General features: G+C 43.4%; 1 protein-coding gene across 1 annotated transcript; it reads left to right on the top strand.

Annotated features, from left to right (window-relative positions):
• The first annotated feature begins 83,083 nt into the window (after nt 1-83,083).
• Nucleotides 83,084-139,958, top strand: LOC131193196 (von Willebrand factor A domain-containing protein 7-like). Its single transcript, XM_058173141.1, has 18 exons — nt 83,084-83,379; nt 86,395-86,514; nt 94,722-94,901; nt 97,811-97,886; nt 100,359-100,450; nt 101,127-101,291; nt 102,880-103,089; nt 106,208-106,346; nt 111,055-111,191; nt 115,550-115,819; nt 118,423-118,641; nt 120,421-120,593; nt 123,333-123,447; nt 126,361-126,565; nt 128,596-128,677; nt 131,801-132,021; nt 136,577-136,681; nt 139,815-139,958. Coding segments are annotated over exons 1-18 (2,748 nt in total). The 5' UTR covers nt 83,084-83,141; the 3' UTR covers nt 139,816-139,958.
• Nucleotides 139,959-144,179: the final 4,221 nt, after the last annotated feature.

Genomic DNA, 144,179 nt, shown 5'->3' with positions numbered 1-144,179 from the left:
GCCGTTCATCCAGGAGGACGCCTAAGTTGCGCACCCTCTCCATCGGGGCCAGTGACTCGCCACCGATGGTCAGCCGCGGATTTAGCTGACTGTACCGGGATGCCGGCATCCACAGCCACTCTGTCTTGGAGGGATTGAGCTTGAGCCTGTTTCTCCCCATCCAGACCCGCACGGCCTCCAGACACCGGGACAGCACTTGATAACCGTTGGGGTGGTCCGGTGTAGAAAAGTACAGCTGGGTGTCATCCGCATACAGCTGGTACTTCACACCGAAACCACTGATGATCTCACCCAGCGGCTTCATGTAGATGTTAAACAGAAGGGGCGAGAGAATCGACCCCTGTGGCACCCCACAAGTGAGGCGCCTCGGGGCCGACCTCTGCCCCCCTGTCAACACCGACTGCAACCGGTCGGAGAGATAGAACCACCGATAAACGGTGCCTCCCACTCCCAATCCCTCCAACCGGCGCAGCAGGATACCATGGTCGATGGTATCGAAAGCCGCTGAGAGGTCTAATAGGACCAGGGCAGAGGAACAACCCCTATCCCTGGCCTCAGAGATCATCCACCAACGCGACCAAAGCCGTCTCCGTGCTGTAACGGGTCGGAAACCGGACTGGAGCAGGTCTAGATAGACAGTTTCATCCAGGTGCAAGGAAACTGATATGCCACCATACTCTCTACAACCTTCACATGAGCGGGTTGGAGACCGGACGATAATTACCTAAAACAGTCGGGTCCAGGAAGGCTTCTTGAGGAGGGCCTCACCACCGCCTCTTTCAAGGCGGCGGAAGACTCCTCCAACAAGGAAGCGCTCGTAATCGCCTGGAGCCAGCCTCGTGTCACCTCCTGAGTGGCCAGCACCAGCCAGGAGGGGCACGGGTCCAGTAAACACGTGGTGGCATTCAATCTACCCAGCAACCTGTCCATGTCCTCGGGAGCCACAGGGTCAAACTCATCCCAGACAATATCACCAAGACCGCCCTCAGACGCCCCGTCCGAATCGCCACAATCTTGGTCCAAACCATCCCGAAGCTGAACGATTTTATCGTATAGATAACCGTTAAACTCCTCAGCACGTCCCTGCAACGGGTCATCCCGCTCCCCCTGATGTAGGAGGGAGCGGGTCACCCGAAACAGGGCGGCTGGGCGGTTATCTGCCGATGCAATGAGGGAGGAGGCGTAGGTACGCCTCGCTTCCCTCATTGCCACTAGGTAAGCCCTAGTATAGGACTTCACTAGTGTCCGATCAGCTTCTGAACGGCTAGACCTCCAGGAACTCTCTAGGCGTCTTCTCCGGCGCTTCATCCCTCTCAGCTCCTCGGAGAACCAAGGAGCTGGTTGGGACCTGCGCCGGGTCAGAGGCCGCAAAGGCACGACCCGGTCTAAGGCCCCCGCCGCGGCCCGTTCCCAGGCCGCAACAAGTTCCTCCGCCGAGCCGTGAGCCAGACCCTCAGGAAATGGCCCAAGCTCCGTCCGGAACCCCTCCGGGTCCATCAGGCGCCTGGGACGGAACCAACGTGTCGGCTCCATCTCCCTGCGGTGGTGAATGGCGGTCAGAAAGTCCAGACGAAGAAGAGAGTGATCTGACCATGACAAAGGTTCAGTGACTATTTCCTTTAAGTCCAGATCTCTCAACCACTGACCAGAGACAAAAATCAGGTCCAGAGTGCCTCCCCCAATGTGAGTAGGGCCATCAACTACTTGGGTCAGGTCCAAGGTCGTCATGGAAGCCATGAACTCCCGAGCTACCGTCGATGATGAGCCGGACGATGGCAAGTTAAAGTCCCCCACGACTAAAAGTCTGGGGGTCTCAACTGCCACCCCAGCAAGCACCTCCAGGAGCTCGGGCAGGGCAGCTGTCACGTAGCAAGGAGCCAGGTACGCGACCAGCAAGCCCATCTGACATCTATGACCCCATCTCACAAGAGGATTCGCACCCGGCAATCTGAGGTACAGTGGTCTCCCTCGGCTCTAGACTCTCTCTAATCACAACCGCCACCCCACCACCCCTACCCTGGCCCCTCGGCTGATGAAATGCTCGGAAACCCGGTGGGCACATCTCAACAAGGGGCACGCCCCCTTCTGGGCCCAACCAGGTCTCCGTAACGCCCATAAGGTCCGCGTCACCCCCCTGAATAAGATCGTGAATTAGGGGGGCCTTATTGGCCACGGACCGTGCATTGCATAACATCAGCCGAAGGCCAGGGCCCTGAGGATCCTGACCATCCGGGGAACGGGAGAAGTTTGAGGGCTCGGGGCGCGCGATCGCCTGTAAGCATCGAGCGCGCACCCCCCTTCATTGGTATTGTGCTAGACTGCGCTTTTATAATCTCACTTTTCAAAATTTCCCAAGCTTCTTGAGTTGTTTTCCCTCTGAGGATTCTCATCCATTGAATCCTTCTCAAGCTCTCTCTGAGTTTATTGAAATTAGCTCTCTTAAAGTCCAAGACTCTAGTTTGACTTTGTTCTACTACTTGTATTTGCTTAATGTCGAATTCCAATATTGCGTGGTCACTTGCCCCCAAGGTTCCTGTAGCTTCAACACCTTCTATCATTTCATCTCTGTTAGTGAGAATTAAGTCCAGTATGGCTGATCCCCTTGTCGCCTTCTCTATTTTTTGGGAAACAAAGTTGTCTGCTAGGTTTGTTAGGAACCTGTTGGATCTTCCACTTGGTGCAGAGTTTGTTTCCCAGTTGATGTCAGGGTAGTTAAAATCCCCCATTACTACTGTGATGTGCTTCCTACATACCTTAGTTAGCTGACTAGCAAAAAGTTCATCTACTTCCTCTGTTTGGTTGGGTGGCCTATAGTATAGACCTATTGCAATATTGTTTTTCACCCCTTTTATATTGACCCAAATACATTCAAGATGATTTTCATCATTGTTGTGCTCTATTTCTGTAGAGATGTAGTTATTTCTTATATATAGTGCAACTCCATCTCCTCTTTTATTTGGTCTATTTCTTTTAAATAATTTATATCCCTCTAGCTGTATGTTCCATTTGTCAGTTTCATCCCACCAAGTTTTCATAATGGCAACAATATCATATCTGCCCTCATTTACTTGGATTTCTAATTCACCCTGTTTATTCCTCATACTCTGTGCATTGGTGTATAGACATTTGAGTCCATTTGGATTGACCTTGTGTTTACTGTCTATATAACCTGTGTTGACTGCCCCTACTTTCTTGCCACCTGTTGGTTTAGTGCACATGGTATGGCACTCACTGTTAAATGCTTGGTTTTGCTTGATAGCAGGGCTGTTAGTCTTACCCATACAGACATCTATGTTTACATTTGGATGCTTGACAGCTGATCCACGTTTATGACAGTTGCTTTGTCCCGGAGTCATGTGATTCGCTTTTGCGTCCTTCTGACGAGCAAAGTCAATGGGGAAACCAGATTCACTTAAGAACTGTGTTACTAATTTAAACAACTGCAGAGATTCGCTTAAAGGCAAGAAAAGTTGTAAAATGGGGCAAAACTGACTTTACAAATTTCTCACTTAGCAACCTAAATTTCAGGCTCAGTTGTGGTCGTAGGTTGAGGACTACCTGTATTTCTATGTTTGTGAATCTATACGGTGGCGGAGGGGTTAGAATGCAGTATTGCCGGCAAAATCCGCCCACAATCAGGAGTTCGATCCTGACCGACTCACGATTGACTCAGCCTTCCATCCTTCTGAGGTGGGTAAAATGAGGACCCAAATTGTTGGGGGCAATGTGCTGACTCTGCAAACTGCTTAGAGAGGGCTGTAGAGCATTATGAAGCTGTGTACTAAGTACTCGACTTAGTTCTTTTGGTGAATGTTCAAAGTAATAACATCACTGAAAAAGTGACTTATGACCATTTTTCACACTTACAACTGTTGTAGCATCCCCGTGGTCACGTGATTTACATTCAGATGCTTGACAACTGACTCACCTTTACGACGTGAGTCCCGGAGTCACGTGATCGCCTGTTGAGACATTCTGACAAGCAAAGTCAATGGGGAAGCCAGATTCACTTAACAACCGTGTTAATTTAACAACTGCAGTGATTCGCTTAACAAATGTGGCAAGAAAACGGGCAAATCTCACTTAACAAATTTCTCACATACATTCCAGGCTCAGTTGTGGTCATAAGTCGAGGACTATCTGTATAAATCTAAAAGATATTCAGCAGAGAACTGCCAGGTTCAGCCAATCATTGCTTGCTCTTTTTGGCCAACAACTGGGCTGAGAGAACTGTCAGGCTCTCAATGTGTGTTTCTCTGTTTGTTATTGATGGCAGATTTCCATTGTCTTCCAAACTCCTAATGTTGGCATGCTGTCAGCTCTATATTTAAGTTTCTAATCTTGTCTGTATGCAGCTGTAAAGAGACATTAGGAACTGCAAGGCCGGGTCAAGCTAGGTTCCTTCCAAGCAAAACAAGGTACGAAACTGTGATGTGCTACCACTTTCACTGCCTCAAAACAACATATTTCCTATCCAGAGATACAAGCGCGGGATATATATCTAAATTGCCTACAAGTAAAAATCCCTGAACAGGGCTTCTCACCAACTAATGTTTATATGAGCCATGATGACACAGTGGTTAGAATACAGTATTGCAGGTTAATTCTGCCGACTGCCAGCCGTTTGACTCTCACCAGCTCAAAATTGACTCAGCCTTCCATCCTTCTCAGGTCGGTAAAATGAGGAGCTAGATGGCTGGAGTTTATTTATTTATTTATTTATTTATTTATTTATTTATTTATTTATTTATTTATTTATTTTATCACAACAGTATATATAAGCATAAGCATGAAATAACTATATAATATATAAGCATATATATATAAGTATAAGCATGAAATAACCATACAAATTGGATACAACCAAAGGGAACATTAGGACAGGAACGGTAGGCACGCTTGTGCTCTTATGCACGCCCCTTACAGACCTCTTAGGAATGGGGTGAGGTCAATAGTAGATAGTTTTTGGTTGAAGCTTTGGGGATTTTGGGAAGAGACCACAGAGTCAGGTAGTGTGTTCCAAGTATTAATAACTCTGTTACAGAAGTCATATTTTCTGCAATCAAGATTGAAGCGGTTCACATTAAGTTTAAATCTATTGTTTGCTCTTGTCTTGTTGTGATTGAAGCTGAAGTAGTCTTCAACAGGAAGGACATTGCAATAGATGATTCTATTATTAATATGCTGACTCTGTAAACCACTTAGAGAAAGCTGTAAAAGTACTGTGAAGCAGCATATAAGTCTAGAAGTGCTATCGCTAAGTGCTATAATAGCAGCAGCTGCAAGTTCTCTGGAAGTTCATTAAAGTTTTCTTTGGCCATTTTTCCCAGAAAGCAGAACTGGAGCAACCATTTGCAATGTAAGATTTGAGAAGTCACATACTGAACGAATAAAGCAGGCATGACGCCATTCCAGAGAGAACATGAAGATATCGGTAGGTAGAATTGAAAAACTCCGCCCCTTGTGTGGTTAATTGGATGCACATCCTTCATAGTTTAAGGAACTTTCCTTCCAAGACAAGGAAGGAAATGGAGATAAGGTGTCTTTAGTTGGCTGGCCCAGCAGGTGCAGCTTTTTTAGTCACACGAAAAGTTGCAGCAGAAGAAAGTCTCACTTCTGCTTTCCCCCCAAAAAAATGGGAAACCAGGGTCTTTACCACATCCATCATCTTCATTGTTCTTATACAGAACTGAAAACCCAGCTGGAGAAGCAATCTGAGATTAACAAATCAATTGGATCAATCTTGCCTGCACAGAATTAACAGAGTTGGAAGGGGCTTTGGAGGTCCTCTAGTCCAACCCTATGCTTAAACAGGAAGGCCCTACTGTCAGACTTGGAAGCCATCTTTTGTAATAGGCCTTCAGACCTGCCACGTTTGTGGGAAATTGGGAGGGGAGATTGTATGGAGCAAGGATGATATATAGTCGTAATAACATTCCTTTCTCAAGAAGTCAAGGACATCTTGCCCTGCACCTAGAAGGCTGAAACTGGGAGGCATCTCCAGTTGGAACGAGGTTTGATTGGATCATGGGATGGACTTGTGGGTGCTGGGCAGGGACCTTAATTTTTCTTTGGGAGGGGGGGAAACCTGGAAATTTTCAGATTTGGGTTTTCCCAGATGTGCCAATATGACATCTCTAATAAAATTTAACTTTGAGGAAACTCAAGCCTTGGAGTTTTCTTTCGTTGTGGGTGTTACTTGGAACCCTGATACTTACACATTTCAGACAAGTGACTGTCCAGTCCCTTCTTTAAAAACTCCAGTGATGAAGCACCCACAACTTCTGAAGGCAAGCTGTTCCACTGGTAAATTGTTCTCACCATTGCAAAATTTCTCCTTATTTCCAGTTTGCTTCTGTCCTTGATTAGTTTCCAACCAGTGTTTCTTGTCTTGCCTTCTGGTGCTTTGGAAAATAAGTTGACCCTCTCTTCTTTGTGGCAGCCCCTCAAATACTACAATACCCCTATCAATACCTATCATACCTACGAGGACCTGTATACTACACGAATCAAGAAGAGGGCCGTGAAAATATTTACAGACCCCTCGCATCCTGGACATAAACTGTTTCAACTCCTACCCTCAAAACGACGCTATAGAGCACTGCACACCAGAACAACTAGACACAAGAACAGTTTTTCCCCGAAGGCCATCACTCTGCTAAACAAATAATTCCATCAACACTGTCAGACTATTTCCCATCACCAATCTCTTTCCACTTATGACTGTATGACTATAACTTGTTACTGGCAATCCTTATGATTTATATTGATATATTGACCATCAATTGTGTTGTAAATGTTGTACCTTGATGAACATATCTTTTCTTTTATGTACACTGAGAGCATATGCACCAAGACAAATTCCTTGTGTGTCCAATCACACTTAGCCAATAAAATTCTATTCTATTCTATTCTATTCTATTCTATTCTATTCTATTCTATTCTATTCTATTCTATTCTATTCATATCATATCACCCCTAATCCTGCTTTTCTCTAGACTAGCCAAACCCAGTTCCTCCAACCGTTCTTCATATGTTTTAGTCTTCAGGCCTTTAATCATCTTATTTGCTCTGCTTTGCACTTCTAGCAAAGTCTCAACATCTTTTTTTGTAATGTGGTGACCAAAACTGGATGCATATTCCAGGTGTGGCCTTACTGAGGAGTTTGATTTCTGACTTTCCTTGTCAGAAGGTTGCAAACGGGGGTCACATGACCTCAGAACACCACAACCGTCATATATATATGAACCAGTTGCCAAATGTCGAGATTTTGATCATGTGACCATGGGAATGTTGCAACGGTCGTAAGTGTCAACAACGGTCATAAGTCACTTTTCCAGTGTCTTTGTAATTACAAATGGTCGCTAAACAAACTGTTGTAATTTTGCTATAGTGGTGAATATCTGTAGCTCCAGTGTAGGATGTGGGTGAAGGTTTGTTCTCCGGGCTTGTGGGTTGGGTTCTGAATGTTTCATTACCAGGCTAGGTAACATCTTCAGCGGAGTTTAGGGCAGGAGTCTCCAACCTTGGCAACTTTGCCTGAGGACTTAATTCCCAGAATTCCCTAGCCAGCAAAGCTGGCTGGAGAATTCTGGGAATTGAAGTCCTCCAGGCTTAGAGTTACCAAGGTTGGAGACCCCTGGTTTAGGGGATGTCAGTGTCAGTGTTCTTCCATTTATAAGGGCTTAGGTGTGGGTGTGTCAAGTGACGGCCTTGTGACAGGTCTTGGGACAAGTCATCTGTGAGTCATCTGTAAGCCTTGTGATGGGTATTGTGATAAGGAGATTACCTCAGGTCAGGGTTGTTTGGAGGTGGGGTGAGTGGGGTGGGGAATTTCATGAGGTGGTTGAGGGTCGGTGCCGTCTGTGGTTGGCTGTGCAGTTGATTTGGATTCTGAGGGGTTTGTAGACTGGTTGTAGGTCAATGTGTCTATTGATGGAATTGCTTGTGAAGTGCCCTGCTTCGGTGAACTCACAAGCGTGGCAGGTGGTAGTGTGACCAGAGGTGGGTTTCAGCAGGTTCTGACCAGTTCCAGAGAACCGGTAGTGGAAATTTTGAGTAGTTCGGAGAACTGGTAGTAAAAATTCTGACTGGCCCCCAACCCTATCTATTCTCTGCCTCCCAAGTCCCAGCTGATTGGGAGGAAATGAGTCTTATACTCCGAAAAACATGGTATTTAAGGCATTTATACTTGGTCTTTTCTCCTAAATATGAAGAGGAAAAAGTATTTCACAGTGAGCAGTGAAAATGCAGTAAACAACCATGGCCTAGAAAAACAAGGCTATTTATTTGGCAAATGTAATTATGACTGACCGCCAACAGAGTAAACACAAGAAAGCAGTTCCAGAATCTGATACACGGAGAGTGATTAAGTGGCACAAATTAAGCCCAGTTGCTGCCACAAAAGCCGCTACAAATGACTTTTAATTTGGGCATTAAAATATCAGCATGCAACCACTACTGACCTTTCAGGGCTGCCCCTAAATATGGGGCAGAGAGAAGAAACTTCCTTAGGTGGCAATTTGATGTCAAGAAAAAAAAATTAACAAATCATTGGCTATTTAAGTTGACATTTCGGGGACAAACACAGCTAGGATTTTTTGCTTCATGAGTTAAAATAGTTTTCCACTGTGATAAAGTCCAGCACACTGGGAAAGTTGGACAATCACTTCCATTAGAGGCAGGGAAATAGTGTTGTGTATTCTATGATTCAGAAGCAGTCGCAGATAGGTTTGGTGTGATGTTTTTCATACAACAATGTGTATCCTGCTTTACCAAACACTGTTCTTTCTTTTAGGGACTCGGGAATTTCTTTCAGAGGCTACGTGCTATTATACCATATGACCTTTTTCAGTAAGCTGGATATCTCAGAATTAAATAATAATGTTTAAAGTGACAAAACCCTACAAAATTTCAATTCTTGCATTAAGTGTCAGGCACAAAAGCAACTCGTGTTTGATCTCAAGTAGAAGCTTTTGTTCTGACCTTTAATTTCTTTAGAAATTAAACAGCACAAACTTAGCCCTGGAAAACCTCTTTAATTCATAAATTACTTTCATTTACAGTCCTCAAGGCGTGATAAACAGTCTTTCAGAAGAAGGTTATCAACACCCACCTATCTCACGTGGAAAGCTGCCAAAGAGCTAATTTCCAGACGCAGGGCAAGGCCAAACTTGGCACAGAATCACAAACAGAAGTTTCAAATCTTGAATCAGCCAGATGAACTAATTGCTTCCTGCAAAAGCTCACATCCTGTTCACTTCTCTTTCATGTCTTATGGGAGGGGCCAATCATCTCCGAGTCTTACTCCTAAGTCAACCCTCTTTCCTCATTTGTTCCTGTCTCCTGGCAGCTCTGCACATGCACATTGGGAACAGGCTTACACTGTTTTTCTGCCTCGCTGATGTCAGACTCCAGAGACTCCGGAGGCAGCAAAGAACTACCAGATGGCCTTGGCCCCCTCTGTGCCTCCAACTCAAAGCCATTATCTGAGCCTTCCCCAGACTTCAGGACTGGCCCCCTTTGTCCCCAACTTTCTCACTGTCCAAATCTGCTGCCAGCTCTGCTGGCCGCTGATGGGCCACAACAGCTTTATTGTTGGTTACCTATGTTACAAGAATCTCACCACACTGACTACAGTCCCTTGGGAATGGTCAGATAAGGCTTCAGGGATTGTGGGGAAAGTCAGGCCTGGGCTGCTTTCAAAGACTATTTTCCAAAGCCCCTGAAGGCAAGGCAAGAAACAATGGATGGAAACTAACCAAGGAGAGGAGAGGAGCTGTCAGCCCTGGAGGCCATCTTTCTCTTTGGATCTTCAGGGCTACCACATTTAGTGCATAGGCCTGCTGTGGGAAAATGGGAGGGGGGTTGCATGGACTGGGTAGAGATAGATAGCCATAACAGTATTCTTTTCTCTGGGACTCAAGGACGTTCAGCCTGCACTTGTGACTGGGAGACATCTCCAGGTGGAATGGTGGATTGATTGGACCATGTGACGGACATGTGGATGCAGGGGGAAGGGATTTTTCTTTGGGTGGGGAAAACCCGGGGGGGCTTTCAGATTTGGGTTTTCCCAGATGTGCCAATATGACATCTCAAATAAAATAGAACTTTGAGGAAATGCGTGCCTTGGAATCTTACTTGGTTGGAGGTGTTACTTGGAGCCAGGGGTGAAATCTAGCAGGTTCTGGAGAATCGGTAGCGGAAATTTTGAGTAGTTCAGAGAATTAGGAAATACCACCTCTGGCTGGCCCGAGAGTTGGGTAGGAATGGAGATTTTGCAATATCCTTCCCCAGGAGTGGGAGGAAATTGGGATTTTTGCAGTATCCTTCCCCTACCATGCCCACCAAGCCACGCCCACCAAGCCGCATCCCACACCCCCAAACCACGCCCACAGAATAGTAAAAAAAATTGAATTTCACCACTACTTGGAACCCTGACAGAAGCAACCTAACAGTGACAGCAAACAACCAATGGAATAGCTTACCTTCTGAAGTTGTGACTGCTCCATCACTGGAAGCTTTAAAAAAGAAAAAGAAAAAAAAAGACTGGACAATCATTGTATGAAACGACTGTAGGGCAAATGTCCCCAGAAGAAGGAGCAATGTGGAGTGAAAGTGTTAAGAATTCAAGAAAAGGCCATAGTTGAACTCTGGCTAGAAGAATGAATAGTGCAGTGATGGCGAATCATTTTAGCACTGAGTGCCCAAACTGGAATGTGTGCACGTCCACACACTGGAGCACCGGAAACCTGAAGATCAGCTGGTCGGTACATATGCACCTGCCGGCCAGCTGCTCTTCTGGTTTCCAGTGGGTGCATGCACGCCAGCCAGCTGGTTTTCACATGTGCCAGAGCACCAGAAACCCAAAGACCAGCTGGTCGGTGCGCATGCGCCCGCCGGAAACCAGAAGAGCAGCTGGCGACGGCATGTGTGCCCATAGAGAGGGCTCTGCGTGCCACCTCTGGCACTCCTGCCATAGGTTCGCCATCCTGGGAATAGTGCAACATTTTGTCTTCCAAACTCCTAATGTTGGCATGCTGTCAGCTCTATATTTAAGTTTCTAATCTTGTCTGTATGCAGCTGTAAAGAGACATTAGGAACTGCAAGGCCGGGTCAAGCTAGGTTCCCTTCCAAGCAAAACAAGGTACGAAACTGTGATGTGCTACCACTTTCACTGCCTCAAAACAACATATTTCCTATCCAGAGATACAAGCGCAGGGATATATATCAAAATTGCCTACAAGTAAAAATCCCTGAACAGGGCTTCTCACCAACTAATGTTTATATGAGCCATGATGACACAGTGGTTAGAATACAGTATTGCAGGTTAATTCTGCCGACTGCCAGCCGTTTGACTCTCACCAGCTCAAAATTGACTCAGCCTTCCATCCTTCTCAGGTCGGTAAAATGAGGAGCTAGATGGCTGGAGTTTATTTATTTATTTATTTATTTATTTATTTATTTATTTATTTATTTATTTATTTATTTATTTATTTTATCACAACAGTATATATAAGCATAAGCATGAAATAACTATATAATATATAAGCATATATATATAAGTATAAGCATGAAATAACCATACACATTAGGACAGGAACGGTAGGCACGCTTGTGCTCTTATGCAACAGACCTCTTAGGAATGGGGTGAGGTCAATAGTAGATAGTTTTGGGTTGAAGCTTGGGGGATTTTGGGAAGAGACCACAGAGTCAGGTAGTGTGTTGCAAGTATTAATAACGCTGTTACAGAAGTCATATTTTCTGCAATCAAGATTGAAGCGGTTCACATTAAGTTTAAATCTATTGTTTGCTCTTGTCTTGTTGTGATTGAAGCTGAAGTAGTCTTCAACAGGAAGGACATTGCAATAGATGATTCTATTATTAATATGCTGACTCTGTAAACCACTTAGAGAAAGCTGTAAAAGTACTGTGAAGCAGCATATAAGTCTAGAAGTGCTATCGCTAAGTGCTATAATAGCAGCAGCTGCAAGTTCTCTGGAAGTTCATTAAAGTTTTCTTTGGCCATTTTTCCCAGAAAGCAGAACTGGAGCAACCATTTGCAATGTAAGATTTGAGAAGTCACATACTGAACGAATAAAGCAGGCATGACGCCATTCCAGAGAGAACATGAAGATATCGGTAGGTAGAATTGAAAAACTCCGCCCCTTGTGTGGTTAATTGGATGCACATCCTTCATAGTTTAAGGAACTTTCCTTCCAAGACAAGGAAGGAAATGGAGATAAGGTGTCTTTAGTTGGCTGGCCCAGCAGGTGCAGCTTTTTTAGTCACACGAAAAGTTGCAGCAGAAGAAAGTCTCACTTCTGCTTTCCCCCCAAAAAAATGGGAAACCAGGGTCTTTACCACATCCATCATCTTCATTGTTCTTATACAGAACTGAAAACCCAGCTGGAGAAGCAATCTGAGATTAACAAATCAATTGGATCAATCTTGCCTGCACAGAATTAACAGAGTTGGAAGGGCTTTGGAGGTCCTCTAGTCCAACCCTATGCTTAAACAGGAAGGCCCTACTGTCAGACTTGGAAGCCATCTTTTTGTAATAGGCCTTCAGACCTGCCACGTTTGTGGGGAAATTGGGAGGGAGATTGTATGGAGCAAGGATGATATATAGTCGTAATAACATTCCTTTCTCAAGAAGTCAAGGACATCTTGCCCTGCACCTAGAAGGCTGAAACTGGGAGGCATCTCCAGTTGGAACGAGGTTTGATTGGATCATGGGATGGACTTGTGGGGTGCTGGGCAGGGACCTTAATTTTCTTTGGGAGGAAACCTGGAAATTTTCAGATTTGGGTTTTCCCAGATGTGCCAATATGACATCTCTAATAAAATTTAACTTTGAGGAAACTCAAGCCTTGGAGTTTTCAGGTGTTACTTGGAACCCTGATACTTACACATTTCAGACAAGTGACTGTCCAGTCCTTCTTTAAAAACTCAGTGATGAAGCACCCACAACTTCTGAAGGCAAGCTGTTCCACTGGTAAATTGTTCTCACCATTGCAAAATTTCTCCTTATTTCCAGTTTGCTTCTGTCCTTGATTAGTTTCCAACCAGTGTTTCTTGTCTTGCCTTCTGGTGCTTTGGAAAATAAGTTGACCCTCTCTTCTTTGTGGCAGCCCCTCAAATACTACAATACCCCTATCAATACCTATCATACCTACGAGGACCTGTATACTACACGAATCAAGAAGAGGGCCGTGAAAATATTTACAGACCCCTCGCATCCTGGACATAAACTGTTTCAACTCCTACCCTCAAAACGACGCTATAGAGCACTGCACACCAGAACAACTAGACACAAGAACAGTTTTTCCCCGAAGGCCATCACTCTGCTAAACAAATAATTCCATCAACACTGTCAGACTATTTCCCATCACCAATCTCTTTCCACTTATGACTGTATGACTATAACTTGTTACTGGCAATCCTTATGATTTATATTGATATATTGACCATCAATTGTGTTGTAAATGTTGTACCTTGATGAACATATCTTTTCTTTTATGTACACTGAGAGCATATGCACCAAGACAAATTCCTTGTGTGTCCAATCACACTTAGCCAATAAAATTCTATTCTATTCTATTCTATTCTATTCTATTCTATTCTATTCTATTCTATTCTATTCTATTCTATTCTATTCATATCATATCACCCCTAATCCTGCTTTTCTCTAGACTAGCCAAACCCAGTTCCTCCAACCGTTCTTCATATGTTTTAGTCTTCAGGCCTTTAATCATCTTATTTGCTCTGCTTTGCACTTCTAGCAAAGTCTCAACATCTTTTTTTGTAATGTGGTGACCAAAACTGGATGCATATTCCAGGTGTGGCCTTACTGAGGAGTTTGATTTCTGACTTTCCTTGTCAGAAGGTTGCAAACGGGGGTCACATGACCTCAGAACACCACAACCGTCATATATATATGAACCAGTTGCCAAATGTCGAGATTTTGATCATGTGACCATGGGAATGTTGCAACGGTCGTAAGTGTCAACAACGGTCATAAGTCACTTTTCCAGTGTCTTTGTAATTACAAATGGTCGCTAAACAAACTGTTGTAATTTTGCTATAGTGGTGAATATCTGTAGCTCCAGTGTAGGATGTGGGTGAAGGTTTGTTCTCCGGGCTTGTGGGTTGGGTTCTGAATGTTTCATTACCAGGCTAGGTAACATCTTCAGCGGAGTTTAGGGCAGGAGTCTCCAACCTTGGCAACTTTAAGCCTGGAGGACTTCAATTCCCAGAATTCCCTAGCCAGCAAAGCTGGCTGGAGAATTCTGGGAATTGAAGTCCTCAGGCTTAGAGTTACCAAGGTTGAGACCTGGTTTAGGGATGTCAGTGTCAGTGTTCTTCCATTTATAAGGGCTTAGGTGTGGGTGTGTCAAGTGACGGCCTTGTGACAGGTCTTGGGACAAGTCATCTGTGAGTCATCTGTAAGCCTTGTGATGGGTATTGTGATAAGGAGATTACCTCAGGTCAGGGTTGTTTGGAGGTGGGGTGAGTGGGGTGGGGAATTTCATGGGTGGTTGAGGGTCGGTGCCGTCTGTGGTTGGCTGTGCAGTTGATTTGGATTCTGAGGGGTTTGTAGACTGGTTGTAGGTCAATGTGTCTATTGATGGAATTGCTTGTGAAGTGCCCTGCTTCGGTGAACTCACAAGCGTGGCAGGTGGTAGTGTGACCAGAGGTGGGTTTCAGCAGGTTCTGACCAGTTCCAGAGAACCGGTAGTGGAAATTTTGAGTAGTTCGGAGAACTGGTAGTAAAAATTCTGACTGGCCCCCAACCCTATCTATTCTCTGCCTCCCAAGTCCCAGCTGATTGGGAGGAAATGAGTCTTATACTCCGAAAAACATGGTATTTAAGGCATTTATACTTGGTCTTTTCTCCTAAATATGAAGAGGAAAAAAAGTATTTCACAGTGAGCAGTGAAAATGCAGTAAACAACCATGGCCTAGAAAAACAAGGCTATTTATTTGGCAAATGTAATTATGACTGACCGCCAACAGAGTAAACACAAGAAAGCAGTTCCAGAATCTGATACACGGAGAGTGATTAAGTGGCACAAATTAAGCCCAGTTGCTGCCACAAAAGCCGCTACAAATGACTTTTAATTTGGGCATTAAAATATCAGCATGCAACCACTACTGACCTTTCAGGGCTGCCCCTAAATATGGGGCAGAGAGAAGAAACTTCCTTAGGTGGCAATTTGATGTCAAGAAAAAAAAATTAACAAATCATTGGCTATTTAAGTTGACATTTCGGGGACAAACACAGCTAGGATTTTTTGCTTCATGAGTTAAAATAGTTTTCCACTGTGATAAAGTCCAGCACACTGGGAAAGTTGGACAATCACTTCCATTAGAGGCAGGGAAATAGTGTTGTGTATTCTATGATTCAGAAGCAGTCGCAGATAGGTTTGGTGTGATGTTTTTCATACAACAATGTGTATCCTGCTTTACCAAACACTGTTCTTTCTTTTAGGGACTCGGGAATTTCTTTCAGAGGCTACGTGCTATTATACCATATGACCTTTTTCAGTAAGCTGGATATCTCAGAATTAAATAATAATGTTTAAAGTGACAAAACCCTACAAAATTTCAATTCTTGCATTAAGTGTCAGGCACAAAAGCAACTCGTGTTTGATCTCAAGTAGAAGCTTTTGTTCTGACCTTTAATTTCTTTAGAAATTAAACAGCACAAACTTAGCCCTGGAAAACCTCTTTAATTCATAAATTACTTTCATTTTTACAGTCCGCAAGGCTTGATAACCAGTCTTTCAGAGGAAGGTTATCAACACCCACCTATCTCACGTGGAACGTTGCCAAAGAGCTAATTTCTAGACGCAGGGCAAGGCCAAACTGGGTACAGAGTCACAAACAGAATTTTCAAATCTTGAATCGGCCAGATGAACTAATTGCTTCCTGCAAAAGCTCACATCCCGTTTGCTTCTCTTTTATGCCTTATGGGAGGGGCCAATCAGTCCAAGCCTTACTCCCAAGTCAACCCTGTTTCTTTAATTGTTCCTGTGTCCTGGCAGCTCTGCGCATGCGCAAACTGGGAACAGGCTCACACTGTTCTTCTGCCTCGCTGATGTCAGACTCCAGACACTCCGGAGGCAGCAAAGAACTACCAGATGGCCTTGGCCCCCTCTCTGCCTCTGACTCAGAACCATTGTCTGAGCCTTCCCCAGACTCCAGGACTGGCCCATGTTCCTCCCCAATCTCATCACTGTCCAAATCTGCTGCCAGCTCTATTGGCTGCTGGTGGACCACAACAGCTTTATTGTTGGTTACCTATGTTACAAGAATCTCACCACACTGACTACAGTCCCTTGGGAATGGTCAGATAAGGCTTCAGGGATTGTGGGGAAAGTCAGGCCTGGGCTGCTTTCAAAGACTATTTTCCAAAGCCCCTGAAGGCAAGGCAAGAAACAATGGATGGAAACTAACCAAGGAGAGGAGAGGAGCTGTCAGCCCTGGAGGCCATCTTTCTCTTTGGATCTTCAGGGCTACCACATTTAGTGCATAGGCCTGCTGTGGGAAAATGGGAGGGGGGTTGCATGGACTGGGTAGAGATAGATAGCCATAACAGCATTCTTTTCTCTGGGACTCAAGGACGTTCAGCCTGCACTTGTGACTGGGAGACATCTCCAGGTGGAATGGTGGATTGATTGGACCATGTGACGGACATGTGGATGCAGGGGGAAGGGATTTTTCTTTGGGTGGGGAAAACCCGGGGGGGCTTTCAGATTTGGGTTTTCCCAGATGTGCCAATATGACATCTCAAATAAAATAGAACTTTGAGGAAATGCCTGCCTTGGAATCTTACTTGGTTGGAGGTGTTACTTGGAGCCAGGGGTGAAATCTAGCAGGTTCTGGAGAATCGGTAGCGGAAATTTTGAGTAGTTCAGAGAATTAGGAAATACCACCTCTGGCTGGCCCGAGAGTTGGGTAGGAATGGAGATTTTGCAATATCCTTCCCCCAGGAGTGGGGAGGAAATTGGGATTTTTGCAGTATCCTTCCCTACCATGCCCACCAAGCCACGCCCACCAAGCCGCATCCCACACCCCCAAACCACGCCCACAGAATAGTAAAAAAAATTGAATTTCACCACTACTTGGAACCCTGACAGAAGCAACCTAACAGTGACAGCAAACAACCAATGGAATAGCTTACCTTCTGAAGTTGTGACTGCTCCATCACTGGAAGCTTTAAAAAAGAAAAAGAAAAAAAAAGACTGGACAATCATTGTATGAAACGACTGTAGGGCAAATGTCCCCAGAAGAAGGAGCAATGTGGAGTGAAAGTGTTAAGAATTCAAGAAAAGGCCATAGTTGAACTTTGGCTAGAAGAATGAATAGTGCAGTGATGGCGAATCATTTTAGCACTGAGTGCCCAAACTGGAATGTGTGCACGTCCACACACTGGAGCACCGGAAACCTGAAGATCAGCTGGTCGGTACATATGCACCTGCCGGCCAGCTGCTCTTCTGGTTTCCAGTGGGTGCATGCACGCCAGCCAGCTGGTTTTCACATGTGCCAGAGCACCAGAAACCCAAAGACCAGCTGGTCGGTGCGCATGCGCCCGCGGAAACCCAGAAGACCAGCTGGCGACGGCATGTGTGCCCATAGAGAGGGCTCTGCGTGCCACCTCTGGCACTCCTGCCATAGGTTCGCCATCCTGGGAATAGTGCAACATTTTGTCTTCGAAATGTTGAATTGACAGTTCACTGAGCAAGAGCACTGGGATAACTTTCCTCGGTTATAAGGTTTCCCCTTAAGGTTGTTAATTGAATCACTGAAGTTCCATTGTTATGTTGGTTACTTGAAACATAGTGTTGTGCCTCGTCCTCCCTCCCCTCCTCAGCCGGGCCCCTCCCGTCTACACCCGGGCCTGTTATCAGATTCCGAGTATGATAATGAAGATGAATGGCCTATCGTGCCTCCAGCCCCCGGCCCTGGCCCCATGCCCGGAGAGGATTCCAGGAATGAACAAACAAACCTGATAAACCTCACTCCTACAGCATGTGAGCAGGAAGCCAGCCACGTGCTAGAATTACTGACAGCAGATCCAGCTGAAGAGAATTCAAGGTGGGAGGATCCTCGCTTCCAGAGATCTGAGAGGCGACGCCAGCAGAAGGAAGGGAGTAGCAGGCCTGGATAAATGCTGAGTCATGGAGCCACACTCAACAGCCTATATAAAGGACCTGCTTTTGGCATTCCAACCTTGAGTCAAGCAAAGTCTCATCTAGTTTGCTGAAGTCACAACTTGGACTCCTGCCTGCCCTGAGAAGCCTCAAAGGAATTTGACAAGCTGCAGAGGCTTCGTTGCCACACTTGATACGGACTTCCTAGACCCGGTCGTCGGAGCGGGAGTGGGACACGACACATAGGTTAATGCACATTGGAAGCATAAGAATAATATGAAATATTCCTGCCTTCCAAAATGTGTCTTCTTGACAGTTATGCTAAGTAGTCGTAAATTCCTTGGCTTTAATCTCTTGCCATAAGACAGAATAATATACAGAGAGTCCTCGACCTACAACTATTCATTTAGTGACCATTCGAAGCTACCATGGCACTGAAAAAAAAGGACCTATGACCTATTTTTCCCACTTACAACTGTTGCAGCATTTCCTCCCCACCCCCATGGTCACATGATCCAAATTTGAATGCTTGGCAACTGGTTCATATTTATGATGGTCGCAGTGTCCCAGGGGTCACGCAATGACCTTTTGCGACCGTCTGACAAGCAAAGTGAATGGAGAAGCCAGATTCACTTAACAACCGTGTTAATTTAACAACTGCAGTGATTCGCTTAACAAATGTGGCAAGAAAACGGGCAAATCTCACTTAACAAATTTCTCACATACATTCCAGGCTCAGTTGTGGTCATAAGTCGAGGACTATCTGTATAAATCTAAAAGATATTCAGCAGAGAACTGCCAGGTTCAGCCAATCATTGCTTGCTCTTTTTGGCCAACAACTGGGCTGAGAGAACTGTCAGGCTCTCAATGTGTGTTTCTCTGTTTGTTATTGATGGCAGATTTCCATTGTCTTCCAAACTCCTAATGTTGGCATGCTGTCAGCTCTATATTTAAGTTTCTAATCTTGTCTGTATGCAGCTGTAAAGAGACATTAGGAACTGCAAGGCCGGGTCAAGCTAGGTTCCCTTCCAAGCAAAACAAGGTACGAAACTGTGATGTGCTACCACTTTCACTGCCTCAAAACAACATATTTCCTATCCAGAGATACAAGCGCAGGGATATATATCAAAATTGCCTACAAGTAAAAATCCCTGAACAGGGCTTCTCACCAACTAATGTTTATATGAGCCATGATGACACAGTGGTTAGAATACAGTATTGCAGGTTAATTCTGCCGACTGCCAGCCGTTTGACTCTCACCAGCTCAAAATTGACTCAGCCTTCCATCCTTCTCAGGTCGGTAAAATGAGGAGCTAGATGGCTGGAGTTTATTTATTTATTTATTTATTTATTTATTTATTTATTTATTTATTTATTTATTTATTTATTTTATCACAACAGTATATATAAGCATAAGCATGAAATAACTATATAATATATAAGCATATATATATAAGTATAAGCATGAAATAACCATACAAATTGGATACAACCAAAGGGAACATTAGGACAGGAACGGTAGGCACGCTTGTGCTCTTATGCACGCCCCTTACAGACCTCTTAGGAATGGGGTGAGGTCAATAGTAGATAGTTTTTGGTTGAAGCTTTGGGGATTTTGGGAAGAGACCACAGAGTCAGGTAGTGTGTTCCAAGTATTAATAACTCTGTTACAGAAGTCATATTTTCTGCAATCAAGATTGAAGCGGTTCACATTAAGTTTAAATCTATTGTTTGCTCTTGTCTTGTTGTGATTGAAGCTGAAGTAGTCTTCAACAGGAAGGACATTGCAATAGATGATTCTATTATTAATATGCTGACTCTGTAAACCACTTAGAGAAAGCTGTAAAAGTACTGTGAAGCAGCATATAAGTCTAGAAGTGCTATCGCTAAGTGCTATAATAGCAGCAGCTGCAAGTTCTCTGGAAGTTCATTAAAGTTTTCTTTGGCCATTTTTCCCAGAAAGCAGAACTGGAGCAACCATTTGCAATGTAAGATTTGAGAAGTCACATACTGAACGAATAAAGCAGGCATGACGCCATTCCAGAGAGAACATGAAGATATCGGTAGGTAGAATTGAAAAACTCCGCCCCTTGTGTGGTTAATTGGATGCACATCCTTCATAGTTTAAGGAACTTTCCTTCCAAGACAAGGAAGGAAATGGAGATAAGGTGTCTTTAGTTGGCTGGCCCAGCAGGTGCAGCTTTTTTAGTCACACGAAAAGTTGCAGCAGAAGAAAGTCTCACTTCTGCTTTCCCCCCAAAAAAATGGGAAACCAGGGTCTTTACCACATCCATCATCTTCATTGTTCTTATACAGAACTGAAAACCCAGCTGGAGAAGCAATCTGAGATTAACAAATCAATTGGATCAATCTTGCCTGCACAGAATTAACAGAGTTGGAAGGGGCTTTGGAGGTCCTCTAGTCCAACCCTATGCTTAAACAGGAAGGCCCTACTGTCAGACTTGGAAGCCATCTTTTGTAATAGGCCTTCAGACCTGCCACGTTTGTGGGAAATTGGGAGGGGAGATTGTATGGAGCAAGGATGATATATAGTCGTAATAACATTCCTTTCTCAAGAAGTCAAGGACATCTTGCCCTGCACCTAGAAGGCTGAAACTGGGAGGCATCTCCAGTTGGAACGAGGTTTGATTGGATCATGGGATGGACTTGTGGGTGCTGGGCAGGGACCTTAATTTTTCTTTGGGAGGGGGGGAAACCTGGAAATTTTCAGATTTGGGTTTTCCCAGATGTGCCAATATGACATCTCTAATAAAATTTAACTTTGAGGAAACTCAAGCCTTGGAGTTTTCTTTCGTTGTGGGTGTTACTTGGAACCCTGATACTTACACATTTCAGACAAGTGACTGTCCAGTCCCTTCTTTAAAAACTCCAGTGATGAAGCACCCACAACTTCTGAAGGCAAGCTGTTCCACTGGTAAATTGTTCTCACCATTGCAAAATTTCTCCTTATTTCCAGTTTGCTTCTGTCCTTGATTAGTTTCCAACCAGTGTTTCTTGTCTTGCCTTCTGGTGCTTTGGAAAATAAGTTGACCCTCTCTTCTTTGTGGCAGCCCCTCAAATACTACAATACCCCTATCAATACCTATCATACCTACCAGGACCTGTATACTACGAATCAAGAAGAGGGCCGTGAAAATATTTACAGACCCCTCGCATCCTGGACATAAACTGTTTCAACTCCTACCCTCAAAACGCTATACAGCACTCCACACCAGAACAACTAGACACAAGAACACTTTTTCCCCGAAGGCCATCACTCTGCTAAACAAATAATTCCATCAACACTGTCAGACTATTTCCCATCACCAATCTCTTTCCACTTATGACTGTATGACTATAACTTGTTACTGGCAATCCTTATGATTTATATTGATATATTGACCATCAATTGTGTTGTAAATGTTGTACCTTGATGAACATATCTTTTCTTTTATGTACACTGAGAGCATATGCACCAAGACAAATTCCTTGTGTGTCCAATCACACTTAGCCAATAAAATTCTATTCTATTCTATTCTATTCTATTCTATTCTATTCTATTCTATTCTATTCTATTCTATTCTATTCTATTCATATCATATCACCCCTAATCCTGCTTTTCTCTAGACTAGCCAAACCCAGTTCCTCCAACCGTTCTTCATATGTTTTAGTCTTCAGGCCTTTAATCATCTTATTTGCTCTGCTTTGCACTTCTAGCAAAGTCTCAACATCTTTTTTTGTAATGTGGTGACCAAAACTGGATGCATATTCCAGGTGTGGCCTTACTGAGGAGTTTGATTTCTGACTTTCCTTGTCAGAAGGTTGCAAACGGGGGTCACATGACCTCAGAACACCACAACCGTCATATATATATGAACCAGTTGCCAAATGTCGAGATTTTGATCATGTGACCATGGGAATGTTGCAACGGTCGTAAGTGTCAACAACGGTCATAAGTCACTTTTCCAGTGTCTTTGTAATTACAAATGGTCGCTAAACAAACTGTTGTAATTTTGCTATAGTGGTGAATATCTGTAGCTCCAGTGTAGGATGTGGGTGAAGGTTTGTTCTCCGGGCTTGTGGGTTGGGTTCTGAATGTTTCATTACCAGGCTAGGTAACATCTTCAGCGGAGTTTAGGGAGTCTCAACCTTGGCAACTTTAAGCCTGAGGACTTCAATTCCCAGAATTCCCTAGCCAGCAAAGCTGGCTGGAGAATTCTGGGAATTGAAGTCCTCCAGGCTTAGAGTTACCAAGGTTGGAGACCCCTGGTTTAGGGGATGTCAGTGTCAGTGTTCTTCCATTTATAAGGGCTTAGGTGTGGGTGTGTCAAGTGACGGCCTTGTGACAGGTCTTGGGACAAGTCATCTGTGAGTCATCTGTAAGCCTTGTGATGGGTATTGTGATAAGGAGATTACCTCAGGTCAGGGTTGTTTGGAGGTGGGGTGAGTGGGGTGGGGAATTTCATGGGGTGGTTGAGGGTCGGTGCCGTCTGTGGTTGGCTGTGCAGTTGATTTGGATTCTGAGGGGTTTGTAGACTGGTTGTAGGTCAATGTGTCTATTGATGGAATTGCTTGTGAAGTGCCCTGCTTCGGTGAACTCACAAGCGTGGCAGGTGGTAGTGTGACCAGAGGTGGGTTTCAGCAGGTTCTGACCAGTTCCAGAGAACCGGTAGTGGAAATTTTGAGTAGTTCGGAGAACTGGTAGTAAAAATTCTGACTGGCCCCCAACCCTATCTATTCTCTGCCTCCCAAGTCCCAGCTGATTGGGAGGAAATGAGTCTTATACTCCGAAAAACATGGTATTTAAGGCATTTATACTTGGTCTTTTCTCCTAAATATGAAGAGGAAAAAAAGTATTTCACAGTGAGCAGTGAAAATGCAGTAAACAACCATGGCCTAGAAAAACAAGGCTATTTATTTGGCAAATGTAATTATGACTGACCGCCAACAGAGTAAACACAAGAAAGCAGTTCCAGAATCTGATACACGGAGAGTGATTAAGTGGCACAAATTAAGCCCAGTTGCTGCCACAAAAGCCGCTACAAATGACTTTTAATTTGGGCATTAAAATATCAGCATGCAACCACTACTGACCTTTCAGGGCTGCCCCTAAATATGGGGCAGAGAAGAAACTTCCTTAGGTGGCAATTTGATGTCAAGAAAAAATTAACAAATCATTGGCTATTTAAGTTGACATTTGGGACAAACACAGCTAGGATTTTTGCTTCATGAGTTAAAATAGTTTTCCACTGTGATAAAGTCCAGCACACTGGGAAAGTTGGACAATCACTTCCATTAGAGGCAGGGAAATAGTGTTGTGTATTCTATGATTCAGAAGCAGTCAGATAGGTTTGGTGTGATGTTTTCATACAACAATGTGTATCCTGCTTTACCAAACACTGTTCTTTCTTTTAGGGACTCGGGAATTTCTTTCAGAGGCTACGTGCTATTATACCATATGACCTTTTTCAGTAAGCTGGATATCTCAGAATTAAATAATAATGTTTAAAGTGACAAAACCCTACAAAATTTCAATTCTTGCATTAAGTGTCAGGCACAAAAGCAACTCGTGTTTGATCTCAAGTAGAAGCTTTTGTTCTGACCTTTAATTTCTTTAGAAATTAAACAGCACAAACTTAGCCCTGGAAAACCTCTTTAATTCATAAATTACTTTCATTTTTACAGTCCGCAAGGCTTGATAACCAGTCTTTCAGAGGAAGGTTATCAACACCCACCTATCTCACGTGGAACGTTGCCAAAGAGCTAATTTCTAGACGCAGGGCAAGGCCAAACTGGGTACAGAGTCACAAACAGAATTTTCAAATCTTGAATCGGCCAGATGAACTAATTGCTTCCTGCAAAAGCTCACATCCCGTTTGCTTCTCTTTTATGTCTTATGGGAGGGGCCAATCAGTCCAAGCCTTACTCCCAAGTCAACCCTGTTTCTTTAATTGTTCCTGTGTCCTGGCAGCTCTGCGCATGCGCAAACTGGGAACAGGCTCACACTGTTCTTCTGCCTCGCTGATGTCAGACTCCAGACACTCCGGAGGCAGCAAAGAACTACCAGATGGCCTTGGCCCCCTCTCTGCCTCTGACTCAGAACCATTGTCCGAGCCTTCCCCAGACTCCAGGACTGGCCCATGTTCCTCCCCAATCTCATCACTGTCCAAATCTGCTGCCAGCTCTATTGGCTGCTGGTGGACCACAACAGCTTTATTGTTGGTTACCTATGTTACAAGAATCTCACCACACTGACTACAGTCCCTTGGGAATGGTCAGATAAGGCTTCAGGGATTGTGGGGAAAGTCAGGCCTGGGCTGCTTTCAAAGACTATTTTCCAAAGCCCCTGAAGGCAAGGCAAGAAACAATGGATGGAAACTAACCAAGGAGAGGAGAGGAGCTGTCAGCCCTGGAGGCCATCTTTCTCTTTGGATCTTCAGGGCTACCACATTTAGTGCATAGGCCTGCTGTGGGAAAATGGGAGGGGGGTTGCATGGACTGGGTAGAGATAGATAGCCATAACAGTATTCTTTTCTCTGGGACTCAAGGACGTTCAGCCTGCACTTGTGACTGGGAGACATCTCCAGGTGGAATGGTGGATTGATTGGACCATGTGACGGACATGTGGATGCAGGGGGAAGGGATTTTTCTTTGGGTGGGGAAAACCCGGGGGGGCTTTCAGATTTGGGTTTTCCCAGATGTGCCAATATGACATCTCAAATAAAATAGAACTTTGAGGAAATGCCTGCCTTGGAATCTTACTTGGTTGGAGGTGTTACTTGGAGCCAGGGGTGAAATCTAGCAGGTTCTGGAGAATCGGTAGCGGAAATTTTGAGTAGTTCAGAGAATTAGGAAATACCACCTCTGGCTGGCCCGAGAGTTGGGTAGGAATGGAGATTTTGCAATATCCTTCCCCCAGGAGTGGGGAGGAAATTGGGATTTTTGCAGTATCCTTCCCCTACCATGCCCACCAAGCCACGCCCACCAAGCCGCATCCCACACCCCCAAACCACGCCCACAGAATAGTAAAAAAAATTGAATTTCACCACTACTTGGAACCCTGACAGAAGCAACCTAACAGTGACAGCAAACAACCAATGGAATAGCTTACCTTCTGAAGTTGTGACTGCTCCATCACTGGAAGCTTTAAAAAAGAAAAAGAAAAAAAAAGACTGGACAATCATTGTATGAAACGACTGTAGGGCAAATGTCCCCAGAAGAAGGAGCAATGTGGAGTGAAAGTGTTAAGAATTCAAGAAAAGGCCATAGTTGAACTTTGGCTAGAAGAATGAATAGTGCAGTGATGGCGAATCATTTTAGCACTGAGTGCCCAAACTGGAATGTGTGCACGTCCACACACTGGAGCACCGGAAACCTGAAGATCAGCTGGTCGGTACATATGCACCTGCCGGCCAGCTGCTCTTCTGGTTTCCAGTGGGTGCATGCACGCCAGCCAGCTGGTTTTCACATGTGCCAGAGCACCAGAAACCCAAAGACCAGCTGGTCGGTGCGCATGCGCCCGCCGGAAACCAGAAGAGCAGCTGGCGACGGCATGTGTGCCCATAGAGAGGGCTCTGCGTGCCACCTCTGGCACTCCTGCCATAGGTTCGCCATCCTGGGAATAGTGCAACATTTTGTCTTCCGAAATGTTGAATTGACAGCGTTCACTGAGCAAGAGCACTGGGATAACTTTCCTCGGTTATAAGGTTTCCCCTTAAGGTTGTTAATTGAATCACTGAAGTTCCATTGTTATGTTGGTTACTTGAAACATAGTGTTGTGCCTCGTCCTCCCTCCCCTCCTCAGCCGGGCCCCTCCCGTCTACACCCGGGCCTGTTATCAGATTCCGAGTATGATAATGAAGATGAATGGCCTATCGTGCCTCCAGCCCCCGGCCCTGGCCCCATGCCCGGAGAGGATTCCAGGAATGAACAAACAAACCTGATAAACCTCACTCCTACAGCATGTGAGCAGGAAGCCAGCCACGTGCTAGAATTACTGACAGCAGATCCAGCTGAAGAGAATTCAAGGTGGGAGGATCCTCGCTTCCAGAGATCTGAGAGGCGACGCCAGCAGAAGGAAGGGAGTAGCAGGCCTGGATAAATGCTGAGTCATGGAGCCACACTCAACAGCCTATATAAAGGACCTGCTTTTGGCATTCCAACCTTGAGTCAAGCAAAGTCTCATCTAGTTTGCTGAAGTCACAACTTGGACTCCTGCCTGCCCTGAGAAGCCTCAAAGGAATTTGACAAGCTGCAGAGGCTTCGTTGCCACACTTGATACGGACTTCCTAGACCCGGTCGTCGGAGCGGGAGTGGGACACGACACATAGGTTAATGCACATTGGAAGCATAAGAATAATATGAAATATTCCTGCCTTCCAAAATGTGTCTCTTGCCATAAGACAGAATAATATACAGAGAGTCCTCGACCTACAACTATTCATTTAGTGACCATTCGAAGCTACCATGGCACTGAAAAAAAAGGACCTATGACCTATTTTTCCCACTTACAACTGTTGCAGCATTTCCTCCCCACCCCCATGGTCACATGATCCAAATTTGAATGCTTGGCAACTGGTTCATATTTATGATGGTCGCAGTGTCCCAGGGGTCACGCAATGACCTTTTGCGACCGTCTGACAAGCAAAGTGAATGGAGAAGCCAGATTCACTTAACGATCAAAGTTATTAATGGAACTGTAGTGATTCACTTAACAACAGTGGCAAGAAAGGTTTCAATTTCCAGATGCTCAAATTCTCCTCACTTAGAACATAGAAGATAGAATAATAGAGTTAGAAGGGACATTGGTGGTCTTCTAGCCCAATCCCCTGCTCAAGCCAGGGACCTATGCCATTTCCAGTAAATGATTGTCCAGTCTTTTTTTAAAGTCTCCAGTGATGGAGCAACAGGGGTGGGTTCCACTTACCTTTACTACTGGTTTGCAACAGGAATGCGCATGCACGCTTCTACCCATGCAGAGATCATTTGTGATGACGTCTGGGTGGGTGGGCAGTGCCTCCCGCCACCATTGCTACCAGTGTTGTGTCTCGTCCGATCTCACCACAGCCGGGGCCTTCTTTTCTGCTTCCGAACACGGAGGAATGTCCTAGTATGCCTCCCGGCCCCAGCCCTGGCTCCATGCCCAGACAGGCTGAAGAGGAGGAAGTATCTCCAGCCCCCAGCTCTGGCTCCATGCCCAGACAAACGGAGCAACTAGACCCCTCCCCCTCCTCCACAGCATGTGAGCCTGAGGGAGGTCAATTGCCAACAGCTGCAGACTGGAGTGACCCTCGCATCAGAAGACTTGATAGACGGAGGCAACAGAAGGAAGGGAGGGGCAGGGCTGGATAAGTGCTGAGTCATGGAGCCACACCCCATGGCCTATATAAAGGACCTGCTTTCTGGCATTCTCTGAGTCAGGCAAAGTCTAAACATATCTTGCTGAAGTCACTTTCTGGTCTCCTGCCTACCCTGAGGACTTTGCTAGGGCTTTGGCAGAGCTGCAGAGGCACGCCTGATTCGGATTTCCCTGACCTGGCCGTCAGCGGAGGAGTGGGACACGACAACCAGTTTGCAAGAACCGGACTGAATCGGGAGCAACCCACCACTGTGGAGCACCCATACCTACTGAAGGCAAGTCATTCCATTGACTGATTGCTATCACTGTTAGGAATTTTTTTCCTTAGTTCTAGGTTGCATCTCTCCTTGGTTAGTTTCCATCCATTGTTTCTCGCCTTGCCTTTTGGTGTGTTGGAAAATAGGCTGACCCCCTTCATCTTTGTAGGAGCATGTTCTGTCTCCTTCCCCACTTCAGATCCACGAGCTGGCCTTCAGCCAGTGGATTCACGGCTCTTATCAGTCCTGGCAGAGAAATTGCAGCTGCCTGCCAAAGTTCAAACAAATGACTCACGTAGCAAGACTTTCAGCTCTTTTTGAAACGGATCAGCTAAACTTTGCTTCCCGTGGAGTGAGAGCAGTCCCAAAGCTCCTTATATATCCTGTGGGGTGGGGCTCCTGCCCCACCCTTCCTTTTGATGACGCCACCTCTCTAATCTTCTGAAGCGCGGGTCAAGCCAAACTTGATTATTATTATCAGCTGGGTCTGAAGGCGTAGCCTGGGGAAGGGAGGAATCAGAGGATGACAGCCTCATTACGTCCTCCGACTGGTCTGGTTCTGGGTCCTGGAGCCGAGCCAAAGGAATCGGTGCTCCCGAGATAACCCTTACCGGCCCTTCCCACTCACTTTCTGAGTCACTTTCGGGCATGGGGCCAGGTTCGGGGGCTGGAGTCACAACAGAGCATCTCAAATATTGAAACACTGTTCTCATGTCTCCCCTAGTCCTTCTTTTCATTAGACCAGACATAACCAATTCCTGTAACCGTTCTTCATATGTTTTAACCTCCAGCCCCCTAATCATTGTTGTTGCTCTTCTCTGCACTTCTTCCAAAGTCTCAACATCTTTTTTTATATTGTAGTGACCAGAACTGAATGCAGTATTCCACGTGTGGTCTTAGTAAGGCAATCTTTGCAATCTGGCCTGATCAAGTCTGCTACTTAGTACATTTTTTATGCATGGTCAATTTTACTATTGCAGTTTTGTTCAGCCTGTTTATAGCTCAGGGTATTTCAGCATGGGTTGTTTGCACTGTGTCAGAATTAGCTCATGCTACTGTATTCAGCAGGTGACCTGATTTATTTCTGGCTCAGATACTGCAAAAAAATATCCCCCAGTTCTACAGTATTTCCACTTGCCACCAGCTCTGTATGACAGAACTTAGAAGCTGTACATTGGTTAGAACTCCGCCTTCAACCAACTTCTGCTGATAAGAGTGTTCTGTTCATAGGTCCTTAAAGGGGAAAGATGTATTGAAAGCTTCACAGATCCTCTTTCACTGCAACTGTTTAATGTGTGTGTGTGAGAGAGAGAGACAGAGAGATAGAGACAGACAGACAGGCAGACAGACAGGCAATTGGAGAGGGAGAAAGGGAGAGGGAGGGAGGGAGAGAGAGAGAGAGAGAGAGAGAGAGAAAGAGAGTGAGAGTGAGAGAGTGTTCCGAGCAACACACCCATTGAAAGCAGAACTCCGAGGCAGGTAGATTCCTCAAAGAACATGTTTATTGGATACATCATATTGGCACCGCCGGTGAAAACCAACTCCAAAAGTTCCCACGGTTTTCACCTAATTAGAAGAGCAAAAGTCCCCCATCCCAGATGTCACCAGTCACATTATCCAATGAAAGTAGCTGGCAGGCTGCTTGGTCACTCCTCTCCTCCTTCCACAGTCACCTGTTAAGATGACCTTGGTTCCCACAGGAAAACTTTTTGTTTTGATGGTTAGCCAGTCTATCTACTTTCTATTTCCCCCTCCCTTCCCCCTTTCAGGGTTCGTGGCAACTATGAGGATTGGCAAAAGATGGGTTCAGCCAGGTTCGCTTCAGAGTTGACAGTGTGTGCGAGTAACATGGCAAAATCCAATTTCACTGTACAAACCAGCCAAAATTATTCTTTGAAGGGCATAAACTGGCTTGGGAACTCTTGGGACTCCAAACCAATCTAAATTGCATAAACAGAGGGATAGAATCAAGATCACGTGAAGTGTTAATACCACTTTATCATGCCTTGGTAAGGCCACAATTGGAATATTGCTTCCAGTTTTGGTCGCCATGATATAAAAAAGATATTGAGGCTATACAAAGAATGCAGAGAAAAGCAACAAAGATGATTAGGGGACAGAAGCAATGGTGGGTTGCTACTGGTTTGCACCGGATCGGATGAACCAGTAGTGGCAGCAGCGGGAGGCTCTGCCCACCCGCCCAGATGCTTCTATGCATGCACAGAAGCGCTGCACATGTGAGTGTATGCGTGCGCACGAGCAAACCGGTCACAACAGAATTTGGAACCGACCCCTGGACTGAAGGCTAAAACGTATGAAGAACAGTTGCAGGAATTGGGAATGTCTAGTTTAATGAAAAGAAGAACTAGGGGAGACATGATAGCAGTGTTCCAATATCTCAGCGGTTGCCACAAAGAAGAGGGAGTCGGGCTGTTCTCCAAAGCACCTGAGGGTAGAACAAGAAGCAATGGGTGGAAACTCATCAAGGAGAGAAGCAACTCAGAACTAAGGAGAAATTTCCTGACAGTTAGAATAATTAATCAGTGGAATGACTTGCCTCCAGAAGTTGTAGATGCTCCATCACTGAATGTTTTTAATAAGAGATTGGACAGTCACCTGTCTGAAATGGTATAGGGCCGTGATGGCGAATCTATGGCACGCGTGCCAGAGGTGGCATACAGAGCCATCTCTGCAGGCACGTGAGCCATTGCCCTAGGTCAGGGGTCTGCAAACTTTGCTGGCTGAGGAACTCTGGGAGTTAAAGTCCACAAGTCTTAAAAGAGCCAAGTTTGCAGACCCCTGACCTAGGTCACCTCCACCGCGAATGCATGCATGCCAGCCAGCTAATTTTCGGCTGATCCCACCCCAACGAAACTGTCAAGTGTTGTCCTGGTGTTTGGAAGCCGTACGGGTCTGGATGGGGAGGAACAGGCTCAAGCTCAATCCCTCCAAGACGGAGTGGCTGTGGATGCCGGCACCCCGATACAGTCAGCTGCAGCCGCAGCTGACTGTTGGGGGCGAGTTATTGGCCCCAAAGGAGGGAGTGCGCAACTTGGGTGTTCTCCTGGATGCACGGCTGTCGTTTGAAGATCATTTGGCGGCCGTCTCCAGGAGAGCCTTTCACCAGGTTCGCCTGGTTCGCCAGTTGCCCCCCTTCCTTGATCGGGATGCCCTATGCACAGTCACTCACGCTCTTGTTACCTCCCGCCTGGATTATTGCAATGCTCTCTACATGGGGCTCCCCTTGAGATGCACTCGGAGGCTTCAGTTGGTCCAGAATGCAGCTGCGCGGGTGATAGAGGGAGTCACACGTAGCTCCCATGTGACACCTCTCCTGCGCAGACTGCACTGGCTTCCTGTTGCCTTTCGGGTGCATTTCAAGGTTTTGGTAACCACCTTTAAAGCGCTCCATGGCTTGGGACCTGGGTACTTACGGGACCGCCTTCTGTTACCTCATGCCTCCCACCGACCCGTACGCTCGCACAGAGAGGGCCTTCTCAGGGTGCCGTCCGCCAGACAATGCCGGCTGGCGGCCCCCAGAGGAAGATCCTTCTCTGTGGGGGCCCCCACTCTTTGGAACGAACTCCCCCCTGGTTTACGCCAAATACCTGACCTTCGGACTTTTCGCGAACTGAAAACATATCTGTTTGTTCGTATGGGCTTTCATAAATTGTTTAGTTTTAACTTCTAAATTTCTCTTTGGTTTTAATTGGGGTTTTTTAGATTCTTAATTATTTTAAATTCGGCCACATTGTATAATAAGTTTTTTAACTGTATTTTAACTGTATATTGCTTTTTTTTTTTTATTCTGGCTGTACACCGCCCTGAGTCCTTCGGGAGAAGGGCAGTTTATAAATCTAATAAATAATAATAAAAATAATAATAATAATAATAAAGTCCACAAGTCTTAAAAGAGCCAAGTTTGCAGACCCCTGACCTAGGTCACCTCCACCGCGAATGCATGCATGCCAGCCAGCTAATTTTCGGCTGATCCCACCCAGGCTGCCCCACCCCTCCCAAGAGTCTCCACACAGCCCATTTTGGATGCAAGGTAAGTACAGGGCTCACGCAGAGGCTCTGGGAGGGTGAAAAACAGGCCTCTGGAAGGCCGGGGGAGGCCGTTTTCACCTTCCTGGAGGCTCCAGAAAAGCCTCTGGAGCCTGGGGAGGGCAAAAAAACAAGCCTACTGGAAGTCCAGAAGCAGGCCATTTCTGGCCTCCAGAGGCTTCAAGGAGGCCTACTAGTCCCAAAATGGGGTGCAGGGGAGATATGTGCAAATGCACAGGAGGGGGGGCGTGCACGCATGTGCGGGGGGGGGGCATTGCATTATGGGTATGGGCACATGCAGATGTGACTCCCCCCACACTGCGCCTGCTTTTGGCACGCAACGGCAAAAAGGTTTGCCATCCCTGGTATAGGGTTTGCCACTTGAGCAAAGGGTTAGACTAGAATACTTCCAAGGTCCCTTCCAATTCTGTTATTCTCTTATCTCTTCTTCAGGGGCTAGGATTGGAGTATTTCTTTAATTTCAACGGCCTCATGAACCAAAGTCCTCACAATTTATTATCCTCCCCTTTTTCTTCCCTCCCTCTACTGTAGCAAATGCAATGATGTTACAGCTCCTGGAAAATGCCTCCGTGCTTTCACCATCACAGTTTGCAATAAATTTTCAAAGCCAGCAAAGGAATGATGATGATTGGACAGCTTCAGAAATTCCACTGTTTTAGGGCGAGCGCTCAGGTTTTATTTACATTTGTTTACGGCAAACTGCCAAGCAAATGCATACACAGCTTCTGGAAATGTGAAGGTATCACTATTTCTTTAAACATAGTACAGAGAGTGAGCAACAAGGTTTTTGCTGCACCAGCTGGAATGGTGCCAGGGTGGTGCAGTGGTTAGAATGCAGTACTGCAAGCTAACTCTGCCCATAGCCAGGAGTTCGATCCTGACCTGGCTCAAGGTTGACTCAGCCTTCCATCCTTCTGAGATGGGTAAAATGAGGGGACCAGATTGTGGGGGTGGGGGTGGGGAAATATGCTGACTGTGTAAAATGCTTAGAAAGTGCTATAAAACACTATGAGGCAGAATATAAGCCTAAAAGCTGCTGCTATTGAAAAACTGGCTTTTTTTCCCCACTCTCTTGGATTTACTCAAGAGCCAGTTTGGTGTAGTGGTTAAGGCAAAAGGCATTATAAATTCTAACCTTGCCTTGGCATGAAGCCCCTCTCTCTCAGCCCTAGGAAGCTGGCAACGGCAAACTACTTCTGAAAAACTTTACCAAGAAAACTATAGTGGTGCATCCAGCCAGGAGTGGATGGCAGGGGAGGGAGGGAGGGAGGGAGGGAGGGAGGGAGGAAGAAGGAAGGAAGGAAGGAAGGAAGGAAGGAAGGAAGGAAGGAAGGAAGGAAGGAAGGAAGGAAGGAAGGAAGGAAGGAAGGAAGGAAAAGGGACTAGAAGAAAAGGAGGGATGGAGGAAAGGAAAGTGATTAGAAGGAAAGAAGGGACGGAGGTAGGGAGGGCGGGAAGGAAGGAAGGAAGGAGGGAAGGAAGGAAGGAAGGAAGGAAGGAAGGAAGGAAGGAAGGAAGGAAGGAAGGAAGGAAGGAAGGAAGGAAAAGGGATTAAAAGAAAAGGAGGGAGAGAGGAAAGGAAAGTGATTAGAAGGAAAGAAGGGAGGGAGGGAGGGAGGGAAGGAAGGAAGGAAGGAAGGAAGGAAGGAAGGAAGGAAGGAAGGAAAAGGGATTAAAAGAAAAGGAGGGAGGGAGGAAAGGAAAGGAAAGGCACTAGAAGGGAGGGAGGGAGGGAAGGAAGGAAGGAAGGAAGGAAGGAGTTTTAGCTTATGGCAATCCATACAGTTGTCTGCAGGAGTGAAGAGAATAGTTGGCTTCTAAACCAGTTGGAAGCATTAGGGAATTGAAAGAATGCCATGGAAAATCATCTGAAAGCACTGGAGCTCTTCACTTACATTATTTAGACATTTCAGACTCACTCTTCAAGCTACCCATCTTTTGGGGGGGTAGAAAACAAGCTTTGTATTTCAGAAATCTCTGGTTTATTTTCTCATCACTATGTGGGGAAATCTCAGTTTGACTGGGCTGAGGAAAATCCCCATCTGAGATCTTGCCAATCATATTTATAAAAAAAATTTATTTTAATAAGCTGTTATCGATCATATAAAAATTATACAGAGAGAGAGAGAGAGAGAGAGAGAAAATTGAAATAAATTGGAAAATAGGGGACAAGAGTGTTAAGTATGTTTGTCACCTTGAGTTGACATATGCAGGTGGGATAAAAAAGATCTGATAATTATAATTACATACAGGAAGTAAATGACTTCAAATTCCTGACAGTAAGTTGTGTGTGGTTTTTGTTTTTTGTTTGTTTAACCTTTAAGCTTGATGTGGCTTCTAAGGAAAAGATAGAAAGCAACAACAACAAAACAAAAGGCAGAATTTGTTTAAAGAGTTCCCGAGAATGAAGTTGGCAGATTTGTGACGAAGATATAACAATCTGGAAGTATAGAGCAGTTTGATGCCAGGTAGGCAGTGGGCATATCCATTTCTGCTCTTTGACAATCCACTGACAAATGAACAGCCACACGCTAGAAAGAGCCACATAGATGCCTGAAAAAAAATGTATTTCCGAGGAGAATGGAACAAGGCCAATTTTTCAGTGCTATATTAGCAATATTAGCAATAGCACTATACTGCTTCACGGTGCTTTACAGCCCTCTCTGAGCAGTTTACAGAGTCAGCATATTGCCACCCAACAATCTGGGTCCTCATTTTACTGACTTCGGAAGGATGGAAGCTGAGTCAACCTTGAGCTGGTCAGGATCAAACTCTGGTAGTAGGCAGAGTCCGCCTGCAATACTGCATTCTAACCACTGCACTACTATGGTAACAAAAATTAGCTTCTTATTAAGCCATACTCTCTTTGTAAGTCTGGAAAATGTGGTGGCTGCTTTACCGATACTTTTATTCAGTTCAGTATCTAAAGAGAGAGTGTCAGAGATAGTCGAGCCGAGGTACACAAAGTCATGGACAACCATATATATACCAATATGTCTCCAAAATTTCTTTTGCCAACCACAGGAAGACTGGTTTTTCAAGTGCAATATTTTTCCAACACATCATTACTTTCAAGAACACGTGCTAATGATATTAGAGAATCAGTGAGGACCCGTTTCATCATAGGAACATACAATGAGTCCATACAATGAATCATGTAGTCTACAGTGATCAGAGTGGTTACAGTCAAGGAACTGGACTGAAGCTGACTGCTGGAATAAGGAAATATGCAATGTAAATCGACTCTTTTAATGAACAAGGGAAAGAAAAAAGCAGACAATTTACAGGGTCACAAAAGGTTTTATTTGCCATTTTTGTATTGTATGCATGTAAGTTTTGTTTCGTTGTATGAAAACACTACCTTCAATTTTTTTTTTCTTTAAATGATACCAAATCTCACTCATTCCTCCATCAAGTCGTTTCTCAATCTTGGGTTTGAATGAGAAAGCATTGCGGTCAACTTCTCTATTCCACGTATGGAGGAAATTATTTTGAAATGCTCAAAAAAAGTCACGTTACTGACATAAAAGGTTGCTACACCAGCTGTAGACAACATGACTCAGTGTATTTTCCTAGGGGGAAGTAGCTAGTGATACGTTGGGATGGCCTGCTAGAAATAATTCATTCATGGTTGTTTATTATTCAGTGTGATTAGCAAGATGCATGTTCTAGCAACATCTGATGAAATAGCTACAGGATAATACATCGGGGAGAATTTTTGAAATGGGTTTTGACATTTTAATCACTATAAAAGAGAGTGTCAGAGATAGTCGAGCCGAGGTACACAAAGTCATGGACAACCATATATATACCAATATGTCTACAAAATTTCTTTTGCCAACCACAGGAAGACTGGTTTTTCAAGTGCAATATTTTTCCAACACATCATTACTTTCAAGAACACGTGCTAATGATATTAGAGAATCAGTGAGGACCCGTTTCATCATAGGAACATACAATGAGTCCATACAATGAATCATGTAGTCTACAGTGATCAGAGTGGTTACAGTCAAGGAACTGGACTGAAGTTGACTGCTGGAATAAGGAAATATGCAATGTAAATCGACTCTTTTAATGAACAAGGGAAAGAAAAAAGCAGACAATTTACAGGGTCACAAAAGGTTTTATTTGCCATTTTTGTATTGTATGCATGTAAGTTTTGTTTCGTTGTATGAAAACACTACCTTCAATTTTTTTTTTCTTTAAATGATACCAAATCTCACTCATTTCTCCATCAAGTCGTTTCTCAATCTTGGGCTTGAATGAGAAAGCACTGCGGTCAACTTCTCTATTCCACGTGTGGAGGAAATTCTTTTGAAATGCTCAAAAAGTCACGTTACTGACATAAAGGTTGCTACACCAGCTGTAGACAACATGACTCAGTGTATTTTCCTAGGGGGAAGTAGCTAGTGATACGTTGGGATGGCCTCCTAGAAATAATTCATTCATGGTTGTTTATTATTCAGTGTGATTAGCAAGATGCATGTTCTAGCAACATCTGATGAAATAGCTACAGGATAATACATCGGGGAGAATTTTTGAAATGGGTTTTGACATTTTAATCACTATAAAAGAGAGTGTCAGAGATAGTCGAGCCGAGGTACACAAAGTCATGGACAACCATATATATACCAATATGTCTACAAAATTTCTTTTGCCAACCACAGGAAGACTGGTTTTTCAAGTGCAATATTTTTCCAACACATCATTACTTTCAAGAACACGTGCTAATGATATTAGAGAATCAGTGAGGACCCGTTTCATCATAGGAACATACAATGAGTCCATACAATGAATCATGTAGTCTACAGTGATCAGAGTGGTTACAGTCAAGGAACTGGACTGAAGTTGACTGCTGGAATAAGGAAATATGCAATGTAAATCGACTCTTTTAATGAACAAGGGAAAGAAAAAAGCAGACAATTTACAGGGTCACAAAAGGTTTTATTTGCCATTTTTGTATTGTATGCATGTAAGTTTTGTTTCGTTGTATGAAAACACTACCTTCAATTTTTTTTTTCTTTAAATGATACCAAATCTCACTCATTTCTCCATCAAGTCGTTTCTCAATCTTGGGCTTGAATGAGAAAGCACTGCGGTCAACTTCTCTATTCCACGTGTGGAGGAAATTCTTTTGAAATGCTCAAAAAAAGTCATGTTACTGACATAAAAGGTTGCTACACCAGCTGTAGACAACATGACTCAGTGTATTTTCCTAGGGGGAAGTAGCTAGTGATACGTTGGGATGGCCTCCTAGAAATAATTCATTCATGGTTGTTTATTATTCAGTGTGATTAGCAAGATGCATGTTCTAGCAACATCTGATGAAATAGCTACAGGATAATACATCGGGGAGAATTTTTGAAATGGGTTTTGACATTTTAATCACTATAAAAGAGAATGGAATGGAATGGAATGGAATGGAACAGAATTCTTTATTGGCCAAGTGTGATTGGACACACAAGGAATTTGCCTTCGGTGCATAAGCTGTCAGTGTATATGCAAACAACAGAGTGATAGGTCATAGATCTTAAATCATATTTACACTCATTAATCATAATATACAAACAACACATGATAGGAGAAGGTAGTAAGAAAGAGGAGAAAAGAGGAGAAAGATGAGAAGATATAATATGATAATAGCTATTATTATCATAATGATATAATAACAATAATAGGTATTATAATACATTGTATTATATTATAGTATAGAGAATTATTATAATATGGAGAATTTGATTTGGGGACCTGTGGAAACATCTGGATTTTGAAAGCAAATGGTAAATTATCTTAGAAAATGGATCTGGCCGAATGTCCAGGTCGCCAAATGGATGAAGTAGATCAAGAACAAAATAACCTTTGGCAAGACATTGCAACAAGTTGCAACAAGAGGGTTGTTACAACTGACAGTGCAATCAGTCATATGTGTTTTGTAATTTTTCTGGCTAGGAATCTTTGTTAATTATTCTCCTTATCTTGGTTGGATATCTCTTGTTTGAGAAAGTATTCTGTGGCTGATGCCATCCCACATCAATCACCTCCATCAGAGTTCATTATGTGACTAATGTCAGGTGCAAGAAATGAAGAACCAGGGGCTGTTCAAATAGGGGCAGTTTATTCCGTGCTATCCATAAACAACAATCTGAATTACTGTATTTTTTTGTCGTATAAGACATACCGGAGTATAAGACGCACCTTAGTTTTTGGGGAGGAAAATAAGAAAAAAGCTGATTGGCAGGTGGATCAGCCTCCCGGAATACCCCCAATCAGCTGTTCCCAGAGATGAATTTTGCTTTTTTTGCCTCTGAAACTTCTGAAACTCTGTTTCAGAAAAAACTTTTTTCTGCCTCTGAAAGCCTCCGAAAACAGCTTCAGGGAAAAAAGCCTCTGAAGCTCTGTTTGGGGGCTTCTTTTCTGAAGTTTCATTTCTGATGCTTTTTTCAGGGTCTGAAACCTCCATTTGAGAAGCTGGGTGGGGCTATATTCAGAGTATAGAATAGAATAGAATTTTTATTGGCCAAGTGTGATTGGACACACAAGGAATTTGTCTTGGTGCATATGCTCTCAGTGTACATAAAAGAAAAGATACGTTCATCAAGGTAAAACATTTACAACACAATTGATGGTTAATATATCAATATAAATCATAAAGATTGCCAGCAATAAAGTTACAGTCATAAGTGGAAAGAGATTGGTGATGGGAACTATGAGTAGTGCAGATTCAGTAAATAGTTTGACAGTGTTGATGGAATTATTTGTTTAGCAGAGTGATGGCCTTCGGGGGGGGGGGAAACTGTTCTTGTGTCTAGTTGTTCTGTTGTGCAGTGCTCTATAGCGTCGTTTTGAGGGTAGGAGTTGAAACAGTTTATGTCCAGGATGCGAGGAGTCTGTAAATATTTTCACGGCCCTCTTCTTGATTCGTGCAGTATACAGGTCCTCAATGGAAGGCAGGTTGGTAGCAATTATTTTTTTTGCAGTTCTAATTATCCTCTGAAATCTGTGTCTTTCTTGTTGGGTTGCAGAACCGAACCAGACAGTTATAGAGGTGCAAATGACAGACTCAATAATTCCTCTGTAGAACTGAATCAGCAGCTCCTTGGGCAGTTTGAGCTTACTGAGTTGGCGCAGAAAGAACATTCTTTGTTGTCCTTTTTTGATGATGTTTTTGATGTTAGCTGTCCATTTTAAGACGCACTCAGATTTTCACCCTCTTTTTTGGGGGGAAAAAGGTGTGTCTTATACTCCCAAAAATACGGTACTAATGGTCAAAGCAAATTGGTGTTAGATAAAAGTCAACAGAATTCAAGGCGGGATGGACTTAGATCTTTTGTGGGCATGTAGGGATTCCAAACTTATAACACGCTTTACTCCTTCCTCAGGCTCAGCCTGGTCATTTCCTATATCTACAAGGAAAATGATTTTCGTAGCAGCCATGAACACCCTTCTTGGGTATGGCACTGTTTTTCAGTATCCACTAGACTCGCTTAGATGTAACAGACATTTTCATCTGGACATATCTTAGCGTTTTAAAGTTTGTTTGTTTTTATCTTCCGTTTGCTGGTTCTGTTCTGTTATTACTCACATATTGTATACAATTCTGAAACTCAAGAATAATGGTGAGCGGTATGCAAATGTTTAGTACATAAATCACAAGTTCCTGGTCACATTTATCTTGAAAGATTCCTTTTTGTCCTGGATTTTTCCTTGCCATCACTCATTCACTTTCTAAATTGTTGGCTTTTGTTGTTCAGAGAACTTAACATAAAGTACTTTTTTAAAGCCAGTCACAGGAATGCTTCATTATTAAAGAGTGGACCAGCTTGTGTTGCAGAGTTGTGGACAAAATGGACAACTATTTGTCTCAAGAAGTATAACGATTCCTGCTTTGAGTAGGGTTTGGACTAGAACAGGGCTCTCCAACCTTGGCAACTTTAAGGCTTGTGAACTTTGTAATGTATCTTTAAAAGTTTTGGCGGGAAAATAGCACGTTGCTGATTGGTTGAAGCCTCCGGCTAAACTGTATATAAAGAGAGGTTTTTCCCAGCACTGGCTGCTGGGTTCACCATATAGTAAAGAGCTGTTGTCACTATCCTGGTCTCCTGCCTCGTTATTGCCCGAATCTAACACTGGCGACGAAGGTGGGATCTCGAGGCTAAGAGCGCCAGGAAAAGAGCTGAACTCACCAGGAAGACGCGAACCCAGCAAACAAGGGGCGGAAAGCAGCGATGTCCGGCTACACACCGCCAGCGCCATTCGACCCAGCTAAGGAAAAATGGGGGTCATACATGGCTCGTTTCGAGTGTTTCCTCGAGGCGAACGAACTTCAAGGAGTTTCAGACAACAGGAAACGAGCGTATTTCCTGAGCCACTGCGGTCCAGAAGTTTTCGACACCGCAGAATCCCTGGCGGAGCCAACGCCGGTACAGTCGGTACCGTGGCAAACTCTGCAGACTTTATTGAAAGCCCATTATGCACCAACGCCGTCCAAGTATGTGCAACGGTTCGAATTCGGGGAGCGCAGACAGCAAGAGGGCGAGTCCATCAGCGCATACATGGCCGCCCTGAGGAAAGCCTCAAAACATTGCGAGTACCGAGACTTGGATGAGGCATTGCTGGAGCAACTCATCCGCGGGGTCAGGGACATCCGTTTGCGGAGGCGGCTGCTGTCTAAAAGCAACCTAACGCTGGCAAACGCCTTTGGACGGCCAGGGCTCACGAGATGTCTACCCAAGCGGCGGAAACCCTACAAAAGCAGGTCGCACTAACGGCTGGTGCGAAATCAACCCCGTCCACAATGAAGAGGTCCAGGCTGAGTCGGACGGTGAGGAAGAGGAAGGAGTCTTCCACACCGGGAGGCCGGAGAAAGAAGACCGGGTGACTGCGCGAGTTGCGGAGGGCAACACCAACGACAACAATGCAAATTTAAGGATGCAACTTGTCGGCGGTGCGAAAGGAAGGGACACATAGCACAGGCCTGTCGAGCACCCCAACCTTCCCGCCAAAAATTCAAACCGGCCAATCAGAGCGCGGGAACGGCGAAGCGGCCCGCGAGTGGTCAGTTTAAAAAAGGCACGAAGTTGAATCAGACTGTCGTGAGAGTGGGTCACGCATCAACACGCCTAGAAAAAAAAAATCTTTACAAAGGCAAAGATTGAGGGGGTGCCGTGCCGATTGGAGGTGGACACCGGCTCATCGATCACGATCATGTCCTGGGACAATCTCGTGAAAGCCTTACCCGCCATCGCAAAGCGCAGGCTGAAAATACAGAAATTAAAGGTACAAGACTACCAAGGAAATCGCATCCCTGTTCGAGGGGTAACGTCCGTCCACGTCGAGTATGGACACTACAAGAAAACTCTGCCCATCACCATAGTCGATGGGACCCTGCCAAGCTTGTTGGGACTGGACTGGTTCCGAGCATTGGGCATGGGAGTGACTGGAATCTTCAGAAACGAAGTCAACCTCAAAGACGCACTCGTGAAAGAATTTGGGGACGCCAGAGACTGCCTGGGCAAGTACACGGGACCCCTATCTCTTTTAACTTAGACCCCAAGTTGCCCCTATCCGCCTAAAGGCTAGGAGGGTCCCGTCACTAAAGCCCAGGATTGACCGAACTGGACAAGCTAGTAAACCAGGGAATTCTAGTGCCAGTTGACCATGCTAAGTGGGAGACCCCTATAGTCACCCCAGTCAAACCGGACGGGTCGGTCCGGATTTGCGCTGACTACAAGGCAACGCTTAACAAAGCGTTGCAAAGAGTGCTTACCCGTCCGGTGGTACAGCACTTACTGCACTCAATGGGGCAAGGGCAAGTTTTGCCAAGCTAGACTTGGCCCAAGCCTATCAACAGCTGCCCGTAGATAGCAGCACAGCCAAGCGCAGACAATTGTGACTCACAGAGGGCTTTTAAGTGTACCCGTTACAGTTTGGGGTTAGTGTGGCTCCAGGGTTATTTCAGAACCTAATGGAGCGGCTATTGCAGGGCCTACCAGGGTGGTACCATACTTTGACGATGTACTGGTATCCGCTGAGAATCTAGAGGAATTAGGGTAAGGCTGCGAAAAGTTTTGGGCATTTTCCGGTCTGCCGGTCTCACGGTTAAACTGAACAAATGCCAGATCGGGGTTGAGTCTGTGGAATTCCTGGGCTACCGGATAGACAGGGAAGGGATTCACCCCACTGAGAGCAAGGTACGGGCCATCAGGAAGGCCCCGGTTCCAAAGAACAAAACGGAGTTACAGGCATTCTTAGGTCTGGTCAACTTCTACGCGGGATTCTTAAGGAATAAGGCAACAGTAGCCGAGCCGCTGCATAAATTACTAGCAAAGACGGCTGCATGGTCTTGGGGAAAGGCGGAAGCTAGGGCATTCGAAGGGGTAAAGAACCTCCTATCGAGTGATAGCCTCCTTATCCAATACAATGGCACGCTGCCATTAGTGTTAAGCTGCGATGCATCTCCCTATGGGGTGGGGGCTGTACTCAGCCACAGGTTACCAAATGGCACAGAAGCCCCTATTGCATATTACTCCCGAACCATGTCAGCAACTGAAAGGAATTACAGCCAGCTTGATAAGGAAGCCTTGGCTATAGTCTCCGGAGTAAAGAAATTCCATGAATATGTATTCGGCCGTGATTTTGAAATCATCACGGACCATAGACCTTTGCTAGGTCTGTTGGCAGGCGACCGCCCAACGCCCGTGGCACTTTCGCCCAGACTGACCCGATGGACTATCTTCCTGGCGGCGTATTCTTACAAATTACTACACCGGCCAGGGAAGGAATTAGGGCATGCAGATGCCCTGAGCAGATGCCCGCTACCAGAGACTATCAAAGACCCCACTCCGGGGATACCAGTTCTGCTAATTGACTCTCTGGACTCTGGCCCAGTCACATCCAAAGAGGTGGTTCGTGCTTCGTATAAGAACATTACAATAAGAACTGTAATTGGTTGGGTACAAAGAGGTTGGCCCGCTGCGCCGGGCGAGCATTTTAAAGAGTTTGTAAAAAAACGTGGGGAACTCTCGGCTCAAGGGGGGTGCCTGCTATGGGGGGATCGAGTGGTGATCCCGGAGAAATTGAGGGAAAAGGTATTGGATCTCCTTCACGAAGGTCACCCAGGGATCGTGAGAATGAAGGGTCTAGCGAGAAGCTATGTGTGGTGGCCCTTAATGGACTCGGAAATTGCTGAAAGGGTAGGGAAATGCCAGGCCTGCCAGGAGTCCAGACCGCTACCCCCAACGGCCCCGATTCGGGAATGGGAGAGACCCCAGGGCCCCTGGTCTAGGATCCATATCGATTTTGCCGGCCCCTTCCACGGCCAAACCTTTCTGGTAGTAGTCGATGCCTACTCCAAATGGCTGGAAATCATTCTCATGAGATCCATGACAGCCGATGCCGTGATTTCAGTCCTACGGCACCTATTTGTAACCCACGGGTTGCCCGACACTTTAGTCTCCGATAATGGCCCGCAATTCACGGCAACCCAGTTTGAAGGATATTTGGCAGAAGAGGGCATCCGGCATGTCCTCTCGGCGCCTTTCCACCCTGCGACGAATGGCCTTGCAGAACGTTCCGTTCGGAGCGCAAAAGAAGCATTGTCCAGAATCATGCCCGAATCTAACAAACTTCAACTCTCAGAGATCCTCAGCCAGCAAAGCTGGCTGAGGAACTCTGGGACTTGAAGTTCACAAGCCTTAAAGTTGCCAAGGTTGGAGACCACTGGACTAGAAGACCTCCAAGGTCCCTTCCAACCTAAAACTTTTTCCTTCCCTTCCCTTCCCTTCCCTTCCCTTCCCTTCCCTTCCCTTCCCTTCCCTTCCCTTCCCTTCCCTTTCCTTTCCTTTCCTTTCCTTTCCTTTCCTTTCCTTTCCCTTTTTTCTCTTTCTTTCTTTTCTCATTTAATCGTTCTTATTCTGAAAAGTGTTGCAGGCATATATGTGAAAGGGAACCATCCAAAAAATGGTTCAAAATTTAAAGTGATTTGAGAGATCAATGTTTAAGAGGAAAAAAGTCAACTTAGTATAGAATTTATGCTGGGGACAATATTTTGTCCTTGGGTCTTTTATATTCTTAAACATGTCCTGGCTGCTCCCCTATTCATTCTACCAACTGTATTAATAATTTACAGTAATCCTCAATTTAACAACAGTTTGTTTAGGGACTGTTCAAAATTGTAATTTGTAATTTGTTCAAAATTACAATGGCACTGAAAAAAAGTGACATGACTATTTTCACGCTTATGACCATTGCAGTATCCTCGTGGTCATGTGATCAAAATTCAGACACCCGGCAACTGGCTCATATTTATGATGGTTGTAGTGTCCCGGGCAGTGGTAGGATTCAAGTAATTTAACAACCGGTTCTCTGCCCTAATAATTTCTTCCAACAACCACTTTACCATGGTTTAGGACCTGGGTACTTACGGGACCGCCTGCTGTTACCTTATGCCTCCCACCGACCCGTACGCTCACACAGAGAGGGTCTTCTCAGGGTGCCGTCCGCCAAACAATGTCGGCTGGCGGCCCCCAGGGGTAGGGCCTTCTCTGTGGGAGCTCCTACTCTTTGGAACGAACTTCCCCCTGGTTTACGCCAATTGCCTGATCTTCGGACCTTTCGCCGTGAGCTGAAAACGCATCTATTCATTCAAGCGGGACTGGCTTAAAAGTTTTATTTCATTTTAATTGGGGTTATTTATCAATTTTAGGGTTTTAAATTGATTGTTTTAAATTTTGGCCATTAATGTATATGCTTGTTTTAAGTTTTTGTTTTAATGTGTATATTGTGTGGTTTTATCATTTGGCTGTACACCGCCCTGAGTCCTTCGGGAGAAGGGCGGTATAAAAATCTAATAAAACTAAACTAAATAAAACTAAACCAAACTGCTCAGTAAGTTAACAACCGGTTCTCCCGAAGTGGTGCGAACTGGCTGAATCCCACCACTGGTCCCGGGGTCATGTGATCCCTTTTGGGGACCTTCTGACAAGCAAAGTCAATGAGGAAGCCAGATTCATTTAACAACGGTGTTACTAACTTATCAACTGCAGTGATTCACTTATCAGCGGTGGAAAGAAAGGTCACAAAATGGGCAAAGCTCACTTAACAACAGAAACTTTGGGCTCAACTGTGATCATAAGTCAAGGACTACCTGTATTATTGTTCTTCTAATGCGGCTGATAGGATAGTTTCCTTGACCGCACACAATAGGTTATTAAATTGGGACCACACTGGGTAAAATGAATAGAATAGAGTAGGGTAGGGTAGGGTAGGGTAGAATAGAATAGAATAGAATAGAATAGAATAGAATAGAATAGAATAGAATAGAATAGAATAGAATAGAATAGAATAGAGTAGAATAACAGAGTTGAAAGGGACATTGGAGGTCTTCTAGTCCAACCCCCTGCTTAGGCAGGAAACCCTACACCACTTCAGACAAATGGTTATCCAACATCTTCTTAAAAATTTACAGTGTTGGAGCATTTATAACTTCTGGAGGCAAGTTGTTCCACTGATCAATTGTTCTCATTGTCAGGAAATGTCTCCTTAGTTCTAAGTTGCTTCTCTCCTTGATTAGTTTCCACACATTGCTTCTTGTCCTGCCTTCAGGTGCTTTGGAGAATAGCTTGACTCCCTCTTCTTTGTGGCATCCCCTGAGATATTGTGTTGTGCCTCGTCCTCCTCAGCCGCCGCCCCCCCCGCCGTCTCCTCCCGGGCCTGTTATCAGACTCCAAGTCTGATAATGAAGATGAACGGCCTGTCATGCCTCCAGCCCCCGGCCCTGGCCCCATGCCCGGAGAGGAGTCAAGGAGTGAAAACAGAAACCCAATAAAGATCACTCATACAGTGTGTGTCCCTTCGATGCAGCCGTCAGAGCAGGAAGTCAGCCAAGTGGTGCAATTACCCGGATCTGCTCCCTCTGACCCCTCCCTTTCCCAGATGCCGACAGTAGAGACAGCTGAAGACAATTCACAGTGGGAGAATCCTCGCTTCCAGAGATCTGAGAGGCGACGCCAGCAGAAGGAAGGATGGGGCAGGCCTGGATAAATGCTGAGTCATGGAGCCACACCTCACAGCCTATATAAAGGACCTGCTTTTGGCATTCCAACCTTGAGTCAAGCAAAGTCTCATCTAGTTTGCTGAAGTCACAACTTGGACTCCTGCCTGCCCTGAGAAACCTCGAAGAAATTTGGCAAAGCTGCAGAGGCTTCGTTGCCACGTTTGATATGGACTTCCTTGACCCGGTCGTTGGAGGGGGAGGGGGACACGACATCTTGGAACACGGCTATCATGTCACCCCTAGTCCTTCTTTTCATCAAACTAGACATACAGAGTTCCAGCAAATGCCTGGTGTGAACTTACAGGCTTCCAAAACATTTCTGGCAACCTTTTGCAACTACTTCAGTCTAGCTGACAGCAAACCCCCTGCTGTCTTTGAAGGTGATATATGAGTTGGTCCTCAATGTGTACCTCTCAAAGCTTAATAGTAACATTGATACTGTACTAGCAAGAACAAAGTTATTTATTTGTTCAGTTATAGGTCATTAAACATAATTGCACAGCTGAAACCTCAGTACGAACAATGTCTCCAATACCAGAATGTATAAACCATCATATCGGTCTTGGATGGCGCACCGTGTTAATCTTAAGTACATTCCTTCAATATTTCTGGGATAAACAAAGCAACATTGTCAAAGATATACTGATTTTGATCTTAGTCAGGTCAAAACGGCAAGGGCATGGAATCCATTAAGCAAGAAGAAAATGTAACTCTTGGGGCTGTATAAATAAAGTATCCCAACATGTAATGATAATTTCTTGGACAGCAGTTAATTAGTAGATTGTAAGGACAAAAGTGTATGGATATACTTTTAAGTAAAAGGAGGGTTGTAAGAGCCAGGGGAAAATACTGTTTTAAATCATAAAAAAGATCCTTTCATAATATGGCTTTCTTTTCAGTGGTTAAAAAAAACGGCATCTTCTCGTTTTCCTATATTTTGGTTTTAGGTAGACAAAACAGCACTACTCAGAGAAAGAGTTTAGGGCACTGGATAATTGTAACAACAAAGAGAGGAGAACAGAACAGAACAAAATAACAGAGTTGGAAGGGACTTTGGAGGTCTTCTAGTCCAACCCCCTGCTTAGGCAGGGAACCCGATACCACTTCAGACAAATGGTTATCCAATCTATTCTTAAAAACTTCCAGTGTTGGAGCACCCACAACCTCTGGAGGCAAGTTGTTCCACTGATTAATTGTTCTGTCAGGAAAGTTCTCCTTAGTTCTAGGTTGCTTCTCTCCTTGATTAGTTTCCACCCATTGCTTCTTGTCCTACCCTCAGGTATGAGAGGTTCAAACTGTTTTCCAAAGCACCAAAAGGCAAGATTAGAAACAAGACAAGATGGAAAATAATCAAGGAGGGAAGCAACCTGGAATTAAGGAGAAACTTCCTAAGTGTGATACCAATTAACCCAGCGGAACAGCTTGCCTTCAGAAGTTGTGGGTGCTCCATCACTGGAGGCTTTCTTTTTTTTTTTTTTTTATAAAAAAAAGTTTTATTTTTACAATCATATCAAATAATTCATCCAATGTACAGTTATATACAATTAGTCGGGCCTGCCCAGTCACCACCCCCCTTTTTAACACTCTTCCCTCTTCTACCTTCTTTTACTTTCCAAACCTTCCTCTCCTTCTCTTATCTACCTCCTCTCCTCCCTCCACCCTACACCTTCCTTCTCCCTCTTCTACCCTTCTTCCTTCCTCTTCTCCTCTTTCCTACCTCCTACTCTCTCTTTTCTCCCTCCCCACCGTTCTAAAGTGGCAACTGGGCAGACCCGACCCTACATTAATTATATTTATACATCTTCAATAATCCCTGTACATTAACCATCACTCCATCACTAGCCTCCACCCCCAATTCCCTCCCCTTACCCCCACCCCCACCGCGACTTCCCAGAACAAAATGCAGGGTATCAAAACTAACAATCATAATCTAAAATAATTCCTAAATTATAATCTCTAGTCTCTCCACACTTAGTCACACTCTCAATTCCCCTCTCCTTCAGAAATATATCTAATACAAATTATTTCCTAAATTTACTCATATGCTATTCGATATTTTTTTATCTGATACTTATTTTGAATATAATCAATCCACATTTTCCATTCTAAAATATATTTTTCTTGTATATAGTCTTTCAAGTAAGCAGAGATTTTGCCATTTCTGCCAGATTTGATACTTTAAGTGTCCATTCTTCAATTGTAGGTAATTCTTCTTTCTTCCAATATTGAGCAATCAGAAGTCTTGCGGCTGTTATTAAATTCAAAATCAATTTAGTCTCTATAGCTGTACAATCCATAATTATTCCTAGTAAAAAGAACTGCGGGGTAAACTTAATCTTCTTTTTCAAAATATTCTGCATGATCCACCATACTTTAATCCAAAATGCTTTAACTTTTTTACAAGTCCACCATATATGATAATAAGTGGCATCTTCACAATCGCATCTCCAACATTTAGCCTGTACATTAGGATACATACATGACAATTTTTTGGGGTCTAAATGCCATCTATAAAACATAATCACTGGAGGCTTTCAAAGAGAGACTGGATCAACCATTGTCTGAAATGGTGTAGTAGGGTCTCCTGCTTGAGAAGAGGGTTGGACTAGAAGGCCTCCAAGGTCCCTTCCAACCAGTGATGAAATCCAAATTTCTTTCCTACCAGTTCTGTGGGTGTGGCTTGGTGGGCATGGCTTGGGGGCATGTGACAGGGTGGGGGGGATCAAAAGTCAGAAACTCACTAACAATGTCCTGCTGGAGCAGGGTTGGACTAGATGACCTCCAGGTCCCTTCCAGCCCTGGATTATCCTCTGAAGCTGTGTCTAGTGCCAGATTTGTAGTCCTTCCTTCCTTCCTTCCTTCCTTCCTTCCTTCCTTCCTTCCTTCCCTCCCTCCCTCCCTTCTTTCTTTCTTTCTTTCTCTCTCTGTCTCTCAAAAATGGAAAAAAAACCCCACCCGTTTTTTGCCTACACCCCCTGTTTTTTGCCTAGCAGGCTTCAGGGAAGCCTGCTGAGAGCAAAAACGGACTCCCCCCACCCCCGTAAAAAAAAAGCTCCGACGATCATGTGCCACAGCTGTGATTGTCGGAGCCTTTTTTTACCTTTTAAAAGCATTTTTTTACAACCTATTTGGGCTATACGTTGTAAAAAATTCTTTTTAAAAGTTAAAAAAAGGCTGTGGTGCACAATCGTCAGAGCCTTTTTTTACCTTTTAAAATCAGAAAGTAATGACACCCGGGTGGGTGGGCGGAGCCTTGCTCTGCCATCACTACCGGTTCTCCGAACCACCTGCCACAATCGCTACAGGATCATCCGATCCAGTCCGAACCGGGAGCATTTCACTCCTGCTTCCAACTCTTATTATTCTGTGCACATCTGATTCAGTCCACCAATTAGAAAGAGCTGCAATCATAACTGAATCTATGCCTGGCCAAATATTTACACATCCACTGCCATGTTGCTTAAGATAAATCAAATATATATTACTGACATTGGTTTACATGTTCCTGTTGCCTGCTTGTAATGAGTCTTTCTTCTGCTAACAAACTTGTCTTGTTAGGAGCCATAAAGCCATAAACAGCAAAGAATTTGATGGCACCTTTTAGGCTGTGAGATTAATTGTGGTGTTAGCAGTTTCTCTCCATAGACCAGAATCTCCTCTGTCACACACATGAGAATTTACAATTGCAGAGGCCCTTGCTATAAAATTATTTGCTGTTTGTAAAGAAATAATTGAGCAAAGCCATAAATATGCAGTAACTTAACAAGGCAGTTATCCCTGGGACATGCCGTATTTTTCGGAGTATAAGACACACCAGAGTATAAAATGCATCTTAGTTTTTTGGGAGGAAAATAAGAAAAAAGCTGATTGGCAGGTGATCGGCCTTCTGGAATACCTCCAATTAACTGTTCCAGAGGTAAATTTTAGCAACAGGTTCCTTGGTTGTGAGCTCTGTGCCTTGCTTTTTTTTTGCTTTTTTTTCTGCCTCTGAAACTGTTTCAGAAAAAACTTGTTTCTGCCTCTGAAAGCCTCCAAAACAGAACTTCAGAAAAAAAGCCTCTGAAGCTCTGTTTGAGGGCTTCTTTTCTGAAGCTTCTTTCAGCCTCTGAAACCTCCATTTGAGAAGCTGGGTGGGGCTACATTCGGAGTATAAGACGCACCCAGAGTTTCACCCTCTTTTTAGGGGGGGAAAGGTGCGTCTTATATTCCAAAAAATACGGTAATAACAACAAACTTTGTCCTAAATCTGTAGAACTCTGCATTTTATATTTTATCACTCTGTCTTCTCACATTTTGCACCAATCCCTCTTAATGCCCAGAAAAAAAATGGGGAAATTTAATTTTATACAGTTATTAAACACTATTTGTAGCCCACCCTAATTTGGAAGAGGGACTGACCCAAAGTCACCCAGCTGGCTTTCCTGTTTAAGGGAAGATTAGAATTCGTGGTCTTTGATTTCTAGTCTAGCATTTTAACCACTACTACCCCAAAATGGCTCTCAGTTCTTTTATATTACTGGATGTGTTTCAATTTCCCATTGTTTTTCTTATTGTTAAATAAAAATGATTAAATGTGACAAATGTAATTGTAGAATAAGACACCAATGCCTATGTAAGAATGGAATTCCTTAACACAGGAGGGAGCAGTGTTCTTTTTGAGGATTCATCTCTCTTGTTTTTTGCCTCAAAAATGAAATGGAAAAGAATGAAAGAGCTTTGAGAGGATAACACCATCAACTTTAGAGTTTGCTTCTTGTTTTCTGGCCAGGAAATCCCAGTATTGTTATTTTAAACCATTTTGTTTGAAAGAGGTCACCTTAAGGGGTGAAAAATTAAAGATTCAAGGCAGGTTAGAATAATATCAAACCAATAAAATCTTGGAAGCAGCAGACACTCTAAGGAGATAAAAGCTGAAAGGGTTTATTAAGCAAAACATAGTAAAAATGTAACCTTAACCACAAATCATAGCTGAGACAATAATGTCTATAGGGAAGGCAATGGAAGCAAGCATAGCAATAGAGGAATGGGGGAAAACGGACAAAATCTCGTATCCTTGTGGTAGCTGGGAACCTCACAACCAAATGCTGACAGTCCTTTCCATCTTTTCATTTTAGAATAGAATAGAATAGAATAGAATAGAATAGAATAGAATAGAATAGAATAGAATAGAATAGAATAGAATAGAATAGAATTTTTTATTGGTCAAGTGTGATTGGACACACAAGGAATTTGTCTTGGTGCATATGCTCTCAATGTACATAAAAGAAAAGATAACTTCATCAAGAATCATAAAGTACAACACTTAATGATAGTCATAGGGTACAAATTCAACACTTAGTGATACAACACTTAATGATAGTCATAGGGTACAAATAAGCAATCAGGAAACAATATCAATATAAATCGTAAGGATACAAGCAACAAAGTTACAGTCATACAGTCATAAGCGGAAGGAGACGGGTGATGGGAACGATGAGAAGATTAATAGTAGTGCAGATTTAGTAACTAGATGACAGTATTGAGGGAATTATTTGTTCAGCAGAGTGATGGCATTCTGGAAGAAACTGTCCTTGTGTCTAGTTGTTCTTGTGTGCAGTGCTCTATAGCGTCGTTTTGAGGGTAGGAGTTGAAACAGTTTATGTCCAGGATGTGAGGGGTCAGTAAATATTTTCACAGCTCTCTTCTTGATTCGTGCAGTATACAGGTCCTCAATGGAAGGCAAGTTGGTAGCAATTATTTTTTCTGCAGTTCTAATTATCCTCTGAAGTCTGTGTCTGTCTTGTTGGGTTGCAGAACCAAACCAGACAGTTATAGAGGTGCAAATGACAGACTCGTTTGAGTCAAACAGATGCCTGTGAGGGTGTTTCTGCAGAACCCTGGTGGTTAGAATGTAGTATTGCAGGCAAACTCTGCCCACAGTCTGGAGTTTGATCCTGATGGGACTCAAGCTTGATTCAGCCTTCCATCCTTCCAAGGCTGGTAAAATGAGGACCCAGATTGTGACATTGTAAACAGCCCACAGAGCGCTATAAAGCACTATGAGGTGGTATACAAATCTAAGCGTGTTAGGATATTAAATTTAGTAGCTGGAACAGGAAAGTGTACAAAAAGCCAAAATACACAGTTGCGGTTGAATGGCTGAAGAATGCTAGCTGATGCATGAGGCAGTCTATACTAAATTATTTGTTGCTGTGGGCATAAAGGAGGGTTTCCTTTTTTTTCCTCCTGCCTTTTTCTTCTGGGTATTCTGCATGCCGCTTGAATTTACCTCATGATGTTCCTGCGTCCCTGACTATCTTGTCTGCTGTAAATAAATGTTAAATATATTTATTTATATAAAAGTACAATTTTGGGTCTGTGTCTCATGTGACTTCATTTGGACAGCCACTACGCAATTCCCTGACAAAGTGCTATTGCTACTGCCATTGGGGGAAAAAGATGGACGTTAGAAGGCCCCAAGTCATATATGGTGGGTGACAGTAGGATTCAACTTCACAATGGCCTCTTTAATGGCTCGTGAGGCGTGAGGCCAAGAGTTGCACCAAACGTTTCTTCGTGTGCTTTTCTCAATGCTACTTAAACATTGTTTCAACGAGGTAGATGTGGAAGAGATAGAAAGGATCAGCAGATTCTGATTTAGGAATTCTTTCAGCCATGAAATTGGTCCATTGGCAGAAGCGGGAAGCAAACGGGTGATTACATGGAGAAGCTTGAGGGAAAGAGAAAAAACATCATCCAAATATGATCCCAACAGGATGCATTAATATTGAGCTTATTGAATACCAAGAAAGCCTGCTCAGATATATTCTCAATGTTTAGAAACAGATAAAATGCAATTCTTAGCCCTGCTACTTCAAGAGTCCTCAAAAACACTTTGATTTTTATGCTTTGAACCTCTCACTTTGCTCAGTTCCAAACATAATAGTCAGAGGATCAAAAAAAATAGGGTTGATACTTCCATGACAATTCCTCCAGAACTCACTGAAATAGAGGGACAAATTCAGGAAGTAATGGAGGTGGTAAAAGAGAACTTGGTGTGGGCACTTAAAGAGCGATAGTGGCGGAGTGGTTAGAATGCAATATTGCAGGCTAATTCTGCCAACTGCCAGCAGTTCGATTCTCACCTGCTCAAAGGTTGACTCGGCTTTCAATCTTTCCTAGCTTGGTAAAATGAGAATCCAGATTGTTGGGGGCAATACGATGACTCTGTAAACCATTTAGAGAGGGGCTATAAAGCACTGTGAAGTGGTATATGAGTTGAAGTGCTATTGCTATTCTACCAGATACTGTTCTTCAACAAACTGAGGCAAAAATCCAGAGATCAGACAGCGAATAAAGGACTTCCAGTAGAATGCTATGCCCAACCTAATAAATAAGGAAATGCACTTATTCTGGGCATAAGGCAGTGGCAGGGAGTGAATTCAACAAACTGCTATACAATCAAAATCTACATGCCAAATATCTAATCCAAAAGTGGCAGGAGACCATGTACTACACATTGCCTTGGTCATCGCTTTTATGATCTCCATGAGGTGAACTGAACTTTCCCATCTTTTCAGATATATGTATCCAGGAAGGTTTTTGCAGGAAACTTGATGTAACTTGATTGATTGTTTATGTACCATCAAGTCATTTTCGACTCTTAGCAACCACATAGATAAACTCTCGTCATGACAATCTATCCCCAGCCTGATCCTTCATGTCTTCCAAAGCCATTCCAAATGCCACTGTAATTGAGTCCATGCGACTGATTGTCATCCGCTTCTCCGCCTTTCCATCTTTCCCAACATTACTTGATCAAAAATTAAATGAAATTAGGCTAACCAGATTCGTTTTTGCTGAATCCATGATGGGTTCTCATAATTGCCACATCGTTTAAAAGATTTAGATTGATTGATTGATTATTTATTTATCCCTATGATTATTGCAACAAAATAAAAATCCAACGATTATAAGTGTGAAAAAAAGAGTGGGGGGAAATGTAATTTGCTTCAGGGGTGAAATTATACCAGTTTGGACCAGTTTTCCCGAACCAGTAGTCAAAAAATGATTTTAAAAGTGCAACAATCACCGTGCTGCGCAATCGTTGGGACTTTATTTTCACTTTTTAAAGCATTTTTTACTACCTATTCGCCTGAACCGGTAGTAAAAAAAATGCTTTAAAAAGTAAAAAAAACAGTTCTGACAATCAACTGTGTGACAATCGTCACTTTTTTTAGCATTTTTTTACTACTGATCAGCTGTGAGACATTTTTTTTACTACTGATCAGCTGTGAGACATTCAGCTGTGCCCGATTGTCTGTGAGGTTCCTGTTGTTGCAGGGGCCATTTTGTGTTAAGTCCAGCTGCATTTACATTGTGTGTGAGTCAGCTGTGTAGCTTTTGTGTTATTTTTGTGTAAAGTGTGATAGTTTGTTTTTGAGCCCTCTGTGACTCTGTGAGGTTCCTGCTTGTTGCAGGGGCCATTTTGTGTGAAGTCCAGCTGCTTTTACATTGTGTGTGAGTCACTTGTGCAGCCACGCCTACCCGGTCACATGACCACCAAGCCACACCTGCCCGGTCATATGACCACCAAGCCATGCCCACCCGGTCACATGACTACCAAGCTACACCCACAGAACTGATAGGGAAAATTTTTGAATTTTTGCCACTGATTTGCTTCTAATTTGTAATTTTATGCTTTTCAGGCAATTATAGTTTCCAAATAAAGGCAAGATGGGAGCTGAGATTTTGCCCCGTGTTCAAATTAAAAATAAATAATCCTAATTTCAACATTCAAAATGTCTCCATAATTTCTCAGTTCTGAGAGGATCTCGGGAGATCTTCATGGAACCTAGGACCACAGTTTATTAGGTTATTCTCCATAACATGCAATCTACACAGCGAAACACCATCTCCAAATTGCCCTAGTGTTCACCTATTTAGCTCAGAAATAATCCATTTCCTGGTCTAAAATAAACAGACCAGGTGGATCAATTCTACCTATAACAGGTGGTGCCGTAAGTATCTGAGAACTAAGCCATGTTGGGCTTCAAAAGCCAAAAGCACAGCTTTGAAATGTACATGGAAACCCACTGAAAGCCAGTGTAGCATGCACAATTACTTCACAATAGCTATTGTGGGAACTTTTACTCATCAGTATGCCAACAGCTGCATTCTGCACCCAATGTTGCTTTTGAATAATCTTCAAAGCCAGCCCCGTGTAAAGCAGAGGGAAGCGGTTTGTCATTTTCATACCTTCTTCCTCTTCAACAGCATTCCTCTATAGCACTTTCCAAAGGATTCAGAGACAGGTGTCACCTTTATGAGGGAAATGTGAGAATTGCTAGTTCCTCAGAAAATGCTAAAATGGAAAGCCGCAGGACTGTCATCGGCCATGCTTCTGAATGGAGAGAACTTTCTTCAATATCATCAGCAGAATATTATTAACACTTAGGGGGGGGGGAAAACCCAAAATCTTCTGAGGAAGTTCAATTTGCGGAAGGCAAAAACTGCTGAAAATAAACCCTACAGTAATATTTCCCACAGTAATATTCTTTGAGAAGAATAATTATCTTCAGCACCTTAGCCTGTCTGTAAAAGCTTCCACTCGTCTGAGACCAGCTGAATTGAATTGAATTGAATATTTTATTTGGCTAAGTGTGAGACACACAAGGATTTTGTCTTTGGTGCAGAAACTCTCAGTGTACAGGCAAAGCAACAGAATCATCATCATCATCATAACATAACATAATAACAGAGTTGGGAGGGACCTTGGAGGTCTTCTAGTCCAACCCCCTGCAGGAAACCCTACACCATTTCAGACAAATGGCTATCCAACATTTTCTTAAAAATTTCCAGTGTTGGAACATTCTCAACTTTTGCAGGCAAGTTGTTCCACTGATTAATTGTTCAGTTGATGAGAAGCAAATGTCTTCAAGGAAAAAAACCAAAAAATGTCCAATTGCCTTTTGAAAAAGTACATCTGGGACAACCATGACCTAGATCAGGGCTCTGCAAACTTGGCTCTTTTAAGACTTGTGGACTTCAACTCCCAGAGTTCCTCAGCCAGCTCTGGGAGTTGAAGAGCCCTGACCTAGATGATTGAGAATCTCCATAGACATCCAAGTAATGCTCCACAGTAATCTTACTGTAAGATTAATAATCTTGCTAAGATATTGTAATTTTAGTAATCTATCAGAAATAGATCAGCCAGCTTTTAAATCAGAGAATCTTGACCAGTATATGCATTCAGCATGCAAAAACACTCTAGTCTTAGCCGTTTTGTGAATGTCTGTTATCAATGGAAAAGTATCGTTCTATGCACTATACCTCCAGAGTTTTATTTTTCTCAGGTTCCACTTCTAATATTTCCCCCATCTCAAACCCATAGTCCAGTGCTTCATACATTGGATAAATCCAGTGGTGAAATCCTCCATGGGTTGCCACCAGTTTGCTACCTGCACATGCACAGCATCTGCTTTCTAGCAAATATAAATCGTACGGCACAGCTGATCATTGGAAATACTGGTTTGGACGAACCGCTAGCTTTTTTTTACTGCTGGTTCACCCAAATTGATAGCTTTTATTACTATCAATTCGCCCGAACCGGTGTGAACCGGTAGCATTTCACCCCTAGATAAATCTGATTTTAATACACACGAACGTATGCCACAATCCTTTTGATAGTCTTTAGATGACATCATAGTATAGTGAGGGTGCCCTCATCTGGAGAAATATTAGAAACACTGCCACTTCTACATCCCTATAATTAAAAACAAAAAACCCTAAGAAATACAGAATCGCTAAAAAATAAGCGAACAGTGCACTCTAATGGCTTTGAAAGAAAGATTTGTCCTCTCTGTTCCTTTGTGCACTCTGCATTATGTAAGAATGGGGTCTTTGTTGATTTAATTCGTGGCTGTGAAATGCTGCCACTTCAAACCCATTCAAAGAAAGAACAGGTTTATTTCTAAAGCAAGCAAGAACGGCAGATGTAATCCAATACTTGGCACCTGTGTTTCTCATCCTCAGCCACTTTAAGAGGTGTGTGGGGTTTCAACTCCAAGATTTTCCCAGCCACTATGCATGAGGACTTTAAACAGTGGTGGGATTCAGCCAGTTCGCACCACTTCGGGAGAACCGGTTGTTAACTCTCTGAGCACTTTGGCAAACTGGTTGTTGGAAGAAATCATTAGGGCAGAGAATCGGTTGTTAAATTTCTTGAATCCCACCACTGACTTTAACTCCTAAAATTCACCAACCGGCATGGGGAAATTCTGCGAGTTGAAATCAATGTATCTTAAAGTTGCTGAGGTTGAGAAACAGGGCCTTTAATACTGTATGCACAACAATGGAAGAACACTCTGATACAGGGGTGAAATCTACTTACCTTCCTTACCGGTTCGGAAGTGCGCGTGCACTTCGGCCGAAGAGGTTGTAGAAAAAATGCTTTTAAAAGTTAAAAAAAAAAAGTTGGCCCCACCCACCCAGTCACATTACCCACCACCACCACCAAGCCACACCCACAGAACCGGTAGTAACAAATTTTACATTTCACCCCTGCCTTGGACCATAGCACGCCAGGCTTCCCTGTCCTCCACTGTCTCCCAGAGTTTGGCCAAATTCATGTTCATTGCATTGATGACACTATCTGACCATCCTCTGCCATCTCCTTCTCCTTCATATATTGATATATTGATCATCAATTGTGTTGTAAATGTTGTACCTTGATGAACGTATCTTTTCTTTTATGTACACTGAGAGCATATGCACCAAGACAAATTCCTTGTGTGTCCAATCACACTTGGCCAATAAAATTCTATTCATTTATTCATTCATTCATTTTGCCTTCAATCTTTCCCACCATCAGGTTCTTTTCCAATGAGCCTTCCTTTTTCATCAGGTTTGCCAAATCATTTGAGTTCCAGCTTCAGTATCTGTCCTTCCAAAGGACAGTTTAGGATTGACGCTCAAGAGTTTTCTCCAACACCACAATTCGAAAGCATTCAGAAACCATACCAGGTGCAAATGGTATTTTTTCCGAAGACAGACACTGCAATTATCTGTCTTTCGGCTTCTCAGCGTGGGGTCGATTTACTACTAGATCCTTGAAGTAATCTAAGACAAAAATTTCTACCAATGTGAGAACTGACTTTCCGCAAGTTTGGCAGAGCTACCATGTTGCAGTAGAAAACAAATAGTGTGGTTCCAAAATAAATCACTGAAAATTAAAAAGAGAATCAGGAAAAAAAAAACATTTGTCTTTTGAATAAAACCAATGCTAGAACAAATATGTAACTCTTGGGTTCTTGTTGTATTCTGGGCTTGGATATTTTCCTGCAGAAGCTTAATTATCAGCTTAATCCTGGCCAATTACCAGCCAATCATAGCAAAACTGCAGGAAGGAAGATTTAAATGATCTGGATCAGTGGTGAAATGTAAAATTTGTTACTACCAGTTCAGTGGGCGTGGCTTGGTCGGGGTGGGTAATGTGACTGGGTGGGCATGGTCAACTTTTTGTTTTGCTTTTAAAAGCATTTTTTCTACAATCTCTTCGGCCGAAGAGGTTGTCAAAAAAAGCTTTTAAAAGGCTCTGATGATCAGGCAACTCAACTGGAATCATCTTGGCTGAAGAGGCTGTAGAAAAAATGCTTTTAAAAGGCTCTGACGATCCCAGCTGAGCTGCATGATCATCAGAGGCTCTTTTTTTTTAAAAGCATTTTTTTGGCCGAACCTCTGATGATCGCACGGCTCAGCTGGACATGAGGAGGGCAGGGATTTTTGCTACTGGTTCTCCAAACCACCCACCGCCATCACTACCAGATCAGGCGCATTTCACCCCTGATCTGGATACATCGTACACAGTAAAGAAGACTCGTTGTCCAGGACACCCATGCATCTGGCCCTTGATGGCCAGCAACCCTGTAGTAGACCCAAGAATTGGTCGATGGATAGCATTAAGGAGGACAAGAAATGTGTGGGTATCACGCCTGAAGATGCCTTGGATCAAGTCAAATGGAATAGAATAGAATAGAATAGAATAGAATAGAATAGAATAGAATAGAATAGAATAGAATAGAATAGAATAGAATAGAATAGACTTCTTTATTGGCCAAATGTGATTGGACACACAAGGAATTTGTCTTTGGTGCATACGCTCTCAGTGTACATAGAAGAAAAGATATATTTGTCAAGAATCATATGGAAACAGATATGCCGACAAGCGGAACTTGCCATAGCATGGGAATAACACAAGGAAGAAGAAGAGAAGGTAACATAATCAGCACAAGGGAGAGTGGTGTATGCTGACTGTTTGTATAAAGGAGTTTGCTCTCCAAGCCTTAGTGGGGGTGTGGTACCTTGATTTGGTTACTACTTCTTCCCTGAGCTCAAGCCAAAAAGATAACATGAGCAAACCTCTCCCTCGTTGACAGAAGATAAAGGGAGGAAAGCACATTCCAGGCTCGCAAGATTCAGTTATTACAGCTTTACAATAGAAGTAATCCCGACTTATATATAAGCATCAGTTTCTTAGTCTACCTTTAGATGGCTAATAGGTTTAACTGTTTTATTCCTGGATTGGTTTGCTGGGCAGCAACGCTCTGAATTCAGTTTCGTGGAACGTTTTCCTCAGAACTGATTGCAATCTGAATATATTTAAAAGTAAATATATAAATTTATTGACTATGCCTTATATATACTGTAAAACCCACCCTTTCCGTACAGCCAGATTCTAATGGAAGAGGTTACCTAATTTGGTAAGGAAGCATTTGCAAGAAAACAACCAAGCTCAGAGAGCACCAAGGCCCCCACATGTTCAGCCTTTCTAGTATTGAAATATTAAAAACCATGGCACAAAATAAGCACTGTGCGATTCCACAAACACACACAAGCCTATATTTCTGTTTTCAAGACACTGGAATTTGAAACCCACCACTTTGTACCAGTGGTGGGTTTCAAATTTTTTTACTATCGGTTATATGGGCGTGGCTTGGTGGATATGGCATGGCTTGGTGGGTGTGGCTTGGTGGGCGTGGCAGGGGAAGGATGCTGTAAAATCTCCATTCCTTCCCCAATCCAGGAGAAGGTTACTGTAAAATCCCCATTCCCTCCCCAATCCAGGAGAAGGTTACTGTAAAATCCCCATTCCCTCCCCAATCCAGGAGAAGGTTACTGTAAAATCCCCATTCCCTCCCCAATCCAGGAGAAGGTTACTGTAAAATCCCCATTCCCTCCCCAATCCAGGAGAAGGTTACTGTAAAATCCCTATTCCCACCCCACTCCAGGGGAAGGTTACTGCAAAATCCCCATTTCTTCCCAATTGGCTGGGACTTGAGTGGCAGAGAATAGATGGGGGTGGGGCCAATCAGAATTTTTACTACCAATTCTCCGAACTACTCAAAATTTCCGGTACCAGTTCTCCAGAACTGGTCAGAACCTGCTGAAACCCACCTCTGTTTCAGGTGCAAGAAATTGGGAATCAGGGTTGAGTACAACGAGTACAAGTTTATTCCATGCTGTCTCTAAACAAGAATCTGAACGACTAACAGTCAAGGCAAATTAGTGACAAATAACGATCAACTAAATTCTGTACTAAGGAAGCCTGGATTTAGATCTCTTGTCAGTGCAAAGTTCCTTGTCAGAAGAATGATTTAAGGTCCAAATAAATAAATAAATAAATAAATAAATAAATAAATAAATAAATAAATAAATAAATAAATAAATAAATAAATAAATAAATAAATAAATATGAGATGCAGACAGCTACGAGGAAAGAAGAAATATTTATTCCTAAAAGCAAACAGTTTGCTTTTAGGAGCAGCTGCAGAGAAATGAAGTACAGAGGCAGACTTATATAGGGGGAGCTTGTCTGGGGTGTGCAAGTGTCTATGTGCTGATTCAAGGGTGACACTTGAGGGGTCTCTCCCTCCCTCTCTCCCTCTCTCTCTCTCTCTCTCCCTGTGTGTGTGTTTGTGTCTCTGTATGTGTAGATTTGTATTCTTGTTCCCAGCAGATATGCAGTTCTTCTGGGAAGCCTAATTTGTTTGTGTTTACAGACCTTGTCCTTAGTATGTGGATTAGGCCTGGGTAACTTGGGGGGTGGGGGAGGAGTGTTTGAGGAAGTTTGGGTAAAGGATTCCCCCTCCCTTCCCTGTTTGTTTTTACCTGATTAATTTAGTTTCAGCTGTTAATTATCTAGTGGGGACTCTTGACTCTCAGCCCATTGTGGAATCAGTTAATGTTTGAAGGGAAAATGAAAACAGGATAAAGAATAAAATATATGTTGATATTAAAGTTCTGACAGTACTACCAACTAATGACGCGCTTGACCCCACCCTCTCCCTCAGCCTGGTCATCTCCTAACAGTTGGGCTGAGAAGGAGAAAATGGCCCCAAGTCACCCGGGAAGCTTTGTGACTAAGGGATTGGGGGATAGTCAGCATAGCATTTTAACACACACACACACACACACACACTGGCTGCCTGTGGACAGGCCTGAAGAAGCCAACAATCTGCACCTGGATAGCTTCACAAGATTATTAGATGACAAGATGTTTAGAACCAGAGCCAGGGGAGGCAGGCAGGCAGGTTTTGCTGCTTTTTTCTTTTTTAAAGGTCTGATTTCTTTCTCTTTTTAAAAAGACGTTAATGGTAAATAATGGGCTACTTGCCTGGTCCTGGAGTCTGTCTAAGATATGAAATTTTACTCTTCTTTTTTTTTTGGGGGGGGGGGTTGCCATCCTTTACAGCAGCCTCTCCTAATTTGGTGTCCTGCCTTTACACTGGACTTCAGCAATGTTCTACAATCAAGTACTGAAAGAGTACTTTTCCCATTGTCCAATCTCTCTTATGGCTTTTACTTCTGTTTCTCTTCAGTGTAAATTTTATGTTTTTCCAAGCCAGAATAAAAAAGGCAGCCATTTAGTTCTTATAGCAGAAACGAAAATTGCATACAAAGCAGAGGTGGGTTTCAGCAGGTTCTGACCAGTTCTGAAGAACCGGTAGCAGAAATTTTGAGTAGTTCAGAGAATCGGTAGTAAAAATTCTGATTGGCCCCACCCAATCAGGGGCCGGGATAGCTCAGGCTGTTAAGAAGCCTGTTATTAGAACACAGTAGCCTACAATTACTGCAGGTTCAAGCCCGGCCCAAGGTTGACTCAGCCTTCCATCCTTTATAAGGTAGGTAAAATGAGGACCCAGATTGTTGGGGGGGCAATAAGTTGACTTTGTAAAAAAAATATACAAATAGAATGAGACTATTGCCTTATACACTGTAAGCCGCCCTGAGTCTTCGGAGAAGGGCGGGATATAAATGTAAAAAAAAACAACCCCATCTATTCTCTGCCTCCCAAGTCCCAGCCGATTGGGAAGAAATGGGGATTTTGCAGTAACCTTCCCCTGGAGTGCAGAGGGAATGGAGATTTTACAGTAACCTTCCCCTGGAGTGGGGAGGGAATGGAGATTTTACAGCAGTGGTAGTCAACCTGGTCCCTACTACCCACTAGTGGGTTTTCCAGCTTTCATGGTGGGCAGTAGGGGTTTTGTCCGATATTGAAGGATGTTCCTTTTTTAAATTTAATTGACTTTTTTTTTAAAAAAAAATTATAGCATTATTTAAAAACATTTTCATTAGGTTTTCATAAAATTCCCTGTGATGATTTAAATTTCTGAAAATATACTATTTGTATCGCCCGCGCATAAGTTTAGTTCATGTTACGTAAGTGAAACTAAATGGCGCTATAGTGTGACCGCAAACAAAAGAGCCTCGTCCCAGAATAGCTCGCGCATCTCCCCCCACACTACCCAGACAAGCAGAGCTGGTAGCCAGCGCCCCCCCAAAAAAATCCATGATGCGCGACAGGCATGCGCAGACGACGATACACGGCCCATTACTGTGGAACTGGTGGGCGGTTAGAAAATTTTATTACTAACAGAGATACAAAAGTGGGTGGTAGGTTGACTACCCCTGTTTTACAGTATCCTTCCCCTGCCATGCCCACCAAGCCATGCCACCCCCACCAAGCCACACCCACAGAACTGGTAGTTTGAAACCCACCACTGACCTGAAACCAACCAAATTGTTGTTATTGTGGAATCAAATGAGAGGGAGAGAGTGCTATGTATGCTGCCGTACAAATCTCCAACTTTCAGGATTTGTTCTGTACCTGTTGCTCCGCCATTATAGGTGGCATTTATGGAATGCCTCCTCAGAGACGCTCAACTCCAATCTTCTCTTCACCCTCCCTCCTAAGGTCCTTCCGACATACCCTTACGCACCACAAATAAAGCTCCTCCCTCTTGTAGATGTCCACCTAAGCTCCTCTGATTTTTTTTTAATAGTAATTCTTTCTTTCCAATATTATAATTACAACAGAAAAAATTAATACAAATTTTAAAAGTATAAAAACATAAAGAATAGAAGGTGGAGAAAAAGAAAGAAAAAATATGAAAGACTGTCTATAATTAAATCCAAAATCTTATTTCAAATTTGTCTGGACCCTTAGTCTGTTTGCAACTTTGATTTTGCGAATAACTTTGATTTTAGAAAGCTTTGATCCCCCTTTTGCTGGTTATTCCAGAAAAAAATAAATTTGTATTTAAAATTTCTTTAACTCAGGATTAAAAGAAACTCATCTGGAGTTAACAAATATGTGTATCCAAAGATTTCTAAGACTGTAACTCAGGGGTGTCAAACTCAAGGCCCACGAGCCGGATCCCGCCCACAGGGTGCTTAGATCTGGCCTGTGAGGTCGCCCTGGAAACAGCAAAAGACCAGACCGCGGTGCCTCTTCCAGCAAAAATGGAGCTCAGGAGGGCCACCCGCGGCCTCCCTGTCCCTGCCATTTTTGCTGGCAGAGGGCTGCAGGAGGCTATCATGGCAGAAAACAGAGCCTTGATGAATGACATTGAGCTGGCCACGCCCACCACGTTTGAATATGGCTATTCCTCTGTCTGCCAACTCTAAACACTGAGGATGACTATCTTGAGGCTTCCTCATAAGGAGCAGCTGTCTGGAGTGCTTGTGGGTGATCTCCTATCCTCTCCTTTCCAGAGAGATTTCAAAGAGTCGGTGTACTTGTTGGCCCCTCATTCCTTTGCAGTTGTTGGCTCTGTTTTTTGTGGAAAACAAGACACTGAAACACTGAAGATTACAGCATCACAAATACTCCACTAGCCCACTCTAATTCTCCTAAAATTAAATAAACCAATAATGCAAAATCACCTTGTATTTGACATTATGATAATTACAGTAAGTATAGGTTCCCATAGGCATAAAGATTCTAATGGCTGTTTTGTAATCATCTGGCTGCATGCATATCCTTCAAACCTGGATTAAGGCCAACTGATTGATGCCTTAAATACAACCCAACAATGGTATTCTTCCATGGAAGTGAAGATGTCACACCATGAGACAAAAAAAAATGTGATATGTGACACCTTCAAACCAAACTTTTAAATTTTGTCCACTCACCATGCCAAAGAAAACATGTTTTTACCATGGCTGATTAAAATGAAACGTTTCATTTTAAAATGAAACACTTCAGATAACGGCAATTATGAAAAACTTTTAAGTTAAGCATAGCTGTGAAAGAGCTAAGGGCATGATGGCTGGGGGGGGAAGTGTGTTCTCCCCATTTCCATGGGGCCAGAGGTGGGTTTCAGCAGGTTCTGACCAGTTCTGGAGAACTGGTAGCGGAAATTTTGAGTACTTCGGAGAACCGTTAGTAAAAATTCTGATTGGCCCCATCCCCATCTATTCTCTGCCTCCCAAGTCCCAGCTGATCAGGAGGAAATGGGGATTTTACAGTATCCTTCCCCTGCCATGCCCACCAAGCCATGCCATGCCCACCAAGCCACGCTCACAGAACCTGTAGTAAAAAAATTTGAAACACACCACTGCTTGGAGCCCAAAGTTTATTTCGCTTAATGGTTGATCCAAGGTTGATCTCCAACGTCAGAGAAAAGATCATCCCATCCACAAAATGATAGGAATATTATTATTAGAAATTAAATTAAAACTTCAAAATAAAACAATATCATCGGTTTTGCCCTAATCAACCTGGTATAAATTGTTCGAAGTAGGAAGTAGCTTTGCTGCTGGAATTCTTTTCATCTTTTCATCTCAATAAATACTGTTAAGGAGAACTTTGGCAAGAGTCAAGCTTCAAAAAGAATTGTGTTTGCATTCAAATAATTGCCAAAAGTCTGACATTTTGTTAGAGTCCTGTTGACTCTACCTATGGACAGAAAATACCATATTTTTCGGTGTATAAGATGCACCTTTTTACCCCAAAAAAGAGAGTGAAAATCTGGGTGTGTCTTATGCACCAAATGTAGCCACATCCACCTGCCGCCCCCCACCCATCAGAGGTTGTCGGCCTCTGTGTGTTGCACAGCCAAGTGTCCTCATGAAAATGGTCTTGCATCTGCCGTGGCGCTTCAAAGTGCCGCACTACAGCTGATCAGCGCTGTAGGCGGCTAGTAGACCGATGCCTCTATTTTCAAAGAAAGTAGACTGGTGCCTGCCAAAAAAAGGCAAGTAGACTGGTATGACTCTGCTAAGCAGAATTCTTTTTTTCCTTGTTTTCCTCTCCCAAAATTAAGGTGCGTCTTATACTCCGGTGCATCTTATACACTGAAAAATATGGTACTTGACCTCCATAGGACCGGGGAATTTTTAACTTGGCCAGAAAGAAAAAGCTGCAAGGAATAGAAATAGTAGCATACATGCTATATGTTCTATCTAATATCCCACATTTAATCTCTGATTTCTATTATTTATCCTCATTGTTTGATCAAGCATTCCAGTTAGAGCCACCCCTAAGTAGGTTTCAGTTGTTCAAGGTAGGTCAGAATAGAAAATAATATGCCAATCTGCCAAGAATCTGGATAACCAATTATGTTGCAGAACATGGAAGACGAAACACTTACATTTGAGGGGCTGGGAGAACATGTGGAATTTGGGGAATATATTGAGACACAGATGGACAACCCCAGTGGTGGGATTCAGCCAGTTTGCACCTATTCAGGAGAACCAGTTATTTATTTATTTTTTGCATTTATATCCCGCCCTTCTCCGAAGACTCAGGGCGGCTTACACTATGTCAAGCAATAGTCTTCATCCATTTGTATATTATATACAATATAATACAAATATATTATTAACTTTCTAAGTGGTTCGGAGAACCGGTTGTTGGAAGAAATCTTATTTTGTTTTTTTTTCCCACTTTACAGGGCTAATCCTGCAAGGAAGGCAGGAAGGAAACATTCTAGTGTTGTTTCTAGCCTAATCTTTATTGCCCTGCTTACAGAAACTGCCTCTCTGGTTAAACCAGTGATTCCCAAACTGTGAGCCGCGGCTCCCCAGGGAGCCGCGATATCGTCATGGGGGCGCATGAATATCTGGCGCTTCATGGTCCGGCGCTGATGCGCCATTTCTGGGGCGTCTGGTGCGCATGCGCAGTTGCAGGTCGGATTTCCGGGGAGCCGCGGGCATGTCTGGTGCGCATGCGCAGTTGCAGGTCAGATTTCCGGGGGAGCCGCGGGCAAAAAAGATTGGGAACCTCTGGGTTAAACCTTATTACATTGTAACAGCTAATGTGAAGCGCCCATCAACGTGAGTGACGTTGAGTTGGCCACACCCACACGGTCACATGACTACCGAGCCACACCTACACAGCCGGTCATTAGGGCAGAGAACCGGTTGTTAAATTATTTGAACCCCACTACTGGACAACCCCCATTTCCCAGAAGTCAAAGTAATGCAGCTCCTTCCCACCATCCACCCTAATCTCCCTCCAGATTTCTCCTGTCCAGTCACATCTAATTCTAGGGAAGGGGTGTCAAACTGGCAACCCATGGGGTGGATGTGTCACGCACAGGCCACACACACCCCAAGTCCACGAAGGGGGAAAACACTGGGAAACATCACTTGACAGCTATGTGACGCAGCAAGTTTAACACACGTGCTCTAGAGGGCAGTGCTCATCTCTCTTTCTTAGCCGAGGAAGTCAGCATTGTCCAAAGATACTTCGGTAGTCATGTAGTCAGCACGGCTATATTTCCTGGACCAACAATCCCTACTCACAGTCACTCATGCCCTAGTCACTTCCCATCTTGACTATTGCAACTCGCTCTACATGGGGCTGCCCTTGAAGAGCATCCGGAAGCTCCAGTTGGTGCAAAATGAAGCAGCCCACATGGTTTTGTGCAGACCCCGGTGTGCACATGTATCACCTCTCCTGCGGGAGCTGCATTGGTTTCCAATTTGCTTCCGGGTGCAATTCAAGGTGCTTTAAAGCCCTTCATGGCTTGAGACCAGGTTATCTGAGGGACCAGCTCTTGCCGGTCACATCTACCTGACTCATCAGAATAGCGAGGCAGGGAATGCAGGGTCCCATCCCTGAGGGAGATACACCTGGTGGGACCCAGAAGAAGGGCCTTCGCTATGGTGGCTCCCTCTCTCTAAAATTTCATTCCCCCAGCGATTAGAATGGCCCCCACTCTAGCAACCTTCCGGAAGGTTCTGAAGACCTGGTTCTGCCAGAGGGCCTGGGGAACCCAGAGTGGGATGGAGTCCATTAAATGGCTCATGTGATCTGCTGCTGTTGAGGCGGGGGGGGGTGATTTTATTATGATATTATTGTTATATTAATTTATTTGATTTTTTAATTAGTTTTATTGTTTTAAATATGGTTTTTATATTCTATAAGCTGCCTTAAGTTGGACAAATAGGCAGCAATATAAATTAAATAAATAAATAAATAAATAAATAAATATGCCAAGGCACACAGAATACTGTTATCTTTCCATTGAAGTGGTACCTATTTACCTGCTCGCATTTGCATGCTTTAGAACTGCTAGGTTGACAAGAGCTGTGGCAAGTAACAAGAGCTCACCCAGTCATGCAAGGTCTCGAACCCGAGCTGTCAGCTTTCCAGCAGACAAACTCAGCATTTATTATTTATTTATTTATTTATTTATTTATTCATATTTTTATACCACCCTTCTCCGAAGACTCAGGGCGGTGTACAGCCAATAAAACAACAGAAATCCTAAACAAATTAAAATACTATAACAAGTTTAAAAATCTGATTCAACCGCTGTATGCTTAAAATATTAGCTAAAATTTTCCAAAAGCTAAAACCCTATTAAAAACCCACTAAAACCCCCCATATTAAAATCAATCAGGCCAGCCCCACTTGGTGAAAAAAGAAAGCCTTGAGCTCGCGTTTAAAGGTCCGGAGATCAGGGAGGAGACGGAGTCCCACCGGCAGCTCATTCCATAGAGCCGGGGCCCCCACAGAGAACACTCTTCCCCTGGGGGCACCAGCCGACATTGGCTAGCCGACGGCACCCTAAGAAGGCCTTCCCTGTGAGCGCACACTGGACGTACCGGAAAATGGGAGGTAACTGGCAGCAGCAGGCGGTCCCGTAAATATCCCTGTCCAATGCCATGGAGCGCTTTAAAGGTGATAACCAACACCTTGAAGCGCACCCGGAAAACCACCGGCAACCAGTGCATGTTTAACTGCTTTATTTAAAACATCTTTAAATAAAATTGATACTATTCAGTCGCAGCTTAGTGTTGTGCCTCGTCCGCTTTTCCCGCAGCCGGGCCCGTTTTATCTGCTTCCGAACGCTGAGGAATGTCCTAGCATGCCTCCTGGCCCCAGTCCTGGCTCCATGCCCAGACAGGCCGAGGAAGAAGACATGCCTCCAGCCCCCAGCCCTGGCTCCATGCCCAGGCAAACGGAGCAACTAGACCCCTCCCCCTCCCCCACAGCATGTGAGCCTGAGGAAGGTCAATTACCAACAGCTACAGACTGGAGTGACCCTCTCAGGAGAATTGATAGGCGGCGTCAACAGAAGGAAGGGAGGGGCAGGCCTGGATAAGTGCTGAGTCATGGAGCCACACCCCATGGCCTATATAAAGGATCTGCTTTCTGGCATTCTCTGAGTCAGGCAAAGTCTACCTTATCTTGCTGAAGTCACTTTCTGGTCTCCTGCCTGTCTTGAGAACTTTGCTAGGACTTTGGCAGAGCTGCAGAGGCACGCCTGATTCGGATTTCCCTGACCCGGCCATCAGCGAAGGAGTGGGACACGACACTTTGCTTCCGGCTTTCAGGATTTCACAAAGGGTACAGCACTTAGTTCTCTGCCTACACAACACTCCCAAGCAGTCACAGAAAGCTAGATAAGTGGAACGACTGCAGGGAAGCCATAAATATGAAGATGACAACTAACTGCTCCGTGGATTCCTGTCTTTCATATGTGTCACCTCCTTTACTCTCTACAATCTCGTTGGCCCTCTTGCACCTTTTCTTTCCTGGCTGTCCCAGCAGAATTATGGAGAGCCAGCTCTCCTGTTGAGCAGAGAGATGCTATCCATACAGACACCAAAATATTGGGAAGAAGATAATGAGATGCTGGCAAAATGGAATTGTGTGTCTCCTGTATCTTGCTAGTCACTTCCCAAACTAACTTCCTGGTCTCAGGTACGGGTTCTGTGATCTAGGAATGGCTTCTGCTTTTGATGGAAATAACCTCCTCAAAAAAAATCATAGGGAGACAGGAACAAGATCTCAGCAAGTTCTCCAGATCACAAAAGGCATATTCTCAGATGTCTTCCTGTGACGTCAGCCCATTATCTGGCTTCACAGGAAGACAGTTTTGTTCAAGTTCCTAAGTCTTAGGAAACAAAGGAACTTTTGTGCAGAAAGTCACACGTGTCACTTTTAAGCATCTTAAATCTCATGACATTCCCACTTCAGGTCATTGAAACCACTGTAGCTGCTTATTACTTTTTTTTTAATCGCAGTATAGCAGATTTCAGACACCTCTTTGTTCTGCAGGTACCTCAGTGAATTTTCTTAATATGTTTAACTTCCTTATGGGTCCTTATTTCTTCTTTAATATGCACTCTTAGCAACTACTTTTTTTTCCTGTTTCCTGGTGTGCTAAAAACCGTATCCTTTTGTTGGGTTGAGCAGATTGAGCTTTTCAGTTTGTTTGTTTTTTTTAAAAAAAATCATGGTATTTGCTCTGCTACTTGTGGCCCTTCTGTGTATTTGGTTAAGTACATTACTTCACAGACTTAAAGCAATCGTCGTTGAGTATTCCAGAAAGTGGGGCTCTCATGAAAAATTGGTACCAAAAAATGGCATAAGGTCACGAGATTTAGTTTGACTGTTGAATAAAAAGGTGGGTGCATTTTAAAATGTGAGCCTACTTCTTTGTAGTGGGCTCATTGTCCACTATATAAAGTCCCAGGCTTTCACCTATATTTCAATTTCAAGTGAAGGAAATCATAAGCAAAAATTAGGGTAGGTAAAGGTAAAGGTTCCCCTCACACATATGTGCTAGTCATTCCTCACTCTAGGGGACGGTGCTCATCTCTGTTTCTAAGCCGAAGAGCCAGCGCTGTCCAAATATGTCTTCGTGGTCATGTGGCCAGCATGACTCAATGCCAGAGGCGCACGGAACGCTGTTACCTTCCCACCAAAGTGGTCCCTATTTTTCTACTTGCATTTTTTACCTGCTTTCGAACTGCTAGGTTGGCAGAAACTGGGACAAGTAACGGGAGCTCACCCCGTTACGCAGCACTAGGGATTCGAACCGCTGAACTGCCAACCTTTCGATCGACAAGCTCAACGTCTTAACCACTGAGCCACCGCATCCCGTTAAAGTAAGGGGTGGGCAAATTATAGTTCCCTTGACTATCTGTGTGGTTCTTGATCCCCCCCTAACATGACAGCACTCCATAAAATTGGAAGAGGATTTTCCCAGCATTTTGTGATAGTAGTATAGCCTTAAGACGGTTATAGTTTAAGAACAGTTACAGGAATTGTCTAGTGCAGGGCTGTCAAACTCCTAGCCCATGAGCCGGATGCATCATGCGCTGGTCACGGACACACCTGGTTTAGGAAAGGAGGAGGGAAAGTCCCGATATGTCATGTGACGTCGCCATGACGATGTGAGTTTGACACCCCTGGTCTAGTGTAATGAAAAATAGGACTGGGGTGACATGATAACAGCCTTCCAAAACCTCTAGCTAAGATTCAGTGCAGTTCGAAGAACCTCCAAATCCCACTCTTGGCTGGCCCCTCACCTCCCAGAAGTCCCCACGTGGCCTGTTTTGGATGCAGGTAAGTGCAGGGTGCGCGTGGAGGCTTGGGAAGGGTGAAAAACGGACCTATCGGAAGTTTGGGAAGGCTGGAAACGGACCCATTTCCAGCCTCCAGAGGGTCTCCGGAGCTTGAGGAGGCCATTTTCACGCTCTGAGAGCCTCCAGAGCCCAGGGAGGGCAAAAAAACACACACATAAACCTCGCTGTGGTGCAGGAGGCTGACTAGGCCACACCCGCCACGGCCACGCCCACCCAGCAACTGGGCAGAGAACCCCTTGCTAAAATTTTTGAAGCCCACCCCTGGTTGAAGTAGAAGATCTCCAAGTAGGGGCCATGATAGCTCAAGCTGTTAAGAAGCCTGTTATTAGAACACAGCAGCCTGCAATTACTGCAGGTTCAAGCCCGGCCCAAGGTCGACTCAGCCTTCCATCCTTTATAAGGTAGGTAAAATGAGGACCCAGATTGTTGGGGGGGCAATAAGTTGACTTTGTAAATATATATATATATATACAAATAGAATGAGACTATTGCCTTATACACTGTAAGCCGCCCTGAGTCTTCGGAGAAGGGCAGGATATAAATGTAAACAAAACAAAAAAAAGTTCCTTTCTAACTCTGTTATTCTGTTAAAATATGCCTAACATGGTTTTTTTTTAAAGTTCCCCAGAACAAAATCCTTGTTACGCACATTAATGTGCATAATGCATAACCTTCCTATGTTAAACAATTCTTGGTCATTGAACATTCATAGCCCACAATTAGAGAGAACAAATATAAACCAAGGTCTACAAGGCTGGTTGTCCAAAAAAGAGAGAAGGCCCTTCTCCCGGGTCCCACCAGGTGTATCTCCTTTGGGGATGGAACCCACAACATTCCCTGCTTCCCCACTCTGATGGATCAGGTAGATGTGGCTGGCAAGAGATGGTCCCTCAGATAACCTGGTCCCAAGCCATTGCTTTTCTCTCATTCCCAACCCATAGCTGAGCCAGCATAAAATTATATTTAACTCTTCCAGTTCTCAAACTAATGTTTCCTTTCTTCTCTTGACACATTTAGTTTTGACTTGATGGAGGACACTTCACTGATGATGCAGTTGGTGATATAATCAGGATCTGGGATCTGTTCTGCTCCTACATGCCACTTTATGTTAGAGCAGTGTTTTCCAGCCTTGGTGTTGTGGTCCGTCAGCAGCCCGCGGACCTGGCAATGGAATCAGACAGTGAGGAGGCGGGGGAGGACAATGGGCCAGTCCTGGAGGCAGGGAAAGGCCTAAACAAGGGCTCTGCGTCGGAGGCAGAGATGCGGCTAGGGCCATTTGGGAGCGATGTGCAGACTCCGGAGCCTCCAGAGGCTGACAGCAGAGAGGTAGAGGAACAGGAGGAGCCTCTTCCTAGTGCACGCATGCAAAGAGCTGCCAGAAGGCCAGAGCAGCTAAAGCAAAACAGATGACTCGGGAGTAAGGCCAGAAGATGATTGGCCACTCCCATAAGGCTTAAAAGAGCAGCAACGAGCCGTTGGATTCTTTGTAGAAAAGCAAATTGATTCCCGTGCTTCTTGTCAGCGTCTCTTGAACTTTGTGGGGGTTTTATGAAGAAAAGCCTTTGGCAGGTTGCCAAAGACATCAAAGGTTGGTGATAAGGCCAACGGACTGATTATTAAGAATTTTGTTTTGGACTAAGCTGAGAATGAATTCATTCTCAGCTGTTTTAATAAAATAAGTTTGTTGAGGACTGAATTGTGTTTAATAATCACTACTTGGCCTTGGTCATAACACTTGGCAATTTGAAGATGTGCGGACTTCAACTCCCAAAATTCCCCAGCAATTGGTGGAATGATTATTCAAATTCTTCTTAAAAACCTCCAGTGTTTGAGCACCCACAATATCTTGAGGCAATTTATTCCATTGATTAATTGTTCTCGCTGTTAGGGAGTTTCTCCTTAGTTCTAGGTTGCTTCGCTCCTTGATTAGTTTCCATCCATTGCTTTTTGTTCTACCCTCAGGTGCTTTGGCAACCCCTTAGATATTGGAAGACTGCTATCATATCCCCCCTAGTCCTTCTTTCCTCTAGACTAGCCATACCCAAATCCAGCAACAGTTGCTGTTTTTGCATTCAATTGAATGCAACATTGCATTCTCGCTTAGCAAGAGAAATTTTGGACTCCCTTGTGGTCATAAGCTAAGCACAACCTGTATTCCAGCTTTGGTCACCACGATGTAAAAAAGATCTTGAGACTCTAGAAAGAGTGCAGAGAAGAGCAACAAAGATCATTAGGGGACTGGAGGCTAAAACATATGAAGAACGGTTGCAGGAACTTGGTATGTCTAGTTTATTGAAAAGCAGACATGATAGCAGTGTTCCAATATCTCAGGGGGTGCCACAAAGAAGAAGGAGTCAAGCTATTCTCCAAAGCACCTGAAGGCAGGACAAGAAGCAATGGGTGGAAACTAATCAAGGAGAGATACAACTTAGAACTAAGGAGAAATTTCCTGACAGTTAGAACAATTAATCAGTGGAACAACTTGCCTCCAGAAGTTGTGAATGCTCCAACACTGGAAGTTTTTAAGAAGATGTTGGATAACCATTTGTCTGAAGTGGTGTAGGTTTTTCTGCCTGGGCAGGGGGTTGGACTAGAAAGCCTCCAAGGTCCCTTCCAACTCTATTGTTATTATTATTATATTATAATAGTTCTTCATATGTTTTAGCCTCCAGTCCCCTAATCTTCTTTATTGCTCTCATCTTTCATAATGATGTCATAATTTGAGGTAATCCAGACAACAAGCACAGCGAAGAATGCTAGCTCTGTCTTTATTGTATGTTAACATTAACAAAATCTTCCAAGTCTGAAAGTCATTCGACCCTCCTTTCTTTCTACACTCCAGAAAACTAGAGAGGGTCCCTTCTGCTTTTGTGGGTTGATCCTTTTGCATGATGCTTGCTAGTCTGTAGCTCTTCCTCCTCTCCCCCCAAATTGTTTCCACATACCGTTATATTGGGGGGGGGGGGAATCTAAAAAAAAAAAGAAAAGACAGTTGAGTCTGGCCAGTACTTCGAAGGAAAATCCTGGAGCTCAGGTTAAATTGAGACATTGAGAAATACCCGGAAGAAGTTGATAGCAAATCAGTTCTGAAGAGTTGCCAGGAAAACACTTAATGTCCACGCTACTGGGAGAAGACAGACTTGTGTTATTATAAAACATGGTTAAAAGATTAGTGGTGGGGCAACTTTCCCATTCTTACTAAAGAACCTTGTCACCCAAAGGCGAAAGTTGCCACACTGCAGCTTTTGAACTAAGAAGCACACTTAATCTGAAATGATGACAAATCTTATTCAGGTTGTCCATGCGCTATGTCCACAGCCTGGAACAATGTTTACAGTTAACATGCAACAAAAAATCAACAAGCAAACAGCTTAATCCCAAAGGTAACATATCAATCCACCTTTTTGTGTGCTTAGTAAAAAGGATATGGACATATAAAAATGGAAAAGTAAATAGCAGAACTTTCTTGATAACTATCCTCCACAAGGGAGAGGTTGAATAGATGACTTTCTGCAGAAAAATACAATAGTCATTGACCTGACCTCAACCTCATGCTTATGGATGTCCATTGGAAAAAACAACATGGAAATCCAGGTATACGCATCAGACATCAGGGCACAAATACTGTAGGTAAGTGGGGGATTAGTTAGTATCATGACATCACTACCCATGTGAGTTCATCTTGACATCAGTGGATGTTTGCTGAAGATGCTTAGACTCCTGGTGAGGGTAACCATGCAGTTTTCCTGGTTACATTAGGAAATGATTTACCACTCCTTTTAGTCCAAGGTGACTTGAAACCAGAGATAGGCAACTTTTACATCATTGCCATTATCAAGATTAGGAGTCTATTTGGAATTTTCAGAGGACAAAAATGACTTTTTTCAAAAGGAGTTCCTTGTTTTTACTTGAAGACGTTTTGCTTCTCATCCAAGAAGTTTCATCGGTTCTGAATGAATGGTGGAAAATAGAAGGATTTATATTCCTTGCGGTCATCTGGTCATTAGCACTCTCTCTGAGAGTCATTGAGGCCATTTGGAGATTTATATGAGCCCTCCAAATCCTTCCTTTTGCTACTGTTCAGTCAGAAGTGAAGAAGCTTCTTGGATGAGAATGGTAACATCTTCAAGGCAAGAAAGTCCAGTTGCCTTTTGAAAAAGCACCTTTGGGGCAACCATGACCTGGATCAGGGGTCTCCAACCTTGGTCCCTTTAAGACTTGGGGATTTCAACTCCCAGAGTCCCTCAGCCAGCAAAGTGGGACTCTGGGAGTTGAAGTCCACAAGTCTTAAAGGGACCCAGGTTGGAGACCCCTGACCTGGATGACTGAGAATCTCCATAGACTTTAGAGAAAATGTGCAGAAATGGCTGCAAGAACAAAAATATGAGTTAAGTCTGGGAAACAAAGTACAGGAGAAAGATTTAAGAGTGGATCCATCCTAATTCATGGGTATGAGAAGGAAGGATGGGAAACTTAAGCTGTCAAGACTGATGTCAATCTTCAAGGTAGGCCAGGTCTGAAAACAGACTCCACCAGTTTGAGTGGAACTCTATTTTAGAGGTTTAGTAACAGAATCATGAGTCCTGACTGCATTTTCCCTCCCCGCTCTCTTCTTTCCCAATCAATTAGTGTGGATTCAGCTTGAGCTCCTTTCCAGAATTTTCTGTTTCCTGAGCTTAGCACAGACTTTGGTCCTGGTTTCTACATATTTTCTCCAAGGTCGTTTCTATGGCTCTCTACATTGTCACATTTACAAAATGGCGACACCAGAAGACTTGCCTAATCAAAAGACTAGATTAGTGGCTATGTCATGCTTGGCCAGTCACAAAATACCCATTTATCAGATGGCAGACTCATCCTACAGGAGATTCCTTCTCATCCTAGGGCAGGGGTCTCCAACCTTGGCCACGTTAAGACTTGTGGACTTCAACTCCCAGAGTTCCTCAGTCAGCTTTGCTGGCCAAGGGACTCTGGGAGTTGAAGTCCACAAGTCTTAACGTGGCCAAGGTTGGAGACCCCTGTCCTAGGGAGACATTTGAGAGACTTTCCTGAAAATCAATATGATGCCTCCGGGGGGCATTGGAGAAGGTAGTTTTCACCCTCCCCAGCCTTCTAGAAAGGTTCTGGAATCTGAGGAGAGGAAAAATGGGCCTTCCCCACCCACGCCAGGCCCTCCGAAGGTAGGAAGCAGCCTGTTTCCCTATTGCAGATGGGCCCAGAAGGCCCGAAAATCAGCTGGCTGGTGCGGACATGCATGTCAGAGCTGAGCTCACGTGCCCACCAATATGACTACACGTGCCATAGGTTCGCCATCATGGTGCTAGACAAATGGTTGTCAATCTTGGCAACTTTAAGATACGTGGGTCTCAACTTCTAGAAATTCCAGAAGCTTTGCTTCAATTCTTTAAATAATTTTGGATTGCCAAGTTTAAAAAACACTAGACACTAACGGTACTAGACACTAGTGCTACAGTAATTTTTTTAAAAACCAGGTACACAGGGAGTGGGTCTCAAGAGAGTGGCCCAGTAGACATATTTTGCTTTATTATTCCAGTGTTCCTTGCAACTGACCGCTTGAAAAGATTATATCTTGCAACATGAGTTTTGTGAACTATGTGTTTCTCGGAATTTGAGAAACACTTCCTCATTACTGCTCCCAGACAAAAATCAGCTCCCAGTCTGAGTCCAGGTTCAAATTAAGTCTACCTAAACTAATAGCACCCAAACAAGAAGCAAATTCACTTACAGTAGGATCTCCAAATTATGTGAAATCAAACCAATATTGTTTCCATACCAAAGGATATCGGTGGAAGAATAAAAGAACTTTGTCTTGGAATGTGAAAACTTGCCTCATTTGCTTACAAATCTTCATTGGCTCATCCAGATCCCAAAAAATTGCAGTATTAAATTTGAAAAGCATTAATCTGCCAACTTCCTTCTCATGAAAGGTTATCTGGTTGAACTGCTGAGCAACTCTGTAAATTCTTTAACAAAAAATTCAGAGGGAAAAAAATCAGTTTCAGTTCATACAATGTGCTAAACCATACTGTGTTTTGCCTATATTTTAGCTTACTATGTCACATCTAACCAGCCATTTATAACTTAAGGAATAAACCCTGTTTAAGGAAACCATCTGCTGCCCACCTAGCAGTTCAAAAGCATGCAAATGTGAGCAGATAAATAGGTACCACTTTGGTGGGAAGGTAGCAGCATTGCATGCACCTCGGCGTATAGTCATGCGGGCCACATAACCAAGGAAAATGTCTTTGGATGACACTGACTCCCTCGGCTAAGAAACAGAGATGGTACTCATCTGGGGAGGGAAACATTTACTTTCACCTTTAAGGAAAGCATGATTTAGAGTCACTGCCATGACACAGACAAAGTCAGCAGGGGTGAAATCTACTTACCTTCCTTACCGATTCAGAAGTGCAGACGCTGCGTGCACAGACCTTCTACACATGCACAAAACCTTCTGTGCATACAGACCATAAAAAACACATTACTTCCTGGTTAAAACCAGGACACCCGGGCGGGTAGGCGGAGCTTTGCTCCGCCATCGCTACCGGATTGCCGAACTACCGGCCACAATTGCTAACAGATCATGCGATCCAGTCCGATCCAGGAGCATTTCACCCCTGAAAGGCAGGCAGGCAGGCAGGCAGGCAGGCAGGCAGGCAGGCAGGAAGGAAGGAAGGAAGGAAGGAAAAACTTATTTATGCTTGATCAGTGGCTGAAAGAATATCACTTGGCAGATACATAAAAATTAAACTCACTTCTTAATCCTTCCCATTTTTCTTTCAACTTTCAACAGAAAAGGGACAAACAATCAAGAAATATGCTATAGAATAAGCAGCCATGAAAGCTGTGGTGAAATGCAAAAATTTTTTACTACCAGTTCTGTGGGCATAGCTTGGTGGGTGTGGCTTGGTGGTGGGGTCATGTGACTCGGTGGGCGTGGCCAACTTTAAAAAAAACTTTTTGAAGCATTTTTTACTACCGATTCGACCAAACCGGTAGTATAAAAATGCTTTAAAAAAGTTTTTTTAAAAAAGGTTCCAACGATCATGTGGCACAGTTGTGATAATCGGAACCTCTTTTTTACTTTTTAAAGCATTTTTTTACTACCGGTTTACCCGAACCAGTAGTTTTTATCACTACCAGTAGCATTTGACTCCTGCATGAAAGCCTTGGGAGAGATATTCAAATGCCATGATGAATCTATACCTACAAATATCAGAATCCTGAAACCCATGGTATTCCCTGTGATATTCCACGGAAGCAAAATTTGGATTTTGAAGAGAATTGACACTTTTGAACGTTGGTTTTGGAGAAGACTTCTGAGGCTACCACAGACAACCAAGCAAAAAAACAGATGAACCATCAAACAAATCAGCACAGAATTCTCACTCAAGGCACACATGACCAGGCTCAAATTTCCTACTTCAGTCACGTAATACAAAAACTCAGCTCCAGAGGTGGGTTTCAGCAGGTTCTGACCAGTTCTGGAGAACCAATAGCGGAAATTTTGAGTACTTCGGAGAACCGGTAAATACCACTTCTGACTGGCCCCGCCCTCTTCTATTCTCTGCCTCCTGAGTCCCAGCTGATCAGGAGGAAATGGGGATTTTGCAGTAACCTTCCCCTGGATTGGGGAGGGAATGGAAATTTTACAGTATCCTTCCCCTGCCATGCCCAACAAGCCACGCCCAACAAGCCACACCCACAGAACCGGTACTAAAAAAAATTGAAACCCACCACTGAACCAGTAGTAAAAAAATTTGAATCCCGCCACTGCCCAGCTATCTAGAGAAGGTCTCTCTCTGATGCTGGCAAAAGTGGAAGAAAAAAGACAACTACCCAACAGCCAGGTAAACGGACTCAGTTACAGTGGTGATGGATGATCTATTGGAAAACATGAAAGACAAGGTTAGGGACAGATTATCATGAAGAAAATCTATCAATGTGATTGCTAAGTTTTAATGATTTGATGGCATATAATAAATAAATAAACCCCCTCCCCCAATCTGATTTCCATCAGACGTTTTGGGATTACACAGATTTGCACCAGCCTTAATTTACTTTACACTTAGAAAATGTACTTACACTGCTCTCTACCTGGCTAATCTATCACGATTCTCAGCTGAATACAACATCTCTTCTGAACTGAATTCAGTTCTAGTTGATCTTAGGGCAGAATTTTCAAATGTTTTCAGACTGCAGAATGTGATCTCCATCAAGTTTAAGAGAATTCTCGGATTCTGCAGAACACAATTTGAAAAAACTGCAGAACAGTTTCAGTATGATATACATCTCTAAACTTGAGAACAATGCAAAAGAATTTTTTTTTAATTGAAAAAGTTTTTATGTTTAATGGTTTTCATTGTTTTAATTGGCTTTTAATGATTTTATTTGTTTTGGCTGTTTATTTCCATGTGTTTGTTGCTTTATTTAATTCTGAGCCACCCACACATATGTGAGATGGGCAGTTACGTAAATTGAATAAATGAAGTAATTATTTAATAAATTGCCATTGCCTTTCTCCATGATCTTTTTTAACTTCCCTGCGTAGGGTACTGATTTTCCCTGGAGCTTGAGAAATTTCAGGAAAACTAAAGCTAACAGTCCCCTGGCTAGCATCAAAAGAGAAAATTGTACATTGGAAAGATCAGAGGTTGCCCATCCTCACTGTCATTATTCGAACTATTTTTTATTAATCAAGTTCAGGGAAATAACAAAAAAGACTGCAGTTTAAAGTCCACCACACCCTTAGCAAAAATTGAACTTATTTAATTGGAGTCACCACAAGTCATTTGAAGACAGAAGGCTGGAAGAGAGATGATAATTGCAGACTTTTTAAAAATGCAATTTTATCCTTTATTTATTTGCCAAATTTATATGGCCACCCATCTCACACAAAGTGACACTAGATGACATCTAATCAAACCAGCAATTACAATTCTGGAGCTGCCTCTAATTAGGAACGACTTAGCCAACAGAACGAAAAAGTAAATAGATTTAGAAGTAGGAAAGGAGAAGGGAGAGATAGAAAGTAAGGTGGTTTACTTTCTTATTTTAGAGCGGCTTAGTAAAATAAACCAAGTCTGAGGTGTGAAAACAGTTCACAAGTCACTCTTGCAGGTTATTTTCCATTCCTTCAGTTGATTTTGCACCTGACTTGTTGCAAGTAACTTGATAAAAACTAATCTAACTAAATCTGAAGTTTGTCCTGGATCTCAGAGAATTTTGATTATTGAATTTGATGATCCAGTCCTCAGAAGAAGGGGTGGGGAACAATGGCCCTTTTAATGATTTGTGGACTTCAACTCCCAGAATTCCTGAGCTAGCCACGCTGGCTCAGGAATTTTGGGAGTTGAAGTCCACAAGTTATAAAGGGGCCATCGTTCCCCACCTCTGTTCTAAAGCAGGGGTCTCCAACCTTGGCAACTTTAAGCCTGTCGGACTTCAAGTCCCAGAATTCCCCAGCCAGCAAAGGCGTTGAAATCCGCCAGGCTTAAAGTTGCCAAGGTTGGAGACCCCTGTTTTAAAGCATCTTCTCAGTTTTTGACATGATTGGTGGCAAGGAAGGAAATATAATGAAGAAACTGGTTGCATTAGACCAAAAGTATATTGCGGGCAATTCCCCCCTACACTGGCTTATAACTTCAGAACATGCGCTAGTAACCCTTTTATATGCCATGTTCTCATGATCTTGTATGCCTTGCAGTCAAAACAAGAGAAAGTGTCAATCATAAAAGCCACAAGGCTCGGATTGTAGCTCTCCTGTTTTCTGCATACTGAGCTTTGATTGCATAATAATGGCCGCCATCTTGATTTATTTTATTTTTTTACCACATGCTGCAAACACCCTTGCCTGAAAAATATATAATCCCAATCTTTCTTTGCCTTTTTTCTGGCTTCTTCTTTTCTTTCTTTCAGAACAAATGGACATATTTACAGCGCTGGGCCACAGCTGTTCTCTGCCTTTAATTAAATAAACAAGTGAGCAAATAATATTGATGGAGCCAGTATATGACCTGAGGCATATTTGGTAATTAAGATGCTTCCTTTTTACTTTAAAATTAAGCCAATTCTTTTAAACAAAATAATAATCAAATGTTGAGAGATGAGAAGCATTTCATAAGCACCTTGATACCTACAGAAGCCAAACTGGAGATCCCGGCATTAAATTTAGAGTTGAGTGCCAGCATTGAAGCCATCTTGGGCCAAGTGTCAACATTTTTGTACTTCTGGATCATCCTCTAATTTCTGCCTCATTCAGTTCAACCCTCAAGATTCCCTCATCAATAGCCCCTCTTTCTGTTATTTTATTTTTATTTGTTTTAATTGATTGATTATGTGCCATCAAATCATTGTTGAATCTTAGCAACCACAGAGCTAGATGTTCTCCCTCACACTCTGTCCATAACCTGGTCTTTTAAGGTCTTCCAACAGTTTTTAAAAACCACCAAATCACCCAATAAATCTGTGATTAGTTTACAATAAAACTTATGTCTGTCTGCCTATCCATCATTCTATTTAGTTCGACTTAAAACATAGAATAATAAAATAAAATAAGAAAAGAAATGAAATGAAATAATAAAGTAATAAAATAAAATATAAGATTACATGAAAAACCAGCTGGGCAACTTTGGACCAGTTCCTCTCCCTCATTCCAAGCCACCTCACAGGCATGTTGTTTGGGGGAAAATACGAGGAAGGATTAGTAGATACGTTCGCAGCCTTGACTTGTATATGAAAAATAAAAAGGAGGGATAAAAATAGACAGCTGCAAGATGGTCAGCAAATCTAGAGCAATATGAATTAAAATAGGATGAAAACGAGAAAATAAAAGGATCTCCGCCTACCATTGAAATAGTACTAATACAGGCTCCACTGGACTCTTTCAAGGAGGGAATTTCATAACTGGTGGTTCTAACAAGGAAAGAGTTCTCCTTCTCTCTTATAATCATTTCTCTAACAGGCAAGAAGGAGAAGGAGACGGAGACGGAGACGAAGAAGGAGAGGGAGATGGAGAAGGAGAGGGAGAGGGAGAAAGAGAAGGAGAAGGAGAGGGAGAGGGAGAGGGAGAAGGAGAGGGAGGAGAAGGAGAGGGAGAGGAAGGAGAGGGAGAAGAAGGAGAGGGAGAGGGAGAAGAAGGAGAAGGAGAGGGAGGAGAAGGAGAGGGAGAGGAAGAAGGAGAAGGAGAAGGAGAAGGAGAAGGAGAAGCAGAAGGAGAAGGAGAAGGAGAGGGAGAGGGAGAGGGAGAGGGAGAGGGAGAGGGAGAAGGAGAAGGAGAAGGAGAGGGAGAGGGAGAGGGAGGAGAAGGAGAGGGAGAGGAAGGAGAAGGAGAAGGAGAGGGAGAGGGAGAAGGAGAGGGAGAAGGAGAAGGAGAGGGAGAGGGAGAGGGAGAAGGAGGATTCAGAAGAAGGACCACTTAATTTTTGAAAAAATACATAATGATATAGGAGCACATGTTGCTGCATTCAGCGTCCTGCCGAGTTGCACGTTCTAGGCTGAATTTGGTGGGTCACTTCCAGCTTGGCACCATGAGACAACGGACGGGAGGCAGTTTGTCGGTGTGTGCAGCAGAGCTTGGGGACTGAAAAGTCCACACGCGTCCTCACCATCTCTGCATGCCGCCTGAGCTCCTCAACGAGCTTGTTCTTTGGCCCCTAGGCTAACCTACTGCCCTCCAATTTTGTGAGGAACAGGACAGTCTTGACTGTAAGCTGGGAATCCTGGAAGCTGAAGTCCGCTCGGCTTAAAAGTTGCCAAGTGTGAAAAACACTGCTTTAGAGGCATAGCAGTTTCCTTAGAAACTGTGTTCATTTCAGACACAGCCTTGACGGTGGACACAATTGCTAATGTCCCTTTATCTGGGCCCTGTGTAGTGTGACGAAAGGCTGGGTGAATTTCTTTTCCTGGATTCTTTAGCTACCTGAAGGAGGAAACAGGCTGAAGAGGTTGGGGTTTTCCCCAGTGCCTCTCAAGCTATTTAACCGGCAGAGTGAAGGGCATGTTCTAGAGTAAAGGAAGCTGAGAGACAAGGCGACACTCCTTTCCTCCTCCATCATCTGGCCGCTCTGTTGCCAAGCATGCTGCTCTCCTTGCTCCTCTGCGCCGGGATTGTGAGCGGATTTCGCCCCAACCCTGAATCGAGGGTGAATCTAAATGATTTCACAGATGCTGACATCACGGAATTGGGGGTGCTGCGGGCAGTAGCCTGGTACATGGAGAGGAACCCACTTCCTGGAAAATCTGCCCCGGCTCCTGGAGAGCTAGAAAACATGAAGCCATTGAATGCAACAGGGCTCTTCAAGGCCTATTACAAAGGTGAGCTGGCTCTGGGGCCCAAAACAAAAGGATTCGTCTTGGTCCAAAGCCCAGTGTCCTGGCCCTCGGTTCTACGATACTGGCTCCCCTTGTCATACCAACAACTAAAATGCATTGTTCTTCCCAAACCTGACCTTTCTCCAACACCACTCTTTCCAGAAAGCTAAATTGTGATTAGCTGTGCTTCATCTCACCTCCCGACCATGAAAGAATCATCATCTGTGGGAATATTGGGGTATATTGCTCAATCTGTACAGATTCTAGATAGTTCTTCTGGACTCTTTTCAGCCCTTTCTTCCATACAATCAAACATTGTCCGTATCGAGCTGAGTTGAATTGGATGAGTTGGGCTCCAATTCCCATATTTCCCAGCCATCTGGAGCAGAAACGGGATGTCAGGAGACATCTTTTAATGTTATCACCTTGAGCCTTAGACCTGGCTAGATCTAGAAGGTGGGTAGTCCTTTCACAGCTATGCCCAACTGGGTTTCAGATGTGGCATCAGCCAAGATCCTGGACCAGAGGTGGAGGTGTGGCAAATAATACAGAATAACAGAGTTGGAAGGGACCTTATAATAATAATATCAGAGTTGGAAGGGACCTTGGAGGTCTTCTAGTCCAACCTCCTGCCCAGGCAGGAAACCCTACACCATTTCAGACAAATGGCTATCCAACATTTTCTTAAAAATTTCCAGTGTTGGAGCATTTACAGCTTCTGCAGGCAAGTTGTTCCACTGATTAATTGTTCTAACTGTCAGGAAATTTCTCCTTAGTTCTAGGTTGCTTCTCTCCTTGATTAGTTTCCACTCATTGCTTCTTGTTCTACCCTCAGGTGCTTTGGAGAATAGTTTGACTCCCTCTTCTTTGTGGCAACCCCTGAGATATTGGAACACTGCTATCATGTCTCCTCTACAAGGATGACCTTGTAGGCCATCTAATCCAACATCCCGCCCAAGCAGGAGACCCTACACCATTTCTGACAAATGGCAGTCCAATCTCTTCCTGAAAGCCTCCAGGGATGAAGCTCCTACAATTTCTGAAGACAACTTCTGTTCCACAGGTTGATTGTTCTCACTATCAGAAAATTTCTCCTTATTTCTAGGTTGTATCTCTCTTTGATCAGTTTCCATCCATTGTTCCTTGTCTGGCCTTCAGATGCTTTGGAAAACAGGTTGTCCCCCTTCCTCTCTGTGTCAACTCTTTAAATATTGGAACACTTTGCTTCATGTCATCAGGGAATCTCTTATGGCAACTCCTGCTCAAAGAGCAGGTGGCAGTTTTGGCTAGGAGACCCTTTGCACAGCTGTTGTGTGCCAGTTGCACCCAGCCTTGCCTCACCTCCCGCCCACTCGCCTCAAAAGCCTCAACACATCTATAGTTCTGTAAAAAATGTTGTTCATCTTTTTTCGACTTTGTTATCTGCATCTACATACTGTATAGATGTACTTTCATGGACCACTGAAAGGAGGAAATGGCTCACATGCTTTGCCCAAGAGTGTGATAGGCAGGTCATAAAACAGGCTTTTGAGGGGATGCCACAAAGAAGCGGGGCAATATATTTTCCAAAGCAGCAGAAAGCAAAACAAGAAGCAATGGATGGAAACTGAACAAAGAGAGAAGCAACCTAAAACTAAGGAGAAACTTCCTGACAGTGAGAACAATTAACCAGTGGAACTACTTGTCTCTAGACGTTCTGGGTGCTCGATCACTAGACGTTTTTAAGAAAAGATTGGACAGCCATTTCTCTGAAATGGTATAGGGTCCCCCCCGCCCAAGGTCCTTTCTACGTGTTATTCTGTTATTCTGACATCTTTCCCAGGCCCTCCACTCAGATTTTGCTATCCTCAGTTTTCCTGCCTGAGCAGGGGGTTGGAGTAGAAGACCTCCAAAGTCCCTTTCAACTCTGTTATTCTGTTATTCCTGAGCTAAATAGCTAAGACCTCATTGGGACACTATCTTTTTTGCTCCCTCTGGACTAATGAGTTAAAGAGCTGCCTCTAGACCAGGGGTGTCCAAACCTGGCCCCTTGAAGAGTGGTGGACTTCAACTCCCAGAATTCCCCAGCCAGCATGAGCTATAAATATGAGCAAGTTGCTGGCTGGGGAATTCTGGGAGTTGAAGTCCACCACTCTTCAAGGGGCCAAGTTTGGACATCCCTGCTCTAGACATTCATTTTAATAAGATTTTTAGAAACCTGCAGGTGAAAGTTCTTCATCTCTCCAAACCCTGAAGACCCAATTTCATTGGGAATTTAATCCCAAACCCTATTAGCATTTCTCTTGACGCTTCTCCAAAATGCACCAAGAAGCCACATGTCTATGTCTCTCATACACACAAACACACTCACACATTCAATTTAAGCAAATTCCCTTGTCTTGGAGCCTTTAGAATCAGAGGCTAGAAGGGGGGATGAAATGCGACCGGTTCACACTGGTTTGGTGAACCGGTAGTAATAAAAACAACTGGTTCAGGCGAACCAGTAGTAAAAAAATATCAAACCAATATTTATGACGATCAGCTGTGCTGAGTGATTTATATTCGCTAGAAAGCAGGAAATCCTTTCACTTAACAACTGTGGCCCAAGAAAGGTTGTAAAAAATGGAGCAAAACTCACTTAACAACTGCCTTGCTCAGCAAAGGAAATTTGGAGCCCAACCCTGTCTTATATTTTTTTGAACCCCAAAATAAGCACTTGGCCTTATTTTCGGGGAGGTCTTATTATTTTGGGGCGTGTGGAACACGATGGGGCTCCTCTTGCCGTCTTACCTGATTTCCAGCTCTGCATTTAAATATTTTCAGGGGGAGGCTTATTTTAGCGCATGCACTCAAAAGTCCGATTGGGCTAGATGATAGATAGATTATAGATGATAGATAGATAGATAGATGACTGATAGATTTTCAAAGAATGCATATTGTATATGCCAGATAGATTGAACGATCAAGAAGAATACTACTATTGTTACTACTACTACTGAGGACAATAATTTTAACTGATCCACTTTTTTTTTTACACAGCTGATGTCTCTCCCAGCCGATTCATAAAAGCCCTCCAGGAAATTGTCACTGGAAATAATCTAGTGGAATCATCTAAAGGCAACAACGACTACTACTTCTACTGTGAACAGATCAGCAAAAGTAAGATGGGGTTTATGGTTGTTGCTGCTTAGAAGGAGGGGTATGTTCAGTGGTAGGGAGGGTATTAGGAACTAGAAGAAATTCAGCTTTTAATGGAAACAGGTCAAGATTCTAACAGAGGCAGTCATTCTAGCCCGATCCAGTAAAAAATCTCCACCCAAAAAGATGTGCAATGCACTCAAGTCCAGGTTATGGTCCTGGGATGGAGAGAGATTGCAATCAGTGGATTAAAGGGAAACGAAATATAAAATGTGATAATTATGCCATGTTTCCAGTTGAGTTATGGTTGAGCATGAGTGGTTAATTAGTAAGAATAGCTTTGGCCAATTCCATTATTCGTTCACCAGAAATCATTTATCCCACTGATGAATTCTCTACAATCCCTGCAGCAATGGTGGGGAACCTGTGGAATTTCAGATATTGCTGAACTAAAGTTCCCAACACGCCTCACTATTGGCCATATTTGAATCAGTTTAAAGGGCTACAGTTCGTGCTTTTATCCTAGTTCAGGGGTCAGCAACCCGCGGCCCTGGAGCCGCATGTGGCTCTTTTATCCCTCTGCTGCGGCTACCTGTTGCTGGTCGACTCCACAATTGATAGGGCTTTCAGTTAGGACAGATAGAGGCAAAAGGATGCCGTGCTAGGAGGAGACTCTATGGTGGGGGAACCGGACTTCTGGTTGGCTCCAGAATTGAATAGGGGCTTCTAGTTAGGACCTGTGTAGCTCTTTGAGTGTTTTTTTAAAAAAACAATTTTTTATTGATTCCCCCCCGCCCCAATACACACACACACAAACGCACACACATAGTTTATGAACAGCGTATTGGCCATATCCTATTTCATAAAATTTAACATATCCAAATACATTTTACTTAGTTACAATTTCTGCCAAAATATTCTTTTTCCATATTTTTAATCATGTCTTAATATTTCTATGCTCATTTAGATAAACCACATCTTCTTTCGCCCTCAAGTTCTAATTTCTCCATTTTCACTAATATATATTCTCTTTTATTATTTTTTAACTAATTCAATTTTTATCCTGATATATTCAAACATGTTCGGGGGTTGTCTTTCTTCCATTTCATCTTTTCTGTTTTATAGCAATCTTTCTTCTCTTTCTCAATCCTCTCCTTCCATTCTTTTATCCTTCCTACTTTCTTCTCTCCTCACCTACTCCTTCTCTACTTCCCCTTCCTTTCTCCCCATCCTCCATTCTTCCTCCCTATCTAACCTTCTCTCCTACTCTTATTTCCCCTCCCTTTCTTCCTCTCCTCTTCCCTTTTTTCTTTCTCTCTCCCTCCTTCTCCTTTCTTCCATCTTTGTCCTCCTTCTTATCTCTCTCTATTGCTGTATTCATTTTCATTTCAATATTTTTCACTATGGTATCCAGACAACCCCAATTATCCCATTGATTGAGTATATTTCTCAGAATTCCTCTCATATGTTTTAATTATCAACATTGTCTTTCAACTTATTCCATTTTTCCCTTGCAGCCTTTTAGTTAATACAACCTTCCACCTCTTGTTTTCTTTAAATTCTTATTCCCAGTTCAATAATTATTTTTCTCTTTCATTAGGATACATCATTTACTAACGTTTCAATTTTGTTCCATTTTACATCTCACTTTCAATTGTTTTCATCTATAAACCATTCTATCTTTCACATTTCATCTGCTGGACTATTTTTCTTTAACAGTATACAAACTTCCAGTTAGGACCTTTGTGGCTCGCTGAGGGTTTAAGGTTGCCGACCCCTGTCCTAATTCAAAACTGAAAATGCTTGCCTTTAATTTAGCCACAGTGGATAAAGTTGTCGTATTTGTCCAACACTCCCTTTCCTGCTATCAGCACATTTGTGGTTTAATGCTTGTCTGTTATATAAAGGATGGGGTGCCTTTCTTATTGTGTATATCTGTCACTGACCTCCAGGTTCTGTTAAAAGAAAGAGCTTTGGATAAATAATAAAAGTCAATATTTGCAGAGGGTAAGTTTGCTTTACCTGTAGCGGAGACTTTTGATTTCATGAACAAGAGCACGTATTTTTTTTTATTTTTATCTTGCCTTTTTTTCATAAACAACTCAAGCCAGGGAACATACCTAATACTCCTTACCTAAAGGGTCCTTGAGTGGCTCAGGCTGTAAGATAGCCTGTTATTAAAACACAGCTGCCTGCAATTACTGCAGGTTCTAGTCCCACCAGGCCCAAGATTGACTCAGCCTTCCATCCTTTATAAGGTAGATAAAATGAGGACCCAGATTGTTGGGGGGGCAATAAGTTGACTTTGTAAATATACAAATAGAACGAGACTATTGCCTTACACACTGTAAGCCGCCCTGAGTCTTCGGAGAAGGGCGGGATATAAATGTAAATAAAAAAAATAAAATACCTCATCTCTTTTCCCCACAACAGCAACAATCCTGTGAGGTAAGTTGGGCTAAGAGACAAGGACTGGCCCAAAGCTATCCAGCCAGCTTTCATTCCTAAGAACTAGAACGCCCAGTTTGTTGGTTTCTGGGCCAGCACCTTCACCACTGCACTAAACTGACCATCTGTTTATGTACCCCGAAAATAAGACCCTGTCTTATATTTTTTTTTTTGAACCCTGAAATAAGTGCTTGGCTTTATTGCCATGCGCTCAAAAACCCGACTGGGCTTATTATCAGGGAATGTCTTATTTGGGGGGAAACAGGGTATTTGTTTTTAAAAAATAAGAACTTTCACAGTAGACCACCGAAATGTTATTCTGATAAGGTTATTTTATGATTTTATTGGAAGCTACCAAGAGTCACATTTCATAAGCTGGATGGCTATATAAATATGTTAAATAAACTTTTTAAAACAATGTTATAACAATGCAATGCTAATATCGATGAAAACAAATTAATATAATAATATAATATAATATAACAACAGAGTTGGAAGGGACCTTGGAGGCCTTCTAGTCCAACCCCCTGCCCAGGCAGGAAACCCTACACCATCTCAGTCAGATGGTTATCCAACATTTTCTTAAAAATTTCCAGTGTTGGAGCATTCACAACTTCTGAAGGCAAGTCGTTCCACTTATTAATTGTTCTAACTGTCAGGAAATTTCTCCTTAGTTCTAAGTTGCTTCTCTCCTTGATGAGTCTCCACCGATTGCTTCTTGTTCTACCCTCAGGTGCTTTGGAGAACAGCCCGACTCCCTCTTCTTTGTGGCAACCCCTGAGATATTGGAACACTGCTATCATGTCTCCCCTAGTCCTTCTTTTTATTAAACTAGACATACCCAGTTCCTGCAACCGTTCTTCATATGTTTTAGCCTCCAGTCCCCTAATCATCTTTGTTGCTCTTCTCTGCACTCTTTCTAGAGTCTCAGCATCTTTTTTACATCGTGGCGACCAAAACTGGATGCAATATTCCAAGTGTGGCCTTACCAAGGCATTATAAAGTGGCACTAACACTTCACGTGATCTTGATTCTATCCCTCTGTTTATGCAGCCCAGAACTCTGTTAGCTTTCTTTTTAAGAAGTAGAGGTATCAGTGATTAAGTCAAAGGTATCAAAAAGGTTTCAAAAGCCAGTTGGAAACATATTTTGAAGTCATGCCCAAGCAAAAAATCAGCATAGATTCCTTAGGATTCCTTGATTCTACCGGTATCCTGAGTTTGATCAATGCCTAACAGGTACCATCCTTCTGGGCTGGCACACAGAAAACTTTCTTTGATCGATACCAGCCAAGGGCATATTTGCAGAGCTGGTCTTCCCACAAAGCATAAGCTCTCTGTAAGATGGAAAGAGTGCTTAAGGTAAAGGTAAAGGTTCCTCTCACACATACATGCTAGTCGTTCCCGACTCTAGGGGGTGGTGCTCATCTCCGTTTCAAAGCCGAAGAGCCAGCGCTGTCCAAAGACGTCTCCGTGGTCATGTGGCCGGCATGACTCAATGCCAAAGGCTCACGGAACGCTGTTACCTTCCCACCAAAGGTGGTCCCTATTTTTTCTACTTGCATTTTTACGTGCATTCGAAACTGCTAGGTTGGCAGAAGCTGGGTCAAGTAACTGGAGCTCACCCCATTACACGGCAGCACTAGGATTCAAACCACTGAGCTGCCGACCTTTTGATCGACAAGCTCAACGTCCTAGCCCCTGAGCCACCGCGTCCCTATAAATTTAGAGTGCTTAATCAGGCCTAAATTTAACCCATCCTAACACTTCTGGTGTTCAAGATATTCCAGGAAAAGGGACATGACTCAAAGTTTAGATTAGTATCACCTGGCCTAATAGCACTTATATAAACATTCAAGAAGGAGAGAATTTTAGGAAATACACTGACAAACTGAACATGTCCAGAGGACAGCAGCAATCAAGGTAACGAGGATTGTGGTTGGAGGCCATGGGTGAATTTACCCTGGAGAAGAGGTGTCTAGGCCAGAGATCTCCAACCTTAGTCCCTTTAAGACTTGTGGATTTCAACTCCCAGAGTTCCTCAACCAGTTTTGCTGGCTGAGGGACTCTGGGAGTTGAAGTCCACAAGTCTTAAAGGGACCAAAGTTGGAGATTCCTGGTCTAGGCCAACTTGCCATGGCCAATTTCCTGAAGCCAACTGACCCCAGCCATCTTGCTGTGGGGCAACTCACTTAGTGTAACAAGAGTTACACTAATATCAAACAAGTGGTAGAATAGAATCATTAAAGAAAGAATGCAAAAGGAGGGGAAAAAATGAAATGTGAATGACAAAAATTAAAATATTTTTTAATTATTTTAAATAATTATATTGAACGGTTGAATTGCCCCGCAGCAAGTTGGCCACGGTGCATTGGCTGAAGCGAGTTGTCCCACTCCAGAGAAGAGATATATAAACTGTCCCCAAGTATCTGAAGGGCTGTAATGTAGAAAGTAGGGCAGAATTGCTCACAGTCCTTCCAAAATATAGGACAAAGAAAGAGTAGGTTGAAATTACAAGGAAGTAGATTTTGATTGCATATGGGGCGGGGGGGAATCTAGCAGTAAAAATTGGGTTTCAGGAGGTTGCAGTTTTCTGATGTAACCTTAGAGAGAATGGTTAAAGTACATGGATAGTCCTTGACTTATGACCACAACTGAGCCTAAAATTTATGTTGCTAAACAAGACATTTGTTAAGTGAATTTTGCCCCATTTTACAACCTTTCTTGTCACAACTGTTAAGTGAATCACTGCAGTTGTTAAGTTAGTAACATGGTTATTAAGTGAACCAAGCTTGTCCATTGACTTTGCTTGTCAGAAGATCACAAAAGGTGATCACATGACCTTGGGACACTGCAACCGTCATAAATATGAGTCAGTTGCTAAGTGTCTGGATTTTGATCATCTGACCAGGGGGATGCGGCAAGGGTCGTAAGCGTGAAAAAATGGTCATAAGTCATTTTTTTCAGTGCCATTGTAACTTTGAACGGTCACTAAAGGAAGTGTTGTAAGTCAAGGACTACCTGTAATTGGGCATGTAGCTGTTGAGAAGAATATCAGAAGCCATCTTACTCTTATTTTCTAGTTTCATCTACCTTTTTTCCTTTTAGTTTTTCTTTTATTTCTCTCTTTTCATTTTCTCTGTTCTATTATAGTTTTGATAGAAGATAAATGATAGCTAGATAGATAGCTAGATAGAATAGAATATAATTTTTTATTGTCCAAGTGTGATTGTACATACAAGGAATTTGTTTTGGTGCATATGCTGTCAGTGTACATAAAAGAAAAGATACGTTCATAGACATTTACATGTACAACATTTACAACACAATTGATGGTCAATATATCAATATAAAGGTTACCACCTTTAAAGCACTCCATGGCTTAGGGCCGGGTTATTTACGGGACCACCTACTGCTACCGATTGCCTCCCACCGACCCGTGTGCTCTCACAGAGAGGGACTCCTCAGGGTGCCGTCCGCCAAGCAATGTCAGCTGCCGGCCCCCAGGGGAAGGGCCTTCTCTGTGGAGACTCCCACCCTCTGGAATGAACTTCCCCCAGGACTCCGTCAACTGCCTGACCTTCGGACCTTTCGCCGCGAGTTGAAGACATATCTATTTATTCGTGCAGGACTGGCGTAGAATTTTTAGTAGTTTTTAATATTTGGATTTAAATTTTATTGGGTTTTATGGTTTTAAATGCATTTTAATTTGGCCTTATATTTAATAAGTTTTTTAATTACTGTTTTTATTGTGCACCTTTATTGATTTTATTTGGCTGTGAACCGCCCTGAGTCCTTCGGGAGAAGGGCGGTATAAAAATTTTTTTAAAAAAATAAATCAATAAATCAATCAATAAATCAATAAATCATAAATAAATCATAAGGATTGCTGGCAACAAAGTTACATTCATACAGTCATAAGTGGAAAGAGATTGGTGATGGGAACGATGAGAAGATTAATAGTAGTGTAGATTCAGTAAATAGTTTGACAGTGTTGATAGAATTATTTTTTTAGCAGAGTGATGGCCTTCGGGAAAAAACTGTTCTTGTGTCTAGTTGTTCTGGTGTGCAGTGCTCTATAGCATCGTTTTGAGGGTAGAGTTGAAACAGTTTATGTCCTGGATATGAGGGATCTGTAAATATTTTCACGGCCCTCTTCTTGATTCGTGCAGTATACAGGTCCTCAATGGAAGGCAGGTTGGTAGCAATTATTTTTTCTGCAGTTCTAATTATATTATATATAATATAATTATATATATATATATATATATATATATATATTTTCTGAGGTTTTCGCGGGTGTTTGTATGTAGATCTTTGGTTATTCGGGTTTTCTCCCGCGTAAAATTGGAAGTGTCTTGGCGACGTTTCGACGAAGTCTCATACGTCATCTTCAGGCTTCAGCTTCGTGCTTCTGGGAGCAATGTGTGACTGCAGCTGTTTCTTCCTTTTTAACTGCTAGTGGGGGTTTGAACTGATTGGGTGGGAGCTTGGCTGTGCTCTGATTGGATGGGGGTTTTTTGGTGCTCTGATTGGCTGGGGGTGTGTCCTGTTTGGGTGGGGGCTTGGTTGTGCTCAGATTAGTCTGAGCTGCAGGGGGATTTGAGCTGGTGAGCTGCATAGCTGTTGTTTGGCTTCGTGGTCGTGGTCGTGCTACATCTTCATAGTGGGTGTCAGTCTGCTGCATGTATGGATTGGAGGAGTTTGAAATGGCTAATGTTGCAGCTGCGGTCTGGCTTCTGGTCCTTGGTCGTGCTTCATGATCAGTGTGGGTTTGGGTCTGCTTTCTGGGTGGATGTGTGGTGGTGACATCCTGTGTGGACCTCGTGAGTGTGGGTCTGGTGTCATTCCTCGTGTTAGGGACACGTTTGTCAATAAGGGCAGGTTTCCAAATGGCTGGTAGGCGGGAGGTATCATCTCGTTTGTTCATGCTGTGTGGGCGTTTTTCTATCTCGATGGCTTCTCTGATTATTCTGCTGTTGAAGTGTTCAGTTTTGGCGATAGTTCTGGTCTTTATATATATATGTAAGTCTTTGGTTATTCGGGTTTTCTCCCGCGTAAAATTGGAAGTGTCTTGGCGACGTTTTGACGAAGTCTCATTTGTCATCTTCAGGCTTCAGCTTCATGCTTCTGGGAGCAAAATTGCTGCCAGAAGCACGAAGCTGAAGCCTGAAGATGACGAATGAGACTTCGCCGAAATGTCGCCAAGACACTTCCAATTTTACGCGGAGAAAACCCGAATAACCAAAGACTTACATACAAACACCATGAAACCTCAGAAAATATATATATATATATATTATATATTATATATATATTTATATATATATATATATATATATATATATATGTAAGTCTTTGGTTATTGGGTTTTCTCCGTAAAATTGACACTTCCAATTTTACGCGGAGAAAACCCGAATAACCAAAGACTTACATACAAACACCATGAAACCTCAGAAAACAAATATATATATATATATATATATATATATATATATATATATATATATATATATATATATGTTCTAATTATATTATATAATTATATGCAGTTCTAATTATATGATAGATAGATAGATAGAAGATAGATAGATAGATAGATAGATAGATAGATAGATAGATAGATAGATAGATAGATAGATAGATCGACCAAAGGTCCAGAAGCAAAATGGCCTTCTGTGAGGGATCTGTTGTAACCAGTCCTTGTTCTGGAGAGTTTGTAAGACTAGTTAACTAAGTTCACATTCAGCTCTTCAGAAGTTTCATGCTATCTTTTCCCAGGTATTAACCAAATTCGAATTCTGAGCGACTCCATGCTTTCCAGTCTGAAAGGGACGGTGAACTTTGCTGCTTTGGAAGCAGCTCGCCTCAGTGCTGGAAGAGCCCTTCACGTGGTTCAGAAATTCTACAGCAACACCAACTGGGTCGAAATGGAAAAGGATATCCCGTATGAATACTTGTGTAAGTCACAACGAATATGGAAGCAAAGAACTGGGTGTTGCCTAGAGCCGACCATAAAGGGAGAGAACTGAAAAAGTCAAGATGGTGGGAATAGCCAAATGGTCATGATTCTCGTTTTGATATGTTTTTATAAATGCACACACACACAGAGCAAATAACCCCAGTACTGCCCTATTTGGGGTAGAGTTTTCTCTACTTTTCTATACAGTCATAATGACAGTCCTTCCTTTGTAATTATGACTGTATAGAAGGCTACAAAAGATGTCAGATTTCATACTGAGCTTTGAGATTCCCAATCTGCCATTTTGCTGATGTCTTGGAGACCAGTTCAGATTTTCACAGCCAGCTATGAAGGGCAAAGGCTGGTCTCAGGGACATGGAAGACACCAGGTGGCGTAGTGGTTAGAGTGCAGTACAGTATTGCAGGTTGACTGCCCACAGCCTGGAATTCGATCCTGATGGGCCCAAGGTTGACTCCGCCTTCCATCCTTCCGAGGTCGGTAAAACGAGGATCCAAATTGTTGGGGGACAATATGCTGACATTGTAAACCACCCAGAGACTGCTGTAAAGCGCTGTGAAGCAGTATATAAGCATCTAAATGCTTCTCCTATTGCTATTGGAAAAAATACCGTACATGCGTATCAATTCCCCTCCCACCAGACTGCAGAAAGCTCTGGTTCTATTTTAATTTCTTTATTATTGAAATATTTAGTCCATGTTTCCCTTTTTTTTATTAGGTCAACTTCTGGTTGAAGTAGCCAATGAAAAGTTTCTGGTTGTTGATGTCTTTATACATACCTTTGTTAATGCCAGATGGGCTTTCCTGGTCACCGAGCTTGACTTATGTCCATTTTTCACACACATTCACACACCTTCTTGCATGTTTGTACCTGTGCATGTTTACACCCAGCCACCCACTACAAACAAACACACATACACATACGCTTGCTTAGGAAAACAAAGCAGGTCTTAGAAAAAGACTATTTCTTGTGTTGCCAAAACAAATACAGTAATAACTCTACAAAGCCAATGGGAGTTGAGCTCATTTGGAAGGAGACTTCCAATCAGATGTTTTGGGTTTATGTGTGCACGTGTATGTGTGTGTGTTTGTGTGTGTGTGTGTGCGTGTGTGCATATACATGTGCATTAAACCAGAAGGTCACTGGACTTCTGCATTAGTTTTATTTCAAAGAATACCCCAGAAGCCAATTGAAATTAGAAGCCTACTTTGGTATAGTGGTTAAAGTGCTAGACTGGAAAGCAGGAATCCGTAAGTTTTCATCCTCCCTTAGGCACAGAAGTTGGGTGGCTTTGAGCCAGTAGTGAAATCTGAACCGGTTTGCTACCGGTTCGCTGGCTGCGCATGTATGCTCCGTGATAGGGGCCGGAATAGCTCAGGCTGTTAGAGCCTGTTATTAGAACACAGTAGCCTGCAATTACTGCAGGTTCAAGCCCGGCCCAAGGTTGACTCAGCCTTCCATCCTTTATAAGGTAGGTAAAATGAGGACCCAGATTGTTGGGGGGGCAATAAGTTGACTTTGTAAAAATATACAAATAGAATGAGACTATTGCCTTATACACTGTAAGCCGCCCTGAGTCTTCGGAGAAGGGCGGGATATAAATGTAAACAAAAAAATAAAATAAAAGGAGGCTTGGGAAGGTAAGTAGAACTCTGAGGGGGACGGGGAGATCAGCTGTGGCGCGCGAGCTTGGAACCTTTTTTAAACTTTTTAAAAGTATTTTTAACTATCAGTTCCGGAGACCGGTAGTAAAAAAAAATGCTTTTAAAAAGTTTTTTGAAAGGTTCCCATAGATCGTGCGCCACAGCTGTGGTCGTCAGAACCTCTTTTTTTTTTTTACCTTTTTAAAGCATTTTTTACTACCGGTTACAGAGAACCGGTAGTAAAAAATGCTTAAAAAGTAAAAAAAAAAATGTTCTGAAGATCAGCTGAGTGACGTGCGATCGTCAGAATTTTTATTTTTTTATTTTTTGAGCATTTTTTTACTACTGGTCTCCAGAACCGGTAGTAAAAAATGCTTAAAAGGTTAAAAAAAAAAAGTTCCGACGATCATGTGGAAACAGATTCAAACTTTCAGTTACCATAGCTTTGCAGTAAAAGTAGTATTGACATTCGTAGCATTAATCTCATAGTCTGATCTGCCTTGCAAACCTGGCAAAATCTAAAAACAGCAGTTTCTCCAGCTGAGTCTTGCACTTGAAAGGAGGTGTGTGTCCATCCACTTTTGACCATCATCAGTAGTTTTGTGAAATAAAGACCTTGTTGTATTTTGTGACCTGGCTTCAAAAGCTCCAACCTTCCTTCGGCCTTGTTCTTGGCCCAATTAATGTCAGCTTCCCCAGTTTGCCTTCTAATATTTGTGTGTTTTGTGGCCAGCTACCCAACCAGCACTGTTTGGTGAGAATCTTTAAAGGTGAAGCTAAAGGTTCCCCTCCCACATATGTGCTAGTCGTTCCCAACTCTAGGGGGCAGTGGTCATCTCCGTTTCAAAGCTGAAGAGCCAGCATTGTCCAAAGACATATCCATGGTCATGTGGCCGGCATGACTCAACGCCAAAGGCTCACAGAACACTGTTATGTTCCCACCAAAGATGGTCCCTATTTTTCTACTTGCATTTTTTACGTGCTTTCGAACTGCTAGGTTGGCAGAAGCTAGGACAAGTAACGGGAGCTTACCCCGTTACGCGGCACTTAGGGATTTGAACCAGTGAACTGCCGACCTTTTGATCAACAAGCTCAGCATCTTAGCCACAGAGCCACCGCATTTCTACTTTACAATACCATTTATAGCCTTTACAATATCATTAAAATTCTGAACGTGGGATGGGATAAATTTCAGATTTTAGAGAAATCTAAAGAGAACCTTTTTTCTTTTTATGTTTCCCTCAGTAAATGCAAGAAGTCCTGTCATTCCCACTGCACCAGTTTCTAAGAAGACATGTGATAACTGTAAAACAATATCAAGGTAAATCCACAAATGGGCTCATCTCAAAGAACAAAGGCTTACTTTCACGAATGTTGTACCTTGATGAATGTATCTTTTCTTTTATGTACACTGAGAGCATCTGCACCAAGACAAATTCCTTGTGTGTCCAATCACACTTGGCCAATAAAAATTCTATTCTATTCTATTCTATTCTATTCTATTCTATTCTATTCTATTCTATTCTATTCTATTCTATTCTATTCTTTTTAGATGTTGATTGGGTTGTGTTGATAGCTGGCTTTTAAGTCATTAGCTATCATTTGTTTGTGCTGTTGTTGGGTCGATGAAAACAAAGAGATTTTATTAAAAGAAAATAACAAAAACTATTTTGCAAAATAGGGTGGGTATATCCCACTAGATCTCAACAGAGGAGTTTTAGCCAGGAAGCCACAACTGAAATTTTAAAAGCATCACATTTTATAGTTCCCTAGCCCGACGCCCCCCCATGCCCCTCCTACATCAGACACAGTGACCAATCCCCACTAATCCGCTGATGCCTTCAGAGACAACATCATCTCTTTCTTTTAATTACATGTTTTTCAACACCTCCTGATTACTGTCAATACTTCCTATTTCTACCCATAAGATATTTCACAAGCATAGCTCTTCCATATCTCTACTGCCCTGGCATTAAGGAATGTCCCCATAGCTGGGCCTCAAACAAAGAAGATTTATTCTAACACAACATAGTTACATTTTCAGCATGTCTCTTCTCCACTATCTTTATTTTATTTTTATTTATTTATTTATTTTGTCACAACGGTATATATAAGCTTAAGCATGAAATAACTATATGATATATAAGCATATATAAAAGTATAAGCATGAAATAATTATACGAGTTGGATACAATCAAGGGGAACATTAGGACAGGAATGGTAGGCACGTTGGTGCTCTTATGCACGCCCCTTACAGACCTCTTAGGAATGGGGTGAAGTCAATCTTGAAGCAGAGCTGGAAGGGACCCTGCAGGTCATCCAGTCCAACCCCCCACTCCCCACTTAAGCAAAATTGAATCTCCACTTATATCATTTCTAACCTATATACCTACATACTATTGTATTTTTGAATTTGCTCATATCCTACACTGCCCAGCCCTTGATAGGCTGGTAGTAAATCAGCACTCCTGTTGACTGACGAGGGGCCTGTTTCCCAGGCTTCAATCACTTCCCTGGCTGTTTTTGTCCCTGCTCGTCCAACTATCTTAGTAGCTGCAAAACTGAATGTGGGTCCTTGTTCATTGCAGTGGGAAGCTACCAATGAGTTCAAAGGCTTGTTTTATAGTACAATGAGTTGTAAAGTGGATCTTCATCTGTAAATCAATCAAGTAGAAGTAGTCCACGTTTAGCAACCACAGATAGGATTGGCAACTTAATTGTTAAACAAAGCAGTTGCTAACCAAAACAGAGACTGCACCTATGATCTTACTTCAGCTTTAATTTGCTTTACAGACCTGCATAAATGCAACAACTAGTCGCAAAGTTAGCTTTTCATCATTTTCCTAACTGCAACTGGCTTGCTTGGCTTAGTCAAGGACTACCCATTGTTCTTGTTTAGAATAGAATAGAATAGAATTTTTATTGGCCAAGTGTGATTGGACACACAAGTGTACATAAAAGAAAAGATACGTTCATCAAGGTACAACATTTACAACACAATTGATGATCAATTTTAGCAACTTGCTAAACAAGAACTACGGGTAGTCCTTGACTTACAACGTTCATTTAGTGATCGTTCAAAGTTACAACAACACTGATACGAACTACAACCGTTTTTCACATTTACATCGCATCCGAATTTTGATCACATGACTATGGGGGATGCTGCAACTGTCATAAATGTGAAAAAAGATCATCGGCCACTCTTATCAGTGCCGTTATAATTTTAAACGGTCACTAAATGAATGGCTGCAACTCTAGGACAGCCCGTATGGATTACCTGAATGGGTCTTCCTATGAATTTTTTTGTGACTGTGGAAAAGCATTACATTTAAGGGAATGAGGCTTCACTTATTTTTCTCTCCAAAATTCTCATTTTCACGTGCAAGTTTTTTTTTATTAAAGGAAGGAACATGATTTGGGTGCTTGACAACTGGCTCACAATAATGACATCACAGCATCCTGAAGTCACCATTGGCAACCTCCCCTGCCAGCTTCCGATAAGCCAAGTCAATGGGGAAGCTAGCAGAGTCACTGGCCCCAATTTCCATGATTAAGTGAGAACGACCTGCACACACTTCTCTGACACGTCTCTTCTGAAAGATTTGCACAGCTCTAGTGATAGGCACAGGATAATTCAGTTATGTTGCCTATAAACACCCATACCGCACATCTAAAATTAATGATTTCTGTTATTTTTCAGCATGTTTATGAAATACGGTTCAGGATAGATTTCTGATTTAGGTCAAATTTAAGTTCATGAATCCCACATACCAAAGTCTTTGTTTAACAGGAACCTGTTTGAGTGTGAGAACAATCTCCTGGTGAAAGACATGCTTACAAGTGGATATAAACTACAAGGTTCCTGCATGAGGAAGCCACCAGGTAAAAATCACCTACGCTTGCTAAATATTTTCATCCATTCTTCTTCTGTGTTCCAAACAAGCAGAAGGGAACTAGTAATTTCTATATGCTTAACTGGCCCTTGGATCAAGGCAATAATACCTACAATATAAATCGGCAATGAAGTCCTTTCAAATTATTTTGAACTAAGCTTTTAACCACAGTCATAGCAATATGCTAACCTAAAGATCTATCTCACTGTTTTTCAATCTCAGCAATTTGAAAACGTGTGGACTTCAACTCCAGAATTCTCCACCCAACATGCTGGTTGGGGAATTCTGGGAGTTGAACTCCACACATCTTCAAGTTGATAAGGTGCGTAGATGACAGTAAAATGTAGGAGTCCCATCCCATTCATGTAGGAGGCACTGTTTAAGGAACTCCCAGGTTGAAAGGATTAGCCAGTGACATCACCATTGCTTGGGGGACACCCTTAGCAGCTCCTGTCATATTTCCAGCAAGGAGCTGGAGCAAGTGACAGGAGCTCACCCCGACATGCAGCAGCTCTCAGGTTTCAAACTTTGAATTGCTAACCTCCAATGCAGCGTTCTAACCATGTGAGCTACCACACTCCAATGTAAGCGTTATCAAAGACTATATATTTGCCTTTGATAAGCCAAGATATTTGTGCCTTTTCCTTCTTTTTTCTATATTATAGGCAAATGTGGACATGGTGGGAAAGATGATCTGACTCAAACGTTCCCTCCCACCGGCGGCATCAACAAAGAGACGTCTAATCCCGAACTTTCGCCACACTATCGCCTGCATCAGAAAGCAGCAGAATTGGCCATCGAAGCCACCAAGAGCTTTTTTGTCGGAGATGGTAAGGCTGTGTCCTAGGTTTATTTACTTTTATTTAGTTATTTATGACATTTGTAAACCACCCCGTCCCAGTTGGAATGATGTGCTAGAAAATTTCTCCTAACTCTGTTCTGTCCAGCATAAAAAGGCTAGGCATACTTCTTGGAATAATAACCTGGTTATTCCTATATAACCTGGTGCCATTTACAGGGGTCATATAGCCCTTCTCTGGATTTTCAGTCGACTGAGAATTTTAATACAGGTAGTCCTTGACTTAAAACAGTTCATTTAGTGACCATTCAAAGTTACAACGGCACTAAAAAAAAGTGACCTACACATTTCTGGCCATTGCAGCATCCCCATGGTCATGTGATCAAAACTCAGATGCTTGGCAACTGACTCATATTTGGGTTCCAGTGTCCCGGGGTCATGTGATCACCTTGAGACAAGCAAAGTCAATGGGTTCACTTAGCAACCATCTGACTCACTTAACAACTGCAGTGATTCACTTCAGTTCAAATCTTTATTGTCAGTGCACAACAGATGTACAATGAGATTGGCTGAGTCCGATAACTGGTAAATTGCCGGAGCTCACTTGACAACTATGGCAAGAAAAGTCGTAAAAACTTACTTAACAACCGAAAATTTGGGCTCAATTGTGATCGTAAGTCAAGGACTACCTGAAACATCTGTCTCATGCATCTGCAAGGCTTAAAAAAGTGGGCATTTATGCAGTTATGGTTTTTGCTTTGCAAATCAAGCAATGTAAACTGTTGCCACTCACGGCAATTTGAAACAAGATATATTGTAGTACAGACATAACTTGGTCCTGCTGTTGGACAACCACTGATCTGAAATGGTACCATCTCTCTTGTTTGAGGAGGGGGTTGGATTACAGCAAGGGTCCCCACCCTGGGCCACAGCCTACCTCTGGGCCTTGAGCCATTCGGAATCGGGCAGCAGAAATGGCTGGCGAGCACACGCACATATCCCCACTTGCGTGCTCGCCCGCTACTCGCACGGAACCATCCCCTCTTCCCCTGCCCCCACCCCACCCTGGCCAGTGGTGAAATCTGAACCAGTTTGCTACCAGTTTGCTGGTCGCGCATGCACGCTGTGAGCCCAGCACACGCTGCTCTCACACATGCGCACCAAAAGTGTGCTGCATGTGCACATGCATGTGCATCAAGTGTGCTGTTCTACTTACTTTCCCATGCCTCCTTTTGTTGAGTATTGCGCATGCAGCGTGGGGAGGGATCAGCTGTGCCGCGCAGTTTAGCTTAGCTAAAAAGCAGGAAATCCTGCTTTCTAGCAAAGCTAAACCGTGCAGCACAGCTGATCATTGGATCATAGCTTTTTTTAACTACCTGTTTGACCAAACCGGTAGCTAACTATCAGTTCACCTGAACCAGTAGCTTTTTTTTACTACTGGTTCGCCTGAAAACTTTAGTTTTTATCACTACCGGTTCACCTGAACCGGAGCGAACCAGTAGCATTTCATCCCTGCCCCGGTCAGTCAGCAAAACTGAAAAAGTTGGGAACTCCAGAATAGAAGAGTTCCAAGGTCCCTTCCAACTCTGTTATTCTGTTCCATTCTTTTATTTGCTCAGGTTTCGGACTCTTAAGTAAAGTGGGAAACGATACTTTTAAGAAGTTTTTCAACCTGGATGGTTTTTCCCTCACCTTTGTCGTGGACACGACCGGCAGTATGTCAGACGACATCAGTCAAGTCAAAGCCAAATGCATCGAACTCCTCCGACATTATTCTGGCTCTCCGGATGCACCTTTCAATTACATTCTTGTGCCCTTTAATGACCCCGGTAAGGAGGCGGTAGGAGACTGTGATTCCTTCTGATATATTAGCCCTTTTAGGCTGGAATTGCCTTCCTTCTCTTGCTCAGTTTTTTTTCCCCCCCAGAGAATCCAAGCAATATATGGAATGCAGCTTCTTCTTTTCTTTTCTTTTTTAAAATAAGAACAGGAGCAATTAAATCTCTGCTGGACTGACCAGTGTTAAAGTGACAGATTATCCTTCAATGGAAAGTGAACCAACAACTCACAAAACTCTCCCAATGTCTCATTATTTTGTTACTCTTTAATGCAGAGGAAGGAGGGAAATGAGGGAAATAATCAGCAGGAGGATTAAAAACTTCAATTCTTCCCTTAAATGGGGAAGTTAATAATTGGTTCTTTTTGAGAATGTTTGCATCTGAAAGAGAAAGATCACAACAGGTCATGTGGTTTATAAATCAATAGTAAAAATGAATGATTTTATTGGTTTTTAAAATATAAAATAGTAGTTCTCCACTTCATCTTTTATTTTTATTTTATATTTTGTAAAACCAATAAAATTATAGATAGATCAATGATAGATAGGTAGATGATAGATAGGGAGGGAGGGAGGGAGGGAGGGAGAGAGAGAGAGAGAGAGACAGAAATATAGAAATATAGAGATATACTGTATATATGAATAGTAAAAATCAATGAAACTGACTTCAAGCTACAGGTAGTCCTTGATTTACAACCATTTAGTTAGTGACTGTTTGAAGTTACAATGGCACTGAAAATCAGTGACTTAAGAGCGATTTTCGCACTTATGACCATTGCAGCATGGTTGGCCGCTTGGCAACTGCCATGTATTTATGATGGTTGCAAAGTCCCATTCACTTAACAACCTGCATGATTCACTAAACAACTGCAGTGATTCACTTAACGACTGCGGCAAGAAAGGTCGTAAAATGGAGTAAAATAAGTGATAAGTAACTTATCAACTATCTTGCTTAGAAATGGAAATTTGGGATAAAATCGTGGTCATAAGTCAAAGACTACCTGCATTTTGGAATACTGGGTCTAGTTCACAATCTGAAAATGACATGATACCAAGATGGCGGAAGGACTGGAAACCTCATTTTCTGAGGAACAGTTAAAGGAGCTGAATCTTCCTCCTGATCCGTGCTCCTGTAATTGTATCCTGTTCCAACAGCCATTTTGAAATGTCCTTTAATCCAGGGGTCTCCAACCTTCGTAACTTTAAGGCTTGTGGACTTCAACTCCCAGAGTTCAGAACTCTGGGAGTTGAAGTCCACAAACCTTAAAGTTACTAAGGTTGGAGACCCCTGGTTTAATCATTCAGTTCCTGCCTTCTATCTAAGGGTATGCTGTAAACACTAGCTCCTATTTGGTAGAAATACCCTTTTGTAATGTTGCTATTGCTATGCAGAAAGTCCACCTGAACACAAAAAAGTCTTCAAACCAAGATGGGAAGGCCATTTGTCCACAATGCTTTAACAGGAGCTGCTCCAAGCAAAGGGGGGGTGGTCCGACTGGTTGTCCCGTAGATGCCCACCAACCCTATGATTCGATGGATTCAATGCACGCACTTGCTTCATTCGCACGTGGACACATGCTTTTGCTTCCTGATGACATCCGGGTTGGTAGGCGGAGCCTCCCGCCGATTTTACTACCAATTCGCAAGAACCGGGGGCAACCCACCACGGATTCATTGTTACTTGCCCTCCCCATGCAGAAAGCAGTTATAGATCCAGAAGTTTTTTTTAATTTTATTTACTTTTATTTGTCAAACACAACAGTATATATAAGTGAAAGTAACTTAGGGGAAGTTGCTTGAAGAAATTATTAATACAAATCTGCATTGCTCCTGGGCATATTTAAGAACTATCATGTTTTTCGGACTATAAGACGCACCAAGATTTCAAAGAGGTAAGCAAGAAAAAAAAAGGTTTTGCCCTCCCCAGCCCCCGGGAGCACTCTGCAGGCCTCCCAAACCCTCTGTGTGTCCCATTTTTCACAAAAACAGGGCATGCAGAGGGTTTGAGGCCTGCAGAGTGCTCCTGGGGCTGAAGGCAAAACGCTGATGCATGGGGGGGTTGGAAGGCCAAAAACGGGTCCGTTTTTCGCGAAAACAGGGGCGTTTTTGCCCTCCCCAGCTCCCAGGAGTACTCTGCAGGCCTCCCAAAGCCTCTGCATGCCCTGTTTTTGCAAAAAACAGGCCCATAAGTAACAGTATATATACATGAAATAACCATACAAATTGGATACAATCAAAGGGAACATTAGGACAGGAACGGTAGGCACGTTTTGTGCTCTTATGCACGCCCCTTACAGACCTCTTAGGAATGGGGTGAGGTCAATAGAGGATAGTCTTTGGTTAAAGCTTTGGGGATTTTGGGAAGAGACCACAGAGTCTTATTTTACATTACATTAACAGCTCTATTACTGAAGTCATATTTTCTACAATCAAGATTGGAGCAGTTCACATTAAGTCAACGAAACTTCTAATTCAGGGGTGTCAAACTCAAGGCCCACGGGCCGGATTCATCCCAAGGGGTGCTTAGATCTGGCCCACGGGGACACGCTGGAAACAGCGAAGGACCGGCCCATGATGCCTCTGTCAGTGAAAATGGAGCTCAGTTGCAGAAAGCCATCACAGCCAAAAACGGAGCTCAGGCTGTTTTCACTGGCAGAGCGCACAGGCTGCCACAGGTGTCCTCAACGTGAGTGAGCTGGCCACGCCCACCCTGGCCATGCCACCCCAGCCCCCTCCGGTCAAATACAACCCTGATGCGGCCCTCAATGAAGTCGAGTTTGATGCCCCTGTTCTAATCAAACTTTTAAGGAGGCTCCTCTTAAATGAATTATACATCTGAACTGATATTGTGGTAAACTCTCAGCAGTTAGACGGGCTACTGTGTGGAAATCAGATGCTAGTCTTATTATTTCAGGAACAGGTAAGGATGTTCATTCTTAATTACTTAAAAGGAAGGTATTGGAAAAATCTCTTCAGAGCCTCAGGAAAGGCAAAAAAAAAAATCAGAATTAATGCAATAAAAACAACAGAGATGCCATTGAAACTGTGGCCCTTGGCTGGCCTTCTTCATACTGTAACAGCTCAGTTCCCACCTAGATCTATCTTTGCAGATGTTGGACCCATCATTAAGACAGAAAGTGTGGACAAATTGGAATCCGCAATCTCTAGCCTGACTGTTTCAGGGGGTGGCGACTGCCCAGAAATGTCTATGTCTGGCTTGAAACTGGCTTTGCAAGAGAGCATGCCAAGGTGAGGAGCGTCCGGGTTGCGGCCTGTATTCTCTTTCTGCCCATATTTCTCAATACTGTATAGATAGTCCTCGAATCACAGGCAGTTCTGTATATTCCATCCTGCTAGGAATGGTCTGCTCTGGTCTGGCAGAGGCAGAATTTGCTCAAATTCAGTGGCAGTGGAACCACCACTGATTCGTACAAAGGGGAAGTTGCTTGAAGAAATTATTAATACAAATCTTCTGCATTGCTCCTGGGCATATTTAAGAACTATCATGTTTTTCGGACTATAAAACGCACCGGTGTATAAGACGCACCAAGATTTCAAAGAGGTAAGCAAGAAAAAAAAAGGGTTTTGCCCTCCCCAGCCCCCAGGAGCACTCTGCAGGCCTCCCAAACCCTCTATTAGTCCCATTTTTTGCAAAAACGGGGCGTGCAGAGGGTTTGGGAGGCCTGCAGAGTGCTCTTGGGGGCTGGGGAAGGCAAAAACGTGATGCATGGGGGGTTAGGGATGCCAAAAACGGGCCCGTTTTTCATAAAAACAGGGGCGTTTTTGCCCTCCCCAGCTCCCAGGAGTACTCTGCAGGCCTCCCAAAGCCTCTGCATGCCCTGTTTTTGCAAAAAACAGGCCCATTTTTCACAAAGACAGGATGTAAGGGGCGGGGCTTCGGGAGGCCAAAAATGGCTGTTTTCGGTGTATAAGACGCACCAACATTTCCACCCACTTTTGTGGGCGGGAAATATGTTTTATACTCCGAAAAGTACGGTAAATGAGATCCATATTACAGGTAGTCCTCAACTTATAACAGTTCATTTAGTGACCGATCAAAGTTACAATGGCACAGAAAAAAAATGACTTAGGACTATTTTTCACAGTTACAACCTTTTGCAGCATCCCCACGGTCACATGGTCAAAGCTGAGATGCTTGGCAACTGGTTCATATTTATGACCGTTGCGGTGCCCCAGGGTCATGTGATCCCCTTTTGCGACCTTCCGACGAGCAAAGTCAACGGGGAAGCCAGATTCACTTAACAACCGGGTTACTAACTTAACAACTGCAGTGATTCACTTAACAACTGTGGCAAGAAAGGTCCTAAAATGGGGTAAAACTCACTTAACAAAAGTCTCACTTAACAACAGAAATTTTGGGCTCAATTGTGGTCGTAGGTCGAGGACTACCTGCAACATCTGTCTTGTGCATCTGCAAGGTTTCAAAAGTGGCATCTACACAGTTATGGCTTTAGTGAGTGTTCGAAAAAAGTGACTTAGGACCCTTTTTCACAGTTACAATCTTTTGCAGCATCCCCACGATTACATGATCAAAACCAGATGCTTGGCAGCTGTCTCCTATTTATGACGGTTGCAGTATCCTGGGGTCATGCGATCCGCTTTTGCGACCTTCTGACAAGCAAAGTCTATGTAACAGTAACAGAGTTGGAAGGGACCTTGGGGGCCATCTAGTCCAGGGGTCTCCAACCTTGGTCACTTTAAGACTTGTGGACTTCAACTCCCAGAATTCCTCAGCCAGCAAAGCTGGCTGAGGAACTCTGGGAGTTGAAGTCCACAAGTCTTAAAGTGGCCAAGGTTGGAGACCTCTGATCTAGTCCAACCTCCTGCTGACGCAGGAGACCTGAGATTCGAACTGCTGAACTGCCGACCTTTCTGATCGACAAGCTCAGTGTTCACATAACACCCATGAAGGGCTCTATAGGTAAGAACCACACCTTGACGTTTACCTGGGAACAAACTGGCATCCAGCGCAGTTCACACAGCAGCACATGAGTTTATTTTTCTGCACCAGCTGCAGCTTCCAAGTTGTCTTGAAAAGCAGGTAATAGAGCGCATTGCAGTAACCCAGCCTTTGCAACTCTAGGCTGTGAGTAATCTTCTGGAGGGCCCAGGCAATTTACAATAAGGTCTCTCAAAAAGCTCGGTCACCACCCTTAAGCAACTGTTTCCTGAAATCATTTGTCTCATTGTTTCCTCTTCTGCCGTTTTATAAATGGAATGTCTTCTCAGATTTAATGAGAGAAGGAAATTGTTTCTCACAGAAGGTTAATGGAGGCAAACAGGCCTTAACATTCTGTCTTGAGGTTTAACATTTGAACGCTTAATTTTTCTGACTCTAGGAGGGAGCAAGGCAGTGACCTTATCCCAGGGGTGAAATGCAGAGGTTCTGGAGAACCGGTAGCAGAAATTTTGAGTAGTTCGGAGAACCAGCGAATACCACCTCTGGCTGGCCCCAGAGCTGGGTGGGAATGGTGGTTTTGCAATATCATTTCCCTGGAGGGGGGTGGGAATGGAGGTTTTGCAGTAGCCTTCCCCTGCCACGCCCACCAAGCCACGCCACGCCCGCCACGCCACGCCCACAGAACCAGTAGGAAAAAAAATTTGGATTTCACCACTGCCTTATCCCCACTCAAATTTGTCAGATCCTACGCAAAAAATTATTCTAAATGGTCAGCTTTCTCTCACTCTGAAGATCTATAATGGACTGATGAAGTACTTTTCTTTTGTCTAGCCAACTTTTCCCACCCTCGCCTCAAGGGTCCAACTTTAGATAGGTGGGGTTCAGGAAAAAGGACTTAAATAACGGCTGGGAGACTTGTATGGTCTTTTTGTTGAAAAAAGAAAAGACTAAATTGAAAATGTATAGAATTTGAGGATTAAAAAGGGTCAAAGAAGAAGGGGAAAAAATAAGATGAAGATTGATATAAAGATGGATGGAAATCATAATTCTGTATTGTCTTTCTTTCTTTCTTTCTTTCGTTATTTAGTTATTTATTTCGTATATGGTTTCGTATATTCTTTTTTTTTTCTTGTTCTTTTAATTTTGAATGCTTAAATTTAAACAGATGGAACTTTAAGGCAGGAGTCTATTTCCCTTTTTCTAACTTCTAAAGTATCAAGTATACAGTATAATCCAAGAATGAGCCATGGTGGTGAGCGCAGTGGTTGAAATACAATACTGCAGCCTACTTCTTCCAACTACCAGCTGCTAGCAATTCGATCCTGATGGGCTCAAGGTTGACTGAGCCTTCCATCCTTCCGACATTGGTAAAATGAGGACCCAGATTGTTAGGGGCAATAAGCTGACTCTGTAAACCCCTAAGAGAAGGCTGTAGAAGCACTGTGAAGCGGTATATAAGTCTAAGTGTTATTGCTAATGTAGGCACAAGCATCTGCAGGGGGTGTCAGAGGAAGCAAGTGATAAATCTTATTTTTATTTATTTGTTTACTCTGTTTATACAGCCAACGATCTCACCTACATGACTCTGGGTGGCTCACAGAGATAAAAGAAATCACAAATCAAGAAAATCCATATAAATAAACATCCAAAAACAACATTAAAAACAAGTTAAAACTGTTAAAAGCCATAAAACAGGGAACAGGACCAACCAGTAGTTTACAAACAATACAACCATCTCACAGGCTCCGTACAGGTAGTCCTCGACTTACAACCATCCGTTTTAGTGTCAGTTCAAAGTGACCACAGCACCTGAAATAGTGACTTATGACCAGTTTCACACTTACGACCGTTGAAGCATTCCCATGGTCACATGATCAAAATTCAGTTGCTTGGCAACTAGCACATATGTACGTGCACTGTCCTAGGGTCACGTGATCCCTATTTGCAACCTTCCCAGCCGGCCTCCAAAAAAAAAGTCAGTGGGGAAGTCGGATTCACTTAATGACCATGTGAGTCACTTAACTGCAGTGATTTGCTTAACAACTACGACAAAAAAGGCCGTAAAATGGGGCAAAACTCACTTGACTGCTTTGTGCTCAATTACTTCCACAGGATGCGTGTGACATGATGTCGCAAGGCAAAATCTGTGACCGACATCATTAAGCCAACATCAGAGTGAACGGATAATAGTGCAGAAGATGGCGAATCGAAACATCCCTATGTCCATATTATCATTTTTCATCTTTGTAGTTAGCTCCCAGAGCCTTCGGATCTCAAAAGTTGCCTGACTCTGAGATATTACGGATAGCTTTTCGAGCTCCAAACTTAATTGTGCCTTATTACAGTTGTAAGTTGTGCAGGTCATGAAGTGGATCATCATGGTCATTAAGCAAAGATACAGTCACTGAGTGAACGCCGCAGTTGTTCAGCAAACCCATTGCCTGCAATAGGTGGGATTTGCCAAAAACCAGAAATAAATGCTGATTTCCAGCAACAACAAAAAACATAAATTGTGTTATGGGACAGTGGAGCACTACAAACAGCCGTAAATGTGAGTCGGTTGCCGAGCACCCAAAATACGATCATGTGACCACGGGAGGGTCTGGCCCTCAGAACTTGGAATCTGGGTCCTAAGTACTTTTTGAGGGTCTGTCATAACTTCAAATGGTTGCTAAACGGTTGTAAGTCAAGGACTAACTATAGTTCACCTATCTAAGGCCTCTCCAGGGCTCCCGGCTGAATTCTTTCAGTACCTTTCCTAGATATCCTTTGTTTATAAAAGCGATTCAGCCAATCTATATTCATCTCCCTTTTTCCATCAATTTCACCCACTGTTCCTCAACCTGGATGCTCTTCAGATAGAAAGTGTTCCATTCCCAAAATACTTTGCAGTCACTGTTTTAGAAAATTCTGAAAGTTAAACATCCACAGTTCTATAGGGGAACCACTGAGAGAAAGCTATTTTCTTGGCAATCCTACACTCACGCTACTTTTCCCCCTAGCACAAACTTTCTAAAATCCTTTGTGTCCCTCCAGATCCAAGATCTTTGTCTTCACTGATGCGGGAGCAAAAGATGAGCATCTGAAGGCAGAAGTGGAAATTCTGACTGAGTCTACTAAGTCCGTAATAAATCCTATCCTCACAGGCTATTGTTCCAGCAGGAAACGCAGAAGTAAGTAGATCCCCATAAAGAAAATAGTCTGGTATTCTCTCAGGCAGAAAGAATAAAAAATTGCCTGGTATTAAGTCTTGAAATAATCCCATAAATGTTACAAGCCTGCATCCTTTTTTTTAACCAGCTTCCTCACCGAAAAGTATGTTAGTGACATTACAGTCTAGATATTTATTTATTTATTTATTTTATTTTATTGTATGTTTGTTTATAGTTTGTCTAAATAAAACAAGTATGAAAAAACAAGTATAAGTATGAACATAACATATAAACATATAAGTCTAAACAGGTATAAGTATATATATAATAAATGAGTGCAAATGAATGGGGACAGTAGGACAGGGACGGTAGGCACGCTGGTGCTCTTATGCACGCCCCTTACAGACCTCTTAGGAATGGAGTGAGGTCCACAATAGACAGTCTAAGGTTAAAGTTTTGGGGGATTGGGGATGAAACCATAGAGTCAGCTAGTGAGTTCCAGGCGTTGACCACTCTGTTGCTGAAGTCGTATTTTCTGCAATCAAGTTTGGAGTGTTTTACTTTGAATTTGTATCTATTGTTTGCCCGTGTGTTATTGCGGTTGAAGCTGAAGTAGTCATTGACAGGTAGGACATTGTAGCAGATGATTTTATGAGCTGTGCTTAGGTCAGACCGAAGGCGGCATAGTTCTAGGTTGTCTAGGTCCAAAATTTCAAGCCTGGTGGCATAAGGTATTCTATTGAGAGCAGAGGAGTGGAAAATAGGCAAAGAAGAGGAGGAGAAAATAAACAGAAAAGAGGAAAAGAGGAAAAGAGGAGGAGGAAAGGAAGGAAGGAAGGAAGGAAGGAAGGAAGGAAGGGGCACAGAGGAGGGGGGAGGGAGAGAGAGAGGAAGGAAGGAGAGAAGGAGGGTGCAAGGAGGGGAGGAGGGGAGGGAGGGAGGGAGGAAGGGGCACAAAGGAGAAGGGGTGGGAGAAAGGAAGGGGCACAGAGGAGAGAGAGGTGGGAGGGAGGGAGGAAAGGAGGAAGGGCTAAGGAGGAGACAGGGGAAGGAGAGAAGGAGGAAGGGAGGAAAGAAGGAAGGAGCAAGGAGGTGAGGGAGGGAGGGAGGGAGAAAGGAAAGAAGGGAGGGAGGGAGGGAGGGAGGGAGGAAGGAAGGAAGGAAGGAAGGAAGGAAGGAAGGAAGGAAGGAAGGAAGGAAGGGGGAGAGGTAATATTTTTCTAAATACATAAGCTGTTTGAGGAGGAATAACACTGCAGGAACAATTTCCCTTCCAAGTAGACCAACAGAGAAGAAACAAAACGATCCATCTTTTGCTTTCAAGACCCTTGTCTTCCTTGCAGAGAATTCTACACCCTTGCCAGTATGGCATCTCATCCCATCCCCAACACCAGCAGACAATTTGTTCCCTGCAAGGGCTGCTCTGCCATAAGGGTAACAGGGCTGCTCTGTCTGGGGCAGCAGAGCCCAAGAGGCGGGGCAAGAGGTTGCCCAGAGGGAAAGGAAGAGTTGTGTCTATCGCAAGGCCTGGTCTCAACTCCAGGCCTCGGAGGAGATGCGTTAGCATCACTTCTTGCGTGCCAGCCCAATCAGCGTCTGCCTGCGAAATCTGTCAAGGAGGCTCATCTTGATTTTTTGCTTCGGGCAAGAAAGATATCTTGAGCCGGCCCTGTTGGTGTCTAGTTCCTATTTGCTTCAGAAATTGTCTTAACAGCGCAGATTATATGAAGCCGCGTCTGTGTTTCCCTCCAAGCGGTTGCGTCGTCTGAGGGAATCGCGTGGCAGAGCTTTCGACATTCTTGAGATAACAGACGAAGGAATGGAGTTGCTGCACTGCCTCAACTTGAAAATCAGGCACGGCAGCCAAGTTTTCTGGGCTTGATTTAAACACGACACCGAGCTGGCGTATGTTGCCGAGTGGTTTCCAAGCAGGCAGTCAGTTTTGTATTTACTTTTGGATTTAACTGAAAACAAATATAGCCGCTGGATCGTATAACACTGTTGCAGGGACGATGATGATGATGATGATGAAATCTCCAGCCGTTTTTTATTATTTACATTTATATCCCGCCCTTCTCCAAAGACTCAGGGCGGCTTACAATGTATAAGGCTTACAAGCTTAGTTTGCAGCTAAGCTTCTGAAGAAGGGTGTGCACATGTTGGAAGAAATATCCATCTGGGTTCAGTTCCAAGTGGGGACAAAGACACTGGAAACATGGAGGCTGCTTGGAAAGATGGTTTAATGGTGGCCAGGATCACATGGCTTGAGTTCCTGAACAGAAAAGGGGCGAGATCCTGTGTGCTCCCCGGCTTTATGCTTTTTCTGAGCTTTGAATTTCCTGGGGCACAGGAAGAGTATCCTGATTGGCTGTCAGACTCCCAGGGGGTGGGGGTCTCAGCTAATGTTGTAGGTTGTCTCTCAAGCTTGCTTGAGCCTTGCCATGTGGTAAAATTCTGTTGCTAGATGGGTAGGGGCTAATCCTATCTTTGTCATGTAGACAATGGACTGGCTCAAGCCTTAATGGCCCATTGACAAAGGTGGGGGGGAGTTGCTTTGTCTTTAAAACATGTTTCTCCATTTCTCATCCAGGGAAATATATTCTGCCTTTTTAAATATTTTCTAAAACATTTCATTCTTCTAGGAGGGGGGTAGGTGCTAACTTCCTACACACACTGTGCAGAGAGTGTGAAAGTGATTGTTTTGGGGGCCAGTGGCATGCCAACATCACAGATCAGGTGCCAGATTTAAAATGTTGTTTTCTCTGCCTCCAGGAGAGCCAAAAAAACAGGGTTTCTTAAAAAGGACCCCGCCTTTCATCTAAGGGTTAGTAAATATTTAAAGTAAAAATGTTGAGAAGGTGTTGCAAAAAATAAATAAGTAAATAAAAGCCACTTAGCCAAAACGAAAAAAAAAAAAAAAGCACCCACAATTTCTGGAGGCAAGCCGTTCCACTGATTAATTGTACTTCTGAGGCTGCTTTCAAAGGGAATTTCTGTAGTTTAATAAAAAATAGGACGAGGAGTGACATGATAGCAGCAGTAGTGGGTTTCAATTTTGGCCACTACTGGTTTCTCATGGGTGCGCGTGCGCTCGTCCATGCGTACAACACTTCTGCATATGCGCAAAGACATCCAGGCAGGTGGCCGGAGCCTCCCGCCACTGCCGCTACTAGTTCACCCGATCTGGGGTGAACCGGTAGCAACCCACCACTGGATAGCAGTTTTCCAGTATTTGAGGAGCTGCCACAAAGAAGAAGGGGTCAACCTATTCTCCTATGGGAAGAAAAATCCAGTCCGGTTCCAAGCCGGGAGAAATACACTAGAAATAAAAAGGAGGCTGACTGCAAGGAAACAAGGTTTATTTGGTTTCCAGAAACTTCAGTGATAGCAGAAAATGTTTCTGCTGTGGCTGACAAAATGGCTGAGTGAGTGGATGGATCTTTATAGGATTCTGGAGTTTTGTGATTGAGATGCTCCAGGGGGGTTGTGCAATGTAGTGAGCCTTGTGTCTTTTACTATTTCAATGGTGGTGGGTTAATCCTATTATGTCCTAAAGGTCATGTCCTGTCCTTAGAATTTGGCTGGTTAAATGTAAATTCTTAATCCCATCGACTGTGTCTGAAGGCATTTTGTTTATGAATAGATTGGCCCAGTCTTTCTTAAGGAGGTACAAAACAAAGACTTGAAACTCCTGCTTGAGGCTATTAAGAAAGACTGGGGTTGCTTTCTGCCTTTGTTAAGATTTTTCTCTGTTTCTACTTTGGGGAAATATTCTGCCTCTTTTTAATATTAAGAATAAAGAATATTTTAATCAGGGGTGGGGGGGCTTCCTGTACTCCAAAGCACCGAAGGCAAAACAGGAAGTAATGGATGGAAACTAATCAAAGAGAGATGCAGCCTAGAACTATAGAGAAATTTCCTGACAGTTAAAACAATTCATCAGTGGAACTAGAGATGGTATTCAGCAGGTTCTGACCAGTTCTGGAGAACCGGTAGCAGAAATTTTGAGTAGTTCAGAGAACCGGTAAATACCACCTCTGACTGGCCCCTCCCCCATCTATTTTCTGCCTAGGTGATCGGGAGGAAATGGGGATTTTGCAGTAACCTTCCCCTGGAGTGGGGAGGGATTTTACAGTATCCTTCCTCTGCCACTTCCACCAAGCCACACCCACCTAGCCACGCCCACAGAACTGGTAGTAAAAAAAAAAATTGAATCCCACCACTGAGTGGAATGGCTTTAAAACTGGAGGTTTTCAAGAAGAGATTGGACAACCATTTGTCTGAAATGGTAGAGGGTCTTCTGCTTGCAAAGAGGGTTGGACTAGAAGACCTCCAAGGTCCCTTCCAACTCTTGTCATTCTGTTAATTCTCCTCCGCAGGTGCTCCCGGGGTTAAGCCTAAAACATTTGCGAACAGCTACGAAGAATTGGCATTTTATTCTGGCGGATTCTATGTGCTCACTACAAAACATCAGCTTTCACAGGTCCTGGGCATAATGGAGAAGTCCCTGAATGCTGCTCCTGTTAAATTGATTGATGGCCAAATGTATACTTCACAGTTCTCCATCCCTGTAGATGAAACGCTCAAAGAGTTGACCATCTCTGTCAAAGCATCAACTTCCTTCAGCATGAATGTGTTCCAACCTTCAGGTACGGGGTAGCATGATACACGACATTTCCTCAGGAACTACCAATAGCATCTTCTAGAGCAGGGATCTCCAACCATGGCAACTTTCAGACTTGTGGACTTCATCTCCCAGAATTCCTCAGCCAGCTTTGCTTTGCTGGCTGAGGAACTCTGGGAGTTGAAGTCCACAAGTCTGAAAGTTGCCAAGGTTGGAGACCCCTGTTCTAGAGCATTGTTTTTCAACATTGGCAATGTGAAGAGGTTTGGACTTAATTCCCAGAAACCTCCAACCAGCATGAGTTGAAGGCCACACATCTTCAAGTTGCCATGGTTGAGAAACATTCTTCTAGACAGAACACGGCGGCTCTCGTGGTTGGAACACTGGGTTGGAAGCAGCGGTGAAATGCACTTATCTTCGCTACCAGTTCGGAAATGTGAGGATGCCTCTTCTGCGCATGTGCAGAGCCTTCTGCTCATGCACAGAGGGTGAAAAACAGGACGTAATGACATGGGCAGAGCCTCCCGCCACCAGTTCGCATGAGCCGGATAGATCCAGCCAGATTTCACCGCTGGTTGGAATGTAGCAAGCCCGTGTTCAAGACCCAAGTGCTGCTGTGTGTTGGGGTGAGCGCCCATCACTCCCTCCAACTCCTTGTGGGGACATGAAAGGAGCTGCTATGGCCATTCCTCAAGCAGCAAGGTGGGCACCAGCTAATCAAACAAAACGAAATGAAATTCAATGTAGAGAAAAGTAAAGTCTTACACTTAGGCCAGAAAAATCAAAAGGACACATATAGATTGAGAGAAACCAGGCTTAATAGGAATAACTGTGAGAGGGCTCTTGGAGTCTTACTGGACAACCAATTAAATATGAGCCAGCAGTGTGTGGCGGCAGTCAAAAAAGCCAATGCAGTCATAAATTACATTAATAGAAGGATTCAATCAAGATCAGGTGAGGTACTAATACCACTCTATAAAGCCTAAATAAGATCACACCTAGAGTATTGCATCCAGTTTTGGTCACCACATCATAAAAAAAGATGTTGAGACTTTAGAAAGAGTACAGAGAAGAGCAACCAGGATGATTAAGGGATTGGAGGCTAAAACATATAAAGAACCAGTGCAAGAACTGGGCATCGCTAGTCTAGTGAAGAGAAAGACCAGGGGTGTTCTAATATTTGAGGGCCTGTCATAGAGAGGAGGGGGTTCAACCTATTTTCCAAAGCACCGGAGGGCCAGACAAGGAATAATGGATGGAAATTGATCAAGGAGAGATTCAACTAGAAATAAGGAGAAATTTTCTGACAGTGAGAACAATCAGTCAACGGAACAGTTACCTTCATAAGTTGTGGGTGCTTCACCACTGGAAGCTTTCAAGAAGAGACTGAACATCCATCTGTCAAAAATGGTATAGGGTCTCCTGTTTGAGCAGGAGGTTGGACTAGATGACCTACAAGGTCCCTTCCAACTCTGTTATTCTACTCTATTCTACTCTATTCTACTCTATTCTACTCTATTCTACTCGACTCGACTCGACTCCTTTCAACCCGGAAGTGCCTTGAACAGTGCCTCCAACACAAACAGGACGAAACTCTTCTAGAGGCATCCAATCATCAGGAAATGAGGACAGGCTTTGTATCACTTCATTGAAACAGCATTGATAATGCTGTTGTGTCTTGTCCGCTCTCACCGCAGCCGGGGTCTGCTTATCTGCTCCCGAACACGGAGGAATGTATGCCTCCCAGCCCCAGTCCTGGCTCCATGCCCAGACAAGCTGCAGAGGAGGGGGCACCTCCCGGTCCCAGCCCTGGCTCCATGCCCAAGCAGGCTGCAGAGGAGGGAGCATCCCCCGGCCCCAGCCCTGGCTCCATGCCCAGGCAAACGGAGCAGCTAGACCCCGACCCCTCCTCCACAGCATGTGAGCCTGAGGAAAGTTTACTTCCAACAGCTGATTGGAGTGACCCTCGCATCAGAAGATTGGATAGGCGGAGGCAACAGAAGGAAGGGAGGGGCAGGCTTTAATGAGTGCTGAGTCATGGAGCCACACCCCATGGCCTATATAAAGGATCTGCTTTCTGGCAGTCTCTGAGTCAGGCAAAGTCGAACTTACCTTGCTGAAGTCACTTACTGGTCTCCTGCCTGCTCTGAGGACTTTGCTAGGACTTTGGGCAGAGCTGCAGAGGCAAGCCTGATTCGGATTTCCCTGACCCGGCCGTCAGCGGAGGAGTGGGACACGACAAATGCTTTGAAAAATCTTATAAATCCACTGCCGCCAACATTTCCGGCTTTGCGGGCTGGTGGGAGGCGGGGAGAGGAGATGCTTCTGCATGAGTGGGAGGAGCACACGCTTGTGCAAATGAGCCTTCACGTGTGTGAACTCACCCGCTGCTTACTCAAATGGAGCTGCGCACGCATACTCGGCCACCGTTTCCACGCCCCAGTTCTGATTGGGCTGTGGACTAGGGATTGGGGACCCCTGTTATAAATCACTACCAATTAGAATTCGGCATACAGAACAGAATAACGGGATTGGCTGCAGGCAGTTAATGGGAGGGGGGAGCTTTCTTCAAATTCTCACATTGTTTACATCTGCTCTTGGATCTATTAATGTGTCATCTCCTGGCAGGTTCTCAGTTGGGATCCCTGAGAATGTTGATCAACACGGAGAACCAGAAGGTTGTGAAGATAGCTCCTATCCCCGAGCAAGGATCCTGGACCGTGATTTTGGATCCCATAAACACTTATACGATACTAGTTGAAGGCAAAAGTATGCTCGACTTTTCTTACCAGATTCTGAAGGAGGAGGATGAGTATGTGCTCCCGGTTCAAGGACGACCAGTGCAAGGTACCTTTTCGCTTTCCGTCCGGTGTAAAAATACAAGGAGTCCGCGACTTACAACGGTTTGTTTGGTGACCGTTCGAAGTTACAACGGCCCTGAAAAAAAGTGATTTATTACCCTTTTTCACTCTTACTACCATTGCGACATTCCCGTGGTCGCGTGATCGAAATTCAGATGCTTGGCCACTGACTCGTATTTTATGACGGTCGCAGTGTCCCGGGGTCACGTGGTCCCCTTCTGCGACTTTCTGACAAGCAAAGTCTCAATGGGGAAGCCAGGTTCACTTAACAACCGGGTTATTAACTTAAGAACTGCAGTGATTCACTTAACAGCTGTGGGAAGAAAAAGTGGTAAAATGGGGCAAAGCTCACTTAATAGATGTCTCCCTTAACAACGTAAATTTTGGGCTCAGTTGTGGTCGTAAGTCGAGAACTATCCATGTACTTCTAAGCCTGACTGAATTTTCTTACTAACCATAAAGTTGTATTGTCTGATTCACGAAGCCTCACCTGAGAGGAATGAATGATCCCCTGACTAAACATAACATCCTGAAAACCTTCTGTTCTCCAGAAGCACAGAAGAGAACCACAGTTAGTCCTCCACTTACAACAGTTCATTTAGTGACTGTTCAAAGTTACAACAGCACTGAAAAAAGTGACTTATGACCCTTTTTCACAATTACGACCATTGCAACCTCTCCATCGTCACCTGATCAAAATTCAGATGCCTGACAGGTTCATATTTATGACAATTGCAGTGTCCCGGGGTTATGTGAACCCCTTTTGCGACTTTCAGACAAAGAAAGTCATCAGGAAAGGCAGATTTATTTAACTGTTTATTATTTAACAACTGTTTCATTTACCAACAGAAATTTTGGGCTCAGTTGTGGTAAATCAAGGACTACCTACATAAATGAGAAGGAAATCAAAGGGCCTTAGTAGATTTGGAGATATATGGCAGGAGGGAGGAAGGAGGAAGGAAGGAAGTTATATCTTGACTCTTCTGCATCTCCTTCAGGGTTGAACTACACGGTCTCCATGAAGCTGATGGGAGACGTTGCCGGCATGCAAATCCTCGCCTGGTGCCTCTTTCTGAAGACGGAAGCCTCACCTGAGAGGAATGAATGATCCCCTGACTAAACATAACATCCTGAAAACCTTCTGTTCTCCAGAAGCACAGAAGAGAACCACAGTTAGTCCTCCACTTACAACAGTTCATTTAGTGACTGTTCAAAGTTACAACAGCACTGAAAAAAGTGACTTATGACCCTTTTTCACAATTACGACCATTGCAACCTCTCCATCGTCACCTGATCAAAATTCAGATGCCTGACAGGTTCATATTTATGACAATTGCAGTGTCCCGGGGTTATGTGAACCCCTTTTGCGACTTTCAGACAAAGAAAGTCATCAGGAAAGGCAGATTTATTTAACTGTTTATTATTTAACAACTGTTTCATTTACCAACAGAAATTTTGGGCTCAGTTGTGGTCGTAAATCAAGGACTACCTACATAAATGAGAAGGAAATCAAAGGGCCTTAGTAGATTTGGAGATATATGGCAGGGAGGGAGGGAGGGAGGGAGGGAGGGAGGGAAGGAAGGAAGGAAGGAAGGAAGGAAGGAAGGAAGGAAGGAAGGAGGGAGGGAGGGAGGGAGGGAGGGAGGGAGGGAGGGAAGGAAGGAAGGAAGGAAGGAAGGAAGGGGCAAAGAGGAGGAGGAGAGGAGGGAGGGAGGGAAGGAGGAAGGAAGGAAGTTATATCTTGACTCTTCTGCATCTCCTTCAGGGTTGAACTACACGGTCTCCATGAAGCTGATGGGAGACGTTGCCGGCATGCAAATCCTGCGCCTGGTGCCTCTTTCTGAAGACGGAAGCCCTCTAGAGTCGATACCTTTGAACCAGTCCTTTGATGCTTTAGGCAACCCCTTTGCCGTTGGACCTGTTTCCTTGCATGGCCCAGTATGTATCCTTTCCCACTAATTATCTGGTAAAACGCAGCTCCTTTTCTTAACTTAGGTTGTCCTATCAGGAACCCTTTGAGAGAAGACTGGTCCAAAGCGAACTGTTACCCCTTTTTTTCCCCAAAAAACAAATATTTTTATTTTTTAATTACCGTATATACTCGAATATAAGCCGATCCGAGTATAAGCCGAGGTCCCCAATTTTACCCCAAAAACTGGGGTAAACTGGGGACTCGAGTATAAGCCGAGGGTGGGAAATGAGGCACCTACCGGTTGGGGAAACCCTCCCTCCCTCAGCTGAGAAGGCTGGCGGCTCCCCCGCCCCGCCCTCTCACTGCACCGGCAGGGCTTCCCCGCGCCGTCCGGTAAAATGTGAAAAAAAGAAGAAAAAAAAACTCGAGTATAAGCCGTATATACTCGAGTATAAGCCGAGGGGCTTAAAAAAAAACAAAACTCGAGTATAAGCCGTATAGACCCGAGTATAAGCCGAGGGGACGTTTTTCAGCACAAAAAACGTGCTGAAAAACTCGGCTTATACTCGAGTATATACGGTATATAAAATACAAAGAAGAGAAGGGAAAAAAATAAGAAATTAGGGGAAGGAAAGGGAGCGGGGAAAAGGGGGTGTGAGATACAAGGGGAAAGAAAAAAAAGAAAGAGAAAGGGGGCATTGACTTCCAGCTCTTCTTAGCATGGTACACAATAAACACACTCCAACCTCCAAACACACTTGCTTTTACACATTAATATATAAGCTAGTGACTACCTTGATTGAGCAAGAACTTGAAGCTAAGGATGCCTGATCCCAGTCCAATAATTTAGCCACTGCCTTTGGCTATCTCCTAGCTACTAAGCAGAAATGATGGGAGAGATACACCTTAATGTATCCAAACGGTGATCAGTAGCCAAGTAGGGTAGAAATCCTCCATTTTAGAAACACCAAAGGATGCTCCAAATTGAGCTTTCACAAAACTCAAAACTCATGGCATGTCATAGTGAGGCAAAAAAAAAAAAACTAAGATGGGGGCCACCTTTAAAGCCACATCCCTCTATTTAAATGCCTCACATGTAAAAAAAAAGGCAATAATAATAATAATAATAATAATAATAATAATAATAATAATAATAACAACAACAACAACAACAACAACAACAACAACAAAAAAAAACAACAACAACAACAACAACAATAATAATAATAATAATAATAATAATAATAATAATAATAATAATAATAATAATAATAATAATAATAATAATAATAATTTAATTTGTATACCGCCCTTCTCCCGAAGGACTCAGGGCGGTGCACAGCCAGAATAAAATACAAAGAAAACAGTACATATAATATTAAGAACAACCCCTTAAAAAACTTATTCGATTGGCCAAAAATTTTAAACTACAGTAACACCCTATAAAAATTTACAAAAATTTAAAACCCATAAAAGCAAATTAAAAATTTTTAAATCAAGCCAGTCCAGCTAGACGGAATAAATAGGTTTTAAGTTCGCGGCGAAAGGTCCGAAGGTCGGATAGTTGACGAAGTCCAGGGGGAAGTTCGTTCCACAGGGTAGGAGCCCCCACAATAGCATTTAGACTTAGACCGCTTCGTAGTGTTTTACAGCCCTATCTAAGCAGATTTTACAGAGTCAGCCTATTGCTCCCCCAACAATCTGGGTCCTCATTTTACCAACCTCAGAAGGATGGAAGGCTGAGTCATACTTGAGCCGGTCAAGATCGAACTGCTGGCAGTCGGCAGAATTAGTCTGCAAGTGCAGCATTTTAACCACTGCGCCACCAAGGCTTTGATCATGTGGTTATGGCTACCATTTTGACTTTTTTGACACACTCCCCTCCTCGCAGACCCCCCACCCACCCACAGCCAACAAACTGGGATCGATGAGGTGAGTTTAAACTGAAAGCAGGTGTCTTACTACAGATCTACTGAATTTTTGAGAGGAGGTTCCCATTGTTTGCGAGTCTTCCACAGGTAGTTTTTGACTTATGACTACAATGGAGCCCGAAATTTCTATTGTTAAATGAAACATTTGTTATGCCCCATTTTGCGACCTTTCTTGCCACGGTTGTTAAGTGAATCTGGCTTCCCCGTTGACTTCGCTTGTCAAAAGGTCGCAAAAGGGGATTGCATGGAGACACAATACAGTCACAAGTATGAACCAGTTGCCATGCAGCTGAATTTTGATCACGTGATCCTCAAGGGGATGTTACAAAGGTTGTAACATCCCCTTTGTAAGTTTGAATGGTCACTAAATGAACTGTTGTAAATCAAAGATTACCTATAATAGGTAAAGGTAAAGGTTCCCCTCGCACATACGTGCTAGTCGTTCCCGACTCTAGAGGGCGGTGCTCATCTCTGTTTCAAAGCCGAAGAGCCAGCGCTGTCTGAAGACGTCTCCATGGTCATGTGGCCGGCATGACTAAACGCCAAAGGTGCACGGAACGCTCTTACCTTCCCACCAAAGGTGGCCCCTATTTTTCTACTTGCATTTTTTAAGTGGTTTCGAACTGCTAGGTTGGCAGAAGCTGGGACAAGTAACGGGAGCTCACCCCGTTACACGGCAGCACTAGGGATTCGAACCACTGAGCTGCCAACCTTTCAATCGACAAGCTCAACGTCCTAGCCCCTGAGCCAATATGTCTCAATTAATTCATCAATAGGCACAGGAACAATGTGGAAGTTTTTTAATAATAATTTCTCCATTTTTTTTCCTTCCAGAGAACCTTACTGAAAGTGGAGGGCCTTTCTCCAGGCAACTTCCCCTTCGTACGCATCAGTGGTGATTCCATCACCACCGAATTCGTGCAGATTTTGCCTCTGCCAGAGCAGAACAGTAAGTTCCTAGCAGGATGGAATGTATCAGCAATAACACAGGATTAGCAGTTTTGCTTTTGGTTCAGTTTCTAGCAGGGGTGAAATCCAAATTTTTTTACTACCGGTTCTATGGGCATGGCTTGGTGGGCGTGGGGTGGCTTGGTGAGGGTGGCTTGGTGGGGGTGGCAGGGGAAGGATCCTGCAAAATCCCCATTCCCTCCCCACTCCTGGGGGAAGGATATTGCAAAATCTCCATTCCCACCCCACTCTGGGGCCAGCCAGAGGTGGTATTTGCCGTTTCTCCGAACTACTCAAAATTTCCGCTACCGGTTCTCCAGAACCTGTCAGAACCTGCTGGATTTCACGCCTGATTTCTAGCCTTTTTTTTTCTTTATTTAGTCTGGGTCTTGTCAAAAAGAAAAAGGGGAAAAAAAGCTTGCTTATGAATTTTCACGTGTTTTTCCTCTCAATTTTTTGCCATGTGATTTTTTCCAAGCAAATTTTTTGCATGCTTATTTTGCAGTCCCTTTTCCCGAATGAATGGATAGGTTGGCTACGTTAACACACATTCCCCCAAACACACACACAAAATCCCCTACAAAGTTTCTTTAACTAGTTTTGCATCCTGTTCTCTTTCTGATTCCTAAAACAGGGGTCTCCAATCTTGGCAACTTTAAGCCTGGAGGACTTCAACTCCCAGAATTCCTCAGCCAGCTTTGCTGGCTTTGGGATTCTGGGATCTGAAGTCCTCCAGGCTTAAAGTTACCAAGGTTGGAGACCCCGTCCTAAAATGTCACCAAAACTATTTCATCAGAACAGCTTCTGCTTTCAAAGATTTAAATCAATAATTCCACGAAAACTTGCTAGCGGGCTGCTTGGTGGCATGCAGATTACCTGCATCTCAAAATATCTGTATCTCAAACATCCCTCATCCAGGATTTCCTGCTAGCTGGATTTGACTGATTTTTGGGCTATCAAATATATTAATGCCCAGTTATGTCTTACTCCAATAATAGAAAGGGAAGACAGACAGTCCCTCTCTATACTCATGAGAGATATTGCAGAACTATCCAAGGTAGCTCCACTGAGTACTACCATGATATGGTATGATATGATATATTATTTATATTGTATATGAGATATAAGATATGAGATGTGACATGTGACATGATATATGAGATATAAGAGATATGAGATATGAGGTATGAGATATGAGATATGATATTATATGATATTATATTGTATTATAGGGTATTATACGGTATTATAGAGTATTATAGGGTATTATATAAGGGACAAGGTGGCTCAGTGGCTAAGACGCTGAACTTGTTGATCGAAAAGTCGGCAGTTCACTGGTTCGAATCCCTAAGTGCCGCATAACAGGGTGAGCTCCCGTTACTTGTCCCAGCTTCTGCCAACCTAGCAGTTCAAAAGCACATAAAAAATGCAAGTAGAAAAATAGGGACCACCTTTGGTGGGAAGGTAACAGCGTTCCATGCACCTTTGGCCTTTAGTCATGCCGGCCACATGACCACAGAGACGTCTTCGGATAGCACGCTGGCTCTTCAGCTTTGAAACGGAGATGAGTACCGCCCCCTAGAGTCGGGAACAACTAGCACATATATGCAAGGGGAACCTTTACCTTTATAATGTATTATAGTGTATCTGGTTTCCCCCATTGACTTTACTTGTTGGAAGCTAGCTGGGAAGGTCACAAATGGTGATCATGTGACCTCAAGATGCTGTAACCAGTATTATTATGGTTTTTTGCACAGTCACCCAGAAGCTCAGGCTGGATTATTCGTATTTATTAAATTTATATGCCCATCTTGCTGTCAAGAGCAACTCATAAACAACTGTCCTATGTACAGGTAACCCTTGACTTACAACACTTTTGAAAGATTTATGTGGGACAGTTTTTTCCTATGGTATCTCACAGATAATTGATATTTTAGGATACAGGTAGTCCCAGATGTACAACAGTTCATTTAGTGACTATTCAAAGTTACAACGGCACTGAAAAAAGTGACATGGAACATTTTTCACTCTTACAACCGTTGCCGCATCCTCATGGTCACAGATCAAAATTCAGGCATTTGGCAACGGACACATCTTTATGATGGTAGCAGTGTCCTGGGGTCACGTGATCACCGGTGGTGGGTTTCAAATTTTTTTACTACTGGTTCTGTGGCTGTGGCTTGGTGGGCGTGGCAGGGGAAGGATACTGTAAAATCTCCATTTCCTCCGGATCAGCTGGGACTTGGGAGGCAGAGAATAGATGGGGGTGGGGCCAGTCAGAATTTTTACTGCTGTTTCTCTGTCGTTCTCTGAAGGGCCGTGGTGGCTCAAGGCTATAAGAAGCCTGTTATTAAAACCAGCTGCCTGCAATTACTGCAGGTTCAAGCCCCACCAGGTCCAAGGTTGACTCAGCCTTCCATCCTTTATAAGGTAGGTAAAATGAGGACCCAGATTGTTGGGGGGGCAATAAGTTGACTTTGTAAATATACAAATAGAATGAGACTATTGCCTTACACACTGTAAGCCGCCCTGAGTCTTCGGAGAAGGGCGGGATATAAATGTAAACAAAAAAAAAAAAACTACTCAAAATTTCCGCTACTGGTTCTCCAGAACTAGTCAGAACCTGCTGAAACCCACCTCTGGTGATCACCTTTTATGACCTTCTGACAAACAAAGTCAACGGGGAAGCCGGATTCGCTTAAAGACCGTATTACTAATTTAACAACTGCGGCAATTCGCTTAACAACATTGAGCAAGGATGGTCGTAAAATGGGGCAAAACTCCAAACTTAAGAACCACCTCGCTTAGCAACAGAAATCTTGGGTTCACTTGCGGTCGTAAGTCGAGGACTGCCTGTAATAAGACAATATTTTACCTATATTGTGAGCACGTTGCCATTTCTCCCCCCCCCCAGGCACAATGGCACCTGGTGGGACCTTGAAAGTCTCTGTGCTGGTGGTCAACTATGGAGCAGCCAGAACATTTACTTTTAAAGTTTGGGATGATCGGAGTTTCATGAGCGGCTATGAACCAAAAGGAAGTTTCCTGAACACAGGAGAAAATATTACCCTGACGGCAACCTTTACTGCCCCCGTTGCCAATGACAGCTATGCCTCCAGGTAGGTTAACACGGCCGTGGTGGATATCACGAATTGGCAAAGGTGGGCATTTGTAAAGAGAGAAAAACAGTGGTGAAATCCAATTTTTTTTACTGCCGGTTCTGTAGGCGTGGTTGGCTTGGTGGGCGTGGCTTGGTGGGCGTGGCAGGGGATGGATACTGCAAAATCTCCATTCCCACCCCAATCCAGGGGAAGGATACTGCAAAATCCCCCATTCCCTGCCCATTGCTGGGGGAAGGATATTGCAAGATCTCCATTCCCACCCCACTCTGGGGCCAGCCTGAGGTGGTAATTGCCAGTCCTCCGAACTACTCAAAATTACAGCTACCGGTTCTCCAGAACCGGTCAGAACCTGCTGGATTTCACCCCTGGAGAAAAGCATAGATAGAGAGAGAATCCTGGAGACTTGTGATCCCTTTGATGAATGAAAAATGTCTAGCAGAATTTTTGTTCTGGATAAAGAGGGAAATGTATTGCTTAGATCAGGGGTCTGCAACCTTGGTCCCTTTAAGACTTGTGGACTTCAACTCCCAGAGTTCCTCAGCCAGCTTTGCTGGCTGAGGGACTCTGGGAGTTGAAGTCCACAAGTCTTAAAGGGACCAAGGTTGGAGACTCTTGGCTTAGATAGATAAGGCATATCTAGCTAAATAACAACGTCCTGCTTAAAGGCATTTGGACTAGGGAAAACCTAGTTTCGCCCTAGGCACAGAACTAGCGGGGGGACTTTGAGCCCATCCTTCTCTCTCAGCCCCAGGAAGAAGAAGGCAAAGTAAACCATTTCTGAAAAATGTCACCAAGAAAACTCCAAGGACCTGTCCAGGCAGTCACCAGGAATAACAAGAATAACAGAGTTGGAAGGGTCCTTGGAGGTCGAGTAGTCCAACCCTCTGCTCAAGCAGGAGAGCCTGTACTATTTCAGACAACTTACTGCCCAGTCTCTTCTTAAGAATAGAATAGAATAGAATTTTATTGGCCAAGTGTGATCGGACACACAAGGAATTTGTCTTGGTGCGTATGCTCTCAGCGTACATAAAAGAAAAGATACGTTCATCAAGGTACAACATTTACAACACAATTGATGGTCAATATATCAATATAAATCATAAGGATTGCCAGCAACAAGTTATAGTCATACAGTCATAAGTGGAAAGAGATTGGTGATGGGAACTATGAAACGATTAATAGTAGTGCAGATTCAGTAAATAGTCTGACAGTGTTGAGGGAATTATTTGTTTAGCAGAGTGATGGCCTTCGGGAAAAAACTGTTCTTGTGTCTAGTTGTTCTGGTGTGCAGTGCTCTATAGCGTCGTTTTGAGGGTAGGAGTTGAAACAGTTTATGTCCAGGATGCGAGGGATCTGCAAATATTTTCACGGCCCTCTTCTTGATTCGTGCAGTATACAGGTCCTCAATGGAAGGCAAGTTGGTAGCAATTATTTTTTCTGCAGTTCTAATTATCCTCTGAAGTCTGTGTTTTAAAGCCTCCAATGATGGAACAGCCACACTTCTGGAGGCAAGTTGTCCCACAGGTTAATTAAACTCATTAATTAATGCACCAAGGCACAAACCCAAATTTTAATATAATACTTTTGAAAAGTTTTTTGAAAGAATAGACTGGAATAGAATAGAATAGAATAGAATAGAATAGAATAGAATAGAATAGAATAGAATAGAATAAAGTTTGAAGGGACCATGGAGGCCTTCTAGTCTATCCTTCTGCTCAAGCAGGAGACCCTATACCATTTCAGACAAATAGTTGTCCAGTTTCTTCTTAAAACCATCCAGTGTTGGAGCACCCACAAGTTCTGGAGGCAAGCCGTTCCACTGGTCAATTGTCCACACTGTGAGGAAATTTCTCCTTAGTTCTTGGATGCTTCTCTCCTTAATTAGTTTCCATCCATTGCTTCTTGTCCTGCCCTCAGGTGCTTTGGAGAACAGCTTGACTCCCTCTTCTTTGTGTAATAATGCAGCAGGATTGCAGAAGGGAGAAAACATGGTTCGTTGTTAATGAATTCACAAATGTTTTTTTCAGCGTTGTGACATTCACTGCTAACAGCGGTTCAGCCCAAAACTACCTGAAACTTCCCATCAGTGTCATTCCTGAAACAGCTTTGGTAAGCCTAAAATTAATCCTCTGGGAACACTTCTGCTCTTCGTCCCCATTCTCACGTGATCAAAAATTATTACTTGGCAACTGATTCAGTGGTGGGTTTCAAAAATTTTTACTACCGGTTCTGTGGGTGTGGTTTGATGGGTGTGGCATGGCTTGGTGGGTGTGGCTTGGTGGGCGTGGCAGGGGAAGGATACTGTAAAATGTCCATTCCCACCGTAGTCCAGGGGAAGGTTATTGCAAAATCCCCATTTCCACCCGATCAGCTGGGACTTGGGAGGCAGAGAATAGATGGGGGTAGGGCCAGTCAGAATTTTTACTACCGGTTCTCCTAACTGCTCAAAATTTCCACTACCAGTTCTCCAGAAATGGTCAGAGCCTGCTGAAACCCACCTCTGAACTGACTCATATTTATGACAGTTGCAGTGTCCTGGGGTCACGTAATCCCCTTTTACGACCTTCTGACAAGCAAAGTCAATGGGGAAACCAGATTCATTTAACTATCATGTTACTAACTAAACAACTGCACTGATTCGCTTAATAAATGTAGCAAGCAAAGTTGTAAAATGGGGCAAAGCTCACTTGACAAATGTTTCACTTAGCAACAGATATTTTGGGCTCAATTGTCGTCATAAGTTGAGGACTTCCTATATTACCAAGGACTCACAAACTGATTTCTGCAGCCTTGGATAAACGAAGATTATTTCTTCTGCTAGGTTTAATGTTTGCATTTAGCAACATTGGAGAGTGGCAGAAACTGGCCCATCACTTTCGCGTACTTTATATTTATATTTTAATATAAAATATAATACAATATAAAATATAATACTTTATACTTTACGGCAGGGGTCTCCAACCTTGGCAACTTTAAGCCTGGAGGACTTCAACTCCCAGAATTCCCCAGCCAGCAAAGCTGGCTGGGGAATTCTGGGAATTGAAGTTCACCAGGCTTAAAGTTGTCAAGGTTGGAGACCCCTGCTTTAGAGCATCACCCAGCCAGCTGTTTTATTTATTTATATTTCACTTCTAAACTGCCCACCTACCTCAAAGAGGGGCTGGTATCATGGTTAGATGATTCTAAACAACAAATTGTTATGGGGTACTGAGAATCATGTAGGAAGGCCAAGACCAAACATAGTTTGAATCATTTTTGTTGTTGTTGTTAGTTGCAAAGTCATGTCCGACCCATCGTGAACCCATGGACAACTCAACCATCCTCTGGAGTCCATTTAAGCTCAAGCCGACTGCTTCAGTGACTCCGTCCAGCCACCTCGTTCTCTGTCATCCCGTTCTTCTTTTGCCCTCTATCTTTCCCAGCATTAGGCTCTTCTCCAGGGAGTCCTTCCTTCTCATTAGGTGGCCAAAGTATTTGAATTTCAGCTTCAGGATCTGGCCTTCTAAAGAGCAGTCAGGGTTGATCTCCTCTAGGACTGACTTGTTTGTTTGCCTTGCAGTCCAAGGGACTCGCAGGAATCTTCTCCAGCACCAGAGTTCAAAGGCCTCAGTTCTTTGGCGCTCAGCCTTTCTTGTGGTCCAACTTTCACAGCCATACATTGCAACTGAAAAAATCATAGCCTTGATTATATGCACTTTTGTTGGCAGGGTGATGTCTCTGCTTTTTAGTATGCTGTCTAGATTTGCCATAGCTTTCCTCCCCAGGAGCAAGCCTCTTTTAATTTCTTGGCTGCAGTCCCCATCTGTGGTGATCTTGGAGCCCAGGAAAATAAAATCTGTCACTACCTCCATTTCTTCCCCATCTATTTGCCAGGATTGAATAATTTAACTCTGCATTTTATGTCTGCACTCACCATTGTCAGAGTACCAAGTAACACCTCCAACAAAAGAAGACTCCAAGGCTTGAAGTTCCTAAAAGTTCCATTTTATTAGAGATGTCATATTGGCACATCTACAAAAACCTGAATCTGAAAGCTTCCAGGTTTTCCCCACCCAAAGGAAAGTCCACGTCCCTGCCCAGCATCCACAAGTCCATCACATGGCCCAATCAAAACACCATCCCAACTGGAGGGGCCTCCCAGTTCAACCCTCCAGATGCAGGGCAAGATGTCCTTGACTCTCTGAGAAAAGAATGTTATTATGACTATATATCACCCATGTTCCATACAATCCCCCCTCCCAGTTTCCCACAGTAGGCAACATGGCAGGCCTAAAGGCCTAATGCATAAGATGGCTTCCGGGCCTGACAACCATCCCTTCTGGCCAGCAGGATGTAAGATACTGAAAAGTCAGGGCCATTCCAACCAATCCAGTTTCTAGGATTCTCAGGAAGTTGAGAATTCTGGGAATTGCAGTGCTATTATTAGAGAAGGAATGGCAGAACCTGGGGGCAGAGTTAAATGAAGGCTCAGCCTAGAATCCCTACATGGCCATAAGCTGACTAAATCCAATTCCCCCCTGAATTCAGTTGACTGTTATTTAATTCCAAGCAAGTGTGAACCATTAGTTGAGAAGATTCCTGTGTATTTAGGCATTTTAGCAATAAATCAGTTTAATTAGATCTTCACTGCGGACCTGTCCTTTCACACTTCACACCTATATATCCATATTGGCTGCCATATTGGGAAAAGTATGATCTATGTGTCCTAACAGGGATGCAGTGGCTCAGTAGCTAAGACGCTGAGCTTGTCGATCGAAAGGTCAGCAGTTCAGCAGTTCAAATCCCTAATGCCGCGTAAAAGGGTGAGCTCCCGTTACTTGTCCCAACCTAGCAGCTTTTGAACTGCCAACCTAGCAGTTCAAAAGCACATAAAAAATGCAAGTAGAAAAATAGGGACCACCTTTGGTGGGAAGGTAACAGTGTTCCGTGCACTTTTGGCATTTAGTCATGCCGGCCACACGACCATGGAGACGTCTTCAGACAGCTCTGGTTCCTCGGCTTTGAAACAGAGATGAGCACCGCCCCCTAGAGTCGGGAACAACTAGCACATATGTGCTAGGGGAACCTTTACCTTTATATGCCCTTGAGTCCTTGAGTCCTTCGGGAGAAGGGCGGTATAAAAATCGAATAAAATAAATAAAATAAATAAATAAATTTGCATTTTAAATTCATGTAATCATGTATTATGGCTCATTAGCTTTATTACTAACCAACACATTTGCTCTTCAACAGGAGACTGATGAGATTCCACCTGTGTACAATCTCAGAGAATTTTACATGCCTTGTAGGGGCAAAATCCAGGGTGAACCAGTCTGTCGCCATCATACTTGGCAAATGTCATTCACAGCCGTGGATGATCAAAGTGCCGTCACCGTCAAAATCAATACAAATCCTTCTGGTCTCACCTGTACTCCAAGAGGAGGTGATATGAAGAATGTAATATGTGAATACAGGTATGTATACATCCATTGTTCTGGGGGGGAAAATCAATCATAAAAACTTTTTCCCATTTGCACTGACAATTGCCCAGTCTCGTCCAACTTTTACATGCAAGAGCCTTAAACTGAGTTATGCCACTGCAAATTGCTGAACCTCCAGAAATATAAAGTCTTCACTTCTAGGACACCACATCACTCCCATTAGTTTTTAGCAGCGACTAATTAAAATAATGCAGAGAAAATTAAAATGGTTGCATCCCACCCTGAAAATAAAATTTAAGTTTCCCGCAGTTTTAAATCTACGCTTATCTACGTAACAGAAACTTGAATCTTTCCAATTCGATTTTACCTGACCTTCCTTTTGTTTTCTGTGAAAGGTCCTTTAATCTGGAGCTGAAGGAGAACAATTGAGAGCCAAGTTGGTCTAGTACCGTGATGGCAAACCTATGGCACACATGTCACGGGTGGCACGTGGAGCTATATCTGTGGGCACGTGAGCGTTGCCCTAGCTCAGCTCAAGCACGCATGCGCACGCCGGCCACCTGATTTTTGGGTCTTCCAGGCCCACTGGAAGTCAGAAAACGGGCTGTTTCTGGCCTCCAGAGGGCCTCCAGGAGGTGGGGAAGGCCATTTTCACCCTCCCCAGGCTCCAAGAAAGCCTCTGGAGCCTGGGGAGGGGGGAAATGGGCCTACTGGACTCACCGTGCCGTAACGTGCCAAAAACAGGGGGAGCACGGGGGGTTGTGCGCGCATGCATGGGGAGCAGGGCGTATTGAATTATGGGTGCCGGCACGCGCACGCATGATCCTCTGCACTCCTCCCGCTTTTGGCACGCAACAGCAAAAATGTTAACCATCACTGGTCTAGTAGCTAAGTGTTGGAACTCATTTTTGGAATGTATTTCAATGCAACAACTACAGTAGTATTCAGCCAGTAGATGGCACTGTTTACAAGTTTGGATCTATGGTATATACTCTATGCTCTTCTGTTCTAAGTAGAGCTTCCTGTTTCCTGTTACAGTTAAACAGTTGAACAGTAAAGCACATGGTGACTGTACTCTCAGTTTGCTCTGTAGTGCTATATATAAACAGAATTTCTAACATTAAGGCACCAAGTTAGAGACAAGGAGACTGTGAGTTCTAGCTCCACCTTAGGCATGAAAGCCAGCTGAATGACTTTGAGCTAGTCCTTCTCTTTCAGTCCAATCCACCCCATAGGGTGGTTGTTATGGGGGAAAGAGGAGGAGAAAGGAGAATTAAGTATCTTTGCCTTGAGTTATTTATAAAAGTAATATTAATAAAGATAAGATAAATAGAGATAATCCTCAATTTACAGCCAATCATTTAGTGGCTATTCAAAGTTGAAACAGCACTGAAAAATGTAACTTCCTCACACTTCAAATCGATGAAGCAACTCCATGGTCACGTGATCAAAATTTGATTGCTTGGTACCCAGCATGTATTTACAATGGTTGTAACATCCTGGGGTTATGTGATAACCGTTTACAACCTTCGCAGCCAGCTTCTGACAAACAAAATAAATAGGAAATTCAGATTCACTTAAAGACCACCTGATTTACTTAATTGAAGTGATTCACTTAAAAGCCATGGTGGAAAAAAAATGGTAAAATTGGGCATGACTTATTTAACAATTGCTTCGCTTAACAACAGAAATTTTGGTCTCAATTGTGGACGTAGGTCCTGGACTTTTACAACGTGACGACTCAACACTCATTTTTTCCCTTGCCTGCCTTACGAATGTGCAATATCCACTGAGCACACAATAGCCCTCAACACTAGCAACATTAGTCTTTTTATTGGCTGAGCGCTTCTTATTATATGTAAAGAATAAGACAAATAATTAATTGTTTGTAACAGCATGCTGGCTGTGTGCTTCTTCTTAGGTATTTGTGAAAATCAGCAGGCTTCTAATTATTCTGAGCTAGGCTAAGAGTGCCCCCTGGAGTTCACAAAATTTTGCGGCAAAAGTAGGAAACAAAGATGCAAACAGATGGTTGTCTTTATTCATTTAATCCCAGCTATGAAATATCTTTTCCCCAGGGGAAAATAATCCAAAATTAGAATAATGCTTTTATTAGTATGAAACCCCAAAATTACAAAACACACAGTTTTTAGCCAGAACTTTATTAGGTAAGAAGTAGCGAAAAAATTTTGTGCTAAATTTTGCAGACAGAATGTGCAGTTATTAACATTAGCTAATTTCAGGTTTAAAATTAGTTAGTATTTAGAACAGAGGATATATTAAGCATGTTTTAATTTTATTTTTTTCTTGTTTTAAAACTCCAGGTTTTTAAATTTATGACAAATTTATTTTAATTTTCTGTGCAATGCAAAAAAAAAAAAGCAAAGCAAAGCATACAATTACTTTTTTTATTAATAAATATTTCAGTGGTTATATAATAAAACTCCTACATGCATTATGATTAAAACAAACTGAACATAATGGGAGAAAAAATAAGGAAAATGAAAAAATGATCATATAACATCAATATGAAATTAATTTGGCCCTTAAACCTATTAAATCTACACTATTTAGACAAAAATGTTCCATCTTCTCATTTTTGGAATATATCTATAATTCCAAATATTAATATCCCATTCCTTACTTTGACATTCTAATTTCCCAGTTATTACCAAACTGTAATTCTGAATGTAGAGGGGGGGAAATTAAATATATTAGTACCAAAAAAATGTATTGACTATATTTAAATTTAATCTGAACAAAATTTCATTTTTGTCATGCCCTGACCTGTTACTTTTGAAGGATCCTGTTCAAACCCCAATTTCAGTCCTGAGCCTAAAAGCTACAGAGCAGCTGCAGAACACTAGTCTATATTCTTCCTTTTCTTTCTTCATTGATCAAGGTAAAATAATGCATGTTTTTATTTCAAGGAAACTTCGCAACCAGACTGTATAGCACAAGAAAATAAGAGCAATTAAGATGATCAAAGGCCTGGAGACTAAAAATATGAACAGCTGCAGGATTTGGGTTTGGTTAGTCTAGAGAAAAGAAGGACTAGAGGGTGGCATGATAGCAGTATTCCTGTACTTGAAGGGCTGCTACAAAGAAGAGGGGGTCAAATTATTCTCCAAAGCACCAGAGGGCAGGACAAAAAACACTGGTTGGAAACTAATCAAGGAGAGAAGCAACCTGGAATTAAGAAGAAACCTCCTAACAGTGAGGACAATTAACCAGTGGAACAGCTTGACTCCAGAAATCATGGGCCCTCCATCACTGGAGGTTTTTAAGCACAGACAGTCACTTATCTAAAATGGTATAGCTTCTCCTGATTGAGCAGGAGGCTGGACTAGAAGACCTCCAAGGTCCTTTCCAGCTCATTCTATTCTATTCTAAAAATATAAAAGTACAGGTCATTTTTAACCTACAACCACAATTGAGATCAGAATTTCTAATGCAAAGCATGGTGGTTTTTAAGTGAGTCGCACTCAAATTTATGACCTTTTTGCCACAGTTGTTAAGTGAATCACTGCTGTTGTTAAATGAGTCACAGAGTCATCCAGATTACCCCATTGACTTTGCTTGTTGGGAACTGGCTGGGAAGGCTACAAATCATATCTATGAGACACTGCAGCCATTATAACTACATGCCGCATGCCACGAGTCTGAATGTTGATCACGCAACTGTAGGGATGCTGCAATGTCATAAATGCAAGGATTGGTTGCAGTTATAGTTTTGTTGTAACTGTTATGGTCCGCCAGCAGGCTGTGGAGCTGGTAGACAGCGATGAGGCTGAGGAAGAGCATGGGCCAGTCCTGGAGGCTGGGGAAGGCCCGAATGAGGGCTCTGCATCGGAGGCTGAGGTGGGGCCAGGGCCATCGGGGAGTGATATGTGGACTCCAGAGTCTCCAGAGGCTGACAGTAGTGAGGCAGAGGAACAGGAGGAGCCTGTTCCTAATGCACACATGAGAAGAGCTGCCAGAAGGCAAGAGCAGCTAAAGCAAAGAGGATGACTCGGCAGTAGGGCCAAGAGATGATTGGCTCCTCCCATAAGGCTTAAAAGACCAGCAACGGCATTTGTGCTCTTCGCCAGAAAACGATGTTGATAGCTTTGTCTTGTTGCATTTGTTTCATATCGGTGTCTTCTGAACTTTTGCCAAGAAAGGCCTTTGACAGTTTGCCTAATTGGACCAAGGTTGGTGATAGGACTGAGGAATTGTGTTGGGAGGAATTTACTTTAATTTAGTTGGACTACACTGAGAATGAAGTAATTCTCAGCTGTATTAATAAAGTTTGTTTGTTTTTACACTGACTGAGTTTCCTACTACCTACTTGGGCCTGAGTCACAACAGTAACTTTGAACAATCACTAAATGAATGGTCGTAAGTCAAGGACAACCTGTATTTCACCTTGATGAAACACGTTAACGGCGGAGTCGCCTTGGTGAATCGGCCATGCCCTCTAAATCTTTCACTGCTTACAGAGAATTCTTTCGTTCTGCCGTCCCTGTTTAAAGTCCCCATTCAAACTCTTCCTCCTTCACTCTCTCCCGTTATTTATCCGCCTTGTTATCTTTGCTCTCCTCCGTAGGTCAACCTGCTGCGATCCTTTTGCAGAAGTTTTGATCAGTGATGAGGATGGGAACACAAGCACTTTCACAATGGACTACAGAAACTCTAAGCCTCCTACAAGCTAGTGAGTTAAGCAACTGAAGCTGCCAATCCACTCATTAAAGCACTTTCTCTTTCTCTTTAGTCAAAACTAGACAACCCAGATCATAAATAAGAGATGTATCAGCAATGGCAGACGTAGGAGATGACTAGGCTGAGCCCGTGGGAGGGGTCAAACATGTCATCAGTCCTGAATCCCTTTGTGACCACAAGAGATCTAAATCCAGCCCACCTTGAATTCCTTTGACTCTTATCTACCGCCAGTTTGCTTTTATTTTATTTTTATTTTATTTCATTTATTTTTATTTGTCGTAACAATATATACAAGCATTGCATAAAGGATTATATAATATATAAACATATATATGAGGAGCAACAAGGTACTATAAACATATATATATATAGGGGAAGAAACAATAGGACAGGAACGGTAGGCACGTTTGTGCTCTTATGCACGCCCCTTAGAGTCCTCTTAGGAAAGTGGTGAGGTCAACCGTGGATAGATTTTGAGTAAAGCTTTTGGGGTTATGAGAAGAAACCACAGAGTCAGGTAATGCATTCCAAGCATATATAATTCTGTTACAGAAATCGTGTTTTCTGCAATCTAAACTGGAGCGGTTGACATTGAGTTTAAATCTGTTGGCTTTGACTGTTAGTAGTTCATATTCTTGTAGCAAGCAATAAACCTTTATACTCATTTGAACTGGCTGGATTTTCGGATTTTCCTGGCGCTTGACAGCAGAGCTTCGAATGCACTGCTGCTTTCACGACAGATATTCTTAAAAATTAAGGGATGTATATGTCTTGAAAATAGCCAGTTTTGAACTGTATAACAGTGGGCCCAAACCTTTTGGGGACAATAGCACTTCCCACTTAGACTTATATACCGCTTCATAGTGCTTCTACAGCTCTCTCTAAGCGGTTTACAGAGTCAGCCTATTTGTCCCCAAACAATCTGGGTCCTCATTTTATCCACCTCGGAAGGCTGGAAGGCTGAGTCAACCTTGAGCTGGTGAGATCTGAACTGCCGAACTGAAGCTAACAGTCAGCTGAATGAGCCTGCAGTACTGGACTCTAACCACTGCGCCACCTCGGCTCGGCTCACAAGGGACCAGTTATGCGGAAAACAATTTTTCCACGAACTGATGGGGTGTGTGTGCTTTCACACACTACCTAAATCTCTCACACATGCAGATGAAGCTTCGCTCGCTTGCTCAGTCCAGTTCTCAACAGTCCATGGACTAGTACCAGCCTGCAGCCCAGGGGTACAGACCCCTCTTGTATAGTGCAGTCAAACCTCGGCAGTTGACCATGGGAAATCTTTCATGACATTTTGTATTGTGTCATAAAATGCTTTAGGAACATTTTGATGCCCTAAAATGCTTTTATAAAATTTGCCAAATTTCAGTTCTGTGGGAATCAGCGGGTCCAGATTTTAGGAAGGACCTAATAGCCAAAAGTACCGAATCCAGTCAGAACTATTTGGAACACTGTGTGTAAATAACAACAGCAATTTAATTTTTTTAAAAAAAATAATGTCAACTATGAATCTGGAAGATGTAGTCCCGTCAGTCCCTTAAGGTAGACCAGGTCAAGGAATAGACTGCACCAGACATCCTGGAGCCCACTTTATTGATACAATGAAGTGTTTTTCAACCTTGGCAACTTTACAATGTGTGGACTTCAATTACCAGAATTCTCTGATGCATCTTAAAGTTGCTGTGGTTGGAAAAAAACTAATACAGGGCACGGCTAGTAAGGAATCTTGAAAGCCTGGTGGTATTTTCCCTCTCTGTCTCCCTCCCTTTGGCTTATACCAAAGAGAGTTAAGATGGATCCAGGGGGATAATGAGAAAATAACATTAGCAGTGTGACAACATCACAACACAAGCACCGCCCATTGTCTATGCACCTTGCAATATCACATGCACAAAAGTGTAGATCTACTGGAATAGACTTTGTGAGCTCTCCTAAGGAGAATACAACACAATTTTAAATGCCATCTGCACCCACATTGTAGTTTTTGTTTCTTGTCGCACCAGTCACCAAGCAGAGTGTTACCAAGGACAAAGAAACAGGATTAAGGGCCCACAAAGCAACAGACTTTCTCTTGAACAGGTTGTGGCCAATGTAAATTCAGCAGGTGCATCTTCTCCCATTGGCCCTTCTTGGCACTAGAATTCAAACTGCACCTGCTGAATTTCAGCCTTACGTTTCTCAACCTTAGCAACCGTAAGGCATGTGGGCTTCAACCAGGGGTGAAATGCTCCCAGTTCGGACTGGATCATGTGATCCAGTAGCGATGGCGGCAGGTGGTTCGGAGAACTGCTAGCAAAAATCCCTGCCCGTCCCCATGTCCAGCTGAGCTACATGATCATCAGAGGGTTGGTTTTTTTTTTTACTTTTAAAAGCATTTTTTCTTCAGGTAAAATAATGCTTTTAAAAGTTAAAAAAAACCCTCTGATGATTGCACAGTTCAGCTGAGTCCTAGCCGAAAAATGGGGGGGGAGTCCGTTTTTCCTCCCATCAGGCTTCCCTCAAGGGAAGTTTTTTGGTTTGGCTAGCAAGGAAGCCTGCTGGGAGGAAAAACGGGGTGGGGGGGTTCATTTTTGAGAGAGAGAGAAAGAAGGGAGGGAGGGAGACAGGGAAAGGAAGGAAGGAAGGAAGGAAGGAAGGAAGGAAGGAAGGAAGGAAGGAAGGAAGGAAGGAAGGAAGGAGTACAAACCTGGCACTAGACGCAGCTTCAGAGGATAATCCAGGGCTGGAAGGGATCTGGAGGTCATCTAGTCTAACCCTGCTTCAGCAGGACATTGTTAGTGAGTTTCTGTCTTTTGATCCCCCAGTCACATGGTTACATAGCCACGCCCACCCAGTCACATGACTTCCCCCCACCAAGCCATGCCCACAGAACCGGTAGCAAAAAAAATTAGATTTCATCCCTGGCTTCAACTCCCAGAATTCCCCAACCAGCCACGTTTTCAAGTTGCCAACGTTGAGAAATGCTATATTAAAAAAAAACACCAATAAAAGTTATTAGCCAGAAAGCCAGGGCTGCTAATTTTTCTGATAGACTTATGGATAAGATTTTGGGAAGGGAGATGATGAAAAAATAGCTTAGATCTCTCATGCCGATTCCTTTGTTCACTTTTACTCCATAGAGATGATGTACATTGAAGGAATGTCCTGACGCAAAATGGATTTTATTTCTGGTCTCTGGATGTCCCTTACACTGAGATGATAATCAGCCAAATGGTAGTACCCTTGCCCCATCTCTCTGGTGGATCCAAATAAAAGTAACTTCAGAAGCATCCATGTCTGTTGAGAGTCTATTTATTTATTTTATTCTCTTTGGAAAATCTTTTGTTCCTTTGCCTCGCTGGACTTCTTGCTTCGAAGCCATTGCGCTAACAGTGTTTTGCTGGACTACTCGCAGCCAGAGGATGCTGTGTGAGAGAGCGCTTTGCTCTGGGACTTGCCATAAATGTGGGAGCAATGTTGGCAGTGGTAAAATCCTACCGGTTCTGTCTGGCTCACGCAAACCGGTAAGCAGCAGCAGCGCATAGTTCTGCAAACAGGGTAGCGGCAGCAGCATGTGGTTTGGCGAACTGGTAGCGGCAGCAGTGCAAGGCTCCACCCAGGGGTGAAATCCAGCAGGTTCTAACAAGTTTTGGAGAACTGGGAGCAGAAATTTTGAGTAGTTCAGAGAACCTGCAAATACCACCTCTGGATGGCCCCAGAGTGGGTTGGGAATGGAGATTTTGCAATATCCTTCCCCTGCCATGCCCACCAAGCCACACCCACAGAACCGGTAGGGAAAAATTTTGAATTTCACTCCTGGCTCCACCCACCCGCCCAGACATCATTACTTCCTGGTTTGAACCAAGAAGTAACCCATTTTTGACCCTCTGCTCTTGCGCAGAAGGCTTTGCGCATGCGCAGAGGGTCAAAAATCACACGTGACGAAACACGCGCACTTCCGAACCAGAAGGAAGGTAAGTAGATTTCACCCCTGGTTTTGGGGAAAGTTGGAGCAATAAAGGGAAGTTTGAACAATCTGCTGGCTGTGTTGCCTCCGTGCCTTCTTCCAGATCATCACAATTGCACACCAGCTTGGTCTGGGGGATGTTATCCCATAAAGAGATAAAGATGGGGGGGGAAATCACCAGATGCAGGGGACCCAAAGACCCAGAGTTTCTTTATCTTGCCAGGGTGAGTTGTAACCTTCTCCCTCCCAACCAGACCCTTACAGAGTCCAGGCCCTGGCTAAGAACCTCAACTCCATCACTTGTAGAGCCAGTGACATTCTTATGACCATCTAGATTTCTACACTCCAAAAAGGGTGAATCCAAAGAGGTCAACCTCTTCTCCAGAGCACCTGAAGGCAGGGCAAGAAGCAACGGATGGAAATTAATCAAGGAGAGAAGCAACTTAGAACTAAGGAGAAATTTCCCAACAGTTAGAACAATTAACCAGTGGAACAGTGGTGGTTTTCACTTACCTTTGCTAACGGTTCTCCCCAAACCGGGCCGAACCGGTAGCAGCCCACCACTGCAGTAAAAGGGCTTGCATTCCAGAAGTTGTGGGTGCTCCAACAGTGGAGGCTTTTAAGAAGGGATTGGACAAATGGTATAAGGTTTCCTGCTCAAATAAGTGGTTGGAATAGTCCAGTGGTCTCCAACCTTGGCAACTTTAAGCCTGGTGGACTTCAACTCCCATTGAATTCTGGGAGTTGAAGTCCTCCAGGCTTAAAGTTGCCAAGGTTGGAGACCACTGGACTAGGAGACCTCCAAGGTCAACTCTGTTATTCTACTATTCTGTTATCAGAAGGGTGCATTGTGCTCTTGTGCCGGAAACACTTAGAAAGCGACAAGATCTCCGAGACACAAAGCTTTCAATACAAATGCACACAGTGAAAGGTTTTTAATGTCAAAGTTGAAGTACGCACATCTTTAAAGTTGCCAGGGTTGCGACACACTGATCTAAACAAACAAGACTCCCATGCCTCCCCCCACTGCAACCCATGGAGCTTCAGCAAATAGCAGTCTGGCAACTGGTCAGAAACTCTTTATTTGCAATGTTCCTCTCTGCAGCTGGAAGCTATGATGCTGACTTCATTAGAGAGGCAGATTCAATATGGGGAGAAAAAAAAGATGAACGATTGGCAGCTGCTTGTTCTCACCCGCCCCCTACTCCCCCTCAACCTCCTCCCCCCACCATAACTTCAGCTATTAAACTCCCACACCCAAGGCAGGCAGGCAGAGATTGTGAGGCAGACCTGGGGGGAAACTTTCTTTTTTTTTAGTTTTTGTCCTGCCGAGCCACAAATGATGCTCTTGGCCAGAGAGCTTCCTTTGCTTCTCTGCGTTGGACTTGCAAACGGGTTTTATTCCAACCGTGAATCGGAGGGCATTGTGTCGAGTGATTTCACCGATGCCAACCTCCCAGGAAAGAAGATGAGGCAGGCTGTCATGGAGAAAAACCTTTTGCCTGGGAAACATCTCAAGAAAGGTGGAGCGCTTAAAGGGAAGAACGGAACAGAACCATTTCAAACCTGTTTGGAAGGTAACCAATGGGAGGGTGGGAAGGTCTTCATAGGATGTGTCCTGCTTTCCCCTCAGGGCTCAAGTAGATCTTCCACCATTTCCCCTATGGTGAGATCCTGAAAGAAACAGGAAGCTCGGTATGACATCAGAAGGTCCATTATTTCCATCTGCCATGATATGACTGGGTACTTTTTAAGACTGGGGCCATGTAATTAGAGTTAAAAGAAGGTAACCAACACAGAGAAACCAAGATAGTGGGAGCTTTTATAGACCTTCTTTACTGTGTGCAGCAAAACTATTTACAATAGATATTAACAGGTTTGGCATTCTTCTTAGGTCTCTATCCTAGTGACTATTCCACTTTAACTTCCTTTAGAGAAACCACCATATATTTTTTCTTCTCCAGCGGAGAACCATCTGCTCCACAGACTCATATCAAATGCATTCTCCACCTTTTCTCTCTTCCTACTCCCATCTGAAACAACCTCTGTAGTTCTTATTGCCTCTCTTCGTTTCTCCCACGATGTGCCTACCGTTCCTGTCCTATTGTTTTTCTTTTCTTCTTCCTATATATATATATGCTTATACCTCCTAATATTTACTCATATATATGTTTATATATGTTTATATACTATATAACCTTTCTGTATGATACTTACATATATTGTTGTGACAAAATAAATAAAATTTAAAAAAAAATAGTTCTGGGCCAGACCAACAGCATCTCCCCAGGGGTGGGATTCTACCGGTTCGGGCCGGTTCAGACAAACCGGTAGGTCTGACGATCAGCTGGAGCGAACGAGTTCCCTCCAATGATCAGCTGGGCCTGTTTGCTTGCCCCTGTATCTTCACAGGTAATTAGCACGGCAGAGCGGTTTGGGGCGCCTCAATTCCCTAGTACTAACACGGAAGGTGATTTTTCATTCAATTGCACACGCGGGTGTAGCACGTGTCTGGTGCGGGGGAGCGCAAAGCGCTCACTCACCGAACCGGTTGTTAAACCGGTATGATCCCATCACTGTATCTCCCCCATGCATCTGAGCAGGTAGGTATTCTACGTAGAAAAAACAAATAAGACATAGCTTAGTTGTCATGTCTCAACAGGCCAGACAAGTCACATATAATTAAACCAATTTTTCTGAGGTAAAAATTTCTCCTTCCTAATTTTTAACTACTAAATTTCAGAGGCATTGTTCTTATTATATATATTTCCTTCAGAAAATAAGCAAAATCAAAAGGTATTCAGCCTGTACAAGGCATCATGGGCATATTTTATTTAGTATTTTGTAGACGTTCACAGGGACGCAGTGGCTCAGGGGCTAGGACGTTGAGCTTGTCGATCGAAAGGTTGGCAGCTCGGCGGTTGGAATCCCTAGTGCTGCCGTGTAACGGGGTGAACTCCCGTTACTTGTCCCAGCTTCTGCCAACCTAACAGCTTCGAAAGCACGTAAAAATGCAAGTAGAAAAAATAGGGACCATCTTTGGTGTGAAGGTAACAGGCATTGAGCATTGAGTCATGCCGGCCACATGACCACGGAGACGTCTTCGGACAGTGCTGGCTCTTTGGCTTTGAAACGGAGATGAGCACCGCCCCCTAGAGTCGGGAATGACTAGCACGTATGTGCGAGGGGAACCTTTACCTTTACCTTACCTTAGACATTCAGGTGATGTCACCAAATTTTCATTTCCAATTGGTCACTACAATTATGACTGATTGACAATGCAAATCATTGTCTCCTTGAGTTTGGTTGTTTTCTTGCAGATATTTCGTTACCCAAACTGAGTAACATCCTCAGTGCTAATCCACTAATCCAGGGGTCTCCAACCTTGGCAACTTTAAGACTTGTGGACTTCAACTCCCAGAATCCCTCAGCCAGCAAAGCTTGAAGTCCACAAGTCTTAAAGTTGCCAAGGTTGGAGACCCCTGCACTAGTCCACATTATCCAATCTAGTCTGGATAATGAAATGTATGCAAGAAAG

The sequence above is a fragment of the Ahaetulla prasina genome, chromosome 2 (assembly GCF_028640845.1).
Source record: "Ahaetulla prasina isolate Xishuangbanna chromosome 2, ASM2864084v1, whole genome shotgun sequence".
NCBI classification, from domain to species: domain Eukaryota; kingdom Metazoa; phylum Chordata; class Lepidosauria; order Squamata; family Colubridae; genus Ahaetulla; species Ahaetulla prasina.
The sequence above is the reverse complement of the archived record's forward strand: the minus strand, read 5'-3'. Positions and strand labels throughout refer to the sequence as shown.

Coding starts and splice junctions, on each gene's coding strand:
- LOC131193196 (XM_058173141.1), top strand. CDS start 83,142: ATGCTGCTCTCCTTGCTCCTCTGCGCCGGGATTGTGAGCGGATTTCGC. Junction 86,515..94,721: donor CTGTGAACAGATCAGCAAAA/GTAAGATGGGGT, acceptor ATCTTTTCCCAG/GTATTAACCAAATTCGAATT. Junction 126,566..128,595: donor AATGACAGCTATGCCTCCAG/GTAGGTTAACAC, acceptor TGTTTTTTTCAG/CGTTGTGACATTCACTGCTA.